We start from the raw sequence: 142861 nt of genomic DNA on the forward strand, positions 1-142861 counted from the left end.
CTCGGGGGTCCTCCTGAGAGCAGTGGCACTCCAGGTGCTGCAGGGACCAGTTACTCAGGATGTGGCGTCTAGGCGAGACTTTATATCATTTTTTAAAGTGGAAATAAAATTCACACCTACTACCACTCTTTGACAACACCCCGATCAAGTTAGAGGACACTTCTGTTGCCCCAGAACTCTTCGCTTGCTCCTTCTTGTCACTCCCCTGCCCCACTGGGCAGCTACTCCTCACAGCTGGACTTTCTGCCCTGCTCGGGTAAGGACACTAGGGGTTTCCTATACTCCAGGCCGTCCACACATCTCTACACTATTACCAATGACAGTCATTTCTATTCGTCAGTGAGTTTGCTGCCACAGCCTCTGGGATCGATGGGAAACAAAATAAACTGAAGCTCTGGTAGGTGTCAGGAGCAGAGAACGACCCTGCCGGCTAAGTTGGGGTGGGTAACTTCTCCTCTTCTCAGTGAGAACCCCCAATTGGAACAACCGGCTGGTCAAAAGCCCAAACAAAAGCACAGCCGACACCACGCTGCCCAGGCTCAGGTGAGCCTGTGAGAAGTAGACCCAGTGGGACAGGCTAGGCCGGGGCACCTGGCACTGGCTCAGGGCCGGGCCGGCCAGTGGACGAGGGGCCGGCGGCCTGCTGGCAGCAGGTCTGGGTGGCGTGCCCACCAGGGCGCAGTGGACACGGGGGTTCAACCCTCTGCCCACCGCGGCCTCTGACCACCCCAACCCCTCCCAAGATGCAGGGTGTCAGGGGTTCCTGTGGGATGTGGAAGGAGAAACAGCTCTAGAGATCCATGACCAAGGTCACCCCCTTCTCTCTCTCTGCAGCCCCAGACTGGCCACCCTGGACTCAGCGACTCTGCTCCTGTGGCCAATTCTCTTGGTCCTTCCTGAAGTCCCTCGCTGGGACTCCCTGGGGTCTAAGGAAGTGGGTTTCAATTCTCACAAGTGCCCCCTTCCTGTCCCCCATCCTTTCTCTGAGCACAGAGTGCAGCACACAGTGGGGTCTCAAAAAATATTCTTGGACAGACAGTTGCTTTCCTGGCTCACACGTGATCTTTTTACTGGGCTTCTAGAGTGGGCAGAAGTGAGGACTCCCTGGCTCCAGGTGAGGACATGAGACTGAAGGAATGTTGTCCCACGGCCTCCCAGTTCTTCCAGGACAGAGGCCTGTGCTTCTCTCTCCCCGCTTCACCCCACTCACGCCTATTTGCCTGCTTGCGGGCCCAGGCCTTATTTGCTGAATTGCCTGGGGCAGCTAAGCCTCTTTCCTTATCTGTAAAGGTGGGGTATGACGTTGATGATCTTCAGCTGCCAGTACAGGTCCTCGCTTCACCGGCTCCCTTCTGCTCTGGCAACAGAGGATGACCTTGCCCAGGGTTGCAACTCCCACCAGATTCCTGGCCCCGCCCTTGCACCCCCCTGGTAAAAGCTTCCTGCTGCTGCCCGCCCCCTGCTTCCCCAGCCTTGCTTGTCCTCTTTAACTCTGCCCACCGCTTGGTAATCTCCCCTTCATCACCCGCCTCTTCCGTGACCCCTGAGTGTCCATCTAGCCCCACCCGCGGCAGTCAGCCCTGCTGCACTAATGGGCACCAGAATAGCCCTGGAAACAGGTCTGGCATTCGGGGCCGGGTTGCTCACACGTCTTGACTAGAGCCTGAGCAGGCTCCTGGCCGGGGGTAATGGACAATGGTAATCTGCGCAGGCAGTGGCGTCACAGTGGCTGACTTTATGACCAATGGTGGCGTGAGATGGACTGGGAAGAATTTGCAGATCAAGTGGCTCTGGCATTTAGTCACTATGGTGACAGCAGCGATTACAAAGGCTGAGGTGGCTTCTGACTCTCTGTGTGATTGCCCCAGGAAACCCTCCCGAAGGAAAAACAAATTGAAAGCCTTGAACTCGGTGGTCCTGGGATATAATTTTCATCACAGCCTGAAGGCGATGAGGGGTGGGGATGCATCCTGAGGAAACTCGGCTTCCCTGCGAGAGGGCTGCCCCCATGAAGTCGCTGAAAGCTTTTTAAGTGAGGGAAGACTGGTTTCTGACAACTGAGGTCCAGGTGGGGGTGGGCTGCCTTCTCCAACAAGGAAGATTCAGGGGGTGTTGGGGGTTCAAAATTCTGCTCCACTCCATGTGTGGGCATCTCCTTTCCTTTTTTTTTTTTTTTTAAAAGATTTATTTATTTATACAAGCACTGGGTACAGTCAGAAGAGCAGGAGGGTGAGAGAATTCACCAGAGCCAGAGTGGGGAACAGAACAGGCAGACTGATGAAATACACTGCTGAGGGGAGCAGCGGGAGCAGTAGGAGAGATCTGTCGCATGTGCCGTGTGGGGACCCTCGCCTGCGGCTGGGGATCGAACTGGCACAGCAGAGGCTGCGGGCAGCTTCACAGCCCAGCGCTCAACTGCTGCGACACCAGGGGAGGCCCTCCATTCCTTCTTAACCAGTGCCCTGGCCTTAGCAGGAGGGGATTGGTGGGGTTTGCACTTGGTTGGCTCTGCAACCAGGACCCTGCCAGCTATGGTCTGGCTTGCTTCTCTGCCGCAGCTACCCTGTGGCTGCAAAAGCACTCTCCTTCTGGACTGCTCTAGAAGCTTTCTGAATTTCCACCCTTGCATTAGATCATGCATTCAAGGCTTTCAATCTGTTCTTAGTCAAAGTGGATCCAATGAGTCTATTGGCCCCTCCTGTGTCTGTAAATGAACTGGAAGATTTCCCCTGCTGATTCCCTGACTCATGGGGCGACAGCTCTTAAAGGCAGAAGGGCCAAGTGGAGGTCCCTAAATGGCTTCAAAATAGCAACCCACAGTGAGACTACATCTCTAGGAGGATTTCTGAAATTAGTGCCACCATCAGAGATCTGGAATATCTTTTATCAGAGGTGGTCATTTCCATCAAGACTCAGTTTAACTCACCTATGTGACCGGGGCAAAAAACCAGCTGGGGTTCAGGGGTGGCTGCAGATACTGTAAAATTAATTAGTGTGATGGAAATTGCAGCTGCAGTTCTAGATACGACATTTTTAATACTATTGATCAATACAACTCTGGGTCTGCTGTACATCTTGACCCCCAAAGCTGTCTCTTCTATTCTCCTAAATAAAGATAATCAAAAACACTTTGCCTTTGGGAGGCAGGGGCAGCAGCCCACCTTCACTCTCCTCCTCTGCTCTCTTGGGTTCTATCCTCACAGTCCAAAGGGACATTGGTCATCTTAAAAGTTCAGAACATTACGCTAGCCCATTGTGTTGATGACATTGTGGTAATTGGATCCAGTGCTCAGGAAATTGCAAGCACTTTAGATTCTTGTGGAATATAGATATACCCAAGGAGGGGTGATCGATTCCACAAAAATCCTGAGGTTTGTCACGCCAGGGACATTTCTAGGGTGTCCAGTGATTGGTACATGTTGTGATATCTGCTCTTAGATGAGAGACAAGTTGCAGAACCTTATACTACCCGCTACAAAGAAAGAGGCCAAATGTTCGATGGGACTCTGGATTTTTTGAGGCAATTCACAGATCATCTTTGGCAGGAAGCCCTAAGAATGCAAGTTTTGAGGGAGCCTTGCAGCAAGATAAGACTGCAGCAGGTCCAGACGGCAGAGCAAGCTGTCACATGAGCTTTATGGTGTGGAAGTGACAGTGGCAGAAAAAGATGGTCTGTGGAACAGCTCTAACAGGCTGTTAGAGCTGTGCAGTGCAGATACAGACCCTGAGGGCTTGGGGTTAGTTCATATCCTCTTCTGCCAATAACTATTCTCCATTTAAAATCAGTTCCTGGCTCACGACTGGACAGGTGGAGGCTGACTGTGGGGCACCGAGTGATCTGCATAACTAGAGCTGGATATTACCTGATCCATCTCGTCATCAGGTCAGAAGTGCAAGGTGCCTGCTATTATTTGATAGATTGTGTGAGAGCAGGTCTGAGCAAGCCCAGAAGGCACAAGGAAAGTGTGTGAGCAGGTGGCTCAAATTCCCATGGTATCTGCTCTTACTGCTTCACTGTTTCCCCCTCAGCCCACAGTTAGGGGCATCACTATGACCAGCTAACATGGAGGGGAAAGCACAGACACCATGTCCATATGAGTTTGCCTGGCGTGCGGGCACCAACTATAAATGGCTACCGCTGCAGTAAAGCCACATTCAGGGCATCTCGAAAAGATGGACATGAGGGGGTATCCTCCCCGTGGGCAGAGCTTCTGGTTATACTGGAAAAATGTCCATTTTGCATGGGAGGAGAGATGACCCGAGGTACAGATCGATACTGATTCACGAGTTGTGGCTGAGTTGACGGCTGGTCAGGGACTTGGATCAGCCGATTAGTGATGAGGGGGATCCATGGAGTGGACAGCTTGAAGTGGGTGAAGCTGTTTTTACTCCACAAAAGTGCCCGGACAGGGTATCTGTGCAGGAGGCGCTCAGTAACCAGGCGGATGAGAAGACCCGTGTGCAGATGTCCACTTCTTTCCCGGCTACCTTGGTTCCTGCTCGGTGGCTCCATATACAAAGTGGCCTTGGTGACAGGGATAGGGGCTGTTCATAGTATGGGAGGCAGAATAATGACCCCCCATGCCACAAAGATGTCCACATCCCAATCCTTGGGTCTTGTGAATGTTATATGGCAAAGAATGAATTATGGTAGTGAACAGAATTATGGTTGCTCACTAGCGGAGCTTAAAAATGGGGAGATTATCCTGTACTTCTGGCTGGGCCCAATGGAATCACAAGAGTCTTTAAATGTGGAGGTGGGAGGCAGAGTCAGAGCCAGTGGTCTGAGGTGACAAAGTCTTGACAGGCCATGGCTGGTTTTGAAGGTGGAGGAGGGTGCAAGCCAGGGAAGGCAGGCAGCCTCTAGACGTTGGGAAAGGCAGGAGGAAGACTCTCTAGAGGCCCAGGGAAGAAGGTTGTCTTGCTGACACCTTGATTTTAGCCCAGCGAGACTTGATTCTGGCTCTGCCCTCCAGTACCGTAAGATAACAGCTTTGTGTTGTTTCAAGCCATGGAATTTGTGGTTATTTACAGCAGCCCTAGGAAATGAATACACCTGCCCCTTACCAAACCCCTCAACAACTGCCCTCACCAGATCTGAGCTGGCAGCACAGCTGAGCGCCCAGGCCACCAACATTCAAGACCAAATGGAACTTCTCAGAGGGCACCATGCCCTGGGGCAATGGTTCTCAAAGTATGGAATAGGAATCCCTAGCGGTTGCTCAGACCCTCTCAAATCTATTTTCATGTTAAGACATTCTTTGCCCTTTTCGCTGTCATTCTTTCATGGGTGGGTGTACAGTAGGGTTTTCCAGAAGCTACATGGCAGGTGTGTAAGAGCTTGAATGCCAAAAGTTTTGAGAATCTAGTCGTTTTCTATAAAGCCAGTCTCTAAAAAGATTTGCAAAAGTGTCAACTATGCTATTCTTCTCACCGTTTGTTTTGAACATGCTATTTTTCATTAAAAATGTTTTATTTATGTTAATGTGTAATGGGTTTATTGTAAATATTTTAAAGCTTTAATTTTTAATCTAGTGAAATAGATGTAACCCAAAGAAACAAAAACCCTTTGTCATTTTTAAGAGTATAATTTTCCAATAATTTTTAAGAGCATCAAGAGTTCTGAGACCAAAAATTTTGAGGCCCTGTCCTTGGGGGCTCAGCTAGTGGAGATGGGAGTGGCTCTCACTACTGCTTCAAATGACCAACCCGGAATTCTGCTTTCCATCCCATCTTTGTGTTCAGCAGGTCTGCAGTCCTTAGTGCCCAAAGGAGGAACATTCTGGGAACATTGATGTGGCTCCTTTACATTGGAAGAGGAGTCTTCTCTCTTACCCTTTTGAGCTGTGTTAAGTTGCTTAACTGAAAGCAGAGGAGTCACCCCTACCAAATAGTGTGGTTATTTTGGATTATCGGAAGGAAAATGGAAGGTGAGCAGGGAGACTATGCCTGGAATCCAGAGGATTCCCTGGGTACCTCTCAGATGTCCATGTCCAACAGTGACAGTGGGCAACCTGGTCACCCACCGTAGCCAATCAGTACCTGAGACGCCCGGGAGTAAAGTGTTAGGACATCCCACACCTAAGGAATTCAACCTGCTGAAGCGCTGGCAGCTGGTAAGAGGAGCGTGGATGCGGGTGGAAAGAGGCCACGAGGGCTCAGTTAGGTTTTTGACCAGCTTTAGGGAATGGGGAGGGACTGTAGCCGGTTTTTGTTGCTGTCATTCCCCCGCTGTCTTATCAGGAGGCCCTGGGGTGACTACCAGTTTCAGTGGGGCTCCAGGTGAGGATGACAGGCTGTGAGGAGTGTGACAAGGATTGATGGTGGTGGTGAGACTTTCCCTTGTTGGGAATGAGCATTTTTTAAAAACTGGAGGTGAAATTCACATCACATAAAATGAACCATTTTAAAGAGAACCACCGGGCGCATTTAGTACATCCACAGTGTTGTGTGACCTTCACCACAAACTTTGGCCGAAACTTTCATCAACCCAGACAGAAACGCCATTAGGCAAAGGAATGTGAGTTTCTCATCAACTGGGGGAGGGGCAAGAGGAAAGGTTTCCCACGCATCTCCTTCTCCCCTTCCTTGCTGCATCTACTGGGAGGCTGACACGTGGGGACTGGGGTCACTCAGGCGCTTTCCCTTCCGGTTGGGTTTGGCTAAGGGGAGGCATCTGCAGGACCCAAGCTTACCCCTGCTCCCTGCCTGCCAGGGGCTTATTCTGCACCCATGACAGTTCCAGGCCCTCCTCTCTTCCTGTCAGGTCTGGGGGATGTAATGGCTTCCTGTAGCTGGAGCCCTGGGTCCCATGCCTGGTAGGTTCCCGGAATGCTGCCCACACTTCTGTAAAGAATCCCTTAGTTGAAGGCTCTTCAGGATCTCTCGTTGGGCCCTTTTCTTGTTGGGACACCCATGGACACAGGAGCAGATGGCATGGTCCCGCCCCCCGTCCTTTTGCCTGGGTGTGCCCCAGGGTCCCACTGCCCTCTGGTGGCCAGTTCCTGGAAATGCACCTCAGGGATCCAGGCTCTGCTGAGTAAGCCCTGGACACCAGCGCTGGCCGAGCCCTTACACACCTGAGCATAATTCATCCAGGGATCATTGGCCCCATTTTACAGGTGAGAACAGGAGGATTTCAGTGCCTGTTCCCTGCCTTAGTAGAAAGAGCAAAAGCTTAACTGTGGGCAGCAAGGTCTCATCCCTGCTTCCCCTAGTCCTGCTCTTGACCCAGCCCCTGGTCTTTCCTCAGATCATAGGGTGTTCACAGGTACAGATCCTAAGTAGAATATTCAGGAACTCTTGAAACCTTCACCTGGCTAAGCTCAGCTCCTTCTCTAGTTTTGTCTCAGGACATCACTTTGGGAAGCCCCCCCTTCTCCACTACCTTCTCCTGGCTTTTTATTTACAAACACACTGGGTTCTGCAAGAATGTTCCATGAACGCTGCGAGGCTGAAGGCCCTTGAGCACCTTGCTTTGCTCACCACCGTGCTACATACAGCAGCTGACATGGATTAAGCTTGTCTCTGCAATAGCCACTGAGCTAAGACCTTAGGGCCCCTCAGGCCACCCTCCTCCCCAAAGCTCCAGGTCCCCAGGAAACAGCCCTCAAGTCTATTAAAAACTCACACGGATTTATTAGAATATGAAAAAGATTCGATTTCTTCTGTACAGCGGCAGAGCAGCAGCAGCTGTGGTGGCTTTGAACGTGGTTGTCAATGTCACCCTCACGTGGTGACTCCTGCCCAAAACAGCACTTGCATGGGGAGGAGAAGAGGACGGATGAGCACCCGCTGCCCAGTCCATTGGGAAGAGGGAGACTCTGACTATTGCACAATCCTGGGGGAGCGCCCTGGGGAAGGACAGACAGTGAGCCTGGGCCTGGCCATGGTGGCTTGGGGGAGAGGAGTGTGTGCTTGTGAGCAAAGGCCTCAGGACTCCCCCCCACCGTCCCACCTGGGTGGGAGATGCTCAGGGAGACCTGCTCCCCTGAGGACAGGGCTTCACAGCATGGTGCATGTGAGAGGGAGATGTTCCAGGGGCCACTGGGGGGAGGGGAAGAAAGAAGAGGCCAGCAGGGACTGAGGTCTGGGCCCAGGAGCAAGGTGCCGGGAGCCCAGCGTTTAAGTTAGAGAGAATCAGGAAGGGGGTGGGGCACTTCTGAAATCAGAGCCTTGGGGCTACACTTAAGAGCCCAGCAGGCAGAGGACTGATTGGGGGGAGAGCGTTGGGCAGGCAGACAGGCACGCATGAGGAAGGGTAGTTCTCTGGAGTAGGAGGGCCAGAGCTGTTGAGCCAGAGTTTTTTAAAATAGGAATGCCCTCTGTGCAAATAGAATCGTACATGGAAGAGTGAACAAACGAAACATAAAAAAGGCAGCACTTTCTGGAGCCCCTGATGGTCCCTCCCCTAGCAGTGGCGTCTGCAGGGCCGGTGGTCCCCAGCGGGGCACAGTCTGAAAAGCTCTGAGTCACAGCTCAGGTGCAATGTGTCCCAGCTCCACCGGGAGAAGCTCACGGACGCCCTCAGCCCGCGGCTCCGAGTAAGGACAGGTCAGGTGGCTGGCAGGGTGACAGAGCTGGCAGGAGGAGGTGGGAATGTCGCTCCTGCCATCATAGGCCTGGTCCCCCTAGTCTTTCCCTGTTAAAGAAGGGCCTGGCTTAGACCCGGGAGGCCTCGGCTCCTTCCCTTCTCACGTGGGCCCAAGGCTGAGCCAGAGGCTCTTTGGTTAGAAACTAAGATTGGTTTGAATGAGGAGGCTGATGGAGTGCGGGAGGGCGGCCACGGAGGTCGGGGAGACCCAGAGGCCCGAGTCCAGTGTGGGAGAGCCTGGAGTAAAAGGGCAGGTCTGCCTCCCCAGCCCAGCAGTTCTGCCGAATGGATCGGGACGGCAGCTCTGACGGGAGGGAGGCGGGAAGCCGTGCTGCACTGGGGGCTGTGGGCCCAGCTGCCATGCGTTGGGGGGAGCAGGGCCAGTCCGGGCAGGAAGGACGAGGGGCGCCCCTGCTTCCCCAGCAGCCCCTGCTCCATGGGAGAGTCTGTGGCGGGACGGGCACCACCACTGGTCCGGGGGCTACTGCCCCTTGGGGATGAAAGGCTCTCCCTCGCCAGGTTCGGGGTGTGGGCCCGGGTCACTGAGGCAGCGCTGTATCCTCAGGGAGCTGGGGCTGTCGCTTGGCCCAGGGGTGAAGACGTCATCGGTGCCTGGGGATGAGGTCTCCTTGGAACGCATCACGATGCCCCCGTCATCGTCCTCCTCCTCCGTCAACCTGGGTGGGTCCCGGCTCAGCCCTAAGATCTTGCCCTTCAGCTCCTCGTTCACCAGGTCCACGGACTCGGGTGACTGTGGGGAGGCCGGGTCGATGGTGATAACAGGCAAGTCGGCCTTCGGCTCATAGGCCAGCGGATCTGGGGGCCAAGAGCAAGGCACAAGCTGGCTTCCTCCCTGAGTGCTGCCCAGCACGCACCCCACCTCAGCCGTGTCAGCAACACCCACAGGAGCTCCCTGGAACGCAGCAGTCCCAACATGCTCGCGGGAATTCACACAGGCCTGGACGAGCCCCAGCTGCTTTTCTCCTTCAGACGGTATTCCCCTCCTCAAGCCTGGGCTCCCTCAGGTGTTCTCAAATCAGGAACCAGGGCTCCTTCCTGAGTCACCATCTGCCCCTGGGGCCCAGGCCTGAGGGAAGGCCCACCCTGTTTCCCCACATGCTGGAGATCGGATGGTGGGGCCCCTCCTGCCTCCCCTCAGAGGCCCTGTCAGCACCCAGCTCTACGTGGAGTGCTCAACTCTGGGGGTGACAGCAGAGCCAATCTTCTGCCCCCTCGGGGGAGCTCCAACCGCACCTGATGCTCAGAGCCTGAGAGAGAGCCTGCTCCTTGGAAGCCTCACGCTCAGGTGTCATGGCCCTGAGTGCCCTGAGTGCTCGGACCCAGCCTCAAAGCCCCTCGCTAGCAACCCTGCATCCACCTCACCTGAGCCGATGCGGGCCCGAGACATGGTGGGAGAATCCAGCTTGTGGGCAGGCACCGTCAGGTAGTTGTTGATCTGACAGAAAAAGTGCAGACAGGGGATGAGAGAGGGAAGCCCCTCAGGGGGCACCTGGAGGGGGCGGCGTCCCCCAGTGGCGTGTCCAGGGTTCTCCTCTGTCTGTGGCGGTTCCTCCACAGACTCTTCACCTGCCTGTGTCAGAGGCCTGCTGGCGCCCTGGGTTTGGGAGGGCTTGGGCAGGCTCTTAGCAAGTTGCCTGGTGTCCTGGGGACCGTCTCCTGGTGACACTGCCCCCCAGCCTTCTGCCTCAGCCCGCACCTCCCTGCGGCCCTGACCCATAAAGTCACATCAGGAGTGCACACCTGGGCCTGGGTGGCCCTGGGGTCTTAACACAGGAGGCTGAACATGAGCTCGGGCCTGGTCTTCCCTCAACCTGTTCCATCCTGGGTGTCGCCTGTGGCAGCCATCACTCCCACCTGCCCCAGTCAGACAGGACCCCATCTCCTTTCCCTCTTCCCTCAGCCCCATCTCAAGTTAGTGGCCACGTCTTGTACTTCCACCCCCCAAACATGCCTAGAATCTACACGTGCCTCTCCATCTCCCCTACCTCTGCCCTCACCTGGCACCCCCCCATGTGACATCACCCCTGTGCTTAGAGCCCTTCGAGACTCTCCACGTGCTTGGAATAGACCCCAAAACCTTAAGCCATTAACAAACCTCCCTGAGAGCGGACTTTTCAATTTCTAAAAAGGGCCAAATTCTGTGACTGGGAACTATGCCCACTTCTTCCTTCTGCCTGAACCTCTCTGCCCACTTCCCTTCCGGGCTCTTATTCCTAAGCTTACTCCACCACCTGCCTGGTCAAGGGGCTCTGGCCCAGCATGGGAAGCCAGGTAAGGGGAGGGGCGGGCTGATTTGTGAGTCCACAGAGGCCACGCTGCTGCTTGGCCCTTAGGGGCCTCAACAGACATTCCTGAACAAACGACAAAGCGCGTGTGCCTCATGGTGACTTTGGCAGGTCCCTGCCTGCCTCCCCCAGTCTTAGTTTTCTTACCAGAAAATCAGGGGGTTGGACAGAGCACATGGACAGATTCTTCTAGCTCAGATGCTTGGGGATACAATGAGGGGGCCTGGCCTGCCGTGCTCTGAGGAAAGGTGCTGGGGGAGGGAGCTCGCTGGAACCTGCTCTGGGGCTCAGCCTTCAAAACCAGATTCAGAGGGGCTCTATTCTCAAAGGGGCTTAGAAACGGGGGTGCAAGAAGAACCCAGATTTCCAGAGAAAGGCAGGAGCTGGCTCCGGTCCGCACACCTTCTGCTCCAGTTGCCGGGCCTTCTGTCTCCGCAGCAGCATCTGGTTCCAGGCCTCCTCATAGGGGTCTGCCACCAACGTGTGTCTGTTGTAGGACCGCAGCTGTGGGGGGAGCAGCTGTGAGGAGGGGGCAGGCCCCGAAGCCGGGCCTGGGGCAGGGGGACTCTGGCATGTGCAGGGGGCAGGGCTGGCGCAGAGAGGGTCTCCTCTGGCACAGGGGAGCCAGGCGGGGGTGTGTGGGGGGGCAAGCCCTTACCCGCTGCCTGGTCTTTTGTAGGTTGTTCCTCAGGATTTTGCGAATCTCCTCCTCCTTGTCCTTGGATAGTGCTGGCAGGATGCGCTCAGCAGGCAGGGCCTTGGGGTGGATGTTTCTGGGACACCAGAACACAGGTTAGGTCAAGAAAATTCCTGTGACCCTGAAGCCTGTGGGTTGGGCCAGAAGGGGGTCATCTCTGGATGGCCTGGGTGGACAGGCAAAGCCTTGGGTCCTTGCACTCGTCCCCAAGGGGACCAGGTTAGTGGGGAGGGGGTGGTTTGCGGCGCAGAGCTGAGAGGTGGGTACTCACTGCATGGAGACCGTGGAGACAGCAGAGGGGATCTTGCCCATGCCACCGCTTTCCACCAGCTCGATTGCCTGCTTCATCTCCATCTTGTGGTAGAAGGCGATGAGCTGGGGCTCCTTGGAGCGCTCCCCGGCAATGAGACACTTCTTCACATACTTCTTATTAAACCGGTTGAGCCTGGTGGGAGCAGGAAGGAGATGAATGGAGCCAGCTCCCAGGAGTGGGGAGACACCCAGGCCCTGGGAGACCCTTACCTGCCCCTTCCCACCCATTTGCCCACCAGGCTGCCACCTACTTGTCTTTCCAGTGGTGGTGGCCGTAGTGACCACAGATGTCCTCGATGCCTGTCAGAAGGTGGTCCAGGAACTGAAACGGGCCCAGGGCCAGGTCAGGGCTCACTATCGGGTTCCTCCCCTACCAGGCCTCCTGAATAGGTGGCCCCACCTTGCACCCTAGCTGCAGCGCTGCTCAGCCCTTCCCTGTAGTTCTAAGAGAAGCCAGGAGGTGGCGTCCACACCCCACTCATCCTGAATCTCAGCAGCAACAACTCAACAACTCAGCAGCTCAAATCCTCTGCCACTGGGGGGCGCTCTGCTGAGCCACCCTTCTCTGAACACACATGTGCCTGATGCCTGCCTGGGTGGATTCCCAACAGAGGCAGAGATGGCCTGATGCTTTCTTCCCAGGTTTCTGGCTACTCTCCACTGCTATATACTACATACTACACACTCCCTGGGGGGTGTGGCCTGGTGAACTCAAGGGGCTGCAGGACCACCTAGGCACTGGGATATGGAAGGCGGGATGGCAGAGGGCATGGACACAGGCCTAGCTGCTCCCTGGATCCCTGAGCTTCTCCTGCACAAGGCCAGCCCCTGCCAGTACCTGTGTGTGGATCTCCTCATTGATGGAGCGCTTCGTCTCTTGCTTCTTCTTCACAGCCAGCAGGTCTACCAGGGGTCGGATGGTCATGCCCTAGGGAGCAAGCAGGTGTCAGGCACCCCAGTCCTGTGCCCCTGACAGGGAGAGCAGGCGCTGCTCACCTCCCCCAGGACCCCAGGGCTGGGAAGTTCTGCTTCTTCCTGAAGCCGGATGTTTGGCAGCCTACCCAGCCAAAGAAACTCTGCTCAGCGAGCCAGGCCAGGGCCTGAGGGCCCCGGTTCAGGTGTGGGCCCCACCATTGCTGTGTTCTGAAGTGCCGGGGATGTCAGGGCTGTTTGTGGGTAGGACCATCTCTGCTCTGCCCCCTCAAGGACTATGACTGAGGAGGACCCAATAACAGTAGCAGATGGTTTAACTGCACTTACGCTTCACAAGTATCAGGGCTTCCCTACCCATGACCTCAAGGGGCAAGGCCTTCCACTGTCCCTTTTTACAGATAAAGAAACAGGCTCCGCCTGAGATCGCAGGCTCTCCCTTCTGGGGTGAGGTGAGGATTCATGTTCAGGAAGGACGGAGGGGGGCTGGTGGAGGTACAGAGGCCTAGGTGGAGCCTTTCTCGCTCCAGGTCACAGGCCAGGTAAGGTTCAGCAATTACACCTCCCAGGCTGGGCCTCCTTGGGGTTCTATTGGCTCTTAGCTGAGCCTGGATCATTTATAAAGGCACAGAAATTATTGACCAGCATAATGGAAAGATTCTTCGAGAACATCTGGTCCAAACCCCTCACTTTGCAGATAGGGTACTAAGGCTCTGAGAAAGGGAGAGGTCTTTCTGGGGATCCCAGACATAGCAGAGCTTGGGCTGGCTCTGGGCCTCCCACTGCCGGCTCAGTGACCCTTCTAGTTCCTGTGTTGGGAAATTATCCCCATTTTACAGATACAGAAGTGAGATACAAGATATGAAATCACTTCCCTAAAGGTCTACAATGAACACCCTGGGCTTGCTGACTGTCCTCATTTCTCCCAACACCTTGGGGTTCCTAACTGGGTTGAGTAGCCTTCTGGTTGTTTAACATTCCGACTGGGTGCTTCATGATGACTTATATTCACAATTCTCCTTTACGACCAAAGGAACTGAGGCCCAGGAAGAGGAAGTGGCTTGCCCGAGGTTGCACAGCAAGTTAATTGGTGGAGTTGGGACTAGAACGGGGCCTCCTTTTGGGTCATTGGCAGAGTTGAGGTCCCCAGGTGGGGCTGTCCCCTGCCGGGCAGCACCTGCACAAAGACAGTGAAGAAGATGACGGTGATGATGGCAGTGAGGAACAGGTCGCACATGGGGAAGTGCTTCTTGTCCAGAAGGTAGCCCAGGGAGAAGGCAATGGCCCCTCGCAGGCCTCCGTAGGCAATGATGAACTGGTCCTTGGGGGTCAGCTTCACGATACGGAACTTGTTGATGAACCAAGTCAACCCCAGCACACCTGTCGGGGAAGGGGGAGAGGGGTCAGGAGGTCTTGACCCTCCTGACTTCTGCGCTAGCCAGTTCTTGGAGGAAGCCTCCACCACTAGCCTGCCCAGCCTCTCCCACCCTGGACCCCTCAGTCGGGGCGCTCTGAATCCTTCAATCCAAGAATTGAGTGAATCCTTAAGTGGGGCCCCCAACCTGCAAGATCACAGGCCTCCAGGGCTGGAGGCTGGGAGCAGGGTGGGAGAAGAGAGGAAACAAGTCAATGACCGTTACATATGCTGGGTGTGCGGGAGTTTGAAATTTTTCATAAGAATTTGGGCCTCCCCTGGTGGCGCAGCGGTTGAGCGCTGGGCTGCGAGGCTGCCCACAGCCTCTGCAGAGCCAGTTCAATCCCCGGCCACCGGCGAGGGTCCCACAAAAAAAAAAAAAAAGAATTTACTAAAATGCAGAGGTCTGGGTCCAAACTCAACCCACAGAATCAGAATCTCTGGAGGATGAGGTCCAGGAATAAAGGAATTTAAAAACAGTGCACTAAGCAAATGTGACACCCAGCCAGGCCAGGTCACAGGCCTAACCCCGGAGGGAAGGCGGGTGAGCTCCAGAGGGGACCTCACTGAGGGGGGGCTCTGCCTGGAATATGAGCCAAGGACTGAGGCTTGGTCCTGTCTGCAGTCCAGGTCCAGAGGAGCAACACACGGCTTCGCCAGTGCAGAGAACACTGATGGCTGGGGCCGTGACCCCCGTCCCCTCCGCACACACATCCGAGCTCCCTCCTCTCTGACACAGTGGTGCAGTCTCCCCGGAAATCAGACCCACTGCAAACACGTCTCGTTCCCTTCATGGCCACGATGGAGGCCTCAGTATTGCAGAGAGGAAGGGGGACCCCTCCTGTCCGGATGCACTGGGAGCCGCTCCAGCACCGCCCCCGCCCGGGCCCAGTGCTCACCCAGCACACGGGCGATGAGGCAGAAGAGCAAGGTGCTGATGACGAAGGTCCAGTTCCAGTGGTGGGAGCCGGCCACGGTGGAGACGCCCAGGAAAATGAAGATGAGGGTCTCGCTGACGCTGCTCCACATCTTCAGGAAATACTTGATGGTGGTGTGGGACTTGTGGGAGATGTTGGCCTCCACATAGGGGCGCATCACTACTCCCGAGGCAATGAGGCTGCATGAGGAAGAGCAGGATTCGGGGTTCAAGTCCCTCACTGCCAGAGAGGCTGCCAGGCACCCCTTTCCTGAGCTCCTCTCATGGGTCAGACACCCCATGCAGAATGAGCCCCACCCTCCTGGCCTGGTGCCCACTCCTGGGGCCCAATCCTCCTGGCCTACCTTCCTCGCTGTGGTCTGAACCCCCATCCAGCCCCACTGCTGTGCTTCTGATGCCCCCCATCGGGAACATCTCTCCACCCATGCCTCTCCATATTCCCCTGAACCCCCATACCCAGGGAGGCCTCAGGACCCCCAGGATTCCTCACTTTAATGGGATCTTGGGCCTGGGGGGCTCAAGCACCCGTCTGAGCTCTAACCCAAAGGCTTTGAGACAAATGAAGGGACAGAGAAGCAAGACTGAGACTACCAGGACTTTAAGCTCAGTGGCTTCCAGGGGCAGTCCCAGGGCCGGGAGCCTGACGCTGACGTCTCATCCCTGGAACTGGAGGCCAGGCTCCGGGGTGCTTCCTTATGTCCCTTACAAACCTGGGGAATCCATGTGGGCAGCCTCCCCACCGCCCCTCATGGGACTCACGCCATGATGCCTGACAGGTGGAAGAGCTCCGCGGACAGGTAGGCCATGTAGCTATAGAGGAAGACGAAGAGTGGCTCGATGACGCGGATGTGGTTGGTGAAGCGGGAGGTGAAGGCTGCGATGACCCCATAGACCACTCCCACAAACACCCCACCCAGGGCCACCACGAAGAAGCTCAGGAAGCCCAGGACGATGTCCACGATGCCCACGCGGTCGTAGTTGGCAAACTCCTCAAAGAGATGATACAGGACCTGGGGGAGGGCGTGCAGGTTGGTCGGGAGGACAGGGCCCTGGCCCCACGGTGCCCTGGGGTCCGCCCACGGTGACCCTGTCCTCTTTGTGGACGATGGCCACAAGGAGAGGCCACGTGGAGGCAGAGAAACCCTGGTGCCAAGCGAGTGCTCAGAACCTCCTTCCCGGATCCAGAGCCTCGTCGTCCTACAGCAAGCACTGGTCCAGAGCACAAGCTCTGAGGCCAGTCTGCATGGGTTGGAATTCTGGCTGTGCCCCCTCCCTAGCTGCACACAGGAAAATACTCAGTCTCCCTCTGCTTCAGATTTCCTGTGTATAATATAGGGTAACAGTAACTATCTCATAGGGCTGTTGTGAGGAATACACCAGTTCATCAAGGTAAAGTGCTAGAAGGCTCACAGTGCTGGCCACACCTGCACCACGAGTCCGCCCCTCCCTGCCTGACCTTGTCACGTCCCTTCTGGATTTCAGCACAAAGCAGGGAAAGTTCAGACAGCGAACTAGGACAGGGCTTCTTAACCTTAACTTAACCTAAGCTTAACTTTCCAAGCTTTCTGCAAATACACACAGCCAGGTCAAACCCCTACTTGGACTCTGGAGGTGGGGCCCAGAAATCTCTACCCAACGACGGTTGTGATGAACAGCCAAGTCCAGGGAGTACGGAGCCTCTCCTAGGTCCCGTCTCCTGGGCTGGGACACGAATAGTCACTGTGACACTCTCGTCAGGCATGTCAGTGGCACCTCACACACTGAAAAGCCACTTGACCATCATCATCCTGCTTGACACACATCAGCCTTGTGAGGCAGGTGGGCCAAGGACATATTCCTTGATCGCCTGAGGCTCAGAGGGCCTCCAGCCGGAAGCAGCAGAACTGGGCACAGAACTTGCTCTCTACCGCAGTGGGGGGGCCTTCTGGGCAGGTTCAGCTTTGAGGTTCTACCCTCTCTTAGGCTGCCAGACCTACTCAAGTCTAGGCCTAGAGAGCTTTGCCAGGAAAGGAGCTGGGAGTTTCCAGGCCTGGGGGGTACTGGGGGAGACAAAGAGGGGTCTGAGGCTCTCTGAGAAGGAAATGTTCAAAGCCCTAGTACCTGGGCAGCACCTGGAGGCAAGGAGAATGGGGCCGGGGGCGGGGGGTGACTTAAGCAAAGGTCTACAGCCAGCTATCTGGGAAACAGGGTGCTCATGCCTATGCCCAGAACTCCAGAAAGGGCCAGATTGGGCCATGCAGGAAGGGGAGCTGCTGAACACTGGCCAGTTGTGGTGTGGCCTGGACCACAGCTGCCTGGGACAGGGAAGAGCTCCTGCAGGGGACACAGGTGAGCTCTCAGCAAATGGCCTGAGGGGATGCAGGTGCTCAATGTTCACAACCCGGGCAATGGGGCAGGCAGAGTGGGTCCTCCTCTCTGGCCTGGTACATCCCGGGGACTGGATAAGCTGTGGAGCATAGTGGTAAGCGTTTGGGCTCTGGACTTAGACTATGTAGACTGAACCCTGGCTCTGTCACTTATCAGCTAACATGACCTTGGAGGAGTTACATAACCTCTCAGTGCCTCAGTTTCCTCACTTGGAAAATCTGGGGCTAAAGGCAGTGCCAACCTTATGGAATTACCACGGGGTCTGGATGAGGCACCCCATATTCAGACAGGATGTAGCCACCTTCACTGCCACCACTGTGAGGAGGTGTGGCCACGGGTCCAAGGTGACCAGACACTCGTGTCCACCTGATATAACCATACCCCACTGCTCCCCAGCAGTGACAGCCTGCACCCCAGCTGGAGAGGGCCTTGTCTTTGGCATCCACTGGTTACACAGACATGAGTGAATGACTGCTCTAAAAATCCTAGGGCATGACAGGCTGGGTACTGGATCCTGGCTACAGATGGGGAAACTGAGGCTATGAGTCACCCTGAGCAAGAGCTGGTACTAGAAGAGATGAGGACCAAGGCCTGTTGGCTCAGGCCAGGCTGCTGCCCTACCCAGGGCTGTCAGGAACGACTGGGGAGCAGGGGAGGAGGAAGCTTAGGCTGTTGGCTGCTGACCACCACTGTCTGTCCTTCTTTGAAGCTTCCTGAGGGGCTGGGGCAGAGGAGAGGGGGGTATGTGTGAGTGTGCAGTGGGTGTGTATGCATGTCTTTGTATGTGTAGCTGGTTCCCAAGGGCCAGTGAGGAGGGGGCTGGGATATTTCCCTAACACGGCAAGTGTGCACATACACACATCTGTTTCCTGAGGAAGCTGGCTGGGAGGGAGGGCCTGTGAAAGCACGTGGGGCTGCCCTGCCTGGGCCCTGCAGCTGCTCAAGATAAGGCCCAGAGAGGCCAACATTGGCCAACCCATTCTACTTACCCCTTTCTTGAGTTTGGGGGTATAAGGGCCCTTTCTATAACTGCTATCCCCAAACTGCACAAACCAAAGTCTCCATGAAAGCTGAAACACCCTCAGGGTAAACAGAGGCACAGAGAGGCTATGTAATTTAACGAAGATCACGCCACCCTGCAAGCCAGGGAGGGAGCACGTGACCTGGAGAGCCCAAGAGCCTGGGCCTGGATCCTGACAGACCTGGATTCTAACCTTGTTTCTGTCACATTCTGGCAAGTTATTTAATTGCTCTGGTCTGATTCCTCCCCGTAAGGTGTGAACGGTGAGCACCTCTAGGCTGTCACGAGGGTTAAATGAGACAACCCGCTAGCGCTGGGTGCACAGTGAGCAGGACGCCGCTGTTAGCAGCGGGCGGGTGTGGGGTTTGCATGGGCCGGACTGGGTTCTGGCCCCTGTGCCCGTGGGCGCTGCCCCTGCCCCTCACCACGGTGACGGCGTCATTGAGCAGGGACTCCCCAAAGACAAGGATATGCAGCAGCTCGTTGATGTGAATCTCTTCGAATACAGCCAGCACGGCCACGGGGTCCACCGCCGAGATAATGCTGCCGAACAGCAGGTTTTCCAGGAGGCCGATGTTGTTGATCTGCTCGCCGCCCACCAGGCACACGGCGTACATGAGGCCGCCCAGGAAGAAGGCGTTCCACAGCGTGCCCACCACGGCGAAGATCAGGATGGTGCCCAGGTTCTCGGTGAACTGCCGCAGCGGCAGGAAGTAGCCGGCGTCCAGGATGATGGGGGGCAGCAGGAAGAGGAAGAAGACATCCGACTGCAGGAAGGGGGGCTTCTCCCCCACACCCTTGATCAGGCCCCCCACCAGCAGCCCCACCACGATCAGCAGGCAGCTCTCCGGGACGATGCTCGAGATAGTGGGGATCACATGGAAACCTGGGGAGGGCGAGAGAATGGACGCCGTGGATTTGCGGGGAGCCAGAAGAACAGGAGGTTGGGGACAGGGCTGGGGACGAGGACAGGAGCTGGCAAGAGGAGCCCAGCCTTGTCCGGAGGCCCACTTTGCTCACTGAGCCTTGGCTCCCTCAGCTGTAAGACGGAGGGGATACACCAGCCCTGCAGGATGGCTGGATAAACCCCGATGGTGTTTTTAAGGGCAGTTTTCAAGGAATATGCAGAGACTGTCTGTCACAGTCATAAAATAGCAGAACATGGCAGCTCTTTAGGCCTTCAGAAGGCAGAAATTAAACATTACCAAGGCTCTGAGTACCTCACAGCATTACCTGAACCCCAGTCATCTCTCTGGGTACAAGTGCAGACTGGAATTCAACACCGGGCGTAACAACCTCCCAACTCTGAGGGAGGTCAGGGCGCTCGGCTATGGAGGTGTCTAAGCAGAAGGGAAACAACTGGCTGGCGGGGAAGTGATGTGGAGGGAAGAGACATAGAGGCGCACAGAAGAATACAAGACGTCAGCGCAAGCAGGAATGTGGGGGTCATGCGGCCCAGGCCCTGCAAGCCTGCAGAGCGCACGCAGCCACCTCCAAGCGCAGACTCCCCAAATGGAGCTGCTCACAGCTGCAGATTGCTCTCTCACAGCAATCAGTTTTGACCTGTGAGGCAAACCCTATTTGTCACTGTTTCTAGCCCAATCCCACATTGAGCATCTGCGACTCAGAAAGGGGAAGGGACTTGCCCAAGGTCACACAGCAAAACAGCAGTAGGCCCAGGCTGGAATCCAGATCTGACTCCCCAGTTCCATCAAGCCCCACAGTCAGTAGATCAACCTCTCCTATCTTTCCTCCCTGCCAAGGCACGAACATGCCCTTCTGCACCAACCCTCTCCCCAGGTGAGGACAGCATGTGGATTCAGGAGAGCAGAGCAGGCATGGGAGAAAGCAGCTTCTCAAGGCCAGGAGCCCAGCTTCAGCCGCTGACCTTTGTCAACACCCTATCCCCACCTGCCCTGGCGTTCGCACCAACATCTGCCTGGAGAGGGAGAGACTAAGAGCCCAGAGCAGGTTGGTGACAGCTGCCACCGCACCTCGCATTTCAAGCCTCCCCACCGGTCTGTGCCATCAGGCCATTCCACGAAGCTGTCCTGGTCTCAGCAAGTGCCAGACTGTGTCCTGGAGACCAGAGGCCAGCAACTGCGTGTGGAACAAGGACAGTAACAGGAGGAATGTCCGTTTCTCCTCAGGTGAACCAGATGCCAGGTGCTGTGCCAGGGCCTGGAGCGTCTCCTTAGTCCTCACAACAGCCCTGTGCAAGGGGCACTGTCCCCATTTTGCAGAAGAGAAAGCTGGGGCTCAGCAAGGCTCAGGGCTTCCCCAGAGTCTAAGGGAGGAGTTCCACTCTGGCTGAAAGCGCTTCAAACCTGTCACAGGGAGAGCTCGCTGATCCTTCACTTGAGCCTTTATTTCCTCTGAGCCAGGCCCATAGTGTGCTCTGGGGATGCCAAGGTGGCTCAGAGCCTCCGTGAGGAGCTCGCAGGATGACCTGCTTGCTCTTCCTGACCTTCGGTCATGGGTGTCCATCACTAGGTGAAAGGACAGCTAGCATTCTTTTTTGACTCATGACAAAGTGGAGCTCAGAGGAGGCAGGACAGGTTGGGTCACGCAGGACTAACCAGGTCCTGGCCTCCTGACTCGGGTGCAGTGAGTCAGCTCCCAGGAGCCGTGTTTCCTGAGCAGGTCTCCCAGAGCCTTCTGTTCTGCCCATGCCTCTCGGAGCAGAGGGACCTCCAGGCCCTCATGGGCCAGGGTGGGGAAGGCTGGGCCAAGGCTGAGGAGGAAGGTCTGGGATCCACGCCTGGCTTCTTGTCCAAGGGTAGGTGGCAAGTTACTGGAAAGCAACTTCCAGGGTGGGAGGAGGGGTGGATCTCGGGGCTTGTTCTGGCTTGCTCCTCTCCCGAGGCCCCCTGCTCCACCAGTTCACCCCACTGCATGACCCCAAAGAGGTCCCTGAAAGTGCAGGACATTTGCCAAAACCTGGTTTGGTGAGAGGGGCATGGGCGGGGCTGAGACCTCCTGACAGGCCCAGCACTGAGGCAGATTCCAAGACGCCCAAAAATGAGGCAAAACTTCCAGGGCCCAAATGTGCTGCGCTGGTGATGTCACCAGGATGGAATTAGGAGTGGGGCAGAGGCATTTAGAATCAAATCCAGCCCCTTGAGAGTTGGAACTGGGGTCACCCAGATCCTCCACCACGTGGTTGGGAGACTGAGACTCCAAAGCACCAGGGACCAGGAAGGTCACATGGCCAGTTCCACCACGAAGCTCACACCCAGGGCCCCTCCAGCCCAGGGCCCCTGTGGGGCTCCAGGCCTCTCAGCACAGGGCCGTGTGGAATTCCACATCTCTGCACCCCGCAGACCTGCTGATATGTCTGGTTGGCGCCCCTTTTAGGTGAAGGGGGTGGGGGTGGCCCTCATTCTACGCAGGCTCAGTGGTAGCTGGGACCTGGGGTGCTGGGTGAAACGGCACTTACCTGCACCTAACACTACACACTCGTATTCTCACGTCTCCTGAGCACACTCACTCACTCGTACACATGTCCACCCACCCTCTCACATACATTTACCTACATTCACTGACGGTCACACACACACTCATGTGTGCACCCTCACTTTCACATTCTTTCGCTTACACACTCCTTCACTGTCCTGCACCCAGGCTCCCAATCTCTTTTTATTTTTTTTAAAGATTTATTTATTCATACAAAAGCTGGGGTACAGGCCAGAGATGCAGGGGGCTGAGAGGATTCACCAGAGACAGAGTGGGGAGCTGAACAGGCAAATTGACTGAAATACACTGCTGAGGGGAGCAGCGGGCGAGACTGGAGAGGTCTGCTACACCATGTGGGTAGCTCCCTGGCCTGTCGGGGATCGAATTTGTGCTACAGAGGCTGCGGATAGCTTCACAGTGCTGTGCTTAACCCCTTGTGCCACCAGGGAGGCCCCCAATCTCTTTTTAAATTTAATTTGTAATCATTCTCACACATTCACAGCTCGTACACACACTCACGACTTTCATGCACTGTCTCTTACACACACACCTACAGGTACACACAAAGGCACACTAAACAGACTTGACCAAGCTTCCAATGGTGAGGGGCTCCGGATTCCTCTGCAGCTTCCCTGAGCGTCACCCCATGAACATTTTATTTACGCTCCTGACGGTCCCCATTTGTGAGACAGCCGTGCTGGAGCCAGCAAGCTGCCCCACATCACCCTTGGTTGTCAGGGACACCACACACCCCATCCTATTTCCTGCACCTCTCCCCTGGCCCGGGCCTTCCGAGGAGAGTGCTGGGAAAAGGGCCTCCTTGGCCCACCAGTGCTGGGGTCACCAGAGACCCGGGGGCACGTGAGGGGCCTTGCCGTCCCAGTTCCAGACCCGAGCACTGCTCTGGGGCTGCAACTCGGCCAGGTCCCAAGGGATCCTGGTTGCACAACGATTCCATTTCTTTAACTCCCTCTTCAACTGCCCCAGCAACCAGTCTCCACTACGGTGATGAAAGGCAACACCTCCAGTGAAAGCCCACACCCTACAATCCTTTATACTCGCACCTCCACAGTGCCAGGAGGCCACAAATAGCATCCCCTCATTTCAGAGCTGAGGAAACTGAGGTCCAGAAAGATAAACAACTGGCACAAAGCCACAGAGCTGGAAACTGACTTAAGCTCAGGTGGTCTGGCTCCAGAGGCTGTCTTCTTAGCCACCCATCACAGTAGCTCTGGTTTTCTTATTTCTAAGGGGAGGTCAGCCCAGGACTACAGAGGCCCAAAGTGGTTCATTGGCATCCTTCCCTCTGTTTACAAACACATTCAAGCTTCTCTCAGGCTAAAACAAAACAAAACCAAAAATTAAAACAAAAAATAAAACTTTCCTCCTTTACCTCTAAAACCCAATCTATTTATTCTACTTCTTTCCTGTCTTAAGTTTCCTGTCTTAAATTTTATGGTTCCCAGAGGACCAGATGTAGTGTTTCTTTCCATGGGCTCTTCTCCAGGGAAGTCTCATCATTGCTCCTTTCCACTCTACTGACCTAATAAAGACCTTGGGAAATGCTTCCTCTTTTAAGCCTTGCCCCCTCCAGGAAGCCCTCCTGCATTAACTCAGATAGGAGGGCTCAGTCTTTTCTATCAACCTCCTAGAGAAGGAGGTAGGAATTCACAGTGTTCAGCCTGTGCCTGCCTGGTATGTACCCAGCCATGGGCTCCACGGGGGCTGCAGGGTCCTTTGGGGGTAGGAGGGGCTCTGATTCTTTTCTTTTTTTTTTTTTTTTAAGATTTTACTTTTTTTTTAAAGATTTATTATTATTATTTTTTAATTTATTTGTACAAGCACTGGGTAGAGTCAGAAGCGCGGGAGGGTGAGAGAATTCACCAGAGCCAGAGCGGGGAGCAGAACAGGCAGAAGGACCGAAGTACACTGCTGAGGGGAGCAGCGGGCGGCAGGAGAGGTCTGCGCGCCATGTGGGACCCTCCTCTGGTGGCCGGGGAGCAGCCGGGGATCGAACCGGCGCTGCAGAGGCCGCGGGCAGCTTTGCAACCCAGCGCTCAACCGCTGCGCCACCAGGGGAGGCCCGGGGGCTCTGATTCTTTGAGTCTGATTCTTCTTAGTGTTGATTCATCCATTATCAACATCAGTTATAACCAGGCAGAAAGATAAACCAGACTAGAACAGACTGATTTGCTGCCTCGGCAAGTTCACAGGTAGACCAGCAGGGAGACTGTGGCACTAACCTCCTGCCCTGGGTCCTCATCAGGGTGTAGCTACTGACTAGTTGGGTGGCCTTGGGCAAGTTATTTTATATCTCCTAGCCTCAGTTTCCCCATCTGTGCAAAAGCCCATTTTCAAGGGCTTCTGGAGTACAAGAGGAGAAAAAAAAGGGTGAAGAATGCCAAACAAAGTCAGCCCTCAATGTTAGCAAAAAGTGGGGACTGCTGTTACCCTAATTTTCTTCAAGGAGAATATGAATCACTCACTCTACTCATTGGTGTGCACTTGTCCATGACTGGATTTTAAGTTCCCTAAGGGTGAGAACTCTCTGGAGTTATCTGGGTCTCCAGCATAGGCATTAACTCTTTGTAAATTAGATAAAATTTACTTTTTAGATGTAAGTATAGGGAAGAGGAAGGAGGTGGGTTTGCTCTGAAATGTCAAGAGTAGGTGTTACTTCCAGAGAAGTGACCATTTCTTTTCTTTTTTTTTTTTTTAAAGATTTATTTATTTATTTATACAAGCACTGGGTACAGTCAGAAGTGCAGGAGGGTGAGAGCATTCACCAGAGCCAGAGCAGGGAGCAGAACAGGCAGATGGACAAAGTACACCGCTGAGGGGAGCAGCGGGCGAGACAGGAGAGGTCTGCATGCCATGTGGGACCCTCACCCGGTGGCCGGGGATCGAACCGGCGCTGCAGAGGCTGCGGGCAGCTTTGCAACCCAGCGCTCAACCGCTGCGCCACCGGGGAGGCCCAAAAGTGACCATTTCAATAGGGTTTTAAAGGATCAATAGAAGTTTGCCAGACAGAGAAGCAGGAGAAAAACCATTCTATAAACTATATTGTCTTCAGAGCCCAGCATATTAACCCTGCATATAGCAGAAAGATGTATGGTAATGAATGGATGAGGAAAAGGAGAGAGAAACAAATAGGACGGCAGGCTGACTTCAAGATTTTGCCAAAATCTAATCAGGAGTGCTGCTGTGAAGATAAGTCAAGGTGCAGAGAGGTGAGATGCTCGCCCAAGGATGCCTAGCTGGGAGTGGTAGAAGCAACACTGGACCCCAGGTCTGATGGCCAGCTCTTGGTGCTAAGCTGAGTCAATGAAGATGATGCTGTCAGGAGCAACAGAAAGAGACTGTGCAGTGCGCCTCCCCCACCAAAACAGTCTTAAATAAATCTGCTCTAGTACCTGTCCCCCAAATGGCACCTCTGATGCTTGCTTGCTTTAACCCAAGTCTCAGGGAGACACAGTCCCACCCTCCAGAACGTCAAGCCTGGGCGGAATTAGCTTAAAAGCTAGCTGAGAACACAAGTGGCACACGCTGGGCCACCTGGGGCAAGGAAAACAGCAGGTGGGAACAGGCGCCAAAACTCAGGTCTGAGGCCCACCCAGCCCCGCCTGTCACCAACAATGAGGCTTTGGGCAAATCATTGCACCAGACGGGCCTCAGTTTCCTTGTGTGAGACGAGTGAGAATAGAAGGACTGGACACTGAAGCACTAGTCCATTGTGGAGTAGTGGACAAACTTCAGGGATGACTGACACAGGAGAGGTAATGCCACGCAGACAGGAGGGGCTGGGCAGCCATGGAGACTTGAGAGCATAAGCAGAGTGCTGCAGCGACTGCAGAGCCCTCTTGAGGCCTAAGGAGAGCGTCTGCTCTGAGCAGGTAAACTGCAATCAGGATTCCTGATCCTGGCCCAGCTCAGCATCCACCCTTAGAAATTAACTCCATCAACCCCGTGTTCCAGCGGCTGGAAGTCTCCAAACCCCACTTCTGCACCAGAGGAAAACTTGTCTTCATCTTGAACTTCTACCCACCTTTCAAAACCCAGTGCAGGTGTCACCCCCTCTGGGAAGCCTTCACTGAAAACCCCCGGTTGATTGAGGTGCTCCTCCAAGTTGAGGAGCAGAGTTATGTATCGGTGTTCACCTGGCGTCGCAGCTCAAGGCCTGGGTCCCAAGAAAGTGACTCACGGAAAGCAGGCAAAGGGAAAGGTGGTAGTTGCTTAAAGGAGGTGGGGCTGAAGGGGGGGGGGTGTCTCAAAGGTAAGGGGTTTGAGGGGAGAGTGTGAACAGAGAACCTTAAAAGACTTTCCAGGGCCCAGAAACCTCCAGCCAGCCTAGAAACAAGACCATACAGTGGGGGAGACGCTGCGACGCAAGTAGGGCAGGCAGGTCGTGGAAGGAACTGAGTCAAGGCGGTTGAGATGATGCTGCAGGCTTGGCCCAATCACCCTGGCCAGGCCTGAGCCACCTCCTACTCTGGCCCTGCCTCTTCTCCCACCAGCCATCTCCCTGGGACTCAAAGATCCATTTCAGTTGACCCTCCTCATCATCCCCAGCGAGGGCAGCATCTCTTGGTACCTAGCCCAGCCCTCCCCTGCTATCCCCCATCACCTAAACTCTATAAACATTTGTTGAATGAATTTTGCTCCAGCACATTCTCCCCACCCCCCACAGGAAAGGCTGCAGATGGAAGTCCCCGTGCAGTGCAGTGAGGTGGAGATGACTCACACCGGGGGAGGGGAGGGACCGGGCTGGGAACTGGCAGTAAACAGGCACTGAGTGTTGACAAGATACAGAACTCCAGTAGGCAACAAGAGGACCTGGCAAGGGAGCGGTCCCCAGGCAGCCAGTCCGGGTGGCAGCTCAAGGGGTGGGGTCAGACTTCAGACTTCCAGAACGTCTGTCTAGAGCCTGTCTGCTTTGGGTCCCTGGTAGGGGGCCCTGTCATACACATTGGTTTATTTTTACTTTTTTCCAAGTGGAAATATATTGCATTAGGGATTTTAAACATGACTGGTGGTCATTTGCAACTTCTTCCAACAGTAGGTGAGTGCATTAAGCAGAAGAATAACCTGCTAGTGATTCTCCATTTTCTCTATACCCACTGTAAGACCCCCCAACTCCCAAGTCTACACTGTTGACAGTTTGATATCCAAACTTCTACACTCTCCTGCATCTATACTTTTAAAATTCTGTATAAATGGTACATTTTATATCCTGCTTCTATGAGGTAGGGCCTGCGCCAAGCACTTTAACACAGGATCTTATTTTATTCCCTCGGCAACTCTAACGCAGAGGGTACTATTATTATTCCAAATACTGTTTTCAGAGGGACGAGCACTTACCTCCCCCAGAGTCACAGACTCAGGGCTACAGAGCAATTTCGCAGGCCCAGGCCACCCCAGCCCCCCAGCTCTCAGTGGATGACTCCCTGTAGGTAAGGCGTGGCCTGTGCCTTCTCATCCTGACTGCTCTGCAGAGATGCACAGCGTGAAGGCTGGGGTGGCATAGTCTGAGATTCTCTGCTAAGAGCCTCGAGTGCCCCTGGCCTCTGAGGCCTTGGCTTCCACTTTCTCCTCCCTGTGGTATGGTTGGCATTAGAGAAATCTTCATCATTTCCCTCACAAGGGAGGTCTTTTCAGCTCCTGAATTTCAACCCTGGAGTGTAGGAGAGGGGAAAGCACAGAATGCTCGAGCCGGAGCAGAACCTGGAATTAGTGTAGTGTTGAGGTGCCATCCGCTTCCTTTCTTGGTGCGTGGCTCCCAGCTGGGGCTCTCCCCTTGCCATGACCCCCCCCTCCTGGGTCCTGTCTGTGACTCCTCCAGCCCGCTCTCAGGACCTGCACACAGTAGCAGGAGCCCCAAGCTCCAGTTTGTCCCACACCCGGAGAGATTCCATTTCTAGAAACTTTAGAGCCATGGGAAAGCTGTTATTTTTTCTTTTCTTTTCCTTTTGGTAGGGGTGGGGTAGAGTTTGCAGAATGCAAATTGTGAAGTAAATGGACCTTGAGTATACGAAATGGCTGATGTCCCTACCACTTGAACGTCACTTAGCTGAGAAGCCTAACAATGAATTCAATCCATCATATATAACCTGAACTTGCTCACAGTATCCTCACACTTGGGTCTGGAGGTGGAGTAGAAAGAGGTGGCGGTGGGGAGTTAGCACAAGGAAATGTTACCATTTCCAGGACAACAGCCCTGCAGAAAGCCAGTGTCAGACACTTGGCTGTGAGGGGAGAACAAGATTAGGTACAGCTGGCCGGGTGGAGACATACGGTGCTCCTTCAGCCCCTCCCAGCTCTTCACCTCAGCATCTAATACGTGCTTCACAGCATCTGGGGGTGGCAATGAAGAAGGGGTGTCAGTCACCCCTCAATTTTGGCTCAGAAGTGCCAGGCGACATCACTGAGAGAAAAGACCTGCAGAGGATGAGCCAGGAGTGCCCCAGAGAGGTGGGAGGCGCCAGAGGGGTGGGTGGGGGTGACCCTGAGGTGGCTGAGTTCGGGTGTGCATGGGGTGGGACAGCAGAGTGACAGGGGCTGAACCTTCCCTTCTGTAACCCCACCCCTGCTCCTACAGTGATCCCCATGTCCCATGACCACTGGCCCCAATGCTGGCATCACCCTGGCACTTCCCTCTCACCCCACAAACCCACCAGCACCCCACCAGCTGCCCTGTAGCTCCACAGCCTCTGAGCTTTTCCTTGCACACAAGTACAGTCCCCCCTCAGGCACTGGACCCTGCTGCTCCCTCTGAAATGCTCTGCACTGCACAGGGGACAGTGCATTCCCTCTGCTGACCCTGCCTTCTCTTTCTCTATAGCACTTACCACTTCCTGAAGACCTGGACGTGCTTGCTGACGGCTCCCCCGATCCAGGGCTGTCTCCGAGGCCCCAGCTCCCACAGGCCAGGTGCACGGTACACCCACACTCGCTCAACGTCTGAGCATCTCCTGCCTCAAAAGCCTAACAAGTTGGGGAGGCCCACACAAGACCTGAGAGCCCTGAGGTGTGCTGGGCCCCAGCTCACACCTCCTCCAGCGGGGCAGACTCTCGCCACACTCAGGTTCGGGGACACACGGTCTCTCCGACAGTGTTCACACCGTGCGGCTGGCTGCTATCTCCTCTCCAGATTCCCCTCGAGGTCCCCATCCCATTCATCTTTGACCTCGTGTCTAGCACCGAGCCTGGCACACGGCAAGGATGAAGACTTGCTGAGGCGGCCTGATGGAGGGCAGAGTCCCTGTCGGATCTAGCCTGGCTGCCAGGGTCTGGCGCTAAGCACCGTGTGCAGGAAGCACTAGCTGAACTGACCTGAGCCTGGAGGAAGTGCTGGGGCTGAGGTGCTGGGAGGCCTTCCAGGCCAAGTAGCAGCATCTGGAAAGGTAGGAGAGGGGCAACGAGTGTGTAGGTAGAGAATTTCTACTGGGCATAGATGACCATGAAGGCTGGAGAGGAAATAATCACTCAGATGGTCAGAAAGCAGCCATTCCTCTGGCCTTTCACGAAACCCCTGCACAGTAAACAACAGGTGAGAAAACGGAACTTCAGAGAAGTCCAAAGACTTTCCGAGATCAAATGGGTGGCAGCAGAGCCAGGTCATATGCCCAAGACTTCAGACTCCCGGGCCAGTGCTCACCCAGGGCTTAAATATCCCGGGGAGGGAATTCCAGCCCCAGCTGGTGACCCTAGCAAAGCCTCGGGCAGGCTCTAACCTGGGGTGGCATTGAAGTCCTGCCTAGGAGCACCTCAGGGAGGAAATCCTGGGAGCTGGAACTGGGCCCCTGGGCCCAGGGCCCAGCGCCCTGAGGCAGAGCTGTCCAAGCGTGCACATTAAGTCTAGGCTCCAGGGGCAGCTGTGCTGCCACCTGCAGATTCTAGCAGGACGGGTGAGCCTGCCTCCATCTGACCGCCGAATGCCTCGAGACCAGACAGCTACACTGGGGAGAGGAATGGCTTGAACCAAGCCTGGAATGGGAGTCAGGACACCTGGGTTTCCTCTTTAGACCCTGCCACCAACTCTCTAGGTGCTTTGAACAAGTTCTTGCCTTTCTCTGGCCTCAGTTTCTCCATCCTCAGAGGGTGTTGAGAGCCTTTCCAGCTCTGACACCAGTGAGCTCTGCTGCTGGACAAAGCCAGGCTCTGTAATACTCTCGTCTGTGCCAACAAGCGTGGTGTCTGGGCCCAGAACAGCCTTGGCGTAGAGTGAGGTCACTGCAAGGTAGCCTGGGGTGCGGTGAAGAACCCCGTCCTACCCACAAGGAGGCTGACTGCTGTCCCAGCTCTAGGGGGCTTCTCTGTGGCCCCTGGCAAATCAAAGCACTGCCCCTGAGCCCACCCCTTCCTCTGCCCAGTGCCACTTAACCCACGGGACAGGGGGCTGTGAGGATGAGGAGGAGATGGAAGCAGAGACTCAGAGGAAACAAACAAAGCTGCAGCACTCACTGTGAGAACTGTGCTTTCAGTGCAGGTTGGAGGGAGGGGTGGGGTGGCAGGGGCCTCTCAGATCTTGGGGAGGAGAGCGTGTCTGTGTCTACCCTCCAGCTCTCGGCTGGCTCTGCGGCTGCCTGACAGGTTGGACGAGGGCATCCTGGGAAAATCATGGGCCCCCTGCCTGAACAGGAGTCACTGTGGAGCCTGGGCCCGGTCCCCCTGCTGGGCTCTGAGGTGAGGTGGCAGCCTGCACTCTGGGGGACCGGGACACAGGGGCTGGGCCTGGTGCCGTGCAGGGGCAGGTGGAGAGATCCCGAAGGAGAGGCGTGGAAGGGAGGCCTTAGGAAAAACAAGCAGGTTTTCACATCAGGGATCTGTCCCAAGTTTCAATCGAAACTCAGTCACCAGTCCGGAGAGGCAGGGAACCCCCTTGAGAACCGGAAGCCTGGTTTCCCGGCTCTGCCACCTACTAGCCATGTCTGCTTGGCAGGTACTCATCCTCCAAGTCTCAGTTACTTCATCTGAAAAGTAGGCTGAAAATCACTGCTATCTCAAAGGACTGTGTGGGGATCGGATGAGATCATGTACTTGAAGTGAAGGTGCCAGAGCCGGCGCTCAGCTAAGGCAGGGCTGCCTCTCCGCACTCGGTCCCCAGCCCAGAGAGCGAGGGCCCGCTGGCACCAGAGCTCAGGCGCCAGGGAAGCAGCCACAGCCTGAGGCAGCCACTCCGAGGCAGAGCTTGGCGCTTGTCCCTGTCCTCTTTGGGTTCCAGGACGACCCTGGCCAGCAGGAGTCCCCAGAGGTGCTGAGAGCGGCTCAGGGAGGCTCAAGGAGGCAGAGGAAGCTGAGAGGAGGTTAAGAGGTAGAAGAGAGGCGGAAGGCGGCAAAGAGAGGCTGAGGGGAGGCAGCAGCTCTCTGGAGCCCCACCGAGCCCACTTGTCCCATGTATAATCTGTACGTTTCCTTGCAGACCCGAGTGCAGGTTCTGCAGCTGTGCATGTGCCTGGGCCATGCAGATGCAGGTGCCCTAAGGCCTTTATCTCCAGAAGATGCCCTGAAAGTCTCCCACCTGTTTTCAAAAACTGCAGCTGGCTGAGCACAGTGGAGTTTGAGACAGAGGTCACTCCTGGAGGGTCTCTCTTGCCTCCTTTCCCTGCCCACTGGCGACAGTTTGTCACCTCAGGTCTCCAGGAGCCAGCAGACGGGCTGAGTAGATGTGAGAGCTGAGCATGCTCAGAGGAGGCTGCCCTTTTAGAGGACACTGCAGAGAAAAGATGAGGACACGGCCGGCTGCAGGCCTTCATCCCGGTGCCAGGCGGGCCCAGGGCTCAAGGCACAGCGCGGGGAGGGCAGGCCTCTCCTGGGGAGAAGAGGCACAGCAAGAAGTCAGAGGAGGTTAAGGAGGCAGAGGCTTTCCAGCCATTCTAATCTAACCCCTCTAGATACAAAACAAAGCCCAGAGAGGGGCAGGGACTCGGTCCAGGTCACACAGCAAGGTGATAGCAGAGCTGAGACTTACACCCAAGAGTCCCACTCCAAAGCCAGTCCTTGCACGGGGTAGCGCCGTGCTCCTACCCTACACCCCCTTCTAAGCACATCACTGGGAGGCTCTGTCCGTGCCTCTCTCCCACCTGCTAGTTCCAGCAGGTTGGCCTTGCCATGGGGACATTTGCATGAGTAGTCAGTAGGTCCAGATCCCCTTCATGTGAAATGAATGGGGGGGGGGGTTCCACATGGTTCTCCAGAAAATCTGACGTAGGTATCACCATCATCATTCTGCAGCTGAGTAAAGTGAGGCAGGGAAAGGTGAAGGGACTTAACCCAGGCTCTGGGGCCTGGTCCTTCTGACTCCGGATGCCCAACCATGCTGCCTCGAGCTCTTGAGTCCTGGCTCTCTGTCCTGCTGTGCCAGGGCAGGAACTCTGGTTCACTTTGGTCTGCTGCTTGCTGTGTGACCCTGGAGTGAGCCACCTACCTTCTCTAAACTTCTAAGACCCCAACAGCACAATATGCCTGCTTGTGCATGTGCTTCGCCAGCAGGGGAACGGAGGCCTGGCACCCTAGTGCAGGAGGAGGGAACTCTTCTGGGGCACCTCCCAGGCCTGGGTCTGCCTGCAGGGCCCCTGCTTAACACCTGTATGCCCTGTCATGGGGGGCACGGTGCTGCCTTCCAGCTGCACACCAGTGTGGGAAGGAGACTTAACACTGACTGCTGGATTTTCTCATTTTTTTTTAAAGATTTAGTTATGCATACAAGAACTGGGGTACAGGCCAGAGGTGCAGGGGGTGAGAGGATTCACCAGAGACAGAATGGGGAGCAGAACAGATGGATCTACTGAAATACACTGCTTGGGGGGAACAGCGGACGAGACAGGATTGGTCTGCTGTGCCATGTGGGTCACCACCCTGGCCAGGGATCGAACTTGTGCTGCAGAGGCTACGGATAGCTGCATAGTGCGATGCTTAACCCCTTGAGCCACCAGGGAGGCCCCCAGACTTTCTCATTTAACCTCTGCCATGCCAGGAGGTCAGCGCTATATTTCCCTTTTCCAGAAGAGAAATTGAGGCTCAGGGTCTAAAGACCTTCCCAAATGGTACATAGCCTCTAAGCAACAAAACTGGTATTTGATCCCAGAGGCCAGGCTCTGCCCTTACACCAGGCAACTTGGTAGGAAGCATCCTGGTTACTGCTTCCTGCGGTGCCGCTTGGTCCTCCGGGCACAGCTCCGAGTTCAGCTCAGATGTGGCTGTGCAGTGAGTGCTTGGCTGGAGGCCAGCAGCCCATCTATGAGAAGCCGCCCACAGGATGGGAGTGCAGGTCCCCAGGCAGGCGAGAAGTGCCAGCCGGACTCCTTGCCTGCCACTGGCCCATGCCAGAAGTCACTGCCTGTGGCCAGGAAGGAATAAAGAAAGCCTCTGTCAGCACCTGCCTGGCATGATCTCGCACGTGGCACAGAGGCAGGGACACCTGTGGCAGCAGGAATGGGGAAGCAGCCACTGCAGGGCCTGGACCTCCAGATGGAGTCCTCGTGAGGCAGGGATGTTAATGATTGAGGGCTCCCGAGTAATCAACGGAATGGAAAGAACACCTTTTCTGAATGCAGTCCTCACACTGCCCTGGCCTGGGGCTGCTCGGCCACATGCGGGGAGGACCTCAGATGGTCCTTTCAGTCTGGCTTCCTGGGATTCAAGGCCAGTTTCACCACTGTCTGGTGTGAGCCTGGGTAAGCTAGTTAACCTCTGTGGGGCCCTCATTTATAAAACGGGGACACCACCACCCACCTCCATGGGTCAGATGACAACTACCTGAGATGAAGGCAGAGGGCCTGCATGCTGCTGTGCAAGGCAAGTGCTTGGTTTAAGGTGGCAGTGCCCCCTGTGTTTGGGGATTTTGCGACATCACCACTCACTGCCACCTGAATGTGTGGCCCCACAGTTTTGCCCTGACACCAGGGGTCAGAGCCTCTCCCCAAACTGCACCTAGACCAACAGGGCGCTCCCAGGTGGCCCAGCCTGGCTCCCTGGTATCACTGCCATGGGGGTCCTCCTCCTGAGCTGTGGCTCTGGAGAGGCGGGAGTCAGGCCTCAGAAGGCACTTCTGCCACTGGGTGCCTGGTACTGCGTGGGGTGGCTAAACACTGGGAGAGCGGGGACACCTGTGCAAACCTTATCACTCTGAATTCTTCCGGGAGAAGCAGGTGTGTCAGAGAAAGGCCAGTCAGAGAAAGACGAGCCTCAGCCTAGGCTCTAATCTCACAGGTCTGGGGGACCTGTTTCGATCCTCCTGCAGAAGCCACGAGGGCGAAGGCGAAGGCTCAGGAAATCCAAATCCTGGGCTAGAAGACTCTAGAGACTAGTCAATCCAGGACTTTGTCTGAGAGGATAGGGCAGGGGTCCTTGCTTGGCTTCTTGGGATGAGGGAGAGGGCTCTGTGGGGAACTGGCAGAGGCCCAGGTCTGGGGGTACATTAGGACAAGGAAGGCACTAGTCTAGAGAGGGCAGCTGCTGCATGGTACTGCTAGACCAGAGGATGGTGAGCAGGCATCACTACTTGGAGGTTCTAGTCACCCCAGTGGGGTCGGCCAGGGGTGAGGTGGGGGGACTAGGCCATTCTTTCCTATTAGAGGGTCCAGGCACATAAAACTCAGAACATGGGAGCCAAGCTCTGACTCAGAGAGAGTGGGAAAGTGGGACGCCTCAGAGGGAGGCCTCGCGTTCTGGAACCATCACTGGCCACTCCGTGGCCCTCCCGCCAGGACCTCCTCATGTTAAGAGGAAGCGCTGGGCTTGCTCCTCAGAGGCCTCCAGCTCTGCAGCCACGGGTTTACGCAACAACCACATGCTTCACTTTCCATCTTGCTTTGTACTTTGTCCTTAACCCTCAGCATGCCCCCTCTCAGATGGGAACAGGAGCTATGTTAAAAATAAGAAAACCAAATCTCAGGGTATTTGGGGTCCCAACCCCAGACCCCAGGTTCTACAGAGGAAAGTCAGGGAGCCGCTCCTGGGGACTGGGTCAGGGCTCTGGCCTGACCCTCCCTCACCACAGTGGAAGGGACTCTTGAAGGCTCAGATTTAATGGGGAAAAGCAAGATGCCAACGACTTTGGACCACATGATTGTTTTTATGAAATAATTTTTATTAAGAAGAAAGTTACACAACTGTAGGGAATAAGCCCAGGCGGGCCCCTGGGCTGTGAAGAATGCTCAGCTCTGAGGAGCAAGGGCGGGGAAGGGACGTGACCTGAATTTTTTTCTTTTATATATTAATGTAGCATTTGGGGTATTTTTCTTTTTTGTGAACAACAAGAATCTGGAGTAGGGGGATTTTTTGAGCTTCTACACTGAGTCAAAACTCAGTACTGGATACTTAACAGATGATCTCATTTAATGCTCACAAAACCCCCATGGAGCATAAGAATGTTCATAGTGGCTTTATTCATAACTGTCAAAAAAGGGCCCCAACCCAAGTGCCCATCAACAGGAGAGTGAACCGGCTGTGGTTTGCGCAAGGCCACGCCGCACGGCCTCTGGCAGGACAAGCCCCTGGGCCGTGTGACAAGAGGACTCGTGGGCAGGCTGAGCAGAAGCACCAGGCTCGAAGGCACCTGTCGTGCTATTCTGCTTATGTGAGCTACAACCAAGTGATACGACAGGAGTCAGAACAGTGCTACTTCAGAGGAATGTGGGGTGCAGACTTGGGGTGGCACAAGCAGACCTGAGGGGAAACATAGCCGACCTGTTGTGATCTGGGTGGTGGTTAACATGGATGCAAACATTTTTAAATAACCACTAAGTTGTACACTTTTAGATTAGTGCACCCTAATATATGTGTGCACGGATGCTATTCCTCAAATAAAAAGGTATAACACAAAAACTCTGTGGGGGAAAATTACCTCCAGAAAAACGATTCTCCTAGGTCAGGTAATCAGCCTGAGGTGACAAGAGTTGGCAGCAGTGGAGCTGAGGGTCAAAGCCAGGTCTGCCGGGCTCTGACAACCCTCAGCTACCAGGCTATAGGGAGGGCTTCCTGACTGTGTTGAAGGTTGCCTTGGGTTACCACCATCCAGGCCCTGCATAGGCAGCCTCTGCATGATTCAGACGTGGGGACCCGCTTGCTCCTCCCTGCTAATCATTGACACCATGTATCAGTCACCTGCTCACCTGCTAGAGCCTAGTTCACCTGACGCCTCGGTCTCTGTGCCACTGTGTGCCTGGTACTACATGAGGTCATCCCTGAGCTGCTATTAAACAGCAAGGCTAAATGGGACCAAGGCAAGCCCACAAGTCAGGCTTGGGCCCACCAGATGCTGAGATGTAGAGCCCTGGGCCAGGAAAGGGTGCTCAGTGCACACCCACCTGCCACAACAGGCCCTGACTCACAATGATGGAATTTCAGATGCAGAAGGCCTCATGGACCATGTGACCGCTGAGCAGAAGAGCTAGGCCCAGAGCATGGGGCAACACTGCCTCACACTTTCCCAGCTCCTACTGACCCAGAAGAGGTGGACCCTGCCACTCAACTTCATGCCCTCCTCCTACCAGGGGCTAGGAGTGGAGGAACTTTGAGGGGCTCAGTTCTCCGAAAGCCACCCACTCCCTGCTTTAAATTCCAGCCCTGCCCAGGTTGCCCTCCTTCCCCCTCAAAAGAAGCCCCCTCCTGCTGCTTGGCTTGGATCCCCCTCCCCTGCCACATCCTCTCCACCCTCCCCCCAACTCCTACACAATCCTTGTTCTAAACCATTTCCTGCAGTTTCCCATCTGATCAGTTTCCTAGGAAGGATAATTATCCATGGAGGGAGGAGGCGGAAAATTCCCAGAGCCAAGAACACTGGGGAAAAACTTCATCGAGTCCGTTCTCCACCTGTTGGGAAAGCCTTAACCCTAAACACAGGCCGGCCAGGCTGGACCTCCCCTAACACCCCTGCAGTTCCCACACCTACAGGAGAGCCTGGCCCTCTGCTCTGGATCAGTGGCCTGCCTTCGGGGTCCCCATTTGGGTTCAGGGCTCATCCCACCACATTTTAAGCGGCAGGGCCATAATGGAGAACGTCTGTGCCGGGGCCCACGCTGCATTGTGCTGCCTCCCTGGGTCACTCCAGCCTGCCTTGTATTTTAGCTGTTTACATGCTTATCTCCCACACAAAACCGCCACCTCCCACACTGCCGGGCCTGGGGCATAGTAGGTGTTCAGAGGCAAGATAAAGAGGGGAGGCCTGGGGGCAACCGCCTGCCCCTGCAGAAGGAACGGGGGCTGTTCCAGAGGAAACTGGGCAGGAAAGAAGGACCCTTACACCATCACAAGAAAGTCACTGCACTAACCCCAGTGACCTGTGGGCAAGTCATTTCCGATTGGGCCTCCTGCTTCCTCCTCTGACTCGAGAGGGTGGGGCAGGGGCTGTTCACCAGACATAAGAAGCCCTCACCACTAGGTGTGCCCCACAGCTCTGCACCCCCAGGACCACATGCCTGCCAGCCGGCTCAGGATTCAAATCCAGGACCCGGATGCCCAGCCTTTTAATCTGTTTTCTATTTATACCCCCTGGATCTCGGTGCAGTCTCCAGCATCCCTTCCAGCATCAGATGCTGGTTTTCTGATTCTGGGCCTGCTCCTTCTGGGCCTGACAACTCCCCAGGCCCCGTGGGACCATAGGGTTCGGCGGGGAGCAGGCATGTCAGGGCCTGGTGCTGGCGGTGCCATGCCTCCCACGTGACGGGTCTGGTGACCGCCTGCCTGTGGGCGCTGAGCTGGGCAGGAGGGGGCAGGACTCCAGCAGAGCCTGGCACCCCACTCAGCCCCTCCCTTCCTCACGTGCCCTCACTCTTTCCTGCTCTATTCCCGATCCTTGCTCCCTGGGAAAGGCTTTCCCAGCACAGAGCTCCCATCCCAGTCTGGACTGGCCAGAGGTGTCTGTCTGGAAGCTTCACCCTCGTTGCTCTGACAGGCCTGGGCAAAGCAGCTGTGGACCAGGGAGGGACCAGGGAGCTGTGGGCCAGGGACCTGCTCTGCCAGAGCCAACTCTCCTTCTGGCTCCCGGGCTGCTGCACATTCCCCTCCCCCCCCAGGTCTAACCACCATCACAGTACTCCCGCTCACAGCACCTAGTCAGGCCCAGCACTACCCGCCCCTGCTTCCTCTTCATTCTCACATTCTGCCTTCCCTCTTCTTCCACTCTGGGCTTCTCAAACACACCTTGCAAGGCCCCTGGCCTTGGAAAGCCAGGCTCCTCGCCACTGCTCAGCTCAAAAGTCACCTCCTTGGGGAGGCCTTTGCTGATCATACAGGGTAGCCCGAATCTCTCAGTTACTCCTGTGGCCACTGACGTTGTGCCCACTGTCTAACTCCCCACGCTAGCGGCGGGGAGGGGGGACCGCATCAGGAACTTCCTCCTCTTGCTCCTGGCTCTGCCCCTAGCACCCAGAACAGAGTCTGATGTGGGGGTGTCTGGAGGTGTGCCACACACTAGACTGGTGGGCAGGGCAGCCTCGCTGAAGAAAGGTCTGACTGAGGGAGCGGGCCTGGGGGTGTATGGGCTGGGACAGGCAAGTGGGACCACTGCATGGACGGACAGGCCAGTGAGGCTCGGTGTGTCTGAGGAGCCCAAGGAGGCTGGGATGAGTGGGGAAGGGAAAGAGCAGCAGGCAGAGGTGGGCAGAGGTGCCGGCCATAGCTCCTGGATTTATCTCAAGTTCATTAAGAAGCAACTTCAAGGCTGTCAGCAGGGGTGCTCTGGCTCACACCTCTGGGCCTGTAGTCTGAGAGAACAGACTACAGGCAGGAGACGGTTCTGGCCACGGTGTCCCAGGTTAGACAGGCTCCTGGCTTGGGCAGGGAGAGCAGAAGTGGAGACGGGGTAAAGGGTGAGCTCTGGGGCCTCCCCGGTGGCGCAGCGGTTGAGCGCTGGGTTGCGAAGCTGCCCGCAGCCTCTGCAGCGTCGGTTCGATCCCCGGCCGCTCCCCGGCCACCGGAGGAGGGTCCCACATGGCGCGCAGACCTCTCCTGCCGCCCGCTGCTCCCCTCAGCAGTGTGCTTCGGTCCCTCTGTCTGCTCTGCTCCCCGCTCTGGCTCTGGTGAATTCTCTCACCCTCCCGTGCTTCTGACTGTACCCAGTGCTTGTATAAATAAATAAATAAATAAATCTTAAAAAAAAAAAAAGGGGGCGAGCTCTGTACTCAGGGCCCTGTGCTTTCCGCCAGCCTGAGAAGCCCTGGCACCGTCGGCACCCATGTGGCTGGAGTTCGAGGTGCTTGGGAATTCAATCCAGCCCAGCCCGTCTACGCAATCTTCTCTCCGACCCCCCCACCCCGTCCAGACTCCCCCTAGCTGGTTGGGCCTCCTCTCAGGTGCCCACTCACACCCTCTTCTCAGAGCTTTAGCAGCCGGGACCCCCGAAGAATACGCTACCCTCACTCTGTCTCTGGAAGGCAACCAGCACCATGGCCACTGCTCCCTGCTCAGCCCAGGCGTGTCCCCCATCCCCGAGGCCTTCAGGGCAACAGCCCAGCCATCATCAAGCACTCAATCGTCCTTGGGTGAAGGCAGATGGATGACTGGCACCCCTCAGGGTTGTGGTGACCCTGAGACAGGGATGCGGGAGCAGAGCCCCCTACAAGTTCAGCCTCCACTGACGGCAGCCTCCACCTAATCGCCCACATAACGGTGACACATTTGGTTAGAATCCACTGCCCCACAGGGAGGGAGCCAGCTAGACAGGTGGGAGAAGTGTGTTTGAGGTGAGGTGAAGGGGGTGGAGAAAGCCCAACTGGGTTTCAGAAGCAAAGGCCAGAGCACTATCTCTGGCGCTGCCTTATGCCTGTCAATGCCTCTCCCAGCTCCTCCCTCCGAGGGAGTGGAACAAACTCCTACCTAACCTCCAGGAGCCGGGAAGCCTTCCCCACTCTACCGCCCACCCAACTCCTCCAGTGTACCCACAGCTGCGGCATTCACAGCGCATCACATGGGGCTGTTTACATGCGGGCCTCTCCCGTGAGGCTAGGTTATATTTATTCATCTTTACATCTTCAGCACTGCATTTATGAGGCACGGATCAATGTGTGTCCCCCACTCCCAACCAAGCTCACACACTTCAGCTCACGGTCTCTTCTGCACAACCCCCAGCACCCACTACCAGCAGGTGACATTCAGCCCCACCCCATGCCCTCCAGCCCACACACCTAAAATCAGCCCCCACCCTCATTTCCTCTTCCTTATAATGCTTAAGGAGTAGCGGTAACTCCCACTCTGAAGCTTACAATGTTCTCAGGGCTTTATAGACATTGCCCTACTAACTGGGGAAACTGAGGCTTGGACCATGTGATGCAGCGAGGATGTGGCAGAGCCTTCTGCCCTCAGCACTGGCCCAGTTCCCCTGGCACCTGATCACAGCAAGGCCTATTTTAAAAACCATCATCTGTTCTGCAAAACGTAGTACTTTTATAGCTGCACATCAGGTTTTCACACAAAACGTGCTTTGCTCCTTAAATGTTTTAAGCAGTGAGGTCTGTTACTCCAGCAAGGTGGTTAAAGGACTGTAAGGCAGGAGAAACAGCACAGGCCTTACAGTGGAAGGCCTGGGTCTGACTTCAGCTGTACCACAATGTGGCTAACGTAAGTCACTAACCTCTCTGTGCCTCTGTCTCCACTTGTGAAGAGGAAAATAACAGTATCTCCCTAGAAGGTTTCCTGATATATGTTGGTCGAGCCACCTTAGGGGTGTCCTCATTGAAAGAATAACCATTATTTGTTGCTAGCCGCTGTACCGCTGAACACAGCATAGCACTGGAACACAGTAGGGCATCAGTAAGTCTGGCTTACTGGGAGGTTCAGGAGAAAGTGAAGGCATGTGGGATTCCTCTTCCTCACGATCCTGGAACAGCTCCAGAGTGCCACCACTTACTGGGTGTTCATAATGTGCCCAGCTCTGTGCCACCTTGAACCCTCCTAACATCCCTGCCAGGCATTGCCCTGTGATCCTCAAAGTCAAGTTAGACTCAGAGGGGAAGCTACTCGAAGTGGGGGAGTCGAGCTCTATCCCAGGTCTGTCCGGTTGCAGAGCCTATTCCTGACCCCACACTGTTTTCACAGGGCCCAGCCCTGGGATGCTCCTTCAACCCAGAGGGCTGCCCCAGGGGAGCTTCCAGCAGTGCCCAGGAAGACCTGCTTCACTCCAGCAACTCATCTACATCCTGCCTACCCTCAAGGCCAATGTCAACGCCCACCCCCCATTCTCCCCACCAAACCTTCCTGAAATCCTCCCAGGAGGGAAGGTCCTTCTGCCTTCTGAACCCTCATGGAATTCCATCTGCACCTTGAACTGCACCCCAGTCACGCATCAACATGATATTTCTCAGACCAGTCGCGACTCAGCTCTGCATCTCTGTTCACCCCACTGGCCGGGCTCCCGGAAGGGCAGGGCAGGCCCGGGCTTCCCTCCCCCACCCAGCTATAATAGGAGACTTGGGCTGTGCTCAGCTAGGTGAGCTGGCCCCTCCTCAGGCTGGCATCCTACCTACCTGGTACGGCATCCAGATTCCTGTGGGCCCTGACCCAGGACCCAGGATTGATAAGGAGCCTATAACTGGTTTGATGGCAAAGATACTATAAAAAGCACAGCACCCAGGCACAGCATTGAATGGTGATGGACTACAAAGGCCAGAGACTCAAAGGGTGAGGGCAGAAGGTGCTCAGCCAGCTCAGAGGTCGGAGTCTAGCACTTGGTACTGCTGCAAGGGTGTGGCCTAGGCCAAATGGCTTCCCTGCCTGGAATAGCTTTCCAATAGATACTCCAGCCGGAGGTGGCCCGGCCAGGCTGACAGGGCCTACTGGACAGCTGCTGATGCTTAGGTACCAACATCCAGGCCAAACACCACAGCCCCTCCTCTTGATCCAGACTCTTTCAGCTTAGAGACCCCTGGAATAGTTCAAAGAGCAGGGAGAGCTGCCTCTGCCACTAATTCATGTGTGACTCTGGGCACCTGGAGGTGAGAGAACTGGATCCTTTTCCTCTTTGGGCACTGAGGCCACAGCCTGTGATGAGGTTCTTTCTACCTCTGACATTCTAAAGGGAGAACAATATTCTTTCCTTTTACTCCCAGCAGTAGGATGAGAATAGGAAAGGGAGACATGGTCCAGGAAACAACAGAGGCCAACTGGGGCTCCTAGCACCGCCCCACAAGATCTACTCCCTTTAGAGCTCACCCTTGTTTCTGGCCCTCAAAGGCAGCTGCTTTCCCTAACAGAGGCTTGGGGGTATCTGGACCCTAACCTGAATTACACCTTCCTTAGGTGTGAGCTGGGCTCATCATGGAAACCAGCAGACCAGGGGGCAGAAAGCACCAGTACCTTCCCTGTGTCCAGGGCCTGAGGAACTGCTGCATCTGTCATGGTCCCCGGTGCAGAAAAGTTTTTCTGACTGAGTCCTCTTTCCGTCTCCCCTCCCAGGACACTGCTTACTCACTCTGACCGGGTCCATTCCCCATGGCCCCCAAGCTAGCCCCTCCCATTCCAGATTAAGTACCAAAACTGGGCCTCCCTGGAAGCACAAAGGGTTAAGTCTCAGCACTATGAAGCAATCTGAAGCCACTGTAGCATGAGTTGGACCCTTGGCCAGGGAGCTGATCCACATGGCACCGCAGACCTCTCCTGTTGCTCCTGCTGCTCCCCTCAGCAGTGTATTTCAGTAGATCCACCTATTCTGCTCCCCACTCTGTCTCTGGTGAATCCTCTCACACGCCCCGCCCCCCCCACCTGCCCCAGTACCTCTGACCTAAACCCCTGTTCTTGTATGCATAAATAAAATTTAAAAAAAAAATCTTAAAAGAAAGTACCAAAACCCTGTATCCTTGAGAGCAGAAGCTTGAAACCTTTTGGGGGCAGATTCCTCTGAGAATCTGTGGCTACTATGGGCCTTCTCCTTCTGATAAAAACACACCTCTGCAGATTATTGGGGGAGGGGGGTTCCATGGGTCTCCTGAATAACATCATACACTCAGGAAAAATCTTAGAAACCTAGATCCTAGAAGAACAGCAGGTCATCTGGCCCAGCTGCCACCTAGGCCAGGATCCCTTCTTACAGCAAGTCCTTCCGAATGATATTTCTCTTCTCCACCTGGCCCACCATCCAAAGCCACCTCCTTTTCAGGCAGCCATGCCTCATGTCTTCTCCCACTGATTCTCCTGGCACCCAGCCTGAGCCACACAATTTCCCACCTGTGCTTTCTCCCTTGTGTACTGTCTCGCCTCCCCAGCAAGAGAGCTGGCTCTCTGTGGGCCCATTCATTCAACCCCCAAACCCTGAGCTAGAATTGCAGGTGACCATGACCCTGTACTTGAAAATTCTGTGCTTTGAAGGCCCTAGCCCATCCCCCAAAGGATGGGGTTGCAGAAATTCCCTTGAGGGTCTCAGTCTGCCCGGGGTCTTCCGGGGCCAGGGGCTTCCCTGGCATCACTGCTTTTCCAGCTGGAAAGCCCCAGAGTCTTTAAAACAACCGAAGTTGACAGACAGTGAAATAAAGGCCCAGGGAGGCAAAATAAGTTACTACAGGCCAATACTAGTCCCGGGTCCCTGATTCCCGGCCTAGGGCCCTTTGCCTTTACATGAATGGCTTTATGAAAGCTGAATCTGTTCCCACACTCAGTGTCTGCATTGGGGACTTCTGGAAGGTGCACAAGTTAACAGTGGTAACCCCTGGGGAGCGTGACAGAGGTGAGGAGGGGGGAACTTTTACTTTTGACTAGACACCCACCACTCTGTACTGTTAGGTTTTATTTTTGTTAGTTTGTCTTTTAACCATGAACATGTTTTATTTATTTGTATGATAAAAGTAAATCGGTCACAGAAAGGAGGTTCTAGCCCCAGTCCACCCCAAACACAGACATAAAAACAAAGAGAAGCCGTAAGTCAACCTGCCCAGGTACAACTATAAATTAATAAAATAGCCTTCTGCATGGTTTATGACCAACTGGTCTCATTAATTCACAGTCACAGTGCGGTTGATGGTTTAAGGGATCTTCCTAAGAAAAGCCTAATTCAATTAGGGCTCTGGGCAGCTCTCTGAGGAGGCTCTGGTATCTCGCTTTTACTTACACCAACCGAGGGCATACCCAGACTTTCCCAAAGCGACCCTACCCAGCCCAGAGAATGCCAGGCAGATCCTCCATTAGAGCCAAGCTGAGAGACAAGAGGGAGGGGGGAAGGGAGGGAGGAGGAGGGAGGAAGAGAGGGTGGGAGGGAGAGATGGAGGAGGCCAGGCAGCAGGCTTACACCCAGGCTGGCGCCTGAAGCATCTCTGAGTGCTGCTCTCCAAGCTCTGCTCAGCTCCCTTTCAGTCTGGCCACTAGACTCTCCAACCCTGCTCTGCTCTCTCCTCTCTGAGCAAACTGGCTTCTTGTCTGCTCCAAAGGCTTCATCTGGACCCTATTTCTGTACAGAAGTCGGTCCTTGCTCATTCATTCCCCTCACTCTCAGGCACAGATAAGGAAGCAAACAAAGGCCCTGTCCTCATGGGGCTTCTGTGCATCGGTGCGCTCTGTCCTGCCTGCTTATCTAATACTGCTCCATCTTTCAAGACTAGCTCAAGTTCCACCTCCTTGGAGAAGCCTTTCCTCACCATCCCTGGCCTCGGGGACTGCTCTGCCCTCTGAACTGTGCCAGGAGTCAGCCCAGCCCTCATGTAGGTTCCACCACTTTCTGAGCTGACTGGAAGCTCCTCATGAGCAGGGCCTGGCCTTCACTCTTCTTGGCTCCGGGCTGGACCACCACCGGGCTGACCTGCCTCTTCTACCCCAGCTTGAACAGGAGAATAGGCCGCTCTCAGTCTGGCCAGCCAGCCAAGACACAGCCTTTGTGGGCTCTGTCTGACACACAGCTGTGAAGTTGCCCTCCACCTTCAGGGGCCTGGTCACAAACAGGCTGAGCATGACGGAAGGACCAGTCTGGGCTGAGGGAAAGGGTCCCCCAAGGGACAGTAAGGGTTAAAAAGAACAGGTTCTCATCTTTAACTGCACTGGACACAGCATGCTTGTGGACACAGCTTTTCAGGGAAGAACTTGCTGGGGGAACTTGAGAAACTCCAGGTTCTCAATAAATCAGTATTAGAACTCAGGGGTCAGATCTGGCCTATTATACCCCTAAACTGGTCGTGCAGGTTAAATGAGCTATAGGGGGAGGAAAACAAAGTCAGCATGATCCCAGGAAAGTGGGTAGGACACTTCTCCAGGCCCAATCCAAAACTTAGTTCAGTTAAAATTAGATTAGCCCATAAGATTAAAAATACCCACATATAATCACGGGTTGCCTTAAAGTATCAGTTGATGTTTATCGGCATCTAAAGAGACGGTTTGGCCCAGTGCGGTGCGTGCAGACAACCTTGGGGAGACATGTCTGACTCAGACTTTTGCAGGGGGGAGTGAGTGCTACGAAGCGAGGCCCACACAGGCGATGGATGACTCAGGGATAAGCTGGGTCCTGGGTTTGCTGAGTGAGCCTTCTCTCCCCACCGTGGAAGGAAAAGAGGGTGTCGGGCAGAGGTGGGGGAAGGAGGCAGGCTGTGAGCAGGGTGGCATTCCCACAGGGAGCTGGGCCCCTCGGTGCCTCCCTGCCCGCCCTGTGTTCTCAGTGCCACCACTTCTGAGAAGAGCTGTTTGCCGCGCTGTGGGACTTGGAGCAGGTCACCGCTTCCCTGCAAACCTTAGAAATGATCCAGGGCAGCCAGGACTTGACAGACAGAAGTCTTTAAACCTTTCCTGTTCAAAATGACTGTGGGAAAAATAAACTTCTGAGCTGAAAGGGAACCAGGGCACGGTGATGGAAATAGACGTGGGCGCCGAAGTCACACAGATCTGGGCTTAAACCCCAGTGTTTTCTAATCCTATGAGTGCCTGCCACAGCCTCTGAAATAGGAGCTTAATAAACGGCAGCAAATATAAGTAACAAATATTTAACATCTACAAATAAGGAAGCGGGCTCAGACAAGTTGTGCTTTGTGCTTAAGGTCACACAGCTAGGCAGGAGAGAGATATGGCCAGATCTCAGATTGCCTGACCTCTCCCCCACCCCACCCCACCCCACCCATCCCATCCAGTAATCCACTTCTCTGCCTCTCCTTTCTGCTCCTGGAGAAACTCAGGGCTTGATAAGAAGTCAGACCTGGGCTGACCTGGGCTGACCTGGGTTCCAGACCAGTGCCCCTTCAGCCCTTCCTCCTGCAGGGAACTGATGTCCCTCCTGACGACCGTTCGGGTAACCAGTGTGCATGTGTCTGGTTATGCACTCTCCTCAAAGTCCCTTTGGACCACTAGCTCTCCATGGTCCTTGCAGTGACCCAGCATGTCAGTCAGGCAGGAAAGAGGATCAGACCTTGGGTTTAAAAAGTCCAGGACCTGGTCCTTTGCCACTTACTTGCTAAGTAACTCAGGCATTGTCACAACTTGAAACTCAGTTTCCTTAGATGTTAAATGGGTACATCAATACTATCTGCTATGTGAATCCACAGGACTATTAAGAAGAGCAGAATTAAATATTGCCTATGCTAGCGCTTTGGAAACAAATTACGGTATTAGCGAGGATTACTACTAAGTTCTGCTTGCCTTACGGGGCAAAAGAAAGTTGGGCCACCTGCGCCCAACACAAAAGCTACCTCTCAGAAGACCCTGCTGGGCCCTGAAAGTAACCAAAAGCAACCTAGTCCCAGAGGCAGATCATTATCCCAAGGTTAGCCACCCTCTGCTGGCTGCAGGAAACCACTCATTAACTGGCACTCCCCTGTGCAAGCAGAGAAGTATGCTCTGGCCACACCACTGAGAGGGCACCAGCTAACAGATGGCAGGCAGGGCCACCATCAAAGGATAAGGGTAGGCCTGGCCAAGTGTGGGACCAAGGTGCACCCCTGCAGATGCCTGGGGCTGAGGATGGGCCCAAAGCTGGTACAGAACCTTCAGTTCTCCCAGGGCAGGGAAAAGGGGCCCACAGTGACGTCTGGCAGCCCCTAGATGGAGTCTTAAAATTCCCAATGGCCGGTGCAGGGAAGTGGGCACCATCTCAGGACATCTGCAGAGGGGAGTTTGAAGGGCAGGCCATGCAGCTGCACCCCTGGAGGAGGCCATGCCAGAAATACACTGCAATCTTTGAATTATTTCCTCATCTTCAAAACAGAGAGCTTTTATCTCAGATGATTTTAGAAGGGGATTATGAGATTGCTTTTATAAAATGCCTTCTACTGCTCTGCAGACACTCAATAAGAGGTAATTCTTATTAACACACACATACACAGACATGCTAACAGAAGAGATATCACAGGGCAGGCGAGGCCTAATGCCAAGATTGTGGATGAAAAATAAGGGAAACGGGTTCGAGGGAGAAGTGAAAGCAACTACTGTGGGCTGGGAAGAGGGTCCAAAGGGAGAGGCCTCTGAACAGGCCCTGGAAGCTGCCCAAAGAGCTGGGCACTGTGTGGACATTCCCGTACTCCAACTCCCCATCGGTCCTGGAAGAGGAAGGCAGCATCTCACTGATGAGGCAAGTCAGGTTCAAAGAAGTAAGGAGCCTGGCCCGCGGTCACACAGGAATCAGGGGACGGGGCAGAGGGCAGGCTTTCTGACCTAGTCTTTCTTTTTCACCAGAGCTGGCAGGGCTGGATGGGGAATGGTTGAGAAAAAAGGCGGGCTCATGGGCACCTAGCTGAATGAAGTTCAGGCAATTTGACCAACTAAGTCCTCTAAGTACCCTGGAGCTTCTGAAAACACGGAAGGTTTCTGCTTAGTCCCCATATGGAGGTTTCTACCCAGTCCCCAGCTGACCTCCCCCCACCCACTGCCCTCCATTCAGTTAGCTATTTTTCCAGAAAGAAAAAGGTCACCTCTTTCTTTTAAGAGTGTCCCATCTGGGCTTCTTGTGATAGTTTCAAAGTGACCTTTAAGCTGTCTTCTTTTGAGAAGTGGGAGAGGTGAGTAAGTCTTATTTTCACAGGAAACCAGTGGCTGGTCTGATAGCCATGCATGTCCAGTGGATAACGATCCCCTATTCACAGACTTGTTCTAGGGGAGAAATGGCAGGACACGCCTTGCAAAGACCAAAACAAAGATGTAGAGAGACAAAGGAAGGCTTTTCTGTCCCTGGTCAGGAGACAAGATGAATACCTGCTTTATGGGCTCCCAGGCCTCTGCCAGGAGGTTCCAGGTCAGAGATATGGGTAAACAAGTGCAGGGGCTGCCAGAGCGGGGTTACAGTGAGGTCCTTCCCTTGTAACAGGCACTGGACTGACATGCAGGTGAACTGGGGACAAAGCAAAACTCATGCAGAGTCCAAACCACAAAGTTGAGAGTGGACGTCATCTAAGGCTTGGAGACGTCACCTAAGGCTTGGAGACCTCATAGCTCTCCCAAGAGTTTAACCCCCTCATGCCACTAGCCCCTTCTTGCCTAGGAAAAGGCAAGAACCTCTGGCTGTCAGAGAGAGGAAAAAGGCCCAGACATGCCTCCTGCCACCCACTGAGTCAGTTGGAAGAGAACCCAGAAGTATTCTAGAACTTCAGCTCTAGCCCTACCCTCCCCCTACCCTCCCTCCCCCCTCCCCACCCTGGGAGCACCTACCTAAGGCTCTGCTCAATGAGAGGGAATAAGAACTGAGCACAGCACTCTATTCTGAAAGGAGGGTACTTGGCAAGGGAAGCACTGCCAGAGATGACAGAATGAGGCCTCTGACATAGCTCCTTCCCACGCCGGGCACTGAGAGAACAGGCTGAACCCCAAAATGAACTCCCTACTGCTTGGGTATCTGACACTGCAGAGGGAGCACGGTCTCAGCCCCCCAACCCTATCTCCTAAGTCAGTTGGTGCCATTTCCTCTCACTCTCCCCACCCCTCTCCATCCCCAGGAGAAGCCTAGAGGCAGTTTAAGTGAAAGAAAGAACAAGTCCCAAGCCCTGGAACCTTAAGGACAGCCAGTGGCGGCCAAGGGTTGAGAGATCTGTGACCCTCTGGCCTCAGAGGAAGACTGTGGGAGGCTGAGATAGGGTGTGCTGCCTTAGGTGGTTAAAATACCAACAGGGACAGCCACCACTTACGAGTGCTCCCCGGAGTACAAGGTCAGTTTTATGTGCTTTCGTTCATGTCAGCTCACATCAGCAGCATGGCCGTTACTTAGCATTATTTCCCCCATGCACGAAAGTGACAGCATGATAGAAAGCTTATCGAAACTCAGTTCTCACTGCAAAGGTAAGGGCGGAAAATGGGTTCTCATTTTTGCCTCCTGAACAAGGCCCTTGAGTTCTTTGGGTTTCCTTTCCCTCTACTCCCTTCCCCAGGGTGGCCAGATCTGGGACTCCTTTGTTTTCAGAGGCAGAGAAATGCCTTTCCAAGCCAGAGATAGACTACTGGAACATCATATCCTCATTTTATCATGGGAAAACTGAGGCACAAGGCTGAATGACTCGCCAGAGTTACCCAAGTCAGTGGAATGGCAGAAATGTCAGCCCTGGAAGGGACCACAACGATCAATTGACAGATGGAGAGGTAAGAGTGACTCAAGGTCACAGAGGGTAGTGGGATGAGAAGCCAAGTTTCCTAACTTAGTCTAGAATGACACCCTTGCTATGGCACCATCTCTGTCCTCCAGATGCCCAGGGTCCTGGGCACAGGTGCTGGTGGGAACAAAGCAGTCCAAGCCTGACCCCCTTAGGGGTCAAACTCCTGATTGCCCAGAGGAGGGTCTCTGTAGTCATGCTGTCATCCCACCAGACAGTACTGAGACCTGCAGTGTGTGTACCAGTCCCAAGGTCCTAACACAAATGCCAGGTGTGCTGGGAGGTGAGGAGGTTGGAGAGAGGAGGGCAATTTATATACAGTGCTGTGAGGTCTCTTCCTGCTCTCACACAGGCAAATGACACATCATGATCACTTATAACAAATTAAGCCTCTTACAACAAAGTAAGACACACGGTTTCACGACTCAACTGATGTGGTCAAATTTGGAGATTCTTGCCAGTTTTGCAGATGGGCGAGACCTGCAGAAAAAGGCCCCAGCTTTTCAAGGTCATGCATTTATCAGAATCAGTACACATGGCTCCCCGTGCCCAGTCCTTGATTTTTTTTCCAAGAAGATGGTTGTCATCAAGATGCTGGTGCTGGTGGCCCAGCTTCATGTACAGGCCCTGTCACTGTCATAGCACCAAAGCCCCACACCTGGAAGCCAGCTCCTGGATCTGTCGTAACAGAGGCACCAGTCCTCTCCTGCAGCATGTTTCAGAGCCTGTCTCACACCAGCCTGGCATTACCACTCAGTTCCTGTGCGTCCTTGGGAAAACTGCAGGGCTTCCTGCCAAGAGTCACAAACTCCCCAAGCCCCAACCGGCAGAGTCCCAGGCCCTTATGCCTTCTACAGCTCAACTGGGGGCTAAAAAAAGCAAAGGCAGCTCTCAAAGCCCCTCTGGACACCACTTCCAGGGACTTTTGGGCTACACAGGTTCCTGAAAATGCCATCAATCACCTACAGAGCAGAATGCTTAGGCCTAGAAGGGAATCAACCCCCTGGAAGGGGACAACTTTTCTGTTTCTTCTGAAAAGAATGTTTCAAAGTATCTTCAGATCAGAACATCCAGAGCCCCTCTACCTGTCCCTCCCTACATGGCTGAGCAGCAGGTTATCTCCACTATCCAGCCCAGACAGCACCTTGAGACACAGCTGGGTGCCAAACTGGAGGTGAGCTGGGGTCTAACCAAGTTTCAACCCTCACAACTCCCACCCCCCTAGCCCTATAAACTGTCCCATACACTGTATAGGGAATGGCCTTCCCGGGCCAGAACTGACTCAGAGGCTCCCAACCAGCTCACACGGGCAAAGTTGTCAGGTAACATTCTAGGGATGGAGGAAGGTGAGAATATGGAGACCCCCGCATGTTGTACCACATTTGTGAATCTCCAGTGCACAGATGCCCCACTCAAACTCCTCAGACAACAGAGTAGAGATACACCCCATCCTGGAACATCCTCCCATGAAGCATGTAACTGCACTGGTTGCTGTTGACAAAGCCAACTGAACCACTTGCTGGAAGACACTCCTCTTAGTCTCACACACAGCTGGGTGCCTGGCTCCCCTGGAGGTCTGACCCAACCAAAGGCAATTTGCCAAGCCCAGAAACCCTGCTGAAGGTACTGAGCACCAGAAACATCCCATGCTGTAATCCTGCTCTTTCCCACACATGATGCTGGCTCCCATCTTGGGAGGCCACGGAGTTCGACTTTGCGAAAGACCAAGATGGCCTTATGGAGGCTGCCTATGTCACAGTTATCCAGACCCTCATTCTTGGGAAGGCTCAAGTAGTAAGAGAGGAGCAAGAAGCTCACCAGTGCGGGGGTGGCAGAAGCACTGGAACAAACTAGACTTACCTATCTTCATGAGGCAGGCCAGCAGAATCCAGAGGGAGATCTCGAAGGGTGTGCGCACGTGGTCATAGTCGATGCCCAGAACTGGAAAGACCTTTCGCGTCTTCATGCTGTGTTCAGTGACAGACCGGTTGACAGGGCGGCTCTCAGGGACGACATCCGGTGGGGCAGTGGTGACATCCCCAATGGAACGTTCCCGTGGTGGCTCTGAGCTTCGGATGGGGTTGGCAGTAGGGCTGGGCTGGAGGCCATGGCTCCTGAGAACAGGCAGCAGCCCCACCAAGGCTACCACCACCAGCAATGAAGGGAAGATTCTTGGTGGAGAGAGGCCACAGATGCCAGACCACAGGAGCATGGCGCGCTTCCTCAGACCCGAAGGCCTTGACCCTTAGCAAAGTTAGAGTAAGACCTGGGACATAGGTAGCAAGGGGTCAGCAGGTGGAAGGAGACTGGGCTAGCATTTAGGAAAAGTTCATGTTTCTGAGAGGTATCTTTGTGGAAGCAGTCCTCTGGGGAGACTGGCGCTGGAAGGAGGCTGAGTTCCCGATCCAGAACTCCAAGCCAAGAAAGAGGGACAAGGACCCAGGAGGGACCACCAGGGGAGACAAAAAGGTCTGGAACTCCAGGCCTGCGAGATGGGGAGGGGAAAGAGAAGGCGCCCGAGGCACAGAGGAAGGGACAGGAGAGTTGGACTCCAGGCAAGGAAAAGGAAGAGAGGAGGCTGGGACCCTCCGCTGAGCAAAGTGACTGAGGAACTGGGACTGGGCTAAGGGAAGGGGCAGGGAGCCCAGCTCAGGGAAGGGAACCGCAGGAGGTGGGACCCACCCCGGTAAAGCACAGGGGGGCCTGGGAGTCCAGACTGCGAGGAAGGAGTCAAGCGAGAAAGCGACGGGGAAGCCTCCCCACCCAGAGAAGGGCCGGGGTGCAGGCGCGCCGGGCTGAGATTCGGGGAAATGGAGGGAGGCGGAAGGCGGAGGCAGGCGGCCTGGCCGGAGGGCACCTCGAGTCGGGCTGCGGGGGGCTCGCGGAGGGCCAGCAGCAACACGCCCCTCCTTTCGGTCCTGCCGCGGCACTGCGCTCCGCCCCGGCCCTGCTTCAGTTCCTGCGCGTCCAGCCCCAGAGATCGCTGCAGACCTGGACCCGGCCCCGGCGGCGGCAGCGACTGCTGCTCGGCGGCGCCCGGAGCTGCTATTTATAGGCACCAGCGAGCAGCCCGTGCAGCAGGATAGAGGGACCTGTCAGCGCCCTCGCGGCGCAGCGACCCCTATCGCCTGCAGGAGGAAGTCCCGTGCAGGACGAGGAAGAAGAGTCGGAGATGCCCCCCCCCCCACAAAAAAAGGTCCCAAATGCACAAATTCTAACATGGGTAAATTACTTTGCAATTTACAAAGCACATTCACATCCACTTCCTCACTCTCATGAAGTTTCCCAATAATCTGATCAAGGATCTATTTTATGTATTTAGTCACCGTGTGACCTTGAGCAAGTTACTTAACCTCCCTGTTCCACAGCTTTAGTCTCCATAATGGAGATAGTAGTAGTACCTGTAGCAAAGGGGTACTCTGATGACTAAACTGGACAACCTATGTAACGTGTTTAGAAAGGGACCTACACATAAAGTTGTTATCATGGCTCCAGCTTCTAAAATGAGGAAGTAGGTTAAGAGCATACCCTAGCTAGTATGTAAGTAATTGTATTCATTTGCTAGGACTGCTGTCCAAAGGACCACAAACGGAGGGGCGCAGAGAACAGAAATATGTTGTCTCACATTCTGGAGGCTTGAGGTCTGAAATCAAGGTGTCGCCAGGATTGGTTCCTTCTAGGTTTGTAAGGGAGCACCTGTTCCAAGCTGCTCTCCTAGCTTCTGGTGGATTTGCTAATGGTCTTTGTGTTTCTTGATTGGGGCTGCATAAGTCCAATCTTCACGTGGGGATTTTCCTGCATCTCTGATTCTGGGTCCAAATTCCCCCTTTTTCAGAAGGACTAGAGTCTAACTGGATTAGGAGACAACCCTAATATGCTCAACTTGACCCTCTTTGACAATCCTATTTCCTAGTAAGACCATGTTCACAGGCCTTTTGGGAGGACACAATCCAGCTTACAATAACAGTGAAACTGAGATTTGAATGGATAGTGTTGATTGGAATTTGTGAGATTCAAGAGTCTTGGCTGCACACTGTAACAATTGCCTGAGACCCACCTTCAGAGAACTGGATTTAATTGTTCCAGATAGTACCTAGCCATGGGCATCGTCTTCAAAATTCTGTCCTCAGCCCCTCCCCTGTCATAATTCTAATGTACATCTAGGGCTGAGAACAATTGAAATTACTCAAATGCTGAAATGTTTTGCAGAAGAGTAAGTCAAGACCAAGAAAGTAAAAGTGACTAGCTCAAGATCACAAAATGATTTCAAAGGTGTTCAGTTCAGTTTAGCAAATAGTTCCTGGACCTCTTGACAAGGTTTTGTGCTGGGTTCTGGCAACACAAAGACAGAGACACAAAGGAGGTGTAGTAATTGTGAGGGGGCTGAAGTGGGAGCAACGAGGGCTTCTAAGGTGATGATAATGTATTTCTTTACTGGGTGGTGGTTCCAAAGGTTACACAGATGTATTTGTTTCATGACTCATCAAGTATTCATGACTTGCATGCTTTTCTTGAGATATGCTTTCCATTCAGAGAAGGGTATATTACAATGATAATAGAGTGATGTGGTAGTGACTGCAGGTGCCAACATTAAACTGAACTCCCTGTACCTCACATTCTCCTGGCACAAATTCAGCCACTTGGGAGATGACAAAAGAGTCTTCAGAGAAGTCCAAGAACTTTGTGGCTCTTGGGATCAAGTGAAAGAACATCAGCTATAATGGAAGCAACCAAAGAGAGGAACAGCATGTAGGGCAAGGATCAGAATATTCCATTGGTGCCTCACAATGCTTCAGTCCTTTCTTATCCACAACCAAGTGCCCCAAGTTTATCAGTGATACAATCCTGGTGCACAGGGAGGGTTCGAGGAACAGTAGGTATTCTCATTTCTACTTTACAGATAAAAAACAAAAAACCAAGACTCATATATGAAGCCATTTAACCAAGGTCACACCGCTGATAGGTAACCAATCCAGGATGTAGGTTGATGCCTGAATCAGTGCTCTTTCAAAACACCACAGGTCCAGTGTAGAAAAAGAAGAGTGGAAAAATGATAGGGCAGTGGAAGGACCATCCTTGGGTGGCATGGGGAAAGAACCCTGACTCCAGAGTCCTTTCCAGTTTGAGGGCAATGTTCACTGGTGTGCTCTGATGCTCCCTCCTCTCTAACATACCTCATTCCAGTCCTCAGTGAGTCCTTGGGTGCCAGTGTGGGAGGCAGCAGATCCCATGAGGTGAGGAATTGCCAGGCCTGAGATCCTCCACAGCCTAGGGAAGGTTATAAAATTATGACAGAACCAGGGAAAAGCCCTTGGGAGGAGCTACCTGGGACAGCCCATGGCCAAGGCCTAACCCAGTCTGTACCACCTAATAGTTAAGTACAGGGATTGCCTAACGCCAATAGCCAGATTGTCTAAGTGCAAATCCCAGGCCCACCACTCACTGATTATAAGACGTTGAGCAGATCAACCAAACTCCCTGTCCTACAGTTTCTTCCTCCATAATGAGGTCAACTGTGGTGCCAATGTCATGGGGCTGTTGGGAGGATGATCAGTGTACAGGAGGCACTCAGAGCAGCTTCCAACAAGATGGAGCTCCCATCATTATCTGTATTCACATGCACGGAGGCCTCAAGTGTAGACATTTGAAGTTAGGCTGACATGGAGTTAGACACCCAGTCACAGAGGTGCATAGATGGGCTAGAAAGAAGACCCTCACATCTGTGAGGTTGTTCCCACCACCAGATTGCAGCATCTGCAGCATGCTATGCATTCATTAATTTTAAATAAAGTATGCTTCTGTGTGTTATGTACGTTGAAAGTATGATCTTAGGGCCTCCCTGGTGATGCAGGGGTTAAAGTCTCAGCACTATCAAGCTATCACCAGCCACTGTGGCCTGAGTTTGATCCCCGGCCAGGGAGCTACCCACATGGTGCAGCAGACCTCTCCTGTCTCGCCCGCTGCTCCCTTCAGCAGTGTATTTCAGTAGATCCACCTGTTTTGCTCCCTGCTCTGTCTCTGGTGAATAGTCTCACCTCCTCCCCCACACCTCTGGCCTACATTCCAGCTCTTGTATGCATAAATAAATAAAAAATAAATCTTAAAAAAATAAAAAGTGTGATCTTATTAAAGGTAATCAGGTAAAGTGTGCTTTAATATTTGTAATCCTGTTTTAGCAAGTTCTCTTTTATTAACCATTCTAGGCCCACACTGTTGTTTTTTTTTTTTAAGATTTTTTTTATTTATGCATATAAGAGCTGGGGTACAGGCCAGAGATGAGGGTGGGGTGGGGGTGAGAGGATTCACCAGAGACAGAGTGGGGAGCAGAACAGGCAGATTGACTCAAATACACTGCTGAGGGGAGCAGCAGGTGAGCCAGGAGAGTCTGCTCCGCCATGTGGGTTGCTCCCTGGCTGCCTGGGGATCAAACTTGTGCTGCAAAGGCTGCGGATTGCTTCATAGTGTGGTACTTAACCCCTTGTGCCACCAGGGAGGCCCAGCCCACACTGTTCTTGACTCAAACAGGCCATGCCTCTTCAAATCCTTCCCCCGAAAGTCTAGGACAGCCTCAGGATGCCTGGGCATTGGGTGGCAACCTTCCTGGCTTAGGCCATGTCTGCTCTCCTATCTATCTACTCACTGAATTTTTTCACTGAAAGTTACGGGAATTTTATGGAATAACCATGACATTGACAGATCAGTGGCAAGTAACACCTGGTCCTGGATCACTTGCTAGCTGTACATCTTGGATAAGTCATGTGTTGCTTTTGTCCCTTAGTTTGTTCATATGCATAAGGAGGGTGGGTCATAATACCTGTTTTGCAAGGTTATTGCAAGGATTAAATGGCCAATATATGTCAAGCTCAGTTCCTGGCACATAGTTGGCTCTCAGTAACAGTTCATTTCCTTCGCTATGTAATACCATAACCCTGCAAGGCCATCTTCTTCCAATCTCCCCTTTACTCACTCCAGTTGAACCACACTACCTCCTTGCTATTTCCCAAATGCTGCCAGCCATATTTCTGTCTCAGGGCTCTAATATGCGCTGTTCCTTCTACCTAGAGCACTCTTGCCCAGATACTCATTCAACTCATTCCCTCACATCCTTCAGCCTTCCTAAAAATCTTCCCCTGTGATGTGGACTACTACGTAGTAACTCCATTAAATAGTGATGCTTTCCCTGCACAGCCACCGCCACTACAAACCGGTCCCAGCCCTCACTCTCTTTTCCTTTTTCCATAGCACTTTCACCTTCACAACAACTTATGTATGCATAATTTGCCTATTTATTTTATTTCTTGTTTATTTCCCCCACCCCCAAAAAAGTGTGAACTCCAGAAGGGCAGGAGCGCCTGAGTGAATCAATGAATAATAGAGTGCCTTATTTGCACAGGAGAAAACCAAAGCGCCAAGAGCAGATTCATTTGTCTGAGGCCACAGAGTCAGATCCAAGTCTGTCCGACTCCAAAATCCAAATTTTTCCCACTTCTCTGGCTGATAGCTCCCTTGAGAAAACACTCACACTCCTGTTCAGTAAGAGTCTGGATGGGGGCCTCCCTGGTGGCCCAGGGGTTAAAGACAGCACTATCAAGCTATCACCAGCTACTGCGGCAAGAGTTCTGTTCTGCTCCCCACTCTCTCTGGTGAGTCCTCTCACCCCCTACACCTCTGGCTTACACCCCAGTTCTTTTTTTAAAAAATTTATGCATACAAGAGCTGGGGTACAGGCCAGAGATGCGGGGGTGAGGGTGAGAGGATTCACGAGAGACAGAGTGGGGAACAGAACACAGGCAGACTGACTGAAATACACTGCTGAGGGGAGCAGCGGGAGCTGCTGGCCAGGGAGCTACCCACGACTCAGCAGACCTGTCTCGCCTGCTTCTCCCCTCAGCAGTGTATTTCAGTCAATCTGCCTGTTCTGCTTCCCACTCTGTCTCTTGTGAATCCTCTCACCCCCAGCACTTCTTGCCTGTACCCCAATTCTTGTATGCATAAATAAATAAATCTTTTAAAAAAAGAGAGTCTGGATGATATTAAGGAATTAGAATTGGGGATTCAGTGAGTTTTTTAAAAGTTAGTCATAATTCATTCAATAAATTTTTAGTACCTACTGTGTGTAAGTCCTTGTGCTTCCTATAGTGTGAGACTTGGTAATGACACTGATAAACACCCATCAGTGGACTTGATGCTCTAGATGTCCCATAAGCATCTCCATCTCCAAGGTAGAAAACACTGCCCACCATCTTCTTCTGAATTTGCTGACACTCTATAGTTGCAGGTACAGATTGCCTGGCCTTGCTAGACAGATTAGGATTTAGCAGGCTGGAGCGAAGGACCCAGGGAGTGCCCTAGGGAGATTTTGATGCATAAGGTCCTGTCCACACATTTTGGGGGGAATTTTATAAATATTTACTATTTAATGTATTCTTTCATTTCTATATTTATTGTACTTGTAGTTAATTATATACAAAAAGGTTATGATGATATTGGTCATTTTATAACAAATTCTCTTAATTCCCCAATATCATGCCCCCAAATGTCTTACAAATATTTTCATGGAAACGTCAGAAACCACTGATCCAGAAATGCCAGACACCAGTCTAACCCATTACCATCTTCAGGGTGCAAGAAACTATTACTCCATCCCTGGGACACCTTAGTACCTTATCTTCTCTCCTTCCACCAAGAGGAACTTAGGGAAACTCTCCTACCCATGCTTTGGAAAACTCTGGCCTGAACTCAAACTTTTCATTTCTCCCACCTCGAGTCTGCCCTCGCACACTTTTCTGGGAGAAGTTTCTGAGTCACGCCCTGTTTAGACAGCATACCCCATCCTCAGCTAGTTCTCAAGGTTCTTCACACATTCTTTCCCACAAACTATTATCCTCTTAATTATTTATAAGAAAAAAAATTAAGTATAGAGATAATCAACTAACCCCCATATTTCCAACTTTCAAACTATCAGCTGTTATAGATTGTTATATTGCATTCAATATTTTGTTTTGCTTTCAATGTCCTTTTATCTGTACTGTTTGGTGGAATTTTAAAGTCTCTTTGGACCATCAGTGACGTCCACCTCTATTATGAGTGTTGCTCAACTCCTATAGATGACAGGCACCTCCATCATGAGTGTCATGAATTATTTTGACACCTTTCACACAGTTCACCCCCAGTCTCTTCCAGCTACTGCCGAACACTTCAGCAAGCAAGCTGTACCGCCTGCATATTTCTATGCTCCCAGTCTCTCAAATTGCCACCCCAGCTCCACACATACACCCCATCTGCTGTCCCTAAACTGCTCTTCTCAAAGTCACAAACGACCTCTCTAGGGGAGGAAAAATCTCATCCTCTACCCATTTAAGGTTCTCCAACCAGGACCCTAGAATTAGACTGGCCAAAGGCGGGTGGACGAGAGAAAAACAAACAGAAGTTCATAAATTCATGCATCACATACGACCGTAGCAGAGACCAAGTGATTTCTGGGTTTGGTTAAGATGTGGCAAAGGAACAATAAATGTTTAGCAAGGGACAAGACAAAGACCTGTCTCTAAGGGTGGTGAGGCAAACATGCAGTAAAGGGATGGTAGGCAAAGGCTAGTTAGTAATGTCTATCATGTAGATTCTTTGCAGCTTTTTCCAGGTTGACGAGGGTCCAAAGTCATCTCTAGTGATTAACTTTTGTCCTTTCTGATAGAGATGGGAGGGACACCTGCTTTTGTGCAAATAGATGGCGGCAGAAAGCTTTTCTTGCATCTGCTCTGAATTGCCTTCAGCTCAAAATAATCCTTGTGCCAAAGTGACCTGTTTGGGGTGGTGAGTTCTGACACCCTACACCTCCATGTTGCGCTTCTCAGTCCTCTTCTTTCTGTACCTCTCAGCAGCCTTCAATGCTTTCAATCACTTGCGCCTTTTGGAACATTTTCTTCCATTAGCTTATGAGACCCACTCTTGCCTGGGTTTCCTCCCCATCACTGGCTATTCCTTTGCTGTGGACTGTCGCTGAACCTCCTCCTCCTCAGCCAGCCACAACCTTGGAATGTTGGGGCCCCCAGGGCTCAGTTCTCACCTTTTCACTGCTCCATGTCTATATTCATTTCTCTGATGATCTCTCTTGTGGCTTCAAATAACATCTGTGAGTAGAGAGCACACAGATTCCTATCTCCTCTGTGCTAAGCTAGAGAGTCCTACATCCACCGAATGCTCCATCCACTGGTGGGTCGACAGAAGCCCAAACTCAACACGTCCAAAACCCCTTCCCCAAACCTGCTTCTCTCTCTGACTTCTTCACCCAGGTAACAACCACTCCATCTTCCCACTTATTCAGGCCCTAAACCTGAGTCATCCTTGACTCTTTTCTTTCCTTTATGCCACTTGTTGGCAAATTCTGTCAATTCAATCTTCAAAGTATATTGAGAATTTAACCACTTATTGCCACCTTCACTGCTACCCACTCTCACCCAACTTACAACCATTATGCCAATGATGACAACAGCCTCCAAGCAATCCCCTCTCAAAAGTTTCAACAAAGCAGCCAGAGGGATCCCTATAAAGTCTAAGGCAGGTGCTGTCACCCCCAGCTCAGACCCCTCCAAGGTCATTATTATGACTTAAAAGGTCATTATTATGACTTACAAGGTCCCACCCCAATTCTCTGACCTCATCTTCCACTCTTCCCCTCACTCCCTTTCTTTCTTGTTATTTGTTTTTCAAACACTCTAGGTCTAGCACTTCCTCAAGGTCTTTGACCATGCTGTTCCCTCTTCTGAAATGCTGTAGCCATAGATATCTGTGTGAGATACCCTCTTTGAAGGGGAGGGTCTTTGTTCAGATATTGGTCAGTGAGCTCTCTGAACCCTGAACTCTTTAAAATATAATACCCCCTTGGGGCCTCCCTGGTGGCGCAGGGGTTAAAGTCTCAGTGCTATCAAGCTATCACTAGCCAATGTAGCACCAGTTCAATCCCTGGCCAGGGAGCTACCCACATGGCGCAGCTGACCTCTCCTGTCTCACCTGCTGCTCCCCTCAGCAGTGTATTTTAGTAGATCTGCCTGTTCTGCTCCCCATTCTGTCTCTGGTGAACCTCTCACCGCCCCCCACCTCTGGCCTGTACCCCAGCTCTTTTATGCATAAATAAATCTTTAATAAAACAAACAGACTTGGAGCCAGACTACCTGGGTTTGAATGCTGTCTCTACTACTGTCTAGCTGTGTGACCATTAGTAAGTCACTTCACTGCACCTCTGTGTCTTCATCTATTAAATGGAGATACTAATAGAACCTGTATCATAAGGTTACTATGAGGATTAAGTGAGCTAATACATATAAAGTGCTTAGAATTATATCAGCTATTTAATAAATGCTACATAAGTGTTTGCTGTAATTATTTTTATTACAGAATGCTTGGATCATAGCAAGTCCTAAATAATTGTTAGCAAGTATTGTTCACTTCTGTAGGCTCAGAATTGAGGATAGCACTTGGCATGCAATAAGTCATACAAGAACGATTTGTTAGATGAATGAGGAAGGATATGTGCATACATAAATGATACATGGTATTTTGTGTATCTTTTAAATTTATATCAGTGACATCATAGATTTCCTACTTTGTCTTTACTTTTTCACTCATTATTATATATTTTAACATCTAGTCAAACTGATACACAGATATCCTTCTTTTCCTTTCACTGCTTTGCAGTAGATAGTCCATCATATTAATATATCTCAATTTTTGTATCTGTTTTATTGAGAGACGCTCTGGTTGGCCCAGTTTTCTGTTACTGTGAGCAATGTTTCAAAAACTTCAACACATACCTGGTAGTGTGCGTGTCCTGGTGTAAGAATGTACACAACTGTGCCCATGAACAAGAATTCCTCTCCCTACACATTTGAAAATGGAATTTCAGGGTTTGTATAGTCTCTGCCTTCCTAGACTAAATTGTCTTCCTAAAATACCTTTTGCTCTCCCTCCTGCAAGTCTGAGACTACCATTTTCCCATACCCTCCTAAATACATCTTTGGGTCAGATTTTTTTTTTCTTTGCTAATTTGATGTGTAGAAATTAGTATCTCTTCATTTTTTTCAATAAGCTTTTTACTTTGGAATATCTTGAGATGCACAGAAAAGCTGTAAAGATAGTCCAAAGTGTTCCCATTTACTCCTCACTTAATTTCCCCTAATCTTACCATTTTAGGTTACGAGAGTAGATTTGTCAAAACTTAAGAAATCAACAATGGCACATTATTATGAATTAAATTCTGGACTTTACCCAGATTTCACACATGTCCTTTTTCTGTTCCAAGATCCCAGCTAGGGTACTGCATGGCATTTATATCCATGTTTCCTTAGTCTCCTCTGGTCTGTGACCGTGTCTCAGTTTTTCTTTGGTCCTGTGACTTTGATTGTCTCAAGGAGTATGGTTTTGTTTTCCAGAAGGTCTCTCAATTTATCTGACGTTTCCCTCATCACTAGACCAGGGATGTGAGTTTAGGGGAAGAACAGTACAGAGGCTGTCTCTCTCAAGGCATCGTATGACAGGGCACCTGCTACCCATGTGACCTATGACTGGTGGTGTCTTGGTCCCTTGGCTAAGGTGCTGCTTCCAGGTTTAGTCACTATTTTTCTCTTTTCCACACTCTGTTCTTTGGAAGTGGCATCTAACCATTTTAAGTTGCATTTCCCTTCTGCTGGGAATGCCTCGCAGGAGAGAATTGCCTGTTCATGCCATTTGCCTGTGTTTCAACTTGTCTTTCGTTCTGACTGATTTCTGGTGTTATTTAGACTGCCGTGATCTCCTAGCGAATCATTTAGTATTTAATCTTATTTATAATGCCATGTATAAATTTTTAATTTGAATTTAATCATGTTTACCGATTGTTTCTTTTATATTCTCCGTGCTTTAACTATTCTTTGAACACTCTGTTGTGACTCAGCAGTCCCTGAGCAACCATCGACTCTTGTGACTTAACTTGCATTGCCTCTTTGCCTCAAATGCCCTTTCACTGCCAGGCAAGCTCCCACTTATCTTTAATGCTATAAAGCAAATAGAACCTCCTCTGCAAAGCCCTTCCCAATTCCCCCAGGTGGAATTAGTTGTTTGCTGTTTCCAGTGTTCCCACAACTTGCCATGTCTGTGCTGAGGCATGTAATCACTTCACCCCTTGCATAAAGTAATTGTCTGTGCTTTCTCCCCCTCTCAACAGTTACTACTTAGGGAGAGGGACCCCATGAAGTTCATCTTTTTTTTCATTATGTTAAAATACATAAAGCATGACATTTACCGTCTTAACCATCTTTCAGCGTGCAATTCAGTGGTCTTAAATGCATTCACATTTTGTGCAGCTGTCACCAATGCCCCTCCCCATAACTCTTTTCGTCCTGTGAATTTGATGCTCTAGCCCATTTCATAGCAACTGTCCTTTCTCCCTTCCCCCGAGTTCCTGGCAGCCACCATTAAGCTTTACGCCTTTGGGGGCCTCCCTGGTGGCGCAGGGAGTTAAGACGCAACCTATGAAACTGTCCACAGCCACTTCAGCATGAGTTTGATACCCTGGCCGGCCAGGGAGCTACCCACGTGGTACAGCAGACCTCTCCTGACTTGCCCGGTGCTCCCCTCAGCACTGTACTTCAGTCAATCTGCCTGTTCTGTTCCCCACTCTGTCTCTGGTGAATCCTCTCATTCCCTGCATCTCTGGCCTGTACCCCAGCTCTTGTACGCATAAATAAATAAATCTAAAAAATAAAAAAATAAAAAATAAACTTTACACATTTGATATAGTTAAAAATGACCAGTCTCTCAGATGGGCATTAACAAATTTGTCTTTCCCCTGTTTCCTGATAGTTCTGTCTTTGAAAGGCATTAACAAGATCAACAGTTTATATTTCCCCCATTTGTTGCAATTTCCCCCTTGATGCGCACTCCTGCATTTCAAGGAAGAGAAAGTGAAATATCAGCTATTGAAGAAAAACAAGCTGGCACCCACCCGTGTCAGTGCCGGGCCCTTCCCCTCTCCTTTGCAGACCCTTGCCCATCTCCACTTTTTTTTTTCCTTTGTATAAATACCCCTGCGGGCCTCCCCGGTGGCGCAGCGGTTGAGCGCTGGGTTGCCAAGCTGCCCGCAGCCTCTGCAGCGCCGGTTTGATCCCCAGCTGCTCCCCGGCCACCGGAGGAGGGTCCCACATGGCACGCAGACCTCTCCTGCCGCCCGCTGCTCCCCTCAGCAGTGTACATCGATCCTTCTGCCTGTTCTGCTCCCCGCTCTGGCTCTGGTGAATTCTCTCGCCCTCTGGTGCTTCTGACTGTTCCCAGTGCTTGTATAAATAAATAAATAAATAAATAAATAAATCTTTTAAATAAATAAATAAATAACCCTGTACTCTGCCAAAATGCAGGACAGTTGTCTTTCGGACATGAGTCTGCTGCCTTCCTCATTTGTCACCAAATTAAACCACTTTCTTTTGCCTCAAACTCTGTTTCCTTTTGCTGAGGGAAACTGAGGTCGGCGTTTGGTATTGTAACAGGGTGGTCCCCAGGAAAGGGGGAGGTTCCCTGCCCCACCCAAGGGAGGGTGGAGCTGAGCAGGAAGAGGAGAAGCTGGTGAAGAGACTAAGGAAGGAAGCAGGATGGAGCCAGGAGACCTGGAGGAGGCGCATGGAGCCTAGAGACACGTGAAGAAACTGCGCTTGTCTTTTGGTCGTGGACTGGGTGACACAGATGTGGGTGAGACCTGTGGGGAGGTGACAATGGCAGCTTTTATCTTGATGTTAATTTTGCTCTTTTCCTTCTGGGCTTGTCCAGTTGTTTGTGACCCTTTGCTGTGGGTCCCCACTGGAAGATGCTTTAGACTTGTGGCAGGCTTTGGGGCCTTGTTCTGGGCCGATCCCATATGGATGGACTTTTACCCACGAGGGGACGGGTAACTTTGGGTGCTTCATTTAGAAACTAGACTCTTTGTCTTACCTGTATTGTTTCCTAGTTTTATTAAAGATCCTTCCCATTAGTCTCATGTGTTTTGTGTTGATGCGGCAGATGGCAGAACCCATTTAAAATAGGCAGGTTTGCAGGGTTTGGGCTGCCCCTCTCCCTGTCCTATAACAGTATCACCTTTATTATTTTGACTATTCTAGTACCTCAAATGAGTAGAATTATATAGTATTTATCTTTTTTTGACTGCCTTACTGCACTTAGCTTAATGTCCTTAAGTTTCATGCATGCTGTAGTGTATTACAGAATTTCCTTCTTTTTTATAAGTTGAATAATATTCCATTGTATGAATACACATTTCGGCAATCTATTCATCTGTTGATGGACACTTGGGTTGCTTCCATCTCTTGGTGATTGTGAATACTGCTATGAATGTGGGTATAGAAATACCTCTTTGAGATCCTGCTTTCAATTTTTAGGAGGTTGCTGGACCCCCAGAATGGAATTGCTGGACCACATGGTGATTCTATTTTTAATTTTTTGATGCCTTCTATCCTGTTTTCCAGCGGGTGCATAATTTCACAGCCCTACCAACAATGTGTAAGGTATAGAGTCAAGTTTCTCCAAATCCTCACAAATACTTGTTTTCTGGTGCTTTTTGATAGTAATCCTCCTAATGGGTGTGAAGTAGCCATTAATTCATCTTTGTAATTGAATATTGGGCATGATGCAGACAATGCTTATTGAATGAATGAATGAATGAATGAATGAATATAATTTGGTTCAATGGTCTTTGGATTTTGCTCCTTCTGGTGGTCCCTTAAAAGAAGTTTTTAAAACTTTATACCCCCTCTATATTTGTGAAGATACCAACAAGAAACAAATGGCACACTCAAATTAAGACAATTCAAGGTTATACATACAAAGGGACTACTTTAGAAAGTGTGGTTAGGGTGTAGGCAAATCAAAAGGATCATACAGGAAGTTGGGTGGGGCCTCCACCAGGCTGTTAACCACCAAGGCCTAAAAGCACAATTCCCCTGCCTTGAGGCAAGGAGGTTCAGGGCTTGAGCCAGACCTGGAGGGGTGGGAACCTCAGGAATAAAGACTCAGGCTTCACTTGCTTCCCTCCACTCTGATTCCCTGCAGGGCTGCCCATTGGCCAGATCCAAGGCAAGGCCAGAAGACACAGAACCACTGGTGTCTCTTATCCAAGTCAGTCAACCAGGGGAGAGATGGGAAGGAGGTGGGTGGAGAACGGATCTGCAGGTCAATTTGCAAGATGTCTAGGCAGATTTTTAAGATCACAATTAGGGCCTTTCTGGTGGCGCAAGGGGTTAAGCACTGCATTGTAAAGCCATCTGCAGCCTCTGCAGCATGTGTTCAATCCCTGGCCAGCCAGGGAGCTACCCACATGGCGCAGCAGACCTCTCCTGTCTCACCACTGCTCCCCTCAGCAGTGTATTTCAGTCAGTCTGCCTGTTCTGTTCCCCACTCTGTTTCTGGTGAATCCTCTCACCCCCCGTATCTCTGGCCTGTACCCCAGCTCTTGTATGCATAAATGAATAAATCTTTAATTTTAAAAAGATCACAATTAACATGTTCATCTTAAATGTAAACCATTGCAAAGATTATACTTCCTATTGTTGTAGAGCAACCCCGATACAAAACGGGGTGCCTGGCTGTGGGTCCTCACCCGCGCGCTTAAAAGGACTTATCAATGCTTTACTGCAGGCACACGTGAAAGGTTAATAAAAGGTTTATTTACAAGGGAAGGGGAAATGAGGAAATGTACAGCTCTGGGAGAAAAGTGGGAGACAAAGTTTTAAATGAGTCCTACCTGATCCACCGATCAGGAATCCCAAAATGGCACTCTCAGAGTTGGCCGCCAGCCAGGAGCGGTGAAGCCAGGAGGCGAGCGATAGCGAGCCAGAGAGAGAGCAAGGCCCACGTGTTTGGTTTTTATATCCAACCTGGCTGCCCAACTCCACCCTCAGGTCCCAGCCATCCTCCCCTTGGTGGTGATGGGATTTGTCTTTCCCAATGTCCTGATGGCTTTAGTCTGGAGTGGGGGTGGAGTCCACAAAGCCTGTATGAGATTATCTCAGGACATCCTTTCCCCCTAACACTAACATGTTGTAATTATTAATATTTTAAAACTGTTCCATCATCAGCTGAATGGAAGTAACATTGTCATTTTGTTAGGGGGAAAGGATGTCCTGCACTAATCCCATAAGGCTTTGTGGACTCCACCCCGACTCCAGACCAAAGCCATCAGGACAGTGGGAAAGACAAATCCCGTCACCACCAAAGGGAAGGTGGCTGGGACCTGAGGGTGGAGTTAAGCAGCCAGGTTGGGTATAAAAACAAAACACGTGGGCCTTGGGCTCTCTCGCTCACTGTCACTAGCCTCCTGGCTTCACAGCTCCTGGCTCGTGGCCAGCTCTCAGAGTGCCATTTGGGATTCCAGATCGGCAGATTGGGTAGGACACATTTAAAACTTTGTCTCCCATTTTTCTCCCTGAGCTGTACATTTCCTCATTTGCCCTTCCCTTGTAAATAAACCTTTTATTAACCTTTCACGTGTGCCTGCAGTAGAGTATTGATAAGTCCTTTTAAGCACACGGGTGAGGACCCACAGTCAGGCACCCCGTTTTGTATCGGGGCTGCTCTATACCAGTTTGGTGCCCAACGTGGGGCTCATTTCACAAAAATACCAGAATAAGCTCTACTTTGACAGAAATGCTACATCATTATTTTTTTCTTTTTTAATAAATACATTTTGCTTCCTCTCACAAAATGTTATCCTAGACTATTATGCTTGAAAGTCTGTTTTTGATTCCCTATTTCATACTTGAACAGAACTTTATAAGATTGCAATTAAAATTTTAATTTAAATAATTTTAAATTCCTTTCACCCTAAGGCTCTATATTTTTAAAATTTCTTTTGAAGTATCACTAGTGTTATTACAATGTTAGCACACAATTAATGAAAGTAACATAAAATAAATCTTAATAAATAATTATTAAAGAGAAGATGATATTGGAAATGCATCTCTTAATGAAATAGATTTTTTCAATTAGTTCATATATTTACAGATCAGTATTACCTTTTGCTGTAATGAGGCTGGGTTCAGCATCAGTTTTACATCCATTTGTTATTTTTATAAATGGAATGGTTGAGAAACCATGTTCACATAAATAGGTAAATGAGCGTGGAATTTTGTTACAATAAAGCCACTTAATTACTTGAAATCCTTCTGAGTTACAAGTCAAAAATCACATAGTAATCTAATCATCAAAAGTTATTTTTAATGACAACAAAATTAGAACCTGGGGGCCTCCCTGATGGCACAAGGGGTTGAGTCTCAGCACTGTGAAGCTATCACCAGCCACTGCAGCGCTAGTTCCGTGCCTGGCCAGCCTGGGCACTGACCCAAGCTGCGCAGCAGACCTTTCCTGCCTCGCCCGCTGCTTTCCCCTTAGCAGTGTGTTTCAGTGGATCTGCCTGTTCTGCTCTCCACTCTCTCTGGTGGATCCTCTCACCCCCTGCACCTCTGGCTTATACCCCAGTTTTTGTGTGCATAGATAAATCTTTAAAAAAAAAAAATTAGATCCTCCTCCATCCATTATTGAAAGCAAAGGACTGCCTGACTTGAAAATGCTTTATTATTCATGCATTACAGTCCTTCACCTTTTGTTGGCACCCAGAAAGACTTCACCCCAGGGGGAGTGCTATGGATAAAAACCTGGGTGGAGATTCTTTTGTAAAGTTTGCACAGAGAAGGTGGGAAAGAAGAAATGGACCTGGACCTCAACTGGTTTTCAGGTTGGGTAGGAGGATTTTGACAAGAGATAGTAGAGAGAACATTCAGATGGAGCATATGGGATCAACAGAGGCTCAGAGACAAGAAAACCAAGGGCATGTTTGGGGGAACAAGTAGCAGCTTGGTAGCAGCTCCATGTAGGGACTGGCAAGGAGAGGAAGAAATCCTGGAGACTTAGACTTCGAGGCTAAAATCTATCTTACAGGTCACCTTACCCAGCCTCCACATCTCTCATCCCCACCGCCACACAAATCAACTCATGCTCAGATACATGGGGCGCTCGCTCTTCACAGATCACCCTGGCACAATAGAAATATAACGTGATTCACAAGTACAATTTTAAATTTTCTAGTAATGAGACATCCTAGTAAAAGAAGTTGGGTGTCAGTAGGATGAGTGGACCAAGTCCTGTTTGGGCAGGTGTACTAAGTCATGGATCGGCAAGCCCTGTCCCAATAATTTGGCCTGCTGCACTGACCGTGATCTCCTGACTAATGATTATCTCACAATCTCCTGGAGGGAGTAGGTTGGAGCCTGCATGTGCCATTGGGAATGTCACCCACCTGTACATGCCCCGGCACAGCACAACCCAGAATCAGCTGCTCCGCTGTCCCCCTCCACCCCCCCCCCCCCCGCCGTGGACCTGCCCTTTCAATATCTCCAAACCCCCTTTGAAGAATCAGGCTAATTCTCCTTTCTCACATCGGCTCCCTCCTGCCAGAGTCTCTCTAATAAAGCCTTGTCTGGTTCAATACACTGAGCACAGTCTAGTGAATTCTTTCCCTAGAGTGCAAAGGACCACTCTTGGGTTGGGCCTTGTAACAGCAACGATCAAAAAACTAAGAAAAAAACAGGTGGAATTAATTTTAGTAGTTTTTACTCAACATATCCAAAATATCCTTTCAACATGAAATCAATACAGAAAACAGGGAGTGAGATCTTTTACATTCTGTTTTTGCACTAAATCATCTCAATTCAGAGCAGACTCATTTCACACGCTCAATGGCCCCATGTGGCTGGTGAGTGAAGTACAGGTCTAGAGGGAACCCGTGAGGTCCTCACACCGCTCTGTGGTCAGAAAGTTTCCCCCTGGGAGGTAGAATAATGCTGGCTTGGTTTCTTCTTTCAGCTTCTTTTCCTGCTTGTTTATGATGAATGTGTATTAATACATTATCATAGAATCAAGTATTAGTGCACCTCTGAGGACACCCCATCCTGGCCTTGCACCCCATTCTGGCCTTGGGGGTTTCAGGAGGAAGAAATAAAAGTATGAGCATAATTGATGCTAAAAAACAGCTTTGACTGTGTTCATTTTATAATTATTCCTTAAACTGTATGTGTATATTTAATGTACTCTTCTGTGTATATGATCTACTTCACAATTAAAAACAGGTCTAATCCCCATTAGCAACCAGCAATGATCCAGCTTCCAGATTTGGGCTTCTTAATACCGCTCTCTTATAACAGGAGCCAGGGATCTTTGGAAAAGTGACTGATTCTAGGGCTGGGGCTGAGAAAAGACAAGGTAAGCCCACAGCATCTTGGAAGTGCTCTAAAAATGAAAGGGTGAGGCCAAGGTGACGGGACCAGGTATCAACCTGAAAGTGCTCCCAATACAAAACTAGGACAAATTGAGCACCAAAATAGGTAATATGCATTGGATTATGAACCCAAATTGTAAAATAAATATACATGAGTCTATATTGATATAAAGAAATGGGGGAGAAGAGAAATATTCCTTAAAGAAGCATGCCAAGGGCCTCCCTGGTGGCAAAAGGGGTTAAGTACAGTACTGTGAAGCTGTCCAGCCTCTGCAGCATGAGTTCGATCCCTGGCTGGCCAGGGAGCTACCCACATGGTGCAGCAGACCTCTCCTGTCTCGACCGCTGCTCCCCTTGTTAGGGAGAAATGATGTCCTGAGCTAATCCCATACAGGCTTTGTGGACTCCACTCCCAGTCCAGACTAAAGCCATCAAGACATTGGGAAAGAAATCCCATCACCACCAAAGGGAAGGTGGCTGGGACCTGAGGGTGGAGTTAAGCAGCCAGGTTGGGTATAAAAACCAAACACGTGGGCCTTGGGGGGCTCGCTATCACTCGCCTCCTGGCTTGCAGCCAGCTCTCAGAGCGCCATTTGGGATTCCAGATTGGCGGATCGGGTAGGACTCATTTAAAACTTTGTCTCCCACTTTTCTCCCAGAGCTGTACATTTCCTCATTTCCCCTTCCCTTGTAAATAAACCTTTCATTAACCTTTCACGTGTGCCTGCAGTAGAGCATTGATAAGTCCTTTTAAGCGCGCGGGTGAGGACACACAATCAGGCACCCCGTTTTGTATCAGGATTGCTCTACAACACCCTCAGCAGTGTACTTCAGTCAATCTGCCTGTTCTATTTCCGACCTGTCACAGGTGAATCCTCTCACCTCCTGCACTTCTGGCCTGTACCCCAGTTGTTCTTGTATGCATAAATAAATCTTTTTTTTTTTTAAAAGAAGCATGCCAAATAATTTATGTTAATCTCCCCCATCCCTTCCAGAAGGTAGAACTTCATCCTTCTCTCTACCGCTGGACTATGGTTGGATTTAGTGACCATTTTTGCAAGATTTCTGTAAAATTATTCCAAAGGAAAAGTTTATGTATGTGTGCTATGTGTGGGTATGTATGAAACTGGGCTAGAAAAACATCCATAAAAGAAGGAAGTTCTAGCTTACTCCAAGCTGAGGCCTCTGATGCATTGCGGGGAGCTTAGAGAAGTAGGAGAGTAGGTGGGGTCCAGGTCAAAGCCTTGGGACTTTATCCTGTGGCAGTGGGAACCACTGAAGGCTATTGAGCCAGGGTGTGGTTGATTACTTAGTGACTCAGTCAAGGTCAAATAGTTAAGCTTCCGGAGGGCCCCTACAATCTTTCCCTCCCAAAGCTCCTTCCTTCCATGTATGTGCCTTTCCTTCTTCGCCTGCAGAGGCCAAGTTGACTCTAAGTCACCAGCACAGAGAAGACACCCTCCACTGTCTTTTCCCAACCCGCCTTTGCTATCCTCTCCTTTCCTGGTTCAGCGGTCTTCAGAGCCTCAACATTCAGACTCCCAACAGGCCAGCTGATAAGAGCCCTTTCAACCCACCCAACCCAGAGACCCCAGGCAGGGAGTTGAAGGGTAGTGCCTGAAGTAAAAATCAACTAGCTTCAAGGCAAGTCTTCTTCTACCACACCCATTGGCTAACTCTAACTACCTCCAGAGTGAAACGAAACTGGTCCACCCTTGGGGCAGAGGAGCTTGGGGGCAGAGGAGATAGGGCTTCAAAGCTGAAGCTAGGCTTTTGAGCCACCAGGAAAAACATCCATTGTTCTCTTTCTCCATCCAGCCCCTGGAAACCACAAATATGCCCAGGTCTGGAGCTGAGGGGAGGAAAAGAGGAGAGAATGGTGAAGACAATCTTGGCGAGTAAAAGCAAGGAGAGTTCAGTGCTAGAATGTATCAGATCTCACACATCCAGTAACCCAGTTTTCTTCATCCTGTATCTTTTGTGGCTCCATGGAAAAAGAAGACAAAAGACTAACATTAAGAGCAACCTGTCCTATGCCAGGTACTGTATGCATAATTCCCTTTTGTCCTCACAGTAACTCTGTTTTAGTGTACCCATTTTATTTTTTTTTTAAGATTTATTTATTTATGCATACAAGGACTGGGGTACAGGCTACAGGTATGGGGAGGGGTGTGAAAGGATTCACCAGAGACAGAGATGGGAACAGAACAGGCGGATTTACTGAAATATACTGCTGAGAGAAGCAGCGGGCGAGTCAGGAGAGGCCTGCTGCTCCATGTGGGTAGCTTCCTGGCTGGGGATCAAACTCATGCTGCAATGGCTGCGGATAGCTTCATAGGTTGCATCTTAACCCCTTGTGCCACCAGGGAGGCCCAAGTGTACCCATTTTATAGATGAGAAAGCTGAGACTCAGAGCAGATAAGTGACATAGACCAAGATTATTCAACAGATAAGTGGCAGAGCTGGAGAGAGCAAAACCAGTTCAAGTTGTTAGAAGCATGGACTTGGAAATGATCTTGGGGAGTTTCATCTCTCAGGGGAGAAGGAAATGGTTTTATGGTAAAATCCCATTTCTGGCTCTCTCTGGCTTCAGTATCCAGACCTGACCTCTAACCTCTAGAGTGGTCATGGCATTAAGAGAATCTCACCTCAAAGCCTTGCCTTTCTTTCTACCCAGAGGGTATCTCCTTCGTATTATTCCCTCACTTCATTTGGGGCTGTGCTGAAAATCTAAGGCGCCTGCCCTAAGCACCCCTCCCAAGGGCAGCTTTCACCCACATCCCCTTCCTCTGTCTGGTTTGTCTTCATAGCACCTGCCACATCTCAACACTCATATTCTTATTTCTCCCATCATCGTCTTTCTCCACCCACCAGAAGAAAAACCCCACGAGGACAATGACTTGGTCTGCTGGGTTCACTGCTGTCTTCCTTGTGTCTGAGTAGTAGGCCCCTGATAAATATTTGGCCCCCAACCTCCATCAACTGCTTAAGTCATTCTTTCTTTGGTGCCTCACTCATTTGCTCTCCCTGCAAGGACTGCTTCCCCCATCTGCCCAGTCCAGGGACTGACAGTCATACATGCTGCTACTCCAGACTGAAGCCAGAAGTCATTTTAATTCCTCCTCCTTTCTCCTCAGTTTCCAATCAATTGCGACTCTACCCCAGGCTGCCTCTTATTTATCCCCTAAATCTACTCTGTCTCCCAATCTCTACTATGCCCCTTCAAACTGACAGCCCTCCTCCTTTGTTTAGGTTACTATATCTGCCTCCTCATCAATCTCTCTGGCTCCAGTATGGCTCCTGCCATTCACTCGCCACATTGTAATCAGAGTAATTGGTCTAAAGTTCAAATCACTTACATAAATATGTCATTGAGTCCTCAATGGCCTGAAATAAAGTCCAAGATCTTAATGTGATTTATAAGGCCCTGCTTGACTTTTGACCTTACTCTGTTCCTGCCTGGTTGAACTACTTCCATGTTCCCAAATGTACTCATGATATTTCTTTTATCCGGGAGCTCTAGCCATAGAGCTCCTTGGTCATTCAGGTCTCAACCTGGATGCCACTTTCTCCAGGAAGCCTTCCCTGATCTCTTCTGTTACACCACGTTGGGTTAGGAAGCATTAGTGTATAGAGTGAGCACATTCCCTCACCCGGTCAGATTCTACCCTCTTCCATTGCATTCCTGATGAATGTTGCTGCTTGAATAACCTCCATTGCTTCAAGTCCCATCTCAAGTTCAGACCCAAAGAAACCTTCTGGGCACTGATAACAAGTCTACCTGTAAGTCAGTATTCCCCCAGCTCAAGTTCCAACTTTACCACTTCCTAGTGTGACCCTGGGTATGTCACTTTGCGTCTGAGAGCCTCAGTTCCGTCTGTAAAATGGAGACGATAACATTAATATCCACTTTACAGTCATTATAAGTAAATTATAGATGTTAAAGGACAGTATAAACAATGAAGTGTTATATAGACATGAGGATGATTATTATCTTTCCTGGCGCTGTGTTCCTGCAGCACTCACAAGCCTCACACCTTATTCATACCTTAATTATACACTTAATTATACCCTGCCACCAAGTCTCTGCCATGCTCCTATGTGGTAGTCTGCTTTTTACAACCAGCGCAGAAGCCAGTGTCTTCTACAGCTCTTCTGCAACCCCTAGAGTTCAGAGATTGGTGCTGAGCAAATAGAAGGTGCTTGTCATTAAGGTGATTGTAACCAATGACCATTAATTGATCATCTACTATGCCCTAAATACTTCACATATATTGCTTCTCTCAAAATTACTCAAGATACAGGTATTTTTATCTTTGTTATGCAAACTGAAGCATAAAACATTAACTTGGCTAAGGCCATAGCTGTTTTGACCTTGGAGACAGGAATCTTGAGAATCTTTCTGGCACTGTCCCCGGTTAATGTCAAAGGGCTTACAGCTTTCCCTCTGGCTCTTCTCTCCATCATAAGCTGAGATATGACTTAAAAAGGAGGAAAAAAATCCAGCTGGGAGCCTGGAAGAAGAGGTGGCTGCCATGCCAGGGACCAGACCCAGGACAGGAGACTTTTGCCAGGTAAGTTAGATGTGGCTCCACCCAGAGCGCTGTCACAAAGCCTTGGCCCTGTGGATGTAGGGACAGGTGTTCGGGAAAAGGCCTGAGACATTTAGCAATGTCAGCACTGAAATCCTGCCCATGTTTATGTCAGGACAGTAGAGCTGATGGCGAAATCACACAGTAAGTGAGTGGTCAACTGTCAGGAGTTTCCATCCTCCTTGACCAAGAATTTGATCCAGGAGGAGAGGCCAAGTTCACAGTAAACCACTAGATGGCACTGAGTGAGGCGAGCACATGAATTACCAAGTTAGAACCTTTCAACATGAAGAATTCAAAGGCATTTTTGAGCAAGCAAATGTAAAGTAAACTCTTCCTAAATGCTTGCCTTTTCAGAAGTCATCCAACTTGCCCAGTTTCCCGGCTGAGCTAGTACCAGAGATGCGGGGTTCTAAGTATCTTGAATGCTCATCAAATCACATCTAAATGCCTGACTTAGTCAAATCTCTGACATTTTTCTGGGCTTCAGCCTTCCTGTCTATGGAATACATGGTTAGTCTTTATCCATCTAGACTAATCCCTGATCAAGATAATAACCACTAACTTTAGTCTGTGTAAATTTAAATTAATTAAACCAGACTAAAACTCATTTCTCAGTCACACTAACAGATAGAGATCTGTTCCAGATCTGCAGATTCTTTAATAGACAATGTTGTTTGGTAGTTCAGTTTCTTCCAGTCTTAGCAAGCTATGGACCCTCTGTGAGAATACTGGAGCAGGTAGGATTAATTGCATAGGGTTTCCTAGCTCTCAATCTGAATTTTTAACCAAATACAAACACTGGGGGTAAACAGAAGAGAATAAACTGGATAAACATTCTTCCTTCATGGAACTGACATTCCAATGGGCCTAAGGTATGGAGTCCAAAAACTACAACTCCATCAATCAAGTTACTTTAGAACAGTGGATCTTAAATTTTAATGTGTATATACATCTTGTTAAAATGCAGTTTCTGATTCAGACCTATGAATAAGCATTTCTAATAGTCTCCTTGGTGATGCCAATGTTGTAAGTCGCCAAGCACACTTTAAATAGGGATTTAGGGAATTGTAGAAAGGTAAAATGGGTGTGTGTGAGACAACAAGTAAAATGTGTGTGTGTGTGTGTGTGTGTATGTATGTATGTGTGTGATTTTATACTATGGATTTTCCTCGGGGGGTTCTGGATACAAATCCCACTGCTGGGTAGCCCTTTCTTCCTGATCCCCAATACTAGATTGGGAAGGCTCTTCTGGTCCTCTATAATTCCTCACACTTCCCCTAGGCTGTCACTGTTAATGCTACCTGGTTTCTCCTTTTAAAATCTTTGTTTCAGTGTCCCCCATAGAGACACAATCTGTGCCAGTCTCATTCACCTCTCTACCCTCTACCTAGCCCATTGTCTGGCAAACAGCAATACCATTCTGAATTTTGAGAGTTAACTACATCTCTCTCTATATTTTCAATAGATGTCCTTTACAGATAATTAGTAACTATTTTCTCCACCTTGTGACTTGTTTCCTCATTCTTTTCATAGTATCTTTTGAAAAACAGAAGTCCTTGATTTTGATGAAATCCAGTTTGTCAATGTTTTTCATTATGGATCACACTTTTGTTGTCATATCTAAGAAATCTCTACCTACATCAAGTTTACAAAGCTTTTCTCCTCCATTTTCTCTGACAAAACTACCAGTTTTTAGTTTTAGCTATTACATTATGCTTATGACCTATTTTGGGTTCATTCTTACATATGGACCAGGATTCATATTTTTGGATATGGAAATTCAGTTGTCCCAGCACCATTGGTTGAAATGACAAGGAGCAAGCTCACACCCCCCAGGGAGCACACCCAAGTGTGTGAGGGCCTTTCTCATGGGAGCTGAACACTCCTCGCCCTGGTTGCCCCTGGACAAAGGCCACCCTAGCTGTGGCCTGCATTGAGCTAGCAGCCTACAAGCTGGGGAACCTGCCATTCTCAACCTGAACACCCTTGTTTAAGCCTTGTTTAAACCCTGCTCCACAAATGTTAATACAGTGTTTTCATTGTCATTCAATTGATTCTCTAGATTCCTTTGTGATATCCTCTTTGATCCAAGAATTACTTAGGAGTGCTTTGTCTTATGGCCCAGAATATAGTGTGTCTTTTTTGTTTTTTAAGATTTATTTATTTATGCATGCAAGAATTGGAGTACAGGCCAGAGGCGTGTGTGTATGTGTGTGTGTGTGTGTGTGTGTGTGTGTGTGTGTGTGTGTGAGAGAGAGAGAGAGAGAGAGAGAGAGAGAGGGAGGGAGGATTTACCAGAGACAGAGTAGAGAGCAGAACAGGAAGATCTACTGAAATACACTGCTGACAGGAACAGTGGGTGATACAGGGGAGGTCTGCTGTGCCATGTGGGTAACTCTCTGCCCGGGGATTGAACTCATGCCTGCTGCAGTGACTGGTGATAGCTTGATAGCACTGAGACTTTAACTCCTGTGCAACCAAGGAGGCCCCAGAATATAGTGTGTCTTGATGAATGTTCCCAGCTCATTTGAACTGAATGTACATTGTGCTATTGGTGGGCGAAATGCTAAAATGTTCTCTAAGTGTCAGCTAGCTCAAGTGTCGGTCTATTGATGACTGAGAGGCATGTTGAAGTCTCCAGCTATAATTGTGGGTTCTTCTGTTTCTCCTTCTATTTTACCCCTTTCTGTGTCATGCACTTTGCAGCACTATTGTCAGGAGTATACACATGTAGGATTGTTGTGTCTTTCTGATAAATTAACCCCTTTATCACTATTTACTGTTCCTCTTTATCCTTGGTAATACTGCTTGGTCTGATTTGATTTGTATCACAGTAGTGTAGATATTCCTCTTTCTTCTGTGCTGATTAGTGTCAGCACAGAAACACTAGAAAACAGTATTGTTTTCTATTCCTTAACTTTTTTCCTACCTATGTGTTTATATTTAAGATGGGTTTATGGTAGACAGACTAGTTGGGTCTTACTTCTTTAATCCAATCTGACAGTCTGCTTTTCAACTGGGGTGTTTAGATAATTTTTTAATGTCATTTTTGATATGGCTGGATTTAAACTGTCTCACCACTTGTTTGCTACTTGTCCAATCTGTTCATTGTTCCTCTTTCCTGCTTTCCTTTGTATTGAGAATTTTTTATGATTCTGTTTTATCATAGATAAAGGTTTTATTAGTTATTTCTCTTTTAAAATTTTAATCATTACCCCAGGATCAATATCTATATCTATATACTTATATATCTATAAACCTATATCTATATCTGTTTAACTCATCACAGGCTACTTTCAAATAACATTATGCCTTTCCCACATATTGTAAGAAACTTCTGACAATATGCTTCCTCTCTACCACCTTTTGTACTTAGTCATGCATTTTACTTTTAAATCTTTTACTTCTACATACATTATAAACCTCAGTACAGTGTTGAGTACTTTGACTTTAGTCAGTCATTCTTTTTTTAGAGAAATTGGAAATACAAATATCTTTTTATATTTTTACCATTTTCATTACTCCTCAGTTCCTTGAGTATATCGAAGTTCCCTCTGGTCTCGCACTCTTGCCTGAAGAACTTCCTTTCCCTTTTCTCGCAGGTCTGCTTGCAATGGAGTTCCCCAGGTTTGTAGCTGCCCCTCTGCTTTCAGCCACCCCTGCACACCTGCAGCCTGGGCGGGTCCTTCCCCGTGCTCTTGCGCCTCCCTGTGGCGGTAGCCTGCTGTTGCTTGTCACTAGGTACTCTAGCTTCAGGGTCGCAAGGGGTGGGGTGTGTTTGTCTGTCATCCATATCCCAGCTCAAGTCAGGCAGATTTATGCATCTCAGCTGGCACGTCTCAGTATTTCTGGTCCTTCTCCTTGAGGCCGCTGCCTCCTGCCTATGTTCTTGCTTGATCTGTAGTGTTAGTAGGCCTCAACTTGGTATTGCTGTTGGGACCTGGTCCAAGATGGTTTCCTGCCCCTCCCAGAGCAGTAGAGGGCTTTGGCTACTGACTTCCCCCAGCTGCTTGGGTCTCAGGGTAGAGAGTGCTTTCTGCACCCCCACTATCCAGGCAAATGGACTTTATGCTACTCCTCAGCCCCCCCCCACCCCCGACCCAAAATAGATCTTTGCTGACTGATCTTTACCCAGGCCTGAGAGGGTTTGCTTCCTCTACCATGAAGACTTCAGTCCTTTGCTTTGTTGAAAAGAAGGATGGAAGGGTCTGGGAAAGCATGGGGACTTTATCCCACAAGCAGCCACAGTGATCTCCTATGCCCCAGCCACAGAGAGGGCTCCCTGGGGTTTCCTGCTCTGCCTCTTTCTTGGGAGCACGTACTGGTGTCCCATGCAAAAGAGACTGGAGAGATGACAAACTCCCCTTGTTTCTGGGGCCCCAATTCATACCAAACTGACATGTTAGCCCACGTGTGTTAAATTTTTAGCTAATTTCTTCTTTCCCATGTGTCTGGCAGCCGCCTCTTACTCTGGCGCTTTCACAAAGATGACACAATATGTGTCTCTCACCTTTGAGAGGTTTGTGCTTCCTTGGAGTTCAATGGACTTAGTTGCCTTACAAGGGCAGATCTCTGATGGGCTCAGGGGAAAAAAAAGTGTGACTTTGTAGATTATGCCCCATGGTCTTGTTATTAGGCGGGGAGCAATGTTCTTCACCACTTTCTTCATCTGACGTGAAAGGCTATACACTTTCTTGAAACTGGGTTTTTCACTGAATAATCTATCTTGGACCTCTTTTTATGGTAACAGCAATTTACATAGTAATTCAAGACTACTCTGGCTACCACGCACAGAAACATGGCCAAAGACAATTCCTGAATCCTCAAAGGGGAGTCCAGCCTTGCTGCATCCCCGTATTTATGCCACAAACAGTGGGGCGAAATACCTCGTCACTCACTCAATGAGCACTGACTGAGAGCATCTGTGTGTAGGTGCCTACCTGGCCAGCTACTGGAGACTCTGCAAGCAGACACGGTCCTGCCTTCAGGGCTCACCGTCTAGCAAAAGATAATGAATAAAATCGGGTTTTCCCTGCTGGTGCAGGGGTAAAAGACAGCTCTATTAAGCTATCACCAGCCACTGCAGCACGAGTTCGATACCCCAGCGGCCAGGGAAATGACCCACATGGCGCAGCAGACCTCTCCTGTCTCTCCTGCTGCTCCCCTCAGCAGTGTATTTCAGTTTATCTGCCTGTTCTGCTCCCCATTCTGTCTCTGGTGAATCCTCTTCCCCACCCCCCACACCTCTGGCCCGCACCCCAGTTATTGTATGCATCAATAAATAAATCTTTTAAAAAAACAGATAATGAATAAAATCATGGTAAGGTGTGGTAAGTGTCAAAAAAGAGGAAGTGGAGGATGCTATGGGACTTTGTGTTTAGGACTCTAACCTAGTCTTGTTCAAGGAAAGCCTTCCTGAAAGCATTTCAGGTGACAGCTGAGAAATAAGGAGGAGTTACCCAGGCAAGAGTGGAGGTATTCTAGTTACTGTGGGAGCAAATCGAGCCCCCCAAACTGTACTGATATAGAACAGCCATTCATTAGGATCATGAGTTCTCTGGATCAGGAATTCACAGAAGGCACCGCAGTGTGGCTTGTCTCTGCACCAGTGCCTGGGGCTCAGCTGCAAGACATAGAGCTTGAGATCTGGAATAATCTAAAGGCACATTTATTCACTTATCTGGAGGCTGACAGAAAGGCCTCAGCTCCCTTCCACATGGGCCTCTTCAAGTGTTCTCTCCAGTGGGGCCAGTTTGGGCTTCCTCAGCTTGCTGGCTAGGATCCAAAAGCAAACATCCCACAAGACAGGCAGGCAGAAGCAGGATCCTCTTTTCTGACCCAGTTCAGGAGCCACTGACCATCACCATTATGTTCTGTTTGTTGCAGCAGTCAGAAAGCCCCCCTCAGTTCAAGGGAAGGGGAGATAGATGCCATTTCTTGATGCAGGGATGACTAGGTTCTGGAACACTATTGTTATGTGGGACAGGAAATATGCCACGGCCATTTTTAAAACTCACAGTGGGAAGAATGTTTCAGTGTGCGAGAATGCTTGAACAAAAATCTTTCAGTGGCAGAAGGCAGAACCCATCCGAGAACATAAAAAGAGCCTGGTAAGCCTGGCATGGAGTCAAGAGAAGGAGATGGTATCCGATGCAGCTTAAGAGCTCAAAAGCCTACATCCTCATCTTGCCCTGGAGGAGTTTATCGTCTTAGCTGTAGTTCCTCCCTTCTGTTCTGTGCTTTACAATCAACAGATCAGGGCTCGGTTAATTTCCTCCTTGGTTTCAGACAACACTCCCATCAGGGGTGTATTCTTTGCCCTACTTTACAGATGAAGAAACTCAGTGTCAATGAGTTGAAGTGGGAGGCGAGGCAGGAGGGTGGTAGAGGTGCTCAATGCTTTTAGGTGACACACGGCTAAAATTTCATGTGTTAATAGTTAACAACTTTGGGCATAGAAAAGTCTGGGAAATCAAATCCATGATTTCTCTGATACTATAAATTGGGATGTATTAGAGAAGTAAATTGATTTAAAATGGACTTCAGGGAAACTATTAAAAGAGTAATAGTGTAGAAGGCGTATGAATATGGTGATAATGAAAAAGAGGAGAGTTTGAGAAAATGGGGCAGAGGAGTAAGTACGTGGGATCTGTCTGGAGTCTGATCAGGTCCTGGTTATGTCCTAGGCACAGACATCCCGAGAGAGACCCAGGCAAATTATTTAGCCTGCTGGTGCCTCTGTTTTCTCATTTTTTAAAATGAAGATAATTGTATTCCTTCCCTTCATAGGCTTGTCGTGAAGAATAAATTAGTCAATATTTGTCAAGTGCTTCAAATAGTCCCTGGCACTTAGTAACTGCTGTGTTAGTGTCTGCTAAATAACTAAATTAAATTAACTGACTTGAGCATTAAAGGGAATATATTAGCACATGTAACTGTTAAAAGTTCATGCATATCTGTCTTTAGGCTGGACCCAAAGCCTGTCAATGGTTCTCTCTCCCTCTCCCTTCTTCCTTCCCTCTCTCCTCCCTCTTTCTCTTTCCACATCTCAGTTCTGTCCCTCTTGCTCGGGCATCCTAATTAAGGTGACCTCTCATGCCATGCGGTGTTGGCAAGTTGGCCAATACAGCTCCAGGGACATAGGCCGGTGCAAGGGAAAGAGGTAACTTCCTTGTAAGAAATGCCCCCGTGCTAGTTCTGATTTGTCCGAACTGAGTCACATGACCAGTGATTCAACCAACCACTGCAGCCCCAGGGAGGATGCTGCTGCCCTAAATCCTGGACGTGGAAACAAGTTCTCCCACGAAGTTCCCCCAAGTTCCCCCCTGGGCTAAATGTTTGGGAAGGGTCATTCTGCTAGGAAAATCTACGTATTCTACAGAAAGGAAAAGGGGTGAGAACGCCAAGCCTCAGTTTCCATCTAGGTAAAAGGAGAACTTTGAACAGTGCTCAAAGAGGTCTGCTGCACCATGTGCGTCAGTTCCCTGGCCGGGGATCAAACTCGTGCTGCAGAGGCTGCAGATTGCTTCATAGGTTGTGTCTTAACCCCTTGCGCCACCAGGGAGGCCATCTCAGCAAGTATTAAGGATTCGTCAGGTGCTATGCATAGTAACTCCTCCCAGGGCTCTGCTACCTCCCTTGTTTCTAACATCTAGATCCTAGAGGCATGGTGAGTAATCACCTGTGTTAGTGGGTTATAGGGTCAATTTAGTAAGCGGTTACCAGCATAATTTGTTTTGTTTTTGGTGAAATAGAGAATTGAATTTTGTGCAGGCAGTAGTAGCTTGCCCAGTGTGCACCTTAAATAATGGGCCATGGTTTGAGAAACTCATGCAATTCATGTCTGTGTTTATGTGTAGAAACCAGGTCATGATGTAAAATGGAGTCCCTTTTGTAAGTCCCTGTTAAAACTTTGAACATCATTGACTCGCAAAAGATCTCAAACTTTTTGGTCCTCCAAGGACCTCTTTACAACTTTAAAAATTGTGGCGGGGCCTCCCCGGTGGCGCAGCGGTTGAGGGCTGGGTTGCGAAGCTGCCCGCAGCCTCGGCAGCGCCTGTTCAATCCCCGGCTGCTCCCTGGCCACCGGGGGAGGGTCCCACATGGAGCAGCAGACCTCTCTTGTCTCGCCCGCTGCTCCGCTCAGCAGTGTACTTCGGTCCTTTTGCCTGTTCTGCTCCCTGCTCCGGCTCTGGTGAATTCTCTCACCCTCCTGCGCTTCTGACTGTACCCAGTGCTTGTATAAATAAATAAATAAATCTTTAAAAAATAAAAAAATAAAAAATAAATAAATAAAAATTGTGGCGACCCTCTCTACATGCAAAAGAATGAAGCTTGACTACTACCTCACACCATACACAAAAACCAAATCAAAATGGATTAAAGAACTAGACATAAGACCTGAAACCATAAAATACATAGAAGGAAATATAGGCGAAACACTACGTGATATGCACATCAAAGACATCTTTACAGACACATCACCAAAAGCAGTGATAGTGAAGGCAAAGATCAACAGCTGGGACTACATCAAATTAAAGAGCTTCTGCACAGCAAAAGAGACAATAACCAAAACAAAGAGAAACCCCACCGACTGGGAGAACATTTTTGCACACAACACTAATGGTAAAGGACTGATCACAAAAATCTGCAAAGAGCGGATGAGACTCAACAACAAAGAAAATAATCCTGTCAAAAAATGGGCAACAGGTATATGAAAAAATATTCAGCATCACTTGTAATCAAGGAAATGCAAATCAAAACTACCATGAGATACCATCTTACACCAGTGAGAATGGCACATATTAAAAAAAAACTAGCAACAACAAATGTTGGCGAGGTTGTGGAGAAAAAGGAACTCTCCTGCACTGTTGGTGGGAGTGCAAACTGGTCCAACCACTATGGAGAGCTGTGTGGAGATTTCTGGACCTTCTAAACATAGAGCTTCCATATGATCCAGCAATTCCACTCCTAGGTATTTACCCAAAGGACACAGAAACATCCATTCCAAAGAGCACCTACACCCCTATGTTTATAGCAGCACTGTTTACAATAGCTAAGCTTTGAAAACAACCCAAATGCCCAAAAATAGATGACTGGATCAAGAAGATGTGGTACATATACACCATGGAATATTACTCAGCCTTCAAAAAAGATAAACACATGCAATTTGCAGCAACATGGATGGCGCTGGAAGGGATCATGCTCAGCGAAATAAGCCAGAAAGAAAAAGAAAAATACCGGATGGTCTCACTCATAGCAGGAATCTAGAAAACTTAAATAAGGGACCAGGAAAATGAATAACTATAAGAAAGTGAAAATCAAAATCAACAAACAACTATGAACCAGAGACACTCTATGGGGGGTGGGGGAAGGGGAGGGGAGGGATTGGGGTCAAAATAAGGGGGTTGCAACTGTATGGGGAATATAAAAATAAAATTTATAAAAAAAATTGTGGCGACCCTCACAAAAACTTACTTTTGTGGGTTCTCTCTAGTGATATTTACCACATTAGAAATTAAAACTGAGAAATTTTTTAATCCCCGGGATACCCAAACATACCTGCCGTGAGCCATCATATGGTTCTCATCATCACACGAGTGGGATCCTCCAGGAAACACTACATACTCCTGCAATATGACAGCGGAAAGGCCACCATTACTTTTTGGCACCACTCTGGATATTGTTTGAAATTGGCAGGACTCCTGAAAGGGTCTTGGAAATAAGTAGACAGTATATCTCTGCTTAAATGATTCTGCCAGATTTTGAGTTTGCCCTCTCCAAAACAAACGCGTCTTCCACTCCCCATCAGTAAATACACCTTCCCAGAGTCCTGGGCATTGACATTCCCTCCTTCAGCATGGTGCCACGTGCAATTTCCTAGGAACAAAAAATTTATCTATTTATCCCATATGTAAAGGCTTCATGTCTCTCAAGAAATCGTCTGGTAAAAAGTTGTAGGAAATCAATCCCATTGCACCATTGTTTAAAATAGCAAAAGACAACATAGGGATAGTTAAACAGCATTTTGGTCTCATTTTGGTCTCTTAAACAGCTGTTAAGTGAGCTAGATCTCCGTATGTCAATTTGAATAAATTTTATTTTTTTAATAAAAAGATTTATTTATTTATACACTTGATCTTAGCCAAATGGCCGAGAAGCGATAAGATTTATCTGTTTATACAAGAGCCGGGGCACAGGCCAGAGTCACGGGAGGGAGAGGATTCACCAGAGACAGAGCAGGGAGCAGAACAGGCAGACAGACCGAAAGCACTGCTGAGGGGAGCAGCGGGCGAGACAGGAGAGGTCTGCCCCACTATGGGGGTATCTCCCTGGCTGGTGGGGAATTGAAGCCACACTGCAGAGTCTGTGGACAGCTTCACATCGCTGCACTCAACCTGCTGCGCCACCGGGGAGCCCTGAATAAATTTTAAATGACATCATGCAGCTTGCCTGGCTTCTCCCTACAGTTAAGATTTGTGAGATTATCTAGGTTGTGGCTTGTGGTAGTGGCTTGTTGCTTCTTGTTGTGATATAGTATTCCACTGTATGAATACCATACAGTTTAAATATACATTCTTTTTGTTTATTTTCTAAGTGTCTTTCTTCTTTCTTTTGTTTTCTTTTCCTTTTTTTTGTTCTTTACTATCCATTCTACTTGATGATCACTTGCATTGTTTTCAGTTTTTGATTGTTATGATTTTGTTGGTTATCATGAATATTCTTGCACTTATCTGGGCATACATGAATGCAATATAGGCTCACAATCCACCTACAGTGGAGGAGATGCATGTACGACAAACTTTTCTTGCTATTGTCAGATGGGATTCCAAAGTGGTTGTACCAGCTTATGTTCCTGTCAACCACGGATAAGAATACCAGTTGCTTCACACCCTCACCAAAATTTGTCTTTTTCATTTTAATCATTTTTATGAGTAAGGAGTGAGAGCTCATGTGTTTTTAATTTACAGCTCCCTGATGACTGAGGCTGAGCAACCTTTCATCTGCTTGATGGCTACATGAATTTCCTCTTTCAGTATGTACCTGTTCAGGCATCCTGTCTATGGTTTATTAGGTTGGCTGTTCTTATTGATTTATAGTAATTCTTTACATAGTCTGAAGATGAACCCTTTTCATTTGTATATATCACAAAGACTTTTCCCCCTTTGGGCCTTGTCTTTTTATTTCAGTGATTATGTCAGGTTACCCATTCTTTCCCATCTTTGTCATCATCAGAATACGGTGGGAGAAAAGGAACTTTGCGAAAGAGCATCTCATTGTTATTTAAACAAATTAATAGACTTTATATTTTAGAGAATTTTAGGTATAGGGAGTGAGTAGATAGTATGGGCAGGTTTATACAGTCCCCTTAGACCGCTAGCTGTTTCCCCTGTTATTAGTATCTTCATCAGTGTAGTATATTAATTACATTTGTGCTAATATTCGTACAATAATTAAATTCAGAATTTACATTTGGGGTCACTCTGTATTGTAAAACAATATAAGTTTTGATAAATATATAGTGTCCTATACCCACCATTACACTATTATGCAGAATAATTTCATTGCCTTAATAATTCTCTTTTCACCTGTTTCTTCCTTTTCCCCTCCCCCACCCCCAACTCCCTGGCAACCACTGATCTTTTTATCATGTCTATAGTTTTGCCTTTTCCAGAATATCATGTAGTTCAAATCATACAATATGTAGCCTTTTCAGACTGACTTCTATCACTAAGTTATATGCATTTAAAGTTTTGTCCGTGTCTTTTTGTGACATGATAGCTCATTTCTTTTTTTTTTTTTTTAAGATTTATTTATTTATGCTTACAAGAGCTGGGGTATAGGCCAGAGATGGGGTGGAGGTGGGTGAGAGGATTCGCCAGAGACAGAGTAGGGAACAGAACAGGCAGACTGACTGAAATACACTGCTGAGGGGAGCAGCGGGCAAGACAGGAGAGGTCTGCTTTGCCATGTGGGTTGCTCCATGGCTGGCCAGGGATTGAATTCCTGCTGCAGAGGCTGCGGATTGCTTCATAGTGTGGTGCTTAACCCCTTGCGCTACCAGGGAGGCACTGTAGCTCATTTGTTTTTATCACTGATTGCTATTTCATTTATGGCTGTATGATAACTTGTTTATCCATTCACCTTTTATTTATTTTTAAGATTTATTTATTTTTTATTTATTTATACAAGCACTGGGTACAGTCAGAAGGGCGGGAGGGTGAGAGAATTCACCAGAGCCAGAGCGGGGAGCAGAGCAGGCAGAAGTGTTAGGGGGAAATGATGTCCTGAGCTAATCCCATACAGGCTTTGTGGACCCCACCCCCACTCCAGACTAAAGCCATCAAGACATTGGGAAAGACAAATCCCATCACCACCAAGGGAGGGTGGCTGGGACCTGAGGGTGGAGTTGGGTAGCCAGGTTGGATATAAAAACCAAACACGTGGGCCTTGGGCTCTCTCTGGCTCGCGATCGCTCGCCTCCTGGCTTCACCGTTCCTGGCTGGCGGCCAACTCAGAGTGCCATTTTGGGATTCCTGATCGGTGGATCGGGTAGGACTCATTTAAAACTTTGTCTCCCACTTTTCTCCCAGAGCTGTACATTTCCTCATTTCCCCTTCCCTTGGAAATAAACCTTTTATTAACCTTTCACGTGTGCCTGCAGTAGAGCATTGATAAGTCCTTTTAAGCGCGCGGGTGAGGACCCACAGTCAGGCACCCCGTTTTGTATAGGGGTTGCTCTACAACAGAAGGACCGAAGTACACTGCTGAGGGGAGCAGTGGGCGGCAGGAGAGGTCTGCGTGCCATGTGGGACCCTCCTCCGGTGGCCAGGGAGCAGCCAGGGATCGAACTGGCGCTGCAGAGGCTGCCGGCAGCTTCGCAACCCAGCGCTCAACTGCTGCGCCACCAGGGAGGCCCCCATTCACCTTTTAAAAGGTATCTTGGTTGCTTCCATTTTTTTTTTTTAATTATGGATAAAGCTGCTATAAACATCTATGTGCAGGTTTTTGTGTAGACATAACTTTTCAACTCATGTCAGTCTGCACTCCATGTGGGATCCTCGCTGGTGGCGGGGGATAGAACTGGCGCTGCAGAGGCTGCGGGCAGCGCAGCTTCACAGCCCAGCACAACCAGGGGAGGCCCAGAACTCATTGTTTTAAGTTGCAGTTCTCTTATGACATTTGATAATGAGCATCTTTTCACATGCTTATTTGCTACCTGTACATCTTCTTTGGTGAGATAGATCTGTCAATTTTTTAGTTAGATTGTCTATTTTCTTAATATTGAGTTTTAAGGGCTCTTTGTATATTTGGGATGAAGTCTATTACCTGATAAGTATTTTGCAAATATTTCCCTCAGTCTGTAGCTTGTCGTTTCATTCTTTTAACAGTTTTGGGTTTTTTTTTTTTGCAAAGTAAAGTTTTTAATTTTAATGAAGTCCAGCTTGTCAATTTTTTTCTTTCATGGATCTAAAAGCTCATTACCCAATTCAGGGTCACCTAAAATTTCTCCTTTGCTATCTTCTGGAAGTTTTCTATAGTTTTACATTTAGGTCTATGATCCATTATGAATTACTTTTTGTGAAAGATTTAAGGGCAGTACCTAGATTCTATGTGGCCTAGATTCTATTTATGTGAATGTCCAGTTAATCTGAAACCATTTCTTGAAAAGACTGTCTTATCTTTGCTTCTTTGTCAATGATCAATTGATTATATTTGTGTGGGTTCTCTAGTTAGTATCACTGATCTATTTATCTATTACTGAAATACACTGCTATGAGGGCTAGACAGGAAAGGTCTGCTGCGCTGTATGTGGGTTAGCTCCCCGGCCAGGATTGAACTCAGGGTGCAATGGTGATAGTGTTGAGACTTCAGCACTGAGACTTAACCCCTAGGCCACCAGGGCTCCTTGAACATAGGTATGACGGTAGGTATGAAGCTTGGTGCTGCTGCAGCCATTTTGTCACAGTGAAAAGCTCAAAAAAAAAAAAACAACAAGAATACTGGAGCAGAAAAAAAATACACATGAATTATGTTGAAGAGCTGAAATAATGACAACAATCATCTACCTCAGAACTTCTTGTACCATGAGAAAACTTACCGTGTTCAAAGCATTGCTTGGTCAATTTACATATTACCTACTTCCTAAAAACTGTCTGCTAGCTAACTATTTCTGGGCACCATCATTATGTAACCATCTTTGGGATACCTGTTGGGGAATTACCACAGGATTTCTTTTTTTTTTTAAAGATTTATTTATTTATGCAAGCACTGGGTACAGTCAGAAGTGCGGGAGGGTTGAGAGAATTCACCAGAGCCAGAGTGAGGAGCAGAACAGGCAGACTGATGACGTACTGCTGAGGAGAGCAGCAGGCACGGCAGGAGAGGTCTGTGCACCATGTGGGACACTTGCCCAGCGGCCGGGGATCAAACCGGCGCTGCAGAGGCTGCGGGCATCTTCGCAGCCCAGCGCTCAACCATTGCACCACCGGGGAGGCCCCTCAGGATTTCTTGATCCAGTCTCTTGAATGTCCCCACTAATGGTGGCTGTTGTCTCTTTTTCCGCTGATGAAAGAAATGGAAACTTTTAACTCAGAAAAGAGAAGATTCAATGGAGGACATGAAAGTTGTATTCCTTAGCTGAAGCTTGCTTTCCTGCGAAGGGCAGGGCAGAGAACTGAGGGTGCTGAACAGGAAACAGATTAGAGCCTACTTGACCCAAGCTTGGGGAGTGAGATTGGCTGATTCTTTCTTAGTTTAGCTAAGCAGGGTTTGAAAGAAGCTGTAGAAGACCACTAATACATGTGGAAGTAGGAGAGTGATTCCAAATACGCGGGGAGCCTGAACACAGGTGCAGTGTGCTGGTGATGAGTTTGGATACTCTTGATGGACCAGTTGGACTGGAGTGGACAATGGAGCTCTTGGCAATTTTTCACTTTATATAGTCACCGGGCTATTCTAGTCACATTTTTCCCCCTTGGTAAAATGAAAGGACCAACTGCAATCAATGGGTCTCAGCCTTTCCTCATAGTGACCTAGAATATTTTCCCAAAGGCTTTGCAACCACAAGTCCTAAAGGAAATACAAGCAAAGTCTGTTGCTGTTTTTTTTTAAACAAAGATTCTAGTATGATAATAATTACTACAGTACAGATATATAGACCTTTAATTTTCAGAGAGGTTTCTTGGCCTGTATCAAGGTAGGTCCCCCCCACCTCCACATTTAATCTCTTAAACAAATTTTTTTTTTTTGAGGGGGAGGTGCAAACTGTTTTGTTTTTTTTTTAAAGATTATTTATTTATACAAGCACTGGGTACAGTCATAAGCACGGGAGGGTGAGAGGATTCACCAGAGCCAGAGCAGGGAACAGAACAGGCAGACTGACGAAATACACTGCTGAGGGGAGCAGCGGGCGGCAGGAGAGGTCTGCGCGCCATCTGGGACCCTCACCGGTGGCCGGGGATCGAACCAGCGCTGCAGAGGCTGCGGGCAGCTTCGCAGCCCAGCGCTCAACTGCTGCACCACCAGGGGAGGCCCAATCTCTTAAAATTTTTTAAACATTTCATTACAAATGATTTCAAACATTCGGAAAAGTACATACAGTGATGTAGTCACTAAGATAAAAGTGATGTTTAATATTTTCTATATTTACTTTTAATCTCTTTCTAAGGAAAAAATGTTAAACCTTACCCCTTACTTCCTTTTCTTCCTTTTCTCAGAGGTAAACCCTTTTCCAAAATTGCTGTGTGTCTTTCCTATTTAAGGTTTTTGTTCTTTTACTACATATGTAAGAGTCTATGTATCTATCGATCTCTCTATGTTTCATATATATGTATATTGTGGGTGTGTTTTACATAAATATCAAATTGAAGGCGGCATCTTTCAATATTCCTTTTTTCCACTCATTATTATACTTTTAAGATTTATCTGTCTTAATGGCATCTAGATCATTTAATTGGATGTGTAGTGCTTCACTGTATGAACAAATCACAATCCATCCATCCATTCCCCTGTAGGACAGTTAGGTTGTTTTGATGTTTTGTTTTGTTTTTTTTGAAGATTTTTATTTTATTTATTTATGCACACAAGAGCTGGGGTGTAGGCCAGAGGTGGGTGTTGGTGGTAGTGGTAAGAGGAGTCACCAGAGACAGAGTGGGGAACACAACAGGCAGACTGACTGAAATACACTGCTGAGGAGAGAAGCAGCCGAGACAGGAGAGGTCTGCTGCACCATATGAGTCAGCTCCCTGGCTGGGGATCTAACTCTTGCTGCAGAGGCTGCCAATAGCTTCATAGTGCTGAGACTTAACCCCTTGCACCACCAGGGAGGCCCCTGTTTCGATGTTTTTGCTGTTATAACAGTGTTGGGAGCAGTAAGTTTGCCCTTATCTCTATGAACATGTGCAGCTTTTCTTCCAAGTTATTAGGCATAGAATTGCTGGGTTGTAAAGTATAAACACCTTCAATTTTAGGCTGAAGATGACCCCTTTTGCCTGGGATTCCAATCAGGAGATGAAAATATCAGTGACACTACCTCTGTAGAAATGGTGATCATTTGGGGCATTGTCTCTTAGAAAAAAAAAATAAGAGCGCTGCATTCATTGCCACAAATCTTATTCAAATAATCTGCTTCTAAATGTCAAATCAAAGAATATTGGAATTGGTCACTTAATTAAATATCTACCCAATATAATTATTGCTTCTAGAGGATGCTGGACATATGATTTTACATTCCATATTTGGATACCACCAAAGACAGAAAGCGCACAATCTCCCCAAGTAGCCCAACTCTACTGGTTAGAAAGTTCTTTTAAATTGATCAGAAAACACTTACGGCTGGGAAGGGTATCTGATTCTGAATTTAACCCTCCTTTGAGTATCGATTACTGTTCCCTTTTACTATGTAAAATGGGAATAATAATAATGCCTTATAATATCGTTGAGGATCAAGTAAGTTAGAATGTATATATATGGGTGTATATGTACACAGATACATGTATATATTTATTTGTAGGCATATACATACACATGGAGATACATGTATGATACTATACACATGTCATATAGGCAATATATTCATATATGTAGAAAAAGCACATGAAAGGGCAATTAATAGTAGCTACTGCTAACATATTTTCTTCTTCCTGACATCTACTCCTTACCAACAAAAGTTCATTCTGACAACAAATATCTACTGAGTGTCAAACATTGTGAGTACTCTGTGCCAGCGACTGTGCTAGTCATAGAAATATCACCATACTTATTTATTGCTATTTTTAAGATCTTCTGTGAAATTGCCAGCATAGATCAATGGTTTAAAATGGAGATTTTGGACTAGACTAGTCCAGTTTTTTACTTCACTACTCTTAGCTATGTGATTGTGAGAAAATTGCTTAATTCACCACTATGCCCTTACCACCCATGCTAAATGTTCAATAATGTTAACTATTATTTAGTTTAATGCCTCAGTGACCCTAATAAGGATTTCAACCTGAACCTGGAGAGCTAGGCATAGATGATCTCAAAGTATACTTTTATAAATGGACCCGCAGTCTACACTTTTATAAGTTCAGGAACAGAAAGGCATTTCACAAAGCTAAATTCACAAAGATATCTTGTAACTCCTCTTCTCTAAATGGGGAGGAATTACCCTTTGGGAGCTCACAGACTAATTCATACTCTTGATGTGAAGCAGGAAATAAAAACACCCCATGGAGTGACAAACATGCGACAAACACTATAAATGCTAAGGAGTACTTTCAGTCCTACATGAGGGTGGGTGCTGCTTGGTTCTCACTGGAGGGAGTATTCAAAAGCGCAGACTCTAGAGTCAGGCAGATCTGGGTTTGAACCCGAACTTGGTTCCTTTTCAGTTATGTGGCCCTGGGCAAGTTGCTTTTAATTTTTTTATACTACAGTTTTCTTTTCTGCAAAACATAAATAGTAATAGTTATCTCAGGAAGTGTACTCACTACAGTGCCAACATACTAAATGCTCAATAAAAGCAAATTATTGTTATTATCTGACAAATGGCAGCCTATGGGTGATGACAAATTTCCAGTCTCAGAAGATGAGGGCAACGTCTTCCTTTGAGGTTCCTCATGGGTGGGGCCTGGTCTCTGCCTTCAGAAGTTAGCCATGGTGTCTCCCCTGTCACCGAGGGAACTTCCTTAGAGCAAAGGGTGTTTCCTCCATCAAACTTGGGGCTCCACAAGGCTAGACCTGCTTCTCTTCCTCAGAGATGGGAACAGCCCTGTCTCTCCCATCAGCCTGGGGGCTGCGTGTGTGAGGCTGGCTCCCCTCTAGGCCACTCGCTCTAGGGCTGATTCCCTTTTATTTTCTTCTCAGGCCCAGGAAACAAGAGTAAGGAATGTGCCTCTTTAGCAGCCCCCTGGAACCAGGAGTAAGATTCTCGGGGACCCGGGAGCCCCAGCCCGTGGGGTCCGGCAATTCAGGGGCTCCGAGAGAAGTCTTGAGAAGGTTCTTCAGAGATTGTCAGGCTCTAGGGGGCAATAGGGGAGTGTGGGGACGTCCGACAAGCTACGTGAGGGAGTATTTTACGCGGACGTGGGGTGCGGGGGTGCGTCCGGGTAACTAATGGCAACTGGGCGGGGTGAGCCCGCCCGGCCGGAGCGCTGCGAGAGAGAAAAACTACTATTCCCAGGATGCCCCAGGGCCTCGCCCTGCTTTCCCGCCCGCCCACTGGCTGCCGGTCGGGCGAGCGGCGAAGCTGATTGGCGGCGGCGTTGCGGGCTCCCCCACTAGCAGGTTAGTAGGCGCCGCCGGCAGCAGACGTTGACCGGGCGCGGGGGGTGGAGGGACCCGACTCGCCATTCTGGAAACCGCGGGGCGCAGTCTTCGCAGCGTAGCCGCCGGCTGCGAGGCGCGGGGCGGGGGCGGAGACTGCGTGGCGCAGGCGCGGTGCTGGGCTTCTCCTGGGTCCCCAGACAGCTGGAGGAGATAAACAGAGGAGGAGGAGGGAGGGGGTGCGTGTGTGAGAGCGCGCGAGGGAGTGTGAGTGTGTGTGAGCGCGGGTGTGAGGCTGTGCGCAGGGGCGGGCGGAGGCGCTGTCCGGCCGCGGTCAGGCGCCGGGCGGGGAGCATGGGAAGGGGCTAGAGCTGCCCGGGCCCCCAGCCCCCTCCCCGGGATCCGCGCCCCCCCTCCCGGGAGAGGGGCCGGGCCCCCTGGACCGACATGGGCTCCTGAAGTTGCGCCGCCGCCGGTCCCGGGAAGAGGCCTGACAGGTACCGTAGCCGCCGCCCCCTGCCCTCCGCGGCGCCCCGGCGGGCACCGGCTCTCACAGCCCGGCACGCCGGCCGCCCGCGCGGAGCCGGCCCCGGCTCTGCCGGCCCGGGGACCTGGACCCGCCCGCCGGGGGCCCCGGCCGTCCCGAGAGGGGGCCAGGCCGCGCCGGGGCGGAGGGCAGGGCGGGCCGGGGCCGCGTGGGGGCGGAGGGCTGGCCGGGACGCGAGGGGAAGGCGCGGGAGTTCAGGGAGGCTCTGCGGAGGGGAAGGTGGCAGGCGTCCCACCGCGGGACTTTTTTGCGGAGTTTTGTTTGACACCTGATCTGGCGCGGGCCTCGGGAAGAAGGGGCAGGTGGAAGTGCCGGGAGGACATGGCTGAGCTGACCTGCTCCGCGCTCCTCAGCCCTCGTGTTCTCTCTCTCTCTCTCTCTCCCCCCCCCCTTCTCCCCCCCCCCCACCGCGTGTGTGAGTGTGAGTGCGTGTGCGCGCGCCCGTGTCCAGGCTTCTGGCTGCCGCAGATGTTTTCAGTGCCCCATCCTGGCATCAAACTGAAATCTGCCAAGGTGTTTCCACAGGCGACTTTAGCGCCCGTACAAAGGGCCTTTACTTGGACACGGGCCATTCAGTACCCACTTCAAAGGGTAAATAGGAAGTGTGGAGTAGCAGAGAGACTGCGAGCCAACAAGGTCCAATTCTTGTTACTGAAAGCTGCAGTGGGACGCCCCCTTGCAGCTAGGTTGAATTTGCTGGGTGCCCTCTGGCTCTCCTCTGCAGATGTACTTCCTACCAGGGTCTCTGGAAACGAGGTGTTGAGAGCTAGGACTGGTGACTAACTGCCTGCTTTGACTATTTCCCCCAGAGTTCTTTTCATCTGTGACTTTCTTTAACTTCCTGAGGTGGTAGTCAAGGAACTTTAGTTTTCCTCTCACGTTTGTGAGTTTAGAAGCCTGTGAGGGTGACTGTAGCTTCCCCATTCTTCCCAGCCATGGGGGTGGATGATCAGGCTTTAGTGGCAGTGAAGTGTTTCCTTTTAACAAAGCCTGAAACAGTTTTGAGAAGAAAACTTTTCTGAGGACACTGTCTGACTCAAAGACAGGTCTGTCCAGTGGTCTGTCTATACTTAGCTTTTCTGTACCTGAGAGTCCCTCTTGAGTGGCCAGTCTCTACATGTTATGGTGAAGGGACTACTTCAGGCTATTTCTGATTTGAGTTCTGACTTATTCTTCCTAGTAATTCACTTATTTTTTAAAGGGTTTGAGCTGAATCTTGGATGTTGAATATATTAACTACATCTTCTATCACAGACCAAGGAGTAACTACTAGGGCTCTTTTGGGCTGAGTCTAAGACTACCGATGGGTTTCTTTACTGTAGGTTGTATTTTATGGGCAGGTGGGAAACAACCTTTTCTGCCGTCGCTTGTGATTATGCTGCTTTAATTCTGGGCTCTGCTGTCCTTCCCTCTTTTGACCTGTTTGGGGCCACTTATGTTCAAGTCACATCTCAATTTGTAGAAGCACTGCTTTGGGTCAACTCTGCAGAGTAATTGAACAATAATTTATACTTCTACCTGGGATTCCTTCCCTTTGGCTCACTCAGGATAAAAAAAAAATGTGTGCAATGATTATGGGGATAGTATTAACACTGATGATTTGCCAGTTTTGAGTTTCAGAGTTGTCACGTTGCAATTTTTCTAGCTGAAAAGAACTCGGTGTTGACTCATGGGACAGTCTGTGTAGGGTATTTTCACACCCCTGGATTTCAGATATGGTTGATGTGGAAGGATGCAACCAAAGATCTTATAACTGTCTGCCAAACATCTGTCGATCTTGAGGGGCCAACAGCTGGGAAGACCCAGAACTATGACTTGTTCTTTAATTATTGTTATTTTTCTTCTCTTTTTAAATTAGGGCTTGTGGCCAATATGTGCAGTCCTGGGTCTGAAAGAGGGAGTGGTAGACATATATTCTGATGCTATTTCCTTTTCTTTGTGGTCACTGTCCTGTTTCTTTTTTCATCCTTACCATTTCAAATTCTCCACTGTTTCTTTGGACTGCCATTGCGGATGGACCCACATAGCTCCTAGACTGTGCTTTCTTCTTAGCTATCTAAGGTAAAAGCTCTTCAAAATCCCAAGCCCTGGCAGTTGTCATCAGAAACCAGTCCCTTGGTATTACATTTAATTCTGGCTAGTTTACTTTGAGAGATACTGACTAATTGGAATACATCCTAAAAAGTGACTGACATTTATTGAAGACCTGGTATATGTTGGGTTTCAGTACTACATGGTGTTCTTCTTAATTGAACTCTCATGACTGTCCTGTGAGGTGAAAATAATTTCTCCTATTATACAGATGAAGAAATAAGTTCAGAGAAGTTATATAACTTGCTTACGGTCACACAGCTAATAAGGGAAAGGATTAGAATTCAGACCCATCTGTTTGTCCTATATTGAACTGCCTTTAGGGCCGTGGCATGTGAGGAAGAGCTGAAAGGATCAAAGCCGAGAGCCTGAGGAAACATAATACCTACCTTCAAATACTTGAAGGACTGTCATGTGGAAAGAGAACTGACTTTGTCTGTATGATTCTAGAAGACAGCATTAGGATCAAAGGACAGAAACTCCAAGAGGGTAGACTTTGGCTTCATAGGAGAGAATTTGATTTTCTGAAAACGAAACTGTTTTTGTTGTAAGGGAGTGAGTTACCCATCATTGGAGGTATTCAATGAGTTTCTGCGCAGACACTTTGCCATTTCTTATCAAGAATATGGTAGAAAAATTTAGTGGACTCAGTGATCTTTTAGTATTTTAAGGTCTTATTCTGTGAAAATAAATTTAAATTCCTTACCTTGATCTGTAAAAATCTAGTAGGTATTAAATACTTTTTGTACCAGGTACTTGCTACATACTTTTCCAGTGATATATCATCTCAGAAATCCCTCGTGAAGTAGACATTATTATTCCACTTTATAAATGGGGAAACTGAGACTCCAGAGAGTTCAAAAATATGCTGGTGGTTTCACAGCTAGAATAGTTTGGCTGAAATTTGAACAATTCGCCTCCTCCTTCTTGGCTGTGTGGCCTATGTAAAGCGTGTGTCCTCTCTCAGCTATAGTTTCTTTTTTTATTTTTTAAAGATTTATTTATGCATACAAGAGCTGTGGTGTAGGCCAGAGGTACGGGAGGTGAGAGGATTCACCAGAGACAGAGTGGGGAGCAGAACAGGTGGATCTACTGAAATACACTGCTGAGGGGAGCAGCGGGGAGACAGGAGAGGTCTGCAGTGCCATGTGGGTCAGCTCCCTGGCCAGGGATCAAACTCCTGCTGCAGTGGCTACTGACAGCTTCGTAGTGCTGAGACTTAACCCCTTGTGCCACCAGGGAGACCCTTAAGCTATAGTTTCTTCGCCTGCAAAAGGGATTTATGATATCACCTACCTTATAGTGGGTTTATGAGGACTAAATAATGTAATACAAGCTTTTCTCTAGACCTCACTGATTGCCCTTGAGAGCCCAGAGTAGGGGTGAGAGGTACCATTTGGCTTCTTCAGGGTGAATTCAGGTACGGTTGAAACCCTGAGACTTCTGGGGTTCATTCTTTGTATCATTAGTAATAGCTGCTGACTCCTTAAAGGGCTTTGTGGCATTAGTGACTAAGACCTTAAGAGGAGGATTCAGCCAACAGGTTGGAGTATCGGAAGCAGTGTCAGAGGCCTGTGAAAAGAAAATTCTCACCCTACTGAAGAGTCAGTATAAAGGTCACTGTTTGCATTTTTATATTTAATGTCTTATTTTAGGATGAACAAGGTCACAACTGTTAAAACTATGAGAGCTAGATGCAGAGAATAATATCCTTAATCCTCCCCATAGCCATCTGGGGAGGAATTAACCCCAGTTGGGGAGTGGGGACAGAACAGGATCAGGCCTTATCCAGGTAGCTATCCAGGGGCTCTCCAGAGAGAGGGTTAGGATCAGGACTTGGTAAAATTTTGTCATGCCCCCCTTGCCCCCCCCCCATCTATTTTCAGAGAACATAAAACTACTTACCCCTGAATCTTTTAGTGAGCCTTTTTCAGAAAGGGAGTCAGGTATTTCTGGTCAGGGAGCTTCCTCAGTTAACACCTAAATGTTTGGGTGCCCATGGCTTACCTTGTTCCCTTGAGTCAGACATCTGGGTGTAGTAGTATAGCTGCAATTGAATTATAAGGCTGTGATTCCAAATTGATTGGCTTAGTTTCATTTGCTCTCTCTGCCCGTGTAAAGTTAGAGGATGAAACTTCAAAGACTGGCCTTTGAATCATGACAGGATTTGGAAAGATGCAAGTTAAAGACAAAATCCGAGGCTACAGATTCTTTTACATGTAGTGGGAGAGGACAGTGTTATCAAAATATGCTCCCCTCTTTTTATTTCCGTTCTCTTCTACTACCTTAAGGTAATTGCAGGCCTAGGAAAAAGCATATGAACTAGCCATAATCACTGAAAATAACAGGAACATTTTTTTTTCCACAAAACTCAAATGGCAATATAAAACCTTTTTAGATAGAGATAATCAAGGTGAGTTTCCACCTATAACCGTCAAAAAGTGAAGCATTGCTGTTATAGGGCAGCCCGATATTGAACGGGTTCCTGGCTGTGGGTCCTCACCCACGCGCTTAAAAGGGACTTATGAATACTCCACTACAGGCACACACAAAAGGTTCATAAAAGGTTTATTTACAAGGGAAAAGGAAATAAGGAAAATGTACAACTCGGGGAGAAAATAGGGAAATAAAGTCCTTAATGCGTCCTACCCGATCCGCCGACCTGGAAACCCAAAGTCACTCTCAGAGCTGGCCAGACAGCTGCTAGCTGGCGGAGAGCCAAAATGGGGGAACCCCTCCAAAGCCCACGTGTCTGGCTTTATACCAACCTGACTGCTGAACCCCACCCTCAGGTCCCAGCCACCTTCCCTTGGGTGGTGATGGGATTTGGAGTTCCCAGTGTCTTTGGCTTTGGCCTGGGGTGGGGGTGGAGTCCACAAAGCCTGTATGGAATTAGCTTTAGGACAGCCTTTCCCCCTAACATTTCCACAGAGAAATCTTCATTCAGCTCCATATTACTTAAGCCAAGAGCCTCAAAGATGGCCAAAACTTTCCAAAGATGTTCTGCTGATAGATTTGTCCTACCATCCTTACCTTTCTCAGATGTTGTTCTTGTGCCTACTTAGTCCATGACCCTGAAATGCATTCTTTAAATTTGTTTGAGACCAGCAAAGTCAAGGTGATTTTGATTCTTGACTTAAATCCGGGGAAGGTAAGAGACAAAGATTCTTTTAGGCAAGACGGTTTGAACATGGTCTGATTAAAAGATAGTAACTTTCTTAGTGGCTAGCATCCTGAGTCCTGGTTTGACTATTTAATAACTACAAATTTGAGCAAATTACCTTCCCTGCCCCTCAGTTCCTTTATCCGTAAGCGAGCCTAGTATCATCTGTTTCATAGGGTTGTTGAAAGGAGTCTGTCAGATATTTGTAAAATACTTAGAATGTTCCATAAATATTATTTACCAAACTCAGAGTCTTGCTTTTCCATTCCTCATCATTCTTTAATGATGAAGTAGGCCTTATCATCCCTGTTTTACAGATTAGGAAACTCATGTTCTGAAATGCTGTCACATAGAGGGTAGATGGCAGAACTGGAATTTGAATCTTAAGTCTGTCAGACTCTACAGCCCAACTCTTTTTATTATATTGTACTAATTCCAGTAATCTTTATGCATTGGAAGTACATTTGTTTTCTCTTTTATTGAATTGTTCCAGTAGGAAAACTGCTACAAACAAAGTAAAAGGAACCTTGCATACATCTTTGCATAATTCAGAATGTTGAAAGGGGGTCAGTTGTCACCTGGACTGAGGGCAGTTCCCTGCAGTGGGAGGCTGCAAGTCCAGAGGTGTGTCCTTAGAATCAATGAATAGTGGCATTGGAAGGAGTTTTATGGCTCATCTCAGGGTGTACCTCTCACTTTATAGATGGGGAGTAGATTGAGAGAGAGAAATGTCTTGGGGTCACACAGTCAGTGAGAGGCAGAGCCTGGCCTGGAGTACAGGTCGCTAGATCTGAGCCTACTTCCTCCTCAGTACCATGCGGCACTGTGCTCTGTTCTCCCTTGATAAATAGGGACGATAGTAGTTTTCTAGCTTCCTCACGAGACCATTGTGACGTTCAAACTGAAAACATGAACAAAAAAACTTTGATAGTCATAAAACACTGTAAGTATATGCAATGTAGTCATGCTGTTATTCATTCAGCAAGTATTTATTGGCACCCACTGAGCCCACACCACTCCTTGGAGACCGGTGGAGATCAATCCACAAGTTAGATGAATAGGTGGCCCTCAGGCTGTTTTCAGTTTTTTAACAAAAAGAAGCTATCTACATGATTACAGTTTAAGGTAGGAGACAAAGGAAAAGGTAAGAAGTAAATTTTCTTTTCATAAATTGTAATTTGGAGGTAGAGAAAAGATGAAAGGGCTTGGGACCTTTTCTTTATAATTGAGATATAAATCACATACCATAAAATCTATCCTTTTAATGTACACAGTTCTTCAGGTTTTTTTTTTTTTCCAAGATTTTTTTTTTTTTCACTTATTTATACAAGAGCTGGGGTATAGGCCAGAGGCGCGGGAGGCTGAGAGGATTCACCAGAGACAGAGTGGGAACAGAACAGGCAAACTGACTGAAATACACTGCTGAGGGGAGCAGTGGGCGAGACAGAAGAGGTCTGCTATGCCATGTGGGATTCTCCCTGGCCGGCTGGGAATCAAACCTGCTCTGCAGAGGCTGCGGACGGCTTCACAGCGCTGCACTCAACCCACTGCGCCATCGGGGAGGCCCAGTTCTTCAGTTTTTAATAGTCACAAAGTTGTGCAGCCATCACCATTAGCTAGTTTCAGAACAATTTCATCACCTTGCAAAAGAAATCAGTATCCTTTAGGCTCTCACCAACTACCCCATATTCTCCTTCAACCTTAAAGCAACAACTAATCTCATTTCTGTCTCTTATAGCTTTTCCTGTTTTGGACATTTCCAAACAATGGACCTCAAACAATGTGTGGTCTTTTGTGCCTTCTCTCATATAGCATAATGTTTGCAAGTTTCATCCATGTTATAGCATGAATGAGTTCTTGATTCTTTTTTAGAGACTGAATAACATTCTGGTATATGGATATACCACACTTTATCCTTTGATTGACATTTATTTATCTATTGGTGGATATGTGAATTGTTTATAGTTTTGATACTTGTCTTTTTTTTTTTTTTTTAAATAGAGGCATGTTTTATTTATTTATTTATTTGTTTGTTTGTTTGTTTTTGTTTATACATGCACTGGGTACAGTCAGAAGTGCGGGAGGGTGAGAGAATTCACCAGAGCCGGGAGCAGAGCAGGCAGAAGGACCAAAGTACACTGCTGAGGGGAGCAGCGGGCGGCAGGAGAGGTCTGCGCGCCATGTGGGACCCTCCTCCGGTGGCCGGGGAGCAGCTGGGGATCGAACCGGCGCTTCCGAGGCCGCGGGCAGCTTCGCAACCCAGCGCTCAACCGCTGCGCCACCGGGGAGGCCCTGTTTATAGTTTTGGACTGCTAAGAATGTTGAACTCTAAGTTTTTGCTTGAACATAGATTTTCATTTCTTTTGGGTATTTATTTACCCAGGAGTTGAATTTTCTTGTTGTGTTGTAACTCTGTGTTTAACTTTTTGAGGGGAGGCTTTTCTTAAACATTTTTTTCTTATGGCAAATGATTTCACTCAAACTTTGTATTTACAGTGTGCCAAGTATCCTATCTAATCCTCATTGAGGTATCTACTATTATTACCTCCATATAACACATGAAAAGTAACTAGTGTTTCTTAAGCACTTACCACATGCCAGGTAGTCTACTGCTTGACAATGCATCATCTCATTTAATGTTTCCATATAACCCATGAGATAGATATTATTACAGTGCAAGTTAAAAAAAAAAAAAAGAACAAAACCCAGCAACGTAAAGGGGGTAAATAATTTTGCCCAAGATTACACAACCTGGTGTGTTGTAGAGCCATATTCAAACTCAAGTTTCTTTCAGTCCAAGGCTGGTTTCTAATAGTTATTTCTATATTGTTATAAAAATAATAAATGTTTATAGATACTTAGAAAATACAGAGGAACAGTAAGAAAAATGTATCACCAGTTGTCCTACCAGAAAGATGACAACTGACATACATTTCTCATAAACATCTTTCTTATTACAGTATTAAATATATGTAAAACTTTTGATTTATTTTTTTTCCCTTCAAGGCTAGGCTGGCTCTGTGCATGTGTATGTGTGTGTATGTGTGTGTGTGTATACATGTTTTAAACCTGATTTTTTAACTGTAAATGATTGATACATTCCAGGCATTAACTTCATTAATTTGTCTTCCATGTTTTGAATGACTGTAATAGGAAAGAACTTTCTTAGAAGTTCTTCCTTAAGAAGAAGAACTTTCTTAGGAAAAGGACTTTCCTAGGAAGAATTCTAAATAAGTACAAAATAAACAGAATAAGATAATGAACACCTATGTACCCATCATCCTATTTCAACAACTGTCAACATTCTACCATTCTTGTTTCATCTTTATCTCCCCTGCTTTCCATTCCCTATTCTGTTTTTTCAGGTTACATTTATAAACATTAAAATGCACTTTTGACAGATACAGCACTTAAAGAAGGGAAATAATGTTTACCCACATTCCCATCGATGTATAGAACCTTTCTATCATTTTAGAAAGTTCTCAAGTATACTTTGTCAGTCTCCACATCCTCCCCCACCACCCTGTAACACGTCTGGGTTTTTTGTTTTTACCATAGTTTTTCCTGTTCTAGAACTTCATATAAATGGAATCATATGGTATGTAACTTTTTATATGTGACTTCTGTTACTCAGAATCTGTGAGGTTCATCCATATTGTTGCCTGTGTCAGTAGTTCCTTTGTTTTGTTTTTTTCATGTAATAACTTTATTGGTGTATAATTCACATATATGCAATTCACATATCTAAAGTGGTTTTTTGCTATAGTCACAGATATGTGCAACAGTTATCACAGTAAATTTCAGAACATTCATCATCTAAAAAGAGAAACACTAAAAAATAAAATAAAATAAAAAATAAAAATAAAAAAATAAAACTGTGTTCAGAAACACTGAACCACAGTAAAATACCACTTCATACCCATTAGGATGGCTATAATTTTATTTTTTTAATTTTTATAATTAATTTCTTACATCATTGTTAATTTTTGGACAGTATTTGGTTTCTCCCCTCAAGTGTGGTCCCTGTGGTTTTCCCACCACCACAGAACTGGTGATCCATCACCATAGTCCCTTGTGCTCTTCCCTCCCTTGTTTTCACCTGCCTGCCACCCTCTTCCCTGCTGTATGCCTCAGACCTTTGGTCAGCTTACAAGTTTTGTCTTTTTCCTGACCCTTTGTTCTGTTTCTCTGTATTCCAGATATACGTGAAACCATCCAATATTTATCTTTTTCCTTCTGATTTGTTTGGCAATATCTCTTAGGATGGCTATAATTTAAAAGAGAAAAAAGGCAGGTGTTGGTGATGTGGAAATACTGGAACCCTTGTACATTGCTTCTGAAATTGTAAAATGGTGCAGCTGCTGTGGAAAACAGTTTGGCAGGTCCTTAAAAAGTTAAACAGAATTACCATATGACCAAGCCTTTCCACTCCTAGGTACTTACCCAAAAGAGCTGAAAACAGGTACTTAAATAAGTATTTGTAGTCAATGTTCATGGCAGTGCTATTCACAGCAGCCAACTAATGAATGGATAAGCACATGGGCATGTTAGAAATGAAATCCTGGTATGTGTCACAACATGGATGAACCTTAAAACTTTATGCTGAGTGAAAGAAACCAGACCCAAAAGGCCATATATTATAGGATTCTAATTATATGAAATATCTAGAATAGGTAAATCCATACATACAGATAGTTTGTTGGTAATTGCCAGGTGCTGGGTGGAAGAGGGAATAGGAACTGACAATGGGTATAGGGTTTTCTTTTGGAGTGATAGAAATGTGTTAGAACTAGCTAGAAGTAGTAGTTGCACAATTTTATAAATATATTAAATACTATTTTAATTATATTTAAATGGTTATTTTTATGTAATGTGTGTTTTAATCCATTAAAAATTCTTTATGGTTGGAACGCAAACTGGCCCAACCACTATGGAAAGCCTTGTGGAGGTTCCTCAAACTACTAAAAATGGAGCTACCATATGACCCAGCAATTCCATTCCTAGGAATCTACCTAAAGAACACAGAAACATTAATTCAAAAGGATACCCGTACCCGTATGTTTATTGTAGCACTATTTACAATAGGTATGATATGTAAACAACCCAAATGCCCAAAAATAGATGACTGGACCAGAAGATGTGGTATATATACACAATGGGATATTACTCAGTGATCAAAAACGATAAACGCATGCCATTCTCAGCAGCATGGATGGAGCTGGAAAGGATTATGCTCAGTGAAATAAGCCAGAAAGAAAAAGAAAAATATCGATGATTTCACTTATAGGAGGATTATAGGGGAACCAAATAAGGGATCAGGAAATAAATAATTATAATAAATAAAAAATACAAAATTAACAGGCAACTATAAATCAGAGACATTCTGCAGGGGAGGGAGAGGGATCAAAATGGGGGGTGGGGGAAGAGGTGATGGTGCACGGGGGAATTGGTGATGGGAATTTTATGGGGACTACACCTGACAGGAGAAAGCAATCATTGTACAAAAATGAATAATGATGTAAAAAATAATATATATATATATATCTCCTTTAGGTATGACCCCTCCATCCCCAATTTCTGGTCCTAAGAAACCATACATTTGCTTTCTATTTCTATAAATTTGCCTATTCTGGACATTTCATAGAAAATGGAAGTACACAATATGTGGGCATCTTTCACCCAGCATAATGTTTCCAAGGTTCATCCATGTTGTAGCATGTATCAGTACTTTCTTCCTTTTTATGCCCAAATAGCATTCCATTACATGGAATGTTTACCCATCAGCTGATGGACATTTGGGTTTTTTTCCACCCTTCAGTTTTATATCATACTGCTATAAACGTTCTAGTACAGATTTTTATATCAAGTGCTTTTGTTTTTAACAAAGTATTTTTCCTCCCAACCTTGTACTTCAGTGCTAGCAGAAGTGATAAAGACATCCTGGTCTTTGTGCCCCGCATCCTACACTGGAATTCCAAATATCAACTTTGTCTCTCTGGTAGGAAGGGGAAGGGAGGAAGGGAAGAAGGGAGACATGCATCCATGCCACTGAGCATAGATAACAACAGTTGTCAGGGCCCTCCCTGGTGGCACAAAGGGTTAAGATGAAGCACTATGAAGCTATCAGCAGTCACTGCAGCATGAGTTTGATCCCCGGCCAGGGAGCTACCCACATGGTGCAGCAGACCTCTCCTGGCGCCCGCTGCTCCTTTCAGCAGTGTATTTCAGTAGATCTGCCTGTTCTGCTCCCCACTCTGTCTCTGGTGAATCCTCTCAAACCCCCCCCCCACCCTGCCCTGTACCTCTGGCCTATACCCCAGCTCTTGTATGCATAAATAAATAAATCTTTAAAAAAACAAAAACAAGAGTTGTCAGGTCTCAGTGGAATTCAGATTTGCCTAATACCTGTTGAGCATAAGCCTGTTACTTTCATGTATATTTCAATCATTTGCTCTTTACAAGAACTCGCTGAAGAATGCTAACATCCCCATTTTACAAATGAAGAAATTGAAACTCAGGAAATTGAAAGTTTAAGTAAATGGTATTAATTGATACAGTAAGGGGGCTGGAACTCAGACCCAGGTCCCTAAGTATTTTAACTCTTCTTGTCTTTCTGTTACATTACCCAGAGCCCAAACAAGAACTAAGGCAAGCCTGAAATGGGTGGTTCCTCACAGTTGTTTGGATGTTACCATTCAGTCCTTGGTTCCAAATGAGTAGTCTTTGCCAGGTGTACTTTGTTCTAAGTTTTGTTAACCTCAGGTTATAATATTACTGGTACTGTTTGCATTAGGAAGTATATTAATGCCCCCAAATTGAGCTGTTAATTGAATTTTGTCTTATTAGCTTCCTTTAGAATAGCAGAGCTATGACCATGGAAGAAAATTTCCCAGTAGCCTAAGTTAAAAGTTTGTGGAAGGAGTGGGCTGAATGGTGACATACTAGACATGTTGGAGCTCCAAGAATAGAATACCTTTTGGGAAGTGTAACATCTGCATAGCAGCTCATGTTTTCTTTATAACATTAGGTCATGTTTTCCTCTGTGCTTTAGGTATTTTTATATTTTTCATAGTCCCAGCTCCTAGACACAGACTTCCTTCTTCCTCCTTTTCTTTGAGCATGAGCGAGAGCTGGCCTACAGTGTCCTAAATTGTAATAGATGCCTTTCTTAAACCTTTGTACTCTAGCTCAAGAAAATTTTTATTGCGCTTTCAAGTTCTGCAAACAAATTAACCCTCAAAGTTATGAGAGCTTTAAGGGTGAAAATAAGGGTGTATTCAATAAGCTGCTAACATTAGGATGAAGAAGATACATTAAAAGTCACTTGTGGGGCCTCCCCGGTGGCGCAGCGGTTGAGCGCTGGGTTGCGAAGCTGCCCACGGCCTCTGTGGTGCCGGTTCGATCCCCGGCTGCTCCTCGGCCACCGCATGGCACGCAGACCTCTCCTGCTGCCCACTGCTCCCTTCAGCAGTGTACTTCGGTCCCTCTGCCTGCTCTGCTCCCCGCTCCCAGTGCTTGTATAAATAAATAAATAAATAAATCTTAAAAAAAAAGTCACTTGTGATCTATTAAATTTCTCAGTTTTCATTAGTGATTCCAAGTTGTCTTTCTTATTCTGTCATCTAGTTTGTTTTCCCCACTGTCATTTTTGTGCTTTCTTCTAAGAGGTATAAGTAGTACACTAGATTTCATTGATTATTCTATGTTGTGCCTTCTGAATTTACATCCTAACTGTTAATCTTGGTCATTTGATTAAATTAGTCCTCTCCAGTCCCTCTGCAGAACTCTGGTTACAGTTGCCTTGGTGCCAGTGATAGTCAATTAATGACAGCTATATTGTGTGATCTTGAGAACTATGTTTGTCTTCATCTTTGCCATGTTTTCAGTCTAGAACAGTACCTGGCATAATATGCATTAAAAATTTTATCTTGAAGTCACTTCTTTTTTTCTTTTAATTTTTTTTAAGATTTATTTATTTATGCATACAAGAACTGGAGTATAGGCCAGAGATGCAGGGGGGTGAGAGGATTCATCAGAGACAGAGTGGGGAGCAGAACAGGTGGATCTACTGAGATACACTGCTGAGGGGAGCAGTGGGTAAGACAGGAGAGGTCTGCTGCACCATGTGGGTCACCTCCCTGGTGGGGATTGAACTTGTGCTGCAGTGGCTGTGGATAGCTTGATAGTGCTGAGACTTAACCCCTGTGCCACCAGGAAGGCCCTTTTTCTTTTAAATTTTTAATTTTGCATAGACAAACTGGGGTGTAGGCCAGAGGTTGGGGGGAGGGTGAGAGGATTCACCAGAGACAGAGTGAGGAGCAGAACAGGCAGATATACTGAAATACACTGCTGAGGGGAGCAACAAGTGAGACAGGAGAGGTCTGCTGCACCATATTGGTAGCTCCCTGGCCAGGGATCACACTCAAGCATTGTGGTTATAGAATGATAGTGTTGGGCCTCCCCGGTGGCGCAGCGGTTGAGCGCTGGGTTGCAAAGCTGCCGGCGACCTCTGCGGCGCCGGTTCGATCCCCGGCTGCTCCCCGGCCACAGGAGGAGGGTCCCACATGGCGCGCAGACCTCTCCTGCCGCCCGCTGCTCCCCTCAGCAGTGTACTTCGGTCCTTCTGCCTGCTCTGCTCCCCGCTCTGGCTCTGGTGAATTCTCTCACCCTCCCGCGCTTCTGACTGTACCCAGTGCATGTATAAACAAAACGAACGAACAAACAAACAAATAAATAAATAAAAACATGCCTCTATAAAAAAAAAAAAAAAAAAAAAATTTAGAATGATAGTGTTGAGACTCAACCCCCTAGACCACCGGGGAGGCCTTGAAGTCACTTCTTTGAGTCTTCTAGTCTCTTGGAAGAACTGAACATTATATAATTTGCATAGAAATCCCCTTGATATAGTCTTTAGTAGTGTTTTTATGCACACACACAAATGTATTTTATGTCATATATGTAGATAACGTGTCAACTTCAAATCTCCATTGAATCTTTCCTATAGTACAAGTTGACTTTCAGAGCCCTCCTTAAAATAATGCTTTTAAAACTTGACCCTTGAGGGCCTCCCTGGTGGGGCAAGGGGTTAAGCACTGCATTGTGAAGCAATCCGCAGCCTCTGCAGCATGAGTTCAATCCCCGGCCGGCCAGAGAGCAACCCACATGACAAAGCAGACCTCTCCTGTCTCGCCTGCTGCTCCACTCAGCAGTGTATTTCAATAGATCTGCCTGTTCTGTTACCCACTCTCTCTCTGGTGAATCCTCTAAACCCCCCCCCCACCTCTGGCTGTACCCCAGCTCTTGTATGCATAAATAAATAAATCTTTAAAAAAAACTGAAACTTGTAACTTGAGGACAAGACCTTTAAAATAAATAAATAAAACTTGACCCTTGATTAAATATCATCAAATAACTGTCCATGTATTGATCTGATTATTTATATTTGAGAGACTTTTGGAGTAAAGTATGAAACTAGTTATGCCCCTTAGCGGATTTGAGGGTATTTTCTTTCTGATATGAACCTTTTAAATAATCGCTATTTAGAAGTGATTCCAGTTAACGGCTCGTCTCCCTCTAAGTTTGTGGAAAGGCAGTGAGTGTGTTTCCTTGAGAGGAGCGTAGATGTGCCATGCTCCAAAATGAGCTGTGTGCCATTGTGCTAGCATTTCTTCTCTCAGGATGGAAACAGAAATGTTCACCAAAGTGCTAACTAAGCAGTGGTTGTATTAAATTTGACAATTAATTTTTTCAGACCTCTACTTACCCATCTGATAGTGCTTTAAATCCCAGGTTCCATTTAACTGAGTTGGGTTGTTTTTTTTTAGGATTTATTTTATTTATGCATACAAGAACTGGGGTACAGGCCAGAGACGTCGGGGGTGAAAGGATTTACCAGAGACAGAGCTGGGAACAGAAGAGGCAGACTGACTGAAATATACTCCTGAGGGCAGTAGCGGGTGAGTCAGAAGAGGTCTGCTGTGCCATGTGGGCAGCTCCCTGGCTGGGGATTGAACTCGTGCTGCAGTAGCTGCTGATAGCTCAGAGGTTGCATCTTAACCCCTTGAGTCACCAGGAAGGCCCAGAATTGGGGTTTTTTGTTTTTGTTTTTGTTTTGTTTTTTTGCTTGTTCGGTTTCTTAGCTTTTTGCCCCTCGTGTTCCTTTTCCTATCTCCATGCTACATATCAATCTTAGCTAAAGCCAAACCTTGCCTCTGATTCCGTGTCCTCTTAGTGGGGTGCTATGTCTTTCATCTCAGCATTCCCCCAGGTCTAGCACAATGCTTGATACTTGGTATTCAGTTAATATTTTCAGGAAATTTATGAATGAGTAGCAACAATTTACTTGGCTCTTTTGGTGAGTTCTCATTGTGATCATTACTCCAGGAATTATTTGCCACAGGTTAAAAGTGTACATACAACTCTGGGTTTGAGTCCCTGCTCTAGTTCCAGTTTATTAGCTGCATGACGTTGTGAAAAAGAATGTTTCCTCATCTGTAAAACGATGATAGTAATAGCATACAAGTGTTTTAAACCAGCCCTCTTTTACAGCCTTGGTATAAGTTGTCTCACCTCGGAAGGGTCCTTCCCTAGCTTGTTGTAACTGCTTGTCCTTCATATTTTAGCCTAAATGTCATCTTTTCAGACAAGATTTGTATTTATAAGCAACAGAAAGCAAGTCTGGGGCCTCCCTGGTGGTACAGGAGTTAAAGTCTCAGCACTATCATGCTCTCGCCAGTCACTGCAGCAGACTTCTCCTGTGTCGCCTGCTGCTCCCCTCAGCAGTGTATTTCAGTAGATCTGCCTGTTCTGCTCCCCCCTCTGTCTCTGGTGAATTGTCTGTCCCCCTGTATCTCTGGCCTTCACCCCAGTTCTTGTATGCATAAATAAATAATAAATAGATCTTAAAGCAAACCAAAAAAAAAGCAACTCTGGCTGATTACTGAAGGGATGTTAGAGAAACTCACGAAGTATTAGGGAAGGCCACGAAATCAAACTTAAAGAATGGGCTGGAATAAGGGAATCTGGGTAGCAGCCAGGACCCACAGCCAAAGTCATTCACAGAATTAGTCCGTGAGGACACTGCTGCTACTTTTACAACTCCCACAACTATCATCTGCTGCTCTGCACCTTAATGACTTCTGTAGCCACCCCTTGCTGCCAGCATAGACTCTCTATGTCCTCGGATATTTTGACACCAAATCCCAGTTAAGTTCTGGGATGGTTGGCATAGCCTGGGCCATATGCATACCCTGTCGCTGCAAGGTGGCCTCAGATAAGAGGCTGAGTCTCTGCCACTCACTTCCTAGTGGGAAGGCACACTGCTTTCTGCCAGACTCATTAGGTGGGGAATTAACATAATATAGAAACAATCAGCAAAGTATAAATGTCCACTTCTAGACCTCAAGTTTAACATTGGTCATCGCTCACTTTCATAGCAGCTTTTTTTTAAAATCTGTTTTTTACTACTGGATATATTCTTATTTGTATTGGTGTGTATTATCTATCCCTTCCTGCTAGAATGTAAGTACTGTGAGAGGAAAGAACTTGCCTGTTTCGTTGACTGCTGTACCTCTGGACCTGGAATAATACCTGGTGTATAGTAGAAACTTCTTGTGCTCCTTTGTTGAATGAATAAATACAAAGCACCTCATACAATTCCTAGTACATAAGAAGTGTATAGTATTTGTCAACATGTTAAAGATAAATTTATCTTCTTTTCAAAATATGGTAAAGAAAAACCCTTTTTACTTAGATTATTTCATTTGGCTCTCCCAGCAGTCCTCCAGGGAAAAGGGCACTAGTAAAAAATGAGCCTTTTTCTGGTGATGCCTATGTGATCCTTTCTGTGTTTGGCCCAGCACTTCCCAGGAATCCCAGGAATGGGTACATGGAATGGGCACATTCCAAGTATGTGGATCCCAGGAGTGGGTACACACTTGGAGAGATGAAGAGATGGGAAGGTAACATAACTGGTCTTAGTTAAGACAAGATGTACTCATTGGCTTTGGTAGTCTTTCCATTACAATAAGCTTCACCCCGTATTGTGATTGTGGGAGAATTTTTTTTTTAACTGTCAGAATACCGTCATTTCCCCCCAGGTTTTATTAGTTTACATAACTAATAACTAGTTGATAGAACTCATTTTGGGAACACAGCCTCACACCTACATATGTACATCTGCCTCACTCCCCTCCACCGACTCTCCAGTGCCACCACCCTATCATCCTCTCTCTCCTGCCCCCTCCTTCCCCTCAGTGGAAGAAATTACTTTTGTTTTGCCTCTGACCATTATGCCCCAAGGCATAGCTGTAGACACATTTGCAGACCAGTGTTTAGCTTGTGTCAATTTATTCACTTTCATATTTTTTACTTAATGGTCAAAGGCCTCTGAAAAAGCCACCACGGAATTGTTTTTAACTGGTATTTATGAGTGTTCATGGTGCTTACAGGGTTTTGTGCTTACTCAGATGCAATGCTAGATAGCTTCTACATTGTAAGGGTAGATTCTTGCCCTTTTAAAATATTATGCTCCCCAAATATGTGGAGGCATAAGCCCCAAAGAACTCAGACCAAATGAGAACATCTAATCAGACAGCATGTTCTTTATCGTCCTACTGTGTGCTTGGCACTAAAGAAAAAAAAAATCTGTATTTGGGGCCTCCCAGGTGGTGCAGCGGGTTGAGCACAGTGCTGTGAAGCTATCTGCAGCCTCTGCAGCGTGGGTTCGATCCCAGCCGGCCAGGGAGATACCCACATGGTGCGGCAGACCTCTCCTGTATCGCCCACTGCTCCCTTCAGCAGTGTATTTCAGTCAATCCACCTGTTCTGTTCCCCACTTCTGTGCCTCTGGCCTATAACCCCATTCTTGAATAAATAAACACATCTTTAATAAATAAATAACAACATTAAAAAATCTGCATTAACATAGTGTTATGTAGAGCGTTTCCTTTTGTGGTTAAATGCCAAAGAAAAGGAAGGCTTCTGCTCACAGATCAGGTGTGATTTCAGGAGGGTGTGCTTGGAATCTGCAGGAGACCAGCTGATGGAAAGCCAAGGCCAGGAGATCCAGGTGCGGCTTTGAAGGGTTGACAGGGAGGCATCCTGTGGATTCTGACAGCCACCATCACAGCACAGAGGCCCATCATGGGGAAGAGAGATTAGCCCTTCTGTGTGGCTCCAGAGGTAGAACCAACACCAATAGGAGGCAGAATTTTCTTTTAAAACTAACTTGTTTATTTTTTTCCCCATAAGTGATTTTCTCCTGATTGCAGATTTAATGTACTTTTATTGAAAACATCACAAAGTCAAAAAAAACCCAAACTGTTATCCAAGGAGCGCATTATTAATTTTTTATATTTCCTTTTTTAAATATAGCTGTACTAATAGTGTTTGCTGAAAAAGCAACACATTATCATAAACATTTGATATGATATTAACATTTTTTCCTGTGTAAGTAGCATTTCTAATATCTATATGATATTATATGGTTGTCCATTATTTTAGCTATTCCTCTATCATTGGAAACCTGGGTGGTTTTAATTTTTTTGCCTTTGCAAAATCTGTGATAATGAGATTAGAAATGAGATTACTAAATCTTTCTAGAGATCCAAGTTATATAACAAAGGAATGGGTTGCTTCAAGAAGTTGTGAGACTCAAAGCCTACCTATTAAGATATTGAAGAGGGATTTCTTTATCCAGTTGGATCTTGGACATGATCCTCATTACATTTCCTTTCCACTCTTTGATTCTGTGACTCTGTTGGGTTGAATGTTTGTGATCACTGATTAGGTTTTTGGGAGAGCAAAGCTAGGGTCAGAGATTTGAAGAACAATTAAGTTTCCGACTGATTGCCACAGATGCATACTGACCAAGTGAAATAACATCTTTCTGGCCTTTTGCTTTGTTCTTAACTTCCAGATATGCTTCTATCTTCCTTCATACTCATATTCAACTCCCCATTTTTCTGATGAAGCATATATGACTCCTTCAGTGTTTGCTCTGATACCTGTGACTGTGAGTCATTATCTCTCTTACCCACCCCATCCTCTTTACCCATTTCAGAGGTTTTTATCACTACCATTTTCAGCATCATCGAGCACGCCATTAATCAAAGGCAGTAGCCAATTCGTTGGGTTGACTGGTGGGCTGTTTTAGAAGTGGAATCAGGCCTCTGAAGCCATCTTATCCCATCCTCCAAGGTTGGATGATTTTTTTTTCCAGGTAATTAAATGTGTGTCTTGTGGACCTGGACTTGGCTGGAATGCTCAAGGGTCCTGAAGATCCTTCTATAGCTTCCTTCTGTTGAACTCATTAAGAGAAGATGGCAAAAGTCAACATAACTAGAGACCTCATCTGTAGACAGATCAAGGTAAGCGGCCACATCTCTGAACCGGAATTTGAAGTCCTTTCTTCCCCACAGATTCATTTTACAACCAAAGAAACTGAGATGTAGAGTCAGTGACTTGCCTAAAACCATATAACTAGTTAGTGGCAGACCCAGGACTAGAATCAAGGTCTCTTGACTCCTGTCTACATTTACCTAAGAAAATGGAATTCGTGGGACACCTCTGTCTAAGCCCTTGTACCTGGGATGCTGAAATTAATGGAGGCCAGTGAGGGAGGGGAGCCATCAGCGTATTGTCCATGTGTGTGCACATCTCTGTGTATGCATGTTGTGGGAGTGAGCTTCAGCAGGAGAAAACAACTTCTTCATGTTGGTGCAGCTGTCAGCTTGTACATGTAACAGACACTGGGAGAGTCTTTGTTCCAGTTCAGCATAGATTTCTTTTCTCGTCTATAAGAGTCTCTATTATCAAAGCCTACACTTGTCCTCTACAGTTTGTACATAGAAAACACACCAGTGCTATGAAATAAATGGGTGTCTGGGCATTCAAGTTTCTTTCATGGGGTAGCCCAGGCTTTTCAGAGGAACCCTCAGTAAAAAAGCAAGGGGGTTTAATGCAAGAGATTTGACCAAGATATAAGATAGTTCTGTAGTAAGAACCCCAAACTGGGGTCAGGAACTTAATCTCACCACTGCCCTAATTAACTACCTACCTGTAAAACTTTGTTTTTTCCTCCTTGTGTCTTGGTTTCTATTGTTAAATGATAATGTCTGTCTGTATGCAGGCTGATCTTGAGAATAAAATTCAAAGAACACAAGAAAGTTCTTAGAAAAGATTAAGTGCTAGAAAATTTTGTTAGATAAAAATGTTTTAAAAATTAAGTGATGTGCAGCTTAAGTTGTGGTCCCCTCCCAGAAGGATTGAGGTTATGGCTCTACACAAGCCATGTACTTGGTACATATGAGTCTGTGTGTTTCGTGTCTTTTCCCTTGCATCCCTGAATCATTTTGGAGCTTTGCCCATTTGTGGTTTTTATGACTGCATTAAAATGGTGGCCCTCAAAGGCAATGATCATTTCTTAGAGGCACAGAATCATAGAGTTGGAGGGACCATGTAGGTGGTTTTTCCTTTGTATATACGTGTGTTCTAAAGATGTTGCCCACCTGAGTCAGCCTAAATAGGGAAGTATTCCCTGTTTGTTATTCCCTCCTTTTTGTGTGTGGCCTAACAAGCTTAACTTAGTGTTTAATTATATACTCTCTACTATTATTCTTTAATCCCTTCCAAGTGTAGTATACGTAGAATAGCTCCTGCTATACTAATTTTTTATACCAATTTTTTGCTATCTTTTCTAACTCCAGCAGTGCCCAGCACAGCACTGCATATATAACAGGTACATAGCAAATCATGTTGAATTGAACCAATGAAACTGTGAGTTTGTTTCTGTCCTCTAGGAGCGGGGTGCCTTGAGCTTTGAGCGGCGCTACCATGTCACTGACCCCTTTATCCGGCGACTAGGCCTCGAAGCAGAGCTACAGGTGAGAGATGCATTGTGTATGCTAGATGCAGATGCTCTCTGTTTTTCTGCTCTCTGTTTTTCTCTATAAGTCATACCTGAAGGCTACCTCTCCTTTCCAGCAGTTCTATTATAAATCATCTGAATCAAGATGAGCGATTGACTTGGTCACGCAGAAATTTATTTTTGCTCATATTATTTGCATTGTGCTTGGGGAAGTTTGTTGAATTGCACAGCACTGTCTTTACTGTTGACTTGGACTATAATGATTCTTACTTTTGTACAGGAATTGAGTTTACAAAATGTTTTCATAAACATACACATTTATGCTTTCTCATTTTAGCTTCAAAGAAATGTTGTGGGGAGGTAGATAGGGTATAGGTATTTTTTTTAAAAAGTGTAGAAACGTCAAGTACTTTGTCCAGTGTTATTCCGTGCAGTCCTTGGAGAACAAGAAGTTCATCTTTTCCACTGTGCCTAACACAGAGACACTCCATAATATTAGTTCCATTCCCTTTTCTTCCTCATGATCATGTTTTTGGTTTTTTTTTTAAGATTTATTTTATTTATTTATGCATACAAGAACTGGGGTCTAGGCCAGAGGTGTGGGAGGGTGAGAATTCACCAGAGACAAAACAGGAAGACTGACTGATATACACTGCTGAGGGGAGCAGCGGGTGAGACAAGAGGTTTGCTGCGCCATGTGGGTCACCTCCCTGGCCAGGGATTGAACTCATGCTGCAGTGGCTGCGGATAGCTTCATAGTGCTGACACTTAACCCCTTGCGCCACCAGCGAAGCCCTGTTCATCATTAATCTGAGAAATTTCACAAATGAGTGAAACATAAGGGGCCAGAAAAATCTCACTTTGGCTTCCTAAGACAAATATAACCTAGTTGATACTTGAAAGATGGATGGGAGGAGCTAGCTAGATTTGAGGGAGGTTAGGAGAGAAAAAGTGTTCCAGTCAGGGGAACAGCATTTAAGTAATGCAAGAAAGAGTAGAGGGTATTGAGTTCAAGGGAACAGATGATCACAGAATACATGTGGAAAAAGAATATAGATGAGATTAGTGAGGTGAATATGGGTGGGATGTTCATGATAAAGGACATTGTGAGCTATGCTGAAGTCTATGGACTATCTGAAGGCCAGTGGAGAGCCATTGAATGGTGGTTTTTTGTTTTGTTTTGTTTTTTAATTTTGGGAACAATGTGATCATAGATAAGCTATTAAAAAAAATAATCCTGACTTCAAAGTGAAGATTGTAGAGGTTTAACTGGAGACAGACCATTTAAGAGGCAGTGATTTGGGGATAAATGATGAGTTACCTGAACTTAGATCGTGGTGGAGGGAAGACAGTGAATTTGAAGGACGTGTAAGAGGTAGAATTAACAGAATTCTTGGTGACTGAATGTAGAAAGTTAGGAAAAGAGAGAGATTACAGATACTGTTTCTGGCCTGAATGGCAGGCTGGTGGTGGTAGTATTTGCTGAGTTAGGGAGGGCTGAAGAGAAAATAGATTTTTTTTTTCATGTATTTTTATTTATTTATTTGTTTGTTTGTTTGTTTGTTTATACAAGCACTGGGTACAGTCAGAAGCGCGGGAGGGTGAGAGAATTCACCAGAGCCAGAGCGGGGAGCAGAGCAGGCAGAAGGACCAAAGTACACTGCTGAGGGGAGCAGCGGGTGGCAGGAGGGGTCTGCCGCCATGTGGGACCCTCCTCCGGTGGCCGGGGAGCAGCTGGGGAGCAGCCGAGGATCGAACCGGCGCTGCAGAGGCCACGGGGAGCTTCGCAACCCAGAGCTCAACCACTGCGCCACTGGGGAGGCCCGAGAAAATAGATTTGAGGGTAAAGATGATAAGCTTGGTTAAGGGTGTTCTGGAGCCATAGGCTGTGGGTTGTCTAGCACTGCTTGTGTAGGCAGTTGGGATATCTGAACTAGTTTAGAGGTATGTTCTGGAGATGTCAGTTGGACAGCAGTGAGCAGCATGTAGGTTGAGACAAGGAAAGCAAGTTATGACTGCCTTTAAAGAATGTGGGAATGGGAAGGAAGACTCAGATGGAGCTATAAAGAAGGCCAACATAAGGACCAGGTGGACAAAGGAGAATATACAAAGGGTATCATTATCAAGAAAGAGCAAAAAAGGGGGCTAAAAGGAAAACAGGATGATGTGGCAGAACCCAGAAGAAGAAAGTTTCATTGAGAAGGAAGTTGCTAGCACTGTCAGATACTGCCAGGATCAAGTAAGAACTAAGAAGTGCTCATAGATTTAGGGCAAGGAAGCTATAATGGTAACCTTGTGGCAAAGCCATTTCTGTGGCACATGGTATTGACAGACATGAGTTCAAGTATTACTGGAAAGTGAGGAAGTGAAAATATCAAATGAAGACTACTGCTTCAGACTGGTAATGAAAGGGAAGAGAAAGAGAAGGCCATAGTTAGATGTGATATTGGCATCAAGGAAGGACTTTTTTAGATTAGAGAGACATGAGCATTTTTGTTCTCAAGGGGATGGCTCAACAGAGAAAGGAAAAGTTGAAAATACAGTGGGTCATCCAGGGTTGGGGAGTGTCTGTTTGTAAGAGAATGATTGTGGTAATTAATCATGGGCTCTTAGGAGGATAAGGAAAGAAGACATGATGTGGTATGTAAGAAGAGAACAGAGGGGGCTCTCAGAAGGGTACCTGACTGGACTTGGAATTCTTGTTAAGAATGAAGAATCATTAAGGGATGATCTCTCTCTTTTTTTTTAAGTTATTTTTCATAGCCACGTAGCACCACGTTATATAGATGTACCAATATTTATCCTGAATTTCCCATATATAGACTCTTAGAGTTGTTTCTACTGGTTTTTATTTACGACAATATATATAATGAATAACCTTGTGCACCTGATTTTATATTGCTAGAACTCTATATTTAGGGTAAAAACCTAGAAATGGTAGTGCTGACCAAAGGGTAAATGTATATGTTTTCTGAGATATTGCCAAATTTCCCTGCACGAGAGTTACACCATTTTGCCTTCCCAATTGCAAGGCCTGTTTCTCCACAGCTCACCCACAGACTATGTGGTTAAGCATTTGAATTTTTTACCAAATTGGCAAATGAAATATGATATTGTAATGTAATTTTAAGTTTTATTTCCCTTATGAGTGACATTGAATATCTTTTCCATATCTTTAAGGATTATTTTAATATACTTTTTGGGTTAACACAAGAGGGGAAATCAGAATTTACGTATATAGTGTTTGCATGCACAAACAGAATAAATAAGCAGAAACCATGAAATCAGTCACCTCTGGGAAGTGGAAGGTGTAGGTGAAAGGGTAGGAAAAGGGGAGTAAGCCTTCTCTGGACATTTCTGTAGAATTTTTTACTTTTACAACCATGTTGAGGTTCTGCACATTAAAAAATTGTAATTAAATCAACAAAGATAAGGAGGCAGATGCCAACAAACCCAAAGGTAATTTTTGAACACAGTATTTGCTGTATATTTTCTTTTACCGTATATATTTAAAGACAAATGAACTTTAAAGAAATCTTGACTGAACTCTAGTTAGATTTGTCATTGTAGCCCTGTTGCTGTAGCAATTCTGTAACTATTGTGCCTGTGTTGTAGAACAGAGCAAATGAATAAAAATCAGTGTGTTAGAATAAATATATCAATATGAATATATAACAAATATAGTGTTTATATATCAGTGTTTCCATTTCAGTGGGAGAAGAGAAATTGAGATATGGAATAGGAAAAATCTCAGTGATAACACGGTGGAATTAGTAGTACCAGTATGAACTCATTTTATTTATTTATTTTTTTAAAAGATTTATTTTTATTTTTATACAAGAACTGGGATACAGGCCAGATGTGCGGGAGGGTGAGAGGATTCACGAGAGACAGAGTGGGGAGCAGAACAGGCAGACTGAAGAAACACACTGCTGAGGGGAGCAGCGGGCGAGACAGGAGAGGTCTGCTCACCATGTGGGTTGCTCAGAGGCTGGCAGGGATCGAACCGGCACTGCAGAGGCTGCTGACAGCTCCACAGTGCTGCGCTCAACCACCTGCGCCACCAGGGAGGCCCAGTATGAACTCATTTTAAAAAACATATATACTAATGTACACTTACATATTGTTTCCAGCTTTCTCTACTGAAAAGCTCCAGAAGCAATGACACCTCAATAACTATGAGTCACTGGTTTCTCAGTACCATTCCCCACTAGTAACCATGGGTCCTTGAAATAATTGATTCCAGGTCTGGGACTGGGAATGTACAAGATGAGCCTGCAGCTCTTACTCCAGAAGATAAACAGAAAGTAAAGAAATTTACGAAAAATGAAAGGCTATCACAAGGATATATGAACCAGCTTGAAGGGCATGTTGCTGAAATCTGGGACAGTTTGAACGTCAGGATGAATAATGAAAGTAATGAATTAAAAACCATTGAATTAAAAATATCTGAATTTGCATTGGTAAGAGAAAGGGAGGGAGAGGAAGAGGAGAAAAGAGGTAAGGGAAGTGAGGGAAGAATGAAGAGAGAGAGAGACCGTGCTTTATTCCAGTAGGTTGCAAACCACTAAATGAAATGATATTGAAAAACCATAATTTTGTAAATATCTTCCACATCATACCAGTAATTGATTTGATCAAGGATAATCAGGGAGCGATTGGAACAATGGGTGGAAATTTGATGGAGGACAGCATATTTGCACAATATAAAAGTAGTTACTCATCGATAACAAAGAACAAAATAGTACAATCATAGTGGAAAAACCTGGTAGATACGACCTAAACCAAGACAGAAGCATCATGTCATACGTGAGATCCGATAATGTGTACTGAGAAGGACACAAGATCTCTTAGGTAGTATTTCTGTCAAAATACATTGCCTAAATCTAAATCAAGGGGAAATAATCAGGCAAATCCAAACTGAAAGACATTTCTCTAGAATAGCTGATATAGCCTTCACAAATGTCACTTTTTTATAAAAAACTTTTCAGATTAAAGGAGACTAAAAAGAAAATGACAGCTAAATGCAGGAACCTGGATTGGCTCTTGGAACAGGAAAGTAAAGAGGATATTATTAGTGACAATTGGTGAAATTTGAATGTGAACTTTATGTTAAATAATAGTATCAGTGTAAAATTTTGATTTTGATAAATGTGCTCTGGTTAAATAAAAGAACGACACAATACTTGATTTTAGAAATACATATTGAAGCAGTTAAGTGAGTAAAAGGTCCTAAAGTGTGCAACTTACAATGAAATGATTTAGGAGGGAGGGAGAGAGAGAGAGAGAGAGAGAGTGAGTGTGTGTGTGTGTGTGTGTGTGTGTGTGTGTGTGTGGAGAGAGGGAGTGAGAGAGCACGAGAAAGATAGGCAAGGGAGGGATTAAAGAATTTGCTCAAGAAATTTGTATACATGAAACTAAATTTACTGTGCTTTATGGACAATTAATGAATTTTCTAGGGAAATTATGTAAAGCTTAGGATAGGACCTGACATAGTAAACTGAGTTTTAGTTATCACTATTACTCTGTATAGTTATTCTTAGCACACTAAAAGTTGAGAAACTATTGAATTAGGTTAAAGAAGCAATGAGAGGTAAGATTTTATGGAGATGTCTGGATATTCCAAGAGTTTTATTTGCCTTCAGGACTTGCTCCATTCTGTTACAATATTACATCTGTGCAATCTTAATACATGGAATCTGTCGGACATTAGTTCACATTATGCCTACGCCAGTTTACACATACGTGATATTAACCTTTTCCTCATCTGAAAAATGAGACTAGGAATGATGTTTCCATCACAAGGTAGTTATAAAAACTGAAACATATACGAAAGGTAGAGTATTGCCTCTCATTTTGTTAACTTATTGTTACATGGTGAGGTAGTGCTCAGTCTACTACTATTCTATTAAGACCTTTTCCCTCACTTTATTGAGGTGCATATGACTCAAGTATTGAGTTTGATGACTTAGATTGTATAACTTCCACCTACAATAAGACAGAAAACACTCTCATCAGCCTAGAGAATTCCCATGGTGTCCTTCCCAGTCAGTCCTCCTACCTCAGAGCAACAACTTTCTGTAGCTTCTGTCTCCATAGATTAGTTTCACCTATTCTTATACTTTATGTAAACGGTGTTACATAGTGTGTGGTTTTTGTATTTGGCTTCTTTTTGTTTTTGTTTTCTTATGTTGTTGTATAGCCCTATAGTTTGTTCCTTTTTATTGCTAAGCAGTATTTCACTGTATGACTGACTACATGTACTGCATTTTGTTGATTCATTCTCCTGTTAATGACTATTTGGGTTATTTGCAGTTTTAAGCCTTTTTTTTTTAAGATATTCTTAGGATATAAGTTTAGCTTTTCATGAAATTGCCAAATGTTTTTTGAAGTTATGGTAACAATAAGGTCTCTCTTTAGTCCAAGTGGAAATAAGGATGGCATTTGAGGTAGTCCAGCACAGTCAAAGAATAACTTTTGAGTTATATTGACTTGGATTCCCATCTGGGCATTTATGATTCTTGTGATCTTCAGTAAGTTCTTTAATCTCTCTGAGACTTGATCTTACGTATAAAAAGGGAGTGATAATGAGATCTTGTGTATAAATATCTAATATTATACTATCAGTGGCATTCCAAGATGGGGGCAATTGTGCAGACTATACAGCATATGATTATCTGTAAGGAATTTAAAAGCAGCAGTAAAACTAACTAAAAGTCCACTTGCTTTTGTCATCATTATGCACATACAATTTTAAGTAATATTAGTGATAAAATACTTCTCCCTACCCCCTTCTCCTCCCATATACCATGCTACCTAGCAAATTATAGGGACATATAATAAAATAGCATTATAATCAATATTTAATAAAGTTAAGCAAGAACTAAGAGTTAGGTTGCACATAGAATTTAAGTGAGATTTGGAGCTTTTCTCACAGATTTTCTCTGTGTACTTTGTTTCCTCAAGGTCCCTGACATGCCAAGGCTCACCCCAAGTAGAAAGATTTCTAGGGCTCCAGGGCGCACCCTTTCTAGAGGCCGTCTCTGAGCAGTCCCAGTACCGCCTCTGACTTCCTTAAAAGATTGAGGTTTTCTCCCCTTCTTTTTTTTTTTTTTTTAAAGATTTATTTATTTGTTTGTTTATACATACAAGCACTGGGTACAGTCAGAAGCGCGGGAGGGTGAGAGAATTCACCAGAGCGAGCGGGGAGCAGAGCAGGCAGAAGGACCGAAGTACACTGCTGAGGGGACCAGTGGGCGGCAGGAGAGGTCTGCACGCCATGTGGGACCCTCCTCCGGTGGCGGGGAGCGGCCGGGGAGCAGCCGGGGATCGAACCGGCGCTGCAGAGGCTGCGGGCAGCTTCGCAACCCAGCACTCAACCACTGCGCCACTGCAGAGGCCCTCCCCTTCTTTTTTAATCACATTTAATTCTGCTATTTCATCGGCATATTTTCTTCCACTGTATTCTTCAACAAAATTACAGATTGTGTACCTATTTATCAAGGTCAAAATAACTCCTCATAAACATTCTGTTCCTGGTAATAGCCTCCCAAGCCTGCTTCTACTTATAAAGCCCTTTATTAATATTTTTTGTCAGTAGTTACTTTGTATTTTTATAGAAATCTGGTTTGAGCTTTCTTTGTATATTTTCTCCAAGCTGTTTTGCATCATGAATCTTAAGTATTATGTTTGTCCACACTGACCTTTGTCTCTGTACTTTGAGTGGTTGCTGATCTGAAGACAGATATAGTAAGTCCTCACTTAACATCATTCATAGATTCTTGGAAACTGACTTTAAGTAAAACAAAATGTAATGAAAGCAGCTCCTCGAATAGTCCTTTCATTCAAGTCAATAGGATTTTTTTTTCCCTCATCAGTGTCATAACAAAACAATGTCACTTGAGGACTGCTGTGTAATAATTCTGGAAGTATGCATGTCTCAGGTAGTATTTAAGAATCTAAGCTCTTGAGTTAAATTTCTGCTTCCTCTCACTATTAGCTGTGCCACATTAGGCAGATCCATTGTGTGTGTGTGTTTATTTTTTCCATACCACCAACCAATTCTTTGACACCAGCTGAGTACTCTGCAGTTTAACTCAATTCAGACACTATATACCTGGATACACCATCAGATCCCACAGCTTAAGGGGATTGATCCTTCCTCCCAGTACAGATGTTTTTTGCACCCCTAGGTTGTCACCTGTGTTTCTGACCCAGCCACAGAGGCAGAGATCAGAGGCTCCAGCAGCCCCTCTTGGGTTCTATTAGTTTGCTAGAGTGGCTTATAGAACTCAGAAACACATTTTACATTTTACTTAGATTGCAGGTTTAATATTAAAGGATATAATTCAGGAATGGTCCGATGGAAGAAATGCATAGGGCAAGTTATGTGGGAAGGGGCTGCAGGGCTTCCATGCCCTCTCTGAGCTTGTCATTTTCCCCTAATCTCCACATGCTGACCAACCCAGAAGCTCTCCAAACCTCATTTTAGGAATTTTTTTTTAAGATTTATTTCTTTTTATACAAGAACTGGGTACAGTCAGAGGCGCGGGAGGGTGAGAGGATTCACCAGAGGCAGAGCCCATTGCAGAACAGGCAGACGGACTGAAATACACTGCTGAGGGGAGTAGCGGCCGCAACAGGAGAGGTCTGTGGTGCCATTTGGGTATCTCCCTGGCCAGCCAGGAATTGAACCCACACTGCACAGGCTGCGGACAGCTTCACGGTGTTGTGCTCAGCCCAATGTGCCACCGGGGACCCCATTTTAGGATTTTATGGTGGCCCTGTCACAGACTTGATTGATAGAATCATTCATCTTTGGTGCTTGGTTTCACCTCCAATCCCTCTCCCCTGCTGGAAGTGTGGGGGAGCACTGGAACTTCCAACCTTCCAATCACGTGATTGATTTCCTATCAACCAGCCTCATCCTTGCATACTTTCTAAAAAGTAACCTTATTGGACCTCCCCGGTGGCACAGCAGTTGAGCGCTGGCTTGCGAAGCTGCCCGCAGCCTCTGCGGCGCCGGTTCGATCCCCGGCTGCCCCCGGCCACCAGAGGAGGGTCCCACATGGCGCGCAGACCTCTCCTGCCGCCCGCTGCTCCCCTCAGCAGTGTACTTCGGTCCTTCTGCCTGCTCTGCTCCCCGCTCTGGCTCTGGTGAATTCTCTCACCCTCCCATGCTTCTGACTGTACCCAATGCTTCTATAAATAAATAAATAAATCTTTAAAAAATAAAAGTAACCTTATTAACAAACTCAGGTGTGGTAAAAGGAGTTTGTTATCAATATCAATATCTTTTCTGCTCTTATCACTTATGAAATCCCAGGGTTTCCTTAGAAACTCTGTGCCAGAAATTGGGATGAAGACCAAATACACATTTGTTATGATAGCTCACAGTAACGCAGCAGTTACCTAACCTCTCTCAGCATTGATTTTTTTATCAGGAAATGAGTAATGATACCTGTTCTTCCTAAACAAGATAATGATTGCAGAGTTCTGTATTAGTTTCCTATTGCTGCCATAATTACCACAAATTTAGTGGTTACAACAACACATTTATTATCTTACAGTCCTGAAGATCGGATTAGCAGGTCTCACCATGATAGTCTTGCCAGGGCTCTGTTCCTTCTGGTTGCAGGGTAGAATCCATTTCCTTGCAAGTCCCAGCTTCTGGAGGCTGCTGCATTTCTTGGCTCATATGCCCCTTCCTCCATCTTTAAACTCAGGTCAAGTTCCTTTTATACACACATCTTTCTAGTTCTCTGCAGTCCGGGTAGGCTCACTGATTTTAAAGATTCATTATGACTATTTTGTGTCCTTCTGGATAATTCAAGATAATCTTCCACCATATCAAGTATACCTTAACATCAATCACATATGCAAAGCCCCTTTTGCCACCTAACATAACATATTCTTAGTTCCACTGGATCAGGACATGGACATCTGTAGGGTCCTCCTGCAGGCACTTAGCACTGTGCCTTGCTCTTTGTAAGCCCTTGGTGGCAATCATTCAAGGCCCTCTGTACTCTTACAGATACCGAGCTGAAGATGTAAGCTCCCAGGCACAGGGTACTTCCTAGTGGGAGGATAAGGGGGCTGAGAACAGAAATGATTCTGATCCAGAAATAACCAGAGCCTGTGTGGGGGTCAACCAAGTGCCATGAGCTAGTGAGAGGTCTCAGGTCAGCAGGTGATCTGACAAGTTTGAACAGATAGATAAATGTGTCAGTAATGAATGCAAGTGGAGAACTTAGAAATGAACTTAGAAATGGTTGATTCTCAACCCAGATGAGAATCTTTATAGGATAAAGGGTAAGAGGGAAGAATAAGCAGAGCAGGGCCTCCTGGTGGCGCAAGGGGTTAAAATGCAGCCTATGAAGCTATCTGCAGTCACTGCAGCAGGAGTTCGATCCCCAGCCAGGGAGCTACCCACATGGCATAGCAGACCTCTCCTGACTCCCCAACTTTTCCCCTCAGCAGTGTATTTCAGTCAATCTGCCTGTTCTGTTCCCCGCTCTGTCTCTGGTGAAACCTCTCATCCCACCCAACTCTGGCCTGTACCCCAGTTCTTGTATATATATAAATAAATAAATCTTTTTTTTTAAAAATAAGGCAAAGGAAAAGTCTTTTCTGACTAGATAATTAGATTAGTTCATATCTCTTGAATCTTCCCATTAGTCCCACTGGACTAATTTCTTTATTCAGGCAACCAATACATGCCAGGCACTGTACCTTGGCCTAGGGTGCAGTGGACACAATACACAAAGCCTGCTTTCTCAGGGCTCAATCCCGTGGAAGTAACGTGGAGCCATAATACAGTGTAACAGTGGGAGCCTATAAGAAGGGTATATACCTCCCTCCCAAATTTACCAGGACCCAAAAGGAATCTTGAAGGACTGAAAACTGAAGAGAGAGTCAGAATTTATCAGTTAGAATGCTTTAGGCCCCAGCTCAAGTGGCTTTAAACAATAATGAACTGATTGGCTTGTTTACCTGGAAGCCCACAAGTAGGCCTTAAGCTTGGTCACTGTGGCTCCATTTTTCTTTTTCTTTCTTAATTTGATTTTGGGTCCGTTTTTCTGATTCTCTTCCTCTGTGTGTTGATTTCATGCTCAGGCTGCTTCCCTTGTAGTGGCAATTCCAGGTGTCACATGAGTACACCAGTATGCAGAGGAAGAAAGACATCTATTTTATTAACTCTGGGAGTTTCCTTTTCTAGAAACTCCCAGCATCTGCCCCCTTGCATCTGATTGTGAGCCAATCCCTTTGTCCAAGCAAGTTCTTGACTTAGGTCTAAGAACCTATCACAGTGGCAAGAACAGTGGAGTTACACTGTCTGAAATACATGGTCTGATCTGGAGCAGGGAGACAATTAAATCCAGATCTCTTAGAGATGGGGGGGCGGTGAGGGAACAGAAGGAATACTATGTGGGAACACCCGGTGACGTGTTCTCCCTTCTCCATAAGACTCGATTCTGCCACTTCATACCTTCTGCTTTTCATGGGTTCTGTTTTCTCAGAGCCCTGAATTTTCTGTGCATGTTTTCAACTTCAGCATCTGTTGTTAACTTCCTTACTCTTTCTCTGTCTCTCTGTTGAAATCCCCAATCTCAGGACTCTGCTCAATTTACTTTGGCATACCCGGCTCCACCATTTGAAGTTCTGGAACTCCATTTGAAGTTCCAGAAGATCAGGGACTTTGTTTTATATACTGCTATACCCCAGGTGCTGTACCCCAGCACCTGAAAAGTACTTGATACAGTGCTCAGTAAATTAAATATATGCCAAATGAGTGAAAGACAACCTTCTAGTTAATCGGCTGCTCTGGGAAGATGCTTCTCTGAGCAGATTTTCTATGGCTCAAATGTTCCTTCTAGTGGTAGGAGCAGAAATTGGTTTGAATTTCACTCCCATTATTTACTATTATCTGAATTCCAGTTTATTCTTCTACAAAATGGGATCAATTAAACCTGCCCTGTGACTCAGAGCTGTCAGTCTCAGGTGAGATCATGAATATGACAGATACTGTCAGATGCAAGCAGTTCAGTTCAATTCTGGTCACTCATTTACACTTGGAAAATACTGGGAATGGAGAGGCTAGCATACCTGTTCAGTTCTACTTCCCGATGTTGATTTCCTCAGGACAGCCTCTAACTGGCCCTCTTGTTCTTTCCATTTGTTCCCTAGGGTCACTCAGGATGTGTCAACTGTCTGGAGTGGAATGAGAAAGGAGAGTAAGTATGAAAACACCCAGAGGATGCTGGAGCAGGGTGTGGGAGGCTAGGAGGAGAGGATTTCCCTTCCTCTTAATAAATCTAAGCAAGAGTGGCATCAAGTGATTGCTGTTCTCTGCTATGTTCTTAAGTTAAGCTTGTCATTATCAAGGAGTCCCAGACAGAAGGCAAGTTGGACGACCATCCCAGACCTGTTTTATTGATTAAGCCAATGTGTTTAAGGAATAAAGGGAAATCTCAAAGCAAAATAGAAGGCAATCAACTAATGTTTATAAGATAACCTTAAATTCTTTGACATCTACTGTTCTTTAAGTTCTGTGGGTCTTACTCCTTATCAAGCGGGAATGTGGGAAAGTGGAACCTGGGAACTCGAGGAGAGGTCAGAACCCCTCACTATGATTTGCAGCTTGCTGGCTTCAGGTTCCGATGACCAGCACACAATTGTGTGGGACCCACTGCACCACAAGAAGCTGCTCTCCATGCACACAGGACACACTGCAAACATCTTCTCTGTCAAGGTAAGCAGATACGCCACAGAGCAAGTGCTGGGGTGGCTGGGCTGTGGGCACGGTGCCAAGTTCCCTTGTCACCCCTGGAGTCAGGCGTGTCTTGATCTGAGCATCTGGTGGCGATTCCTTTTCCCTGCTCTGCGCCCTCTCTTAGAGCCAAGAGGTCAGTCTAGTTGAATGTACACTTATGTGAGGGGTGGGCACTATGGTTCTGAGCACAAACTTATTTATAGAGCAGGCAGAACTGTTTGGAAGCTGTGTGAACTAAGCAAATCTCCTGACCTCTCTAAGCCTATTTGCTTATCTGCAAAAAGGAAATATCTAAGGAAAATCTCCCAGATTCATGACAAAAATGAATAAATTAATTTTAAAAATAAAGTAGCAATCCACTGGATTGATGTTACAGTTAAATAATTGGTAAACTTTGAGTTCAGACGCCATGACTTGACAATGGCTTTGACACTCCCTAACAGTAAGATCTTGGGCAAAGCACTTATTCACAGACTCTCCATCTCCTCTTTAGTTTTAAAGTGTGGAAGAGAATTCTCTCTTCAGATAGTAAACCACTAGCCATATTCATTAGCCCAAGAGCCCCCTGGTGGAAACTACAGTTGGCGGGGGTGAGTGTGGGAGTAGCCACAAACTTCGCAAAGTATCTGCCTGTTTACTTCTGTTGTACAAGTAGTCTATGCTGTCTCCACACTGGATTAAAACCTACTAGCTGTCCTTTAAATGATTAAATTCTGTTTCATCTAGCCCTTGTCCACTAGAGAGATGTATGTAGAAAGAGTGATTGCTGTTCTTGTATGAACATTTTTAAAGTCAAGTGGGATTTAAGCTGCTTAAATGCAGAATGATTTCCCTCCCTCACCCCCAACACCCATTCAGCCTTGTGGGTTGGGAGAAACTTTCAATTAAGAAAAAAATTATTTTGGCTTCCCTGTGGTGCAGCAGGTTGAGCGCAGTGCTGTGAGGCTGTCTGCAGCCACTGCAGCACCATTTCGATTCCCGGCCAGCCAGGAGATACCCACATGGCACGGGTAGACCCCTCCTGTCTCGCCCACTGCTCCCCTCAGCAGTGTTTTTGGTCTGTCTGCCTGTTCTGCTCCCTGCTCTGTCTCTGGTGAATTCTCTCACCCTCCTGTGCCTCTGGCCTGTACCCCAGCTCTTGTATAAATAAATAAATCTTAAAAAAAATGATTTCAATCTTTGGACCAAAGGAAAAAAGAAAACTCAACTAATACCACACCCAGATATTTATCTTTCTCAAAACAAGGTGATAAAACTTCATCCTTTTTAAAAAGTATAAATAAAAGCTATGTTTATGTCTGTTTTGTTCTTACCATATGTCACCTGGAGCATTTTGTTCTCAACTTCATCAGAATAGTAGGTTTTCTTCTGTATAAAAGCTGCATGGAGATTGTCTTTTGAGGCTCAGCCCCTCCCCAAGGTCCGCCATCTGAGCTGGTAGCAGCACTGGGATTAGAAGGAGTGCCACTCTGACCACTTCCGTTAGGGACCTTTTCTTTCCTTTAGAATTCTCAAAGTGGAAGTTTGGGGTCAAAAGATGGACATAGTTTTTATCTTTTTTTCCTATTAGCAGATTGTTCTCCAGAAATATTTGAACCAATTTAAACTCTTAAAACACCGAAAGTCCTTTTCATTTTTAGAGTAATTGGTTACTTAATCCCCAAGTTACTAAACAGTCCTCATGTGGCCATATGACATAGGAGTCAGAAAGACTTGGGTTTGAACAGGTACTGAATTATTAGTACGGAACTTCAAATTTTAGTGGGCTATTTTAAGTATCAGTAAGATAAATACTTGACCTAGTGTGTAACACATGGTAAATGCTTAGTAAATAACAGCAGCTACGATTATCAGCCATTCAGCTCTATCTAAGGAAGGGTCAGAGGGAAAGGGTTCCTTAGGCCCAGTGTGGCCTCAAGTGTGTCCTGATTTTGACCTGAAGGTGTATGGGCTGTTGCTCTAGATCCAAAGTTTTCTTGTGGATTGCCTTGGATGGGCTGATCTTATCTGAATATAGAGAAGGAAAGAGGCTGCTAATATGCAGGGTGGTCCCAGGGCCAGTCCTACCCCCACCGCCTGCCAACCTCTTCTTCAATCTTTCCGGAGCAGTTCCTGCCTCACGCTGGGGACCGTATCTTGATCACGGGGGCAGCTGACTCCAAGGTGCATGTCCACGACCTGACAGTAAAGGAGACGATCCACATGTTTGGAGACCATACAAACCGGGTGAAACGGATCGCCACGGCACCCATGTGGCCCAACACCTTCTGGAGTGCCGCTGAGGACGGGCTTATCCGGTGAGGACCTGAGGCATTGAGTTGGGCCTTTGCCTCCCTGCCCTTCCCCTGCCCCTCTGCATGTCAGCTCCCTAGCCACCTGTCTGTGCTGTTCCTTCCACAGCCTGGCTCCTTGCCTCCGGTGCTTCTAGCCACATCTGTGTTCAGGGCAGTTGTCTGTAAACACACTTAGCTGGGAACGTATTCTTACCACCTCCCTCACCACCGTCCCTCCTCTTTACACACTTCACTATAGTCAGGCCTGCCAGCCTGATTTCACCACCTCAAATGCCCAGTCTCTACCTCCTCTGGGCTTTCACACTCGCTGTTTCCTCCACCTGGGATTCTCTGTACCCAGCTCTTGCTCACCCTGTGGACTTCAGCGTAAGAGTCACCTCTGAAGCACCTTTTCTGACCATCTCTGCAAGGTAGATCTCCCTGTTATACTTTGCCTCAGCACCCTTAATGCATCCTTTGTGACCCTAATTATCACCTAGAGTTCTTTTATTTAACTTGTTGGTTTACTTTTGGGTCTGTATCCGTCACTGGCTAGTGAACTCTCTCTGGAGTTTGTCAGATGTGACCTTAGAACTTTTCCCTTATGTTCCCCACCAGCCGTAATTGCCTCCCTTGAGTTCCTATAGGACTTTGTTCCCTCTTCTCTGTTACAAAGGAGGAGAGGTATTTAAATCGTGAATGAACTACAGAACACAACAGTTAGAAGCAGGACACTGAAGTCAGACCTGGGGGCAAGTCAGTTTCCTCATCTATAAAATGGGAATTGCCGTAGTATCACTCTTGTTGGCCTGGGCATTAAAATTAACCTTAGCATAGCACAGTCTTGCATCCTTTAATGATGTTTCCATCAGCAACAGACCACATATCCGCATATCTCAGGTGGTCTCGGTAGTCCATGCCACAGAGCCCAGGTGTGTAGTGGACTGTGCCATCTAGGTTTGTGTAATTACACTCTGTGAAGTTTGCCCAACCACAGAATCGCCTGATGATGCATTTCTCAGCCGCGCATGACTGTACTTGGAAGACAGAAAGCACTTTGTCAATCGTCAGTCCAACTTTGTGTTGCACTTAATGACCTTGCCTGACCAGACTGTGCCAGGGCAGCAGGTAAAAAGCTGAGCATCTAGGGCCCAAGGTAGGAGCCTAAGCACGTAGGCACAGACACAGTCAGGAAAGGGCCTGGAAGAAGGTGAACATCAGTGGGGCTTTCCAGAATAGACAAGATCTAGGTGGGCAAGAAAAAGCAAGTAGGCACCCCAACTTGGGCAGAGTTTGTACAGACAGGTAAATACGGCACATACTGGACGAAGAGTTCTGTAGTTACAGTTGACCCACATTTAGAAAACTGAGAAACAAAGTTAAGAGGTATGTGAACTCACGTCTTGAAAATGAGTCTGAGGAATTTGGTAAAAGTAAACTAATGCTAAAAGTATTGAGCAGTTTCTACAATTTTCTGAGCCAGGAAAATGATGCAATGGAACAATATTTTAGGAAAAACCATCTGGTAAGGATAGCTTAGGAAGATAAGGTGAGCAGTGAAGACATCATCGCACATGTCTGGGCAAAGTTGGGTGAGTACACAGGTGAAGTCCTCCGGCTCAGGACAACCTTGTCCTGGCAGCAGAAATCTCCCCAGGCTGCACCAGTGGGGTGACCTTTAGCCCCTGGATGGGACTCTTGAGCTTGTCCTGGTACTTGGCGTTTAGATGACTCTCGACTCTCAGATTCTCAGATTCTCTTTTCTTTCACTCCATGCTTTTTTTTCCTGCAAGAAACTAGATTAAGGGTAGACTTAAGAAGGAGCAGAGCAGAGTGGTCTAATGCAGTCTTAAGAAAATATCCCAATTGCACTTGTTGCCAGTGTTATCTCAGACAGGCTGCTTAACTTCTGTGGAGTTCAGGGTTCTAATGTTGCCTTGTGGTGGTGTGAGGATTTAATTAGATAATACTTGTACAACACTTGGGACAATGCTGGACACAAAGCATTTTCTCACTAAATGTTAATAGTTTGAAGTAATAGTACATAGTCGTGATAATAAACAATATAGTAGTATCTGCCTTAAGGAGTTCTATTAGAATAAAGGAGTTCTATTAGAATAAAGCAATGTGTGAGATGCCCACTACAGGTGCCTGATACACACAGGGCTCTCAAGAAATGGCTTGCCATCCCTATTATTTACAAATAGGTCCAAACCTCCCCTCCATCCTCTTTGCACATTATGACCTTGCCTTCCACGTAAGAACCAGGTCCCCAGCCCCTGACTCTGTCCTCTCTCACAGCCAGTATGACCTTCGGGAGAACAGCAAACACTCGGAGGTGCTGATTGACCTGACAGAGTACTGTGGCCAGCTGGTGGAGGCCAAGTGCCTCACTGTCAACCCCCAGGACAATAACTGCTTGGCAGTTGGAGCCAGTGGGCCCTTTGTGAGACTCTACGATATTCGCATGATCCACAACCACAGGTATGAACTCCTCTTCCTGTGGGCACATCCCTGGGAACTTGTTGCCTGCTTTCCCTTGTTGTCATGCCCTCTTCCTTTTGAGAGTTGTTTTTTTTTCAATTTTGTGTTCTTTAAAAACTTTAATCCGGGGCCTCCCCTGGTGGTGCAGTGGTTGAGCGCTGGGCTGCAAGGCTGCCCACAGCCTCTGCAGTGCCGGTTCATTCCCCGGCCGCCGGCAAGGGTCCCACAAAAAATAAATAAGTAAAAACTTTAATCCATGCTTATTTTGTAAAATATGAAAAGTATACTAAATTACCCATCATCCATCACCTGAAAGAAATCATTGTATATATAGTATTTGTATAAATAATCTTTTACTGTGATTATTTGTACAAAGTTATAATCATGTATATGTAATTTTATTTTATTCTTTTTTTTTTCTAAACAAAAGTAAAATATACTCAGAACCTCTACAGAAATCCCAGGCCTGAGCTGCTCCCCCAGCTTGGGTTTTCAGTGGACTCCTGGACAGGTACAGGGATGTCCAGCCTGCTTTACCTTGATTCGTGGGTTTGGGCAACAACTGCTATTCCTCACAAACATGACTCGGCATGAACCTTGAGCCTTAGCTTCCTCCTCTGTAAATGGGGATGATAGGGTGGCCATAATGAACCAATGTTTCGAGTAGACATGACCTCCTAATAACATGTATGCCCACAACTGTCTAGTTGGCGGACCTGTGGGGGTACTGAGATCTGGAAAAAACATGCCTCCTGTATCTCTCCAGGAGAGATACATTTTCTTCAGGAAGTGTGTTCTGGCCTACCCAAGTGGGGAGTGCCAGGGGCTATAACCTCTATGGTTTGTCTTCCCACCAGAAAGAGCATGAAGCAGAGCCCTTCAGCAGGCGTGCATACCTTCTGTGACCGGCAGAAGCCCCTCCCGGATGGTGCAGCCCAGTATTACGTAGCAGGTAGGGCTCAGTCCAGCTCTGGCCCCAAAGTCTTGGCTGTATGCTGACTTTGTCCAGCACAGTGCAGGAAGTCAGCATGGGTGGTGGTCAAGAGCAGAAGTTGGGGAGTCGGACAGACCTGGGTTTTCATCCTGGCCACTATTGACCAGCCTTTTGTGACCTTTGGCAAATTGCTTGCCCGAGGAGTCTTAATTTCTTTTTCAGTAAACGAAGCACTTGTCCTGGCATATATAGTAGGTGCTCCACTTTAGCCACTTCTGTGGGGAAGGCGATCACTTCATCATTGTGGTGGCTAACTTCACACAATTTCCTGTCCCTTTTGTGGGCCACTGGGAGTCTCACATGAGACTGACTGGGCTGTTACCTGCAGGTCACCTACCGGTGAAGCTGCCTGACTACAACAACCGTCTGCGAGTGCTGGTTGCCACCTATGTGACCTTCAGCCCCAATGGCACCGAGCTGCTGGTCAACATGGGAGGGGAGCAGGTATGTATAGCTGTCCAAGGTCTCTGTGCCCCACCACCACCCTGTGCCCCACAGCCAGGCTGTGTGCCTCATAGCCACTGCAGTGAGGCAGAAAAAAACAACAGCTCATTGTAAGTGATGTCATGGTGAGACATGGGAAAGGCACAGCATGACTGAAATTCCCAGAGAGGCCCTGGTCTGGTCTTTTCCTGAGCATTAGCTTCAGAACTAACATACCTGTCTTCTAATGCTAACCTGTGTCTTCTAATGCTGACCTGCTTGCTAGCTTTGGTCTAGAAACAAGTCTTTTGTTGAACAAGTCTCTTCGTTTTTCTGAGCCTCGGTTTTTTCATTTGCTTTTTCTAGGAGGAAATCCTGGGGCTCAGAACACACAGCTCTGCTGTGACACAGGTCCAACTTTAGGAAATGTTCTTTGATAGTGTTCTTTTTTGTGGGCTCTCAGTCAGGGTATTTAGTAAGCCTTGCTAAAATTCATTTATTCTACAAGCCCTCGTTGAGCACTTCCTCTGGGACTAGCTTTACATAAACATGAGGGAGACAAATGTGAAAAAGGATCTATCCCAGGATGGTGGGAGACATGGCAAGTGAAACAGCTGATGACTTTACAAGGAAAGGTGCGATTGTGTACCAAAGAAATAAGATGGAGGAGAGGTGAGCTCCCAGGTTCAGAATAGGGCTCTAGCGCCAGAGACTGAGCCATCACCTGGCCTAGGGTGGCGTGAGGATGGGGGGAGAGGCGTCTGGCAGAGTGGTTTTAAGCCAGACTGGGTTTTGAGTCCTGGCTATGCCACATGCTATTTTTATGGCCCTGGATAAAATACTTAAACTCTGAGACTACATTCTTCATCTATAAAGGGGGTGATTATAATAGTCCTCCTTCATGGGAAGGTTTCTAGGATGAAATGAGATTTGGCAGCATTTCTGGAGCAAAGTAAGAATGCAGTAAATGTTAAGTAATATAGATATTATTTACCAAGAGAACTAACTAGCAGTGTTTGGGCAAATTGTTTTTTTTTTTTAAGATTTATTTATTTATGCATACAAGAGCTGGGGTACAGGCCAGAGGTGTGGGGGGTGGTGAGAGGACTCACCAGAGACAGAGTGGGGAACAGGACAGGCAGATTAACCAAAGTACACTGCTGAGGGGAGCAGCGGGTGAGTCAGGAGAGGTCTCCTGAGCCATATGGGTAGCTCCCTGGCCAGTTGGGGGATCGAACTCTTGCTGCAGAGGCTGCAGACAGCTTTATAGGTTGCATCTTAACCCCTTGTGCCACCAGGGAGGCTGCAAATTGTTTTTATTTTTCATTTTTTCTCTTTTGTTTTTATTGTAATTTTTTAAAGCTTCTATTTGTTTGGGCAAATTGATTCCCTTCTCTGAGGGTTTATTTTTTTCTCTGTAAAATGAGTCATTTGGCTTTGTGATCTCTGGGGCGGAGGGGGGCGGAGGGGGAGGGGGTTTCAATTTAAACATGTGATTCTAATTAATGACATTATTTCCAGCGGTCCACCCTAAAAGGCCCAGCAACTGGGAAGATTTCCTCCTTGAGCTTTGCCCCATAGAAACCTCTCCCCACCTCTCTCCTTGGTTCCATGCTCAGCACTCACTGTGTTCCCGAGTGTCACCAGTGCTTGCCCCAACCACTTCTCATTTCACTGCCTTCATCTCTCTTGATCCCTCCACTCTAGGTCTATTTGTTTGACCTGACTTACAAGCAGCGGCCGTATACCTTCCTCTTGCCTAGAAAATGCCACTCCTCAGGGGGTAAGTTCCCCCTGCTGCAGAGCTTGAGTATGTGCTACCTGTGTGAGAAGCCTGCCCCTTACCTTGTGCTGTGACTGTGATTCTCCCAGAGGAGTAGGTTCTCTGAAGTGATATCATCTCTACAGTAAGCAGGAAGATAGCAGAAGTCAGAGAGGTCTGCAAAGGGTTGGCAACACAGCCCTCTTGCTTCCCTCCGAAAAAGCAGGTTCTTTCCATGATGTGACTCCTGAGCACCTGAAGTAGTTGCCCTTCCCTTCTTGTCTTGGATCAATGTCCTCATTGACTTCTTCCTGGAACCTGCAGTAGATTTAGGCACCTCCTTAGCCACCATTCCCACCCCTCTTTCTAAGGGCAATGCCAAGTTGAAGTTGTGTCTCTCTGCAGCCAGCAGAGGGCGCACAGACTTTTCTTTATGCCCTTGCCTGCTGGTCCATCAGATCTTTTCAGGGAATGAATCTAACCCTGGGAGGATAGCCACACTAAGGAACCATTCAACCCTGCGATGGAAGCTGAGGGCTGCAGAGAAGAAATGAGGCCATCCTCTTGAGTTGTTGCTCTTCCTTTCTCCCCATCCCCTGCCAGAAGTTCAGAATGGCAAGATGTCCACCAATGGTGTGTCCAACGGTGTATCCAATGGCCTGCACCTTCACAGCAACGGCTTTCGGCTGCCCGAGAGTAGGGGACATGTCAGGTGAGCCCAGCCTAACTTGTCCAGCCCTCCCAAGTCCAATTATATCTTACAGGGCAGAGGGAGGGGCATGTCCTGTAAACCCTCTTGACCCACCCAGGCATGCACCACAGAGTCAGGGAACCAGGGCAGAGAGACTTCTGGAGGGTGGCCTGTGGTCCAGTACTACTCCTTCCTGGTAGGACTGTAGTTAGTTAGACGGGCCGTGCAGCTTCATACCTGTAGCTGAGTCAGGACCCAAGGGGGTGGCTGTATCTCAGTACCAAGCTCCCTTCTAAAGGGGTTCCACACAGATGGGCCTCCCCATTGTATTCTTCTCCATACCATAGCATATTTTGCCTCTGTTCTCTGCCAGACACTGTGCTGGCTTCTGATCCAGAGGTGCTCAAATCCTTTAGCCCTTGAGAGAAGCAGTTCTCTAAAGAGAGATCCTGGGAGGAACTTGGGTGGCCCTAAGGATCAGCATGTAGGCAGGTGGTGTCAGTGACGGTCAGACCCAGGAGTTGGATGAAGAAGTACCTAAGGCTGCTCAGGTCAGTTTTATTTCTGCCCCTCTTTTTTTTACGGACTCATGAGTATCTAGAATTATATCCATTACCTTTCATGGTAACTCAGACAAGGATAGTAATGGTCCCTTCTTGTAAATGACAGTGCATTTCCTGGGGGCTAAAAAAATCATGGTGGCCCCCAGGAAGGGCTACAGATTTCTGAGAGACTGCTCTGACCTCCTTTGGCTGTCCCAATTTGGCTCTGTTTTTCCCATAGTCCCCAGGTAGAGCTGCCCCCATACCTGGAGCGTGTGAAACAGCAAGCCAATGAGGCCTTTGCCTGCCAGCAGTGGACCCAGGCCATTCAGCTTTATAGCAAGGCCGTGCAGAGGGCCCCTCACAATGCCATGCTCTATGGAAACCGAGCTGCCGCCTACATGAAGCGCAAGTGGTGAGTAAAGCCAGACCAGGATGAGGGACGGAGGCAGTAGGCCTGATGGACCCAAGTGCTGAGGCATCTAGGGAAGGTGGCAGTGACATCCTGCTGCCGAGTAAGGGCTTCTTGGGCCCAGACCTCTCCTCCCTGCCTCTAGGCTGGTAGTGAGCAGGTACCTGACCCGCTAGTCAAGAAGACTTGGTTAACTGGAACACGTTCCCAAGTAGTTTCAACATGGTGCTCTGTTGTAATGTGCTGTGGCCACTGAGAAGTAGGATATGAGAGACTGCTTAACCCCAACTGTTGGAGAATTTGGACCTTAAACTGAATTTCAGAGACACAGAATCTTGATGGATGGAAATGAGGCCATTTAGAGAATTCAGTTGATAGCCATCTGAAATTAATCTGTGCCTCCATTACTGACCTTGGAGCTTACTTTCCTGTGCTCTGAGATCCTTTGGACCAAGCACAATCAAGGTCCCAGAGACCTGAAGCCAGCTGTGGGTCATGCTGGGTTGTAGTAGCCGATGATAAAGGAGTAAGTCCATAAGCATAAGTATCCTTTATCTCTGGACACCATCAGGGGTCCCTAGCCCTTCTGCCTACAGTACCAGCAGGCAAGCAGACAGGCAGACCCCATCCCCCTGCCAGGGCCAGGACTGGAGATGGATAGAGCTGGGCCCACAGCCATTTCTGCTCCGTCTGGCATCCGTCGGCTCTGCCCAGACAGACGGGCCAGCTGGTGTGCCATCGTCTGGCTGCAACACGGCAGGCCAGGAAGGGAAACTTAAGAAACCCACCCAAGTTAGCAGGACGATAGATGGGGGTTTGTGAAGATGCTACCCCAAAGACCTTAGCTCAGGCATCAGGAGTATACCAAGGGTTCATATAGTACCAAACTCAGGAGATGACAGTTTTGTTGGGGGTTTCACCTCCCTGTCCCAACAGTTGCATAGAACACAGTGATCCTGGTCCTGATCCTGCTGAGAGCTGTTTCACTCATGCATTTCCCAAACCACATTTACTCGATATGTTCTCTGAACTCCTACTATGTGCTAGATACAGTCACTCTGAGCTCTTGGATTCCAGAGTGCCTAGGGGAGAAAGACATGAACATAGCATATCACCAAAGAGGCAGGGCGCAGTTAGTCTCTGAGTGGTCAGATGAAATGCTGTGGGCTTCAGGAAAAAAGTTAGGTGGCTTTAGCTGGGGATCAGGGAAGCATCAGGAAGATGTGGTATCTGAATGGGCTTTGAGTGTGGGCAGGCGTAGACAAGGAGATGAAAAGGAGGAGGGGATCATGGGGGAAGGACATTCCCAGGGAGACAAAATGGTGTGAACAAAGGCGTGGGGGTGGGGGACTGACTGAAGAGCTTGTTTGCAGAACAACAAATCCATTTGGCTGAAGCAGAGGGTTCGGGAAAGGACTGGCAGGAGATGAGTCTGTGAGGTAGCCTGGGGCCGGCCTGGGAAGGACTTGGAATGCAGAGCGGTGGCGTTTTGGCCTCGATTCAGTGTGTGATGGGCAGCCACTGAAGAGTTCTGAGCATGAGAGGATGCTCTGAGGGCTGTCCTTTCAGGGAGATTGATCTGGCGTAGGTCTAGATGGGTGAGCCCTGGGGCCAGGCTGCTCTCTCCCCATCCCCACATGCCTGCCAATGACCCCTAGAATGTCACATTCTGTCCCAGGTCAGTCTCCCCAGGGCTGCCATCTGCTCTTGGATGCAGTGGGCGCTGTCGCCCCCTGGCTTCTGGCTGGTCTCTGGTCTGATTCTCCCCAGGAGCTCTGAGGGGCACCTTGCAGGCCGTAATTGGGTTTCCAAACAGCGCCTGCTCCTTCGTCACAGCCACTCATTGTGACGCATGGAAGCACGCTGTCTCCTGCCTGCCCCCGTACTGGCGGAGCTGCTTGTTCCTGGTGTGAATGTGGCAGCTCCAGGGGCTGGCTGCTCCCTCTGAGTGCCATGGGAGATCAGGTGCAGTTGGACACTGCCCATGTCAGGCCTGTTCTGGCCTTTGTGGGAAGGTCAGGAGCCGTGCTCTCGTCACAGAGGGGCTGTCAGTCCTGGGGAGTGCTGTTTGCCACAGTCGAGTCCTAGGCCCACCTCAGCTGGGCAGAAAACCAACCAGCCAGCCAAGAAACAGCTCCCAAAGGAGAAGCAGCTCCTGATGAGAGGTGGGAATAAGGTTCTGGGGTGGGGGTGTGGATGTGTCCTATATTCTGGCACAGGGTGGGAGGAGGACGGACTTCTCTTGCAACTCTCCCCAACTTGCTGCCCCCACACACCATTCCCACTTCCCTTCATCCATGCTCTAGGAGGCTGGAGAAGTGAGTGGGGCAATTTGGAGCTCTGATGTGCACACTCCTCGCCATCAGCTTCCAGAGAGCTGACTGCGCCAGACTGTCAGGCCCCATCCTCCAGCCCCGGGAGGTAGAGGCCACAGCTGCTGTGGATCAGTCAGCCAGGACAGAGGGGGGTCTGGCTGAGGGCTTGCTGCCTGCTGGTCAGACCCTGAGTCCCCGCCTGGCACTTCTGGCTTCCCCAGACCACAGAACTGTCCTTGTGGGCCCCCTACCATGGACAAGGCTTTGAGGCCAGCCGGGGGGATTTTAGGAGATGGATGGAGGAAAGAAGGAGGAGGACTTGGGGAGCCTGAGGTGGGCAAGATGCCAAGCCTTCTGCTGCAGAGCTGCGGGCGCCTGGGGTGAGCGGGCATGCAGTTGCACTCTGTTTCCAGCAGAGGGCAGCCTGACATTGGTTTTTGCCACACACCCAGCCTCCACCACCCCCCCCCCCAACACACACACACACACACACACACACACCCAAAACCCAAGTTCCTGGCTTGCTTCTTTAACATACTCTTGTCTCCCAGGGAACCAGGCCTGGGCTGAGCAAGGGTTCTCTTCAGCCCAGTACCCTTGCCCTGAGTCAGCAGAGATAGGCTGGGGTGGCCACAGGAAGCAGAGGAGACGGAATGGGGACTCCTTGCTTGCCACATGGCCCCACCTCCAAGCCACATTCCCCTGCCTTCCCAGGGATGGTGACCACTATGATGCCCTAAGGGACTGCCTCAAGGCCATCTCCCTAAACCCATGCCACCTGAAGGCACACTTCCGCCTGGCCCGCTGCCTGTTTGAGCTCAAGTACGTGGCTGAGGCCCTGGAGTGCCTGGATGACTTCAAAGGGAAGTTCCCAGAACAGGCCCACAGCAGCGCTTGTGATGCTTTGGGCCGAGACATCACAGCCGCCCTCTTCTCCAAAAATGATGGTGGTAAGTGGGCACTGAGAAGGGGTTCTGTCCCTATTTGAGGTGCTACATGACGTTCTAAGAAGGGCAGGTTCTGGAGTGGGAGAACCCATCTGCTGATTCAGAAACATGCAGACTTGACACATGACATGGTCTGTCTGAGACTAACTCGTCTTCTGACAAGGGGGGATGCTAGCACCGCCCTTTTAGAGTTTATTGAAGATTAGTAATAGCATGTTGGAGGCATCTAGTGGAGTGTCCAGAACTCAGAGTAAGAGTAAGCTGAACCCCGTCAGGTCATCTTTCCATCCAGGCATCCGCACTTGCCCACAGACAGGTCTTGGCTGCTCCGTTGGGCATCTGAATAAGGGGCCGCAGCGGGGGGTTGTGCAGGGCTTCCAGGTTGCGGGTGTCCGCAGAGGCAGCAGTACAGGGCATTGGAAATGCCTTGGGCACAGCATGTAGTGGCCACGTGACCTTGGGCAAAACACAACCTCTCTAAGTCTGCTGCCTTACCTGCACAGGGCCGCACCTTGTTAGCATCGCAGAGCAAGCTGGGTAATTGTATGTGGAGTGAGCTCCCTGAGACAGATGGGGCCTCACCCCTCCTTGGCAGTTTACTAACCATGCAGCTGATTTGTTTCCTTACATATTTATCAAGCACCTACTGTGTGCATGCCTGGCCCTTTGCTGGGTCCTGGGGACACAGCTGTGAACAAATCAAATGAGATCTCTGTATTCCTGGGGATTGTAGCCTAGTGTAGGGGCCAAGTAAATGAAGAAACAGTGTGATGAGTGCCACGGGGACCTGAGATGGTGATGGAGGAAGAGGGCTTGACAGTAATTCTTGAGGAACAGACATCCAAGCTGAGGTCTCAAGGATCAAGAGGAAGAGTTGAAAATACAAAATGTAGCTGTGGGAGGTAAAGAGTTCCTGGCATAGGAGCAAACATGTGCAATGGCCCTGAAGCAGGCAGGAACAGGTACTTTTAAGGCACTGAGAACACTGGTGTGGTCTTACCCAGGGTACTTCACCAATCCAGTGCTTTCGTTGGGATCCATGGTAACTTCCAAAGGGGAAGGGCTTGGACCTTCTGCCTTCAGAGCTGTGGATCTATTTTGACAAACCCACCCTCAGCTCTCTTGCTAGTGCTTCACCCTCCCCTCCTTGCTTGTCACTTCACAGAACAGACCCTGGGCCTGTGTGTCCTTGGGGCTTCCAGACCTTAATCAGGGACCTGACTCCCAAACCCCCTGGCATCACAGGTCTCTTCTTGAACATCTCCAAGGGTTGGATTCAAACGTGCTTCTTCGTATTTTTCCAGGGGAGGGGTAGAAGCAGGTTGCCCTGCATTGCTGGTACTTGAGCTGAAAACAGGATGGGATGGGGACGGTTGGGGGAGGGGAAGGGAGGGGATATAGGACTCTCACCTTTCCTTGGTCTCTGCCGCCAGAGGAGAAGAAGGGAGCTGGTGGCGGCGGCCCTGTCCGCCTCCGCAGCACGAGCCGCAAGGACTCCATCTCAGAGGACGAGATGGTGTTGCGGGAGCGAAGCTACGACTATCAGTTCCGCTACTGTGGCCACTGCAACACCACCACAGACATCAAGGAGGCCAATTTCTTTGGCAGGTCTGAGACCCCGAAGAGGAGGAGGTTGGGGGGTCTGGGGACACAGTGCTTTCAAAAAAGAATCTCAGATCCCAGCTCTGCTTCTGTGTCCTTGGGCAGGCAGATGTCTTTAGCTCTGTGAGCCTTGGCTTCTTCATCTGTAAAATGACACCAGTCCTCCCCGCTCATGGGCCCCCCACACACACGCTCATGAGGACTAACGATACCACCCATGAGGCATCTAGCACTGTGTGTGGACTGTTCCTCTGTCCCCAACCTCCTCCGTCTGTGTCCGCGTGCGGAACTTGGTTTCTTTATCTGGATTCATGGAACCTCCCTCTGCTGGGGGTCCGAGGCAAGACCCCTCAGAGGCTGGCAGCCTCGGCACACCCGCTATGTGCTCAGAGCTACCCGGTGCCGAGGGACACAGCCTATGTCTCAGACACCATCGCCAAACCCTCCTTCGGGGAAGGTTGCCTCCTTTGGGTAGGTGAGACAACTCGAATGGGAAATTCCTCAGTCCAGATCCTCTGTAAGTGCCCCGGGTGCCTCTCTGCAGGGCAGATGTACTCTAGGGTGTGGCGGGTCTGACCCAGGAACCTTAGACAAGGTATTCCCAGAGCCCTTGGAGATGGAAGATCTAGTCCTGCCATCCTCCTCGAGGGGCTTATGTAGCGCTGTGCAATCTAGGGACCCAGGCTGTCCTGGCCCTGAGTTTCAGAGAATAGTGAGCAGTGGCCGGGGCTTGGTGGGATAGAGAGGATCGCTGTGTGTGTAGAAGTTTTGAGTCAACTGTCAGGCCCCAGTTTGAGGGCTGAGTGGCCCTAGAGGTCCCTGTTGCCCCTCTCCCCAAGCCATGGA

The 142861-nt window shown here is 48.2% G+C and overlaps 2 protein-coding genes across 3 annotated transcripts in view; one reads left to right on the forward strand and one right to left on the reverse strand.

The window, feature by feature from the left end:
• Positions 1–7631: 7631 nt before the first annotated feature.
• SLC9A1 (solute carrier family 9 member A1) lies at positions 7632–52491 on the reverse strand. The gene is made up of 12 exons (XM_037498323.1): positions 51361–52491; positions 19003–19463; positions 15949–16199; positions 15152–15369; positions 14016–14218; positions 12747–12836; positions 12160–12230; positions 11868–12041; positions 11558–11672; positions 11302–11403; positions 9977–10049; positions 7632–9409 (listed from the first exon to the last, which is right to left on the reverse strand). The coding sequence occupies exons 1-12, from the start codon at positions 51710–51712 to the stop codon at positions 9075–9077; spliced, it is 2445 nt and encodes an 814-aa protein (XP_037354220.1). The 5' UTR covers positions 51713–52491; the 3' UTR covers positions 7632–9074.
• A 40825-nt stretch (positions 52492–93316) lies between these two features.
• The window catches only part of WDTC1 (WD and tetratricopeptide repeats 1), a 52855-nt gene continuing 3310 nt past the window's right edge, over positions 93317–142861 (forward strand). The window contains exons 1-14 of one of the 2 annotated variants that reach the window (XM_037501189.2): positions 93317–93626; positions 113152–113299; positions 114731–114814; positions 126985–127031; positions 127438–127549; positions 129680–129867; positions 132145–132327; positions 133185–133279; positions 133650–133765; positions 135452–135527; positions 136110–136218; positions 136981–137154; positions 140181–140416; positions 141847–142021. In XM_037501189.2, coding sequence (XP_037357086.1) covers positions 113252–113299; positions 114731–114814; positions 126985–127031; positions 127438–127549; positions 129680–129867; positions 132145–132327; positions 133185–133279; positions 133650–133765; positions 135452–135527; positions 136110–136218; positions 136981–137154; positions 140181–140416; positions 141847–142021 — 1643 coding nt within the window. In that variant the 5' untranslated portion in view covers positions 93317–93626; positions 113152–113251. The remainder of the gene's footprint in view (positions 93627–113151; positions 113300–114730; positions 114815–126984; positions 127032–127437; positions 127550–129679; positions 129868–132144; positions 132328–133184; positions 133280–133649; positions 133766–135451; positions 135528–136109; positions 136219–136980; positions 137155–140180; positions 140417–141846; positions 142022–142861) is intronic. The other variant, XM_037501191.2, reaches the window with a different exon arrangement.

This window comes from Talpa occidentalis, unplaced genomic scaffold (assembly GCF_014898055.3).
Source record: "Talpa occidentalis isolate TD23 unplaced genomic scaffold, MPIMG_talOcc4v2.1 talOcc4.9, whole genome shotgun sequence".
NCBI classification, from domain to species: domain Eukaryota; kingdom Metazoa; phylum Chordata; class Mammalia; order Eulipotyphla; family Talpidae; genus Talpa; species Talpa occidentalis.

What these genes read in the sequence shown, in the direction of transcription:
- SLC9A1 (XM_037498323.1), bottom strand. Translation starts at nt 51,712, where the DNA reads ATGCTCCTGTGGTCTGGCATCTGTGGCCTCTCTCCACCAAGAATCTTC. An exon ending in CACCACCACTGGAAAGACAA is followed by an intron (nt 12,042 to 12,159) that starts GTAGGTGGCAGC and finishes TGCTCCCACCAG; the next exon opens with GCTCAACCGGTTTAATAAGA. An exon ending in GTCTCCACGGTCTCCATGCA is followed by an intron (nt 11,673 to 11,867) that starts GTGAGTACCCAC and finishes CTGGTGTCCCAG; the next exon opens with AAACATCCACCCCAAGGCCC.